The sequence below is a fragment of the Triticum urartu genome, chromosome 2A, assembly GCF_056163025.1.
Source record: "Triticum urartu cultivar PI428250 chromosome 2A, HENAU_Tu73, whole genome shotgun sequence".
Lineage (NCBI taxonomy): Eukaryota > Viridiplantae > Streptophyta > Magnoliopsida > Poales > Poaceae > Triticum > Triticum urartu.
The window spans coordinates 124789399-124933577 of record NC_141874.1 but is presented as its reverse complement, the minus strand read 5'-3'; positions in this window follow the sequence as shown (position 1 = coordinate 124933577).

Here is a 144179-nt window from a genome sequence, read left to right as displayed (position 1 = left end):
AACGGGTCAGCACATGGAATATGCTGGCAATGTAACACATAGAGTAATGGAATGAAACATCTATTCTATATGCATATTTGGCTGGTGGAGAGCTCTATGGTTACAGTTTTTGTGAAAAGCCAATTTTTCCCTACTGCCAATGAATAAATTTATTTAACTATCATGGTGGTTGTTAAACATTGAGAATGGTTGACAGCATTCTCAATCCCAATTAAACATCATTAAACAAAACCCAACCAAATTAAATTAGGGTAACATGTTGAGATTCACATGATAATCCAGGTACTAAATACTCAAGATGTCCATAACCGGGGACACGGCTAACCATGATTAGTTTATACACTCTGCAGAGGTTTGCACACTTTTCCCCACAAGACTCGATCGCCTCCGTTAGGTTTCTCGCACTACATGATGTTTGAGAAGACGGATGACCGAGACATAGTCTTTCAGAAGCGCTAGCACCTTACGATCGGGTAGACCGTACCACCTACATCCCCTACATCTGCTAGTCTACCACTGTAAGAGTTTGCACGACTTAGTCAACTATGCTAGAGCTCATAATAGCTTGTGGCTGCACACGGAAGTTTCTAGCATGAAAAATCTCATGATCCCTTTGAGCCTGGGTGGCGGTCCAAAAGAAAACAGGCAAATCCTGGATTACCCGGGTGCCTCAATCCACCCAGATGTGTGTTTAAGTTGCCACCTTAGATAAACCATTAATTAACAAACTCACATCTGTCATGGATATCACTCACCCAATCCACGTTTACTAGCATAACATAGCAATAATAAGCAAACGTAGAAGTAACTCCCAAAGGTTTGATAATAAACAGGTAATAGGTACTACCTCAACTACTTCCCATCCCACAATTTAATTAGATCCTAATCATGCAATGTTTGAGGATTTGATCTAATGCAATAAAACTGGGTAGTAGGAAAGGTATGATCAAGTGTTACTTGCCTTGCTGATGATCCGTGAAACCTAGAGATTCGAAGTAACAGGCGGCGCACTCCGGGTATTCTATCGCAGACAAAAAACAAGCATACAATAAGTACTCATCTAATGGACAGGTAAAACTCAAGTAAGAGATCTAACCAGAAAGTTCAACTTAAGAACTCCGGTTTGCAAAAAGAATCAAATCGAATGAAGCAACGAAAGTTAAACGGCGAAAGAAAACAACTTCGTTCTACTAATCTGGATCTAAGGCAATTTTTACAGTGGCAAAAACTTGTTTAAGTTGGTTAGACGGATAGAGGCTTTCGAGACGAAACTCCAGGCGCTTGAATCGCCTGATTCCGATAAACGAGCGAAAAGTTATACTAAAATGGAAATCGGATCAGAAATCGCGATCAGAAAATAATCGCGGAAAATCCGGGAAAAAGAAAAACGACGAACGGATTAATGAACGAACATTTGTTAAACGGATCTAAACCACGAATACGTTCGTTAAAACGAACGAACGAGCGAACGCTCGCTATTTAACCTAAACCGAAAAAAACCAATCTAAATAAAAAACGAAAGCTAAAAAAACCGAGGAAAAACCGACGGAAAAACCGAACGGTATTTTTGAGAAAACGGCGGCGCTGAAATGAAGGCACCTCGGGCGGCGGGTCGGCGGCGGGCGGCGTGGGCGGCGGCGCGGGGCTCGAGGGCGGGCGGGGCTGGCGGCTAGGGTTTGGCCCGGGTCTGGGCTGCGGCTTATAAAGCCTGCTGGGCTAGGAGTCCTAGTCGGACACGGCCCGGTTAGGTCGGTGCGCGTTTTTTTAAATAAATATGTGCAGAAGAAAAATAAAAAGAAATACTAAACGGACTCCAAAAATCCCGAAATAAAATTTCCTGGGCTTCTAGAATAAAGGCGCACAAGGTGAACATTTATTTGGGGCCTAAATGCAATTTTGAAAAACGGACATTTTTCCTAAATTCAAATAAAATACCGAAAAACTCCGAAATAAAATCTTACTTGATTTTATTATTAAATCCTCAATATTTCTTTATTTTGGGAAAGTCATTTTATTCCCTCTCTCATATTTTTGTAATAGAAATGATTGATGATAAATAATTAAAATCAAATGATCCTATTCTCAATTTTTGAGAAAACTCAAATATGAAAATAACGAAATCCCCAACTCTCTCCGCGGGTCCTTGAGTTGCGTAGAATTTCTAGGATCAAAACCAAAAGAAAATAAAATATGATATGCAATGATGATCTAATGTATAACATTACAAATTGAAAATTTGGGATGTTACATCAGTATTTGATACTAGTTCAGTTGCTAAGATTAGTAACTCGAAACGGGAGTTGCAGAATAAACAGAGACTAGTTAAGGGTGATGTGATGATGTGTGTTGGAAATGGTTCCAAGATTGATATGATCATCATCGCACACTCCCTATACTTTCGGGATTAGTGTTGAACCTAAATAATTGGTATTTGGTGTTTGCGTTGAGCATGAATATGATTTGATCATGTTTATTGTAATACGGTTATTCATTTAAGAGAATAAATTGTTGTTCTGTTTACATGAATAAAACCTTATATGGTTACACACCCAATGAAAATGGTTCATTGGATCTCGATCATAGTGATACACATATTCATAATATTGAAACCAAAAGATGCGAAGTTAATAATGATAGTGCAACTTATTTGTGGCACTGCCGTTTAGGTCATATTGGTGTAAAGCACATGAAGAAACTCCATGCCAATTGGATTTTGGAATCACTTGATTATGAATCACTTGGTGCTTGCGAACCATGCCTTATGGGCAAGATGACTAAAGACTCCGTTCTCCGGAACAATGGAGCGAGCAACTGACTTATTAGAAATAATACATACTGATGTATGCGATCTGATGAGTGTTGAAGCTCGCGGGGGGTATCGTTATTTTCTGACCTTCACATATGATTTGAGCAGATATGGGTATATCTACTTGATGAAACATAAGTCTAAAACATTTGAAAAGTTCAAAGAATTTCAGAGTGAAGTGGAAAATCATCATAAAAAGAAAAATATGGTTTCTACGTTCTGATCGCAGAGACAAATATTTGAGTTACGAGTTTGGTCTTCAATTAAAACTATGTGGAATAGTTTCACAAATTCGTGCCACCTGGAACACCACAGCATAATGGTGTGTCCGAACGTCATAACCGTACTTTATTGGATATAGTGCAATCTATGATGTTTCTTACAGATTTACCAACATCGTTTTGGGGTTATGCATCAAAGACAGCTGCATTCACGTTTAAAAGGGAACCATCTAAGTCACCATCTAAGTCCGTTGAGATGACACAATCCGAACTGTGGTTTGGCAAGAAACCAAAGTTGTCGTTTCTTAAAGTTTGGGGTTGTGATGCTTATATGAAAAAGTTTCATCCTGATAAGCTCAAACCCAAATCGAAGAAATATGTCTTCATAGGATACCCAAAGGAGACTGTTGGGTACACCTTCTATCACAGATCCGACGGCAAGTTATTCATTGCTGAGAATGGATCCTTTCTAGAGAAGGAGTTTCTCTCGAAAGAAGTGAGTGGGAGGAAAGTAGAACTTGATGAGGTAACTGTACCTGCTCCCTTATTGGAAAGTAGTTCATCACAGAAATCTGTTCCTGTGATTACTAGACCGATTAGTGAGGAAGCTAATGATGATGATCATGTAACTTCAGATCAAGTTACTACCGAACCTCGTAGGTAAACCAGAGTGAGATCCGCACCAGAGTGGTACGGAAATCCAGTTCTGGAGGTCATGTTACTTGACCATGACAAGCCTACGAACTATGAGGAAGCGATGATGAGCCCAGATTCCGCGAAATGGCTTGAGGCCATGAAATCTGAGATGAGATCCATGTATGAGAACAAAGTATGGACTTTGATTGACTTGCCCAATGATCGGCGAGCCATTGAGATTAAATGGATCTTCAAGAGGAAGACGGACGCTGATAGTAGTGTTACTATCTACAAAGCTAGAATTGTCGCAAAAAGGTTTTCGACAAGTTCAAGGTGTTGACTACGATGAGAGTTTCTCACTCGTATCTATGCTTAAGTCTGTCTGAATCATGTTAGCAATTGCCGCATTTTATGAAATCTGGCAAATGGATGTCAAAACTGCATTCCTGAATGGATTTCTGGAAGAAGAGTTGTATATGATGCAGCCGGAAGGTGTTGTCGATCCAAAAGGAGCTAACAAAGTGTGCAAGCTCCAGCGATCCATTTATGGACTGGTGCAAGCCTCTCAGAGTTGGAATAAACGCTTTGATAGTATGATCAAAGCATATAGTTTTATACAGACTTGCGGTGAAGCCTGTATTTACAAAAAAGTGATTGGGAGCACTACATCATTTCTGATAAGTATATGTGAATGACATATTGTTGATCGGAAATAATGTAGAATTATTCTGCAAAGCATAAAGGAGTGTTTTGAAAGAAGTTTTTCAAAGAAAGACCTCGGTGAAGCTGCTTACATATTAAGCATCAAGATCTATAGAGATAGATCAAGACGCTTGATAAGTTTTTTCAATGAGTACATACCTTGACAATATTTTGAAGTAGTTCAAAAATAGAACAGTCAAAGAAAGATTCTTGGCTGTGTTACAAGGTGTGAAATTGAGTAAGACTCAAAGCCCGACCACGGCAGAAGATAGAAAGAGAATGAAAGTCATTCCCTATGCCTCAGCCATAGGTTCTATAAAGTATGCCATGCTGTGTACCAGATCTATTGTATACCCTACACTGTGTTAAGCAAGGGAGTACAATAGTGATCTAAGAGTAGATCACTGGACAGCGGTCAAAATTATCCTTAGTGGAATAAGGAAATAATTCTCAATTATGGAGGTGACAAAAGGTTCGTCGTAAAAAGTTACGTCAATGCAAGTTTTGACACAGATCTGGATGACTCTAAGTCTCGATCTAGATACATATTGAAAGTGGGAGCAATTAGCTAGAGTAGCTCCGTGCAGAGCATTGTAGACATAGAATTCGCAAAATACTTACGGAACTGTATGTGACAGACCCGTTGACTAAAATTATCTCACAAGCAAAACATGATCACACCTTAGTACTCTTTGGGTGTTAATCACATAAACGATGTGAACTAGATTACTGACTCTAGTAAACCCTGTGGGTATAGGTCACATGACGATGTGAACTATGGGTGTTAATCACATGGTGATGTGAACTATTAATGTTGAATCACATGGCGATGCGAACTAGATTATTGACTCTAGTGCAAGTGGGAGACTGAAGGAAATAGGCCCTAGAGGCAATAATAAAGTTATTATTTATTTCCTTATATCATGATAAATGTTTATTATTCATGCTAGAATTTTATTAACCGGAAACATAAGACATGTGTGAATACATAGACAAACAGAGTGTCACTAGTATGCCTCTACTTGACTAGCTCGTTAATCGAAGATAGTTATGTTTACTAACCATGAACAAAAGAGTTGTTAATTGATTAACGGGATCGCATCATTAGAAGAATGATGTGATTGACATGACCCATTCCATTAGCTTAGCACCCGATCGTTTAGTATGTTGCTATTGCTTTCTTCATGACTTATACATGTTCCTATGACTATGAGATTATGCAACTCCCGTTTGCCGGAGGAACACTTTGTGTGCTACCAAATGTCACAACATAATTGGGTGATTATAATGGAGCTCTACAGGTGTCTCCAAAGGTACATGTTGGGTTGGCGTATTTCGAGATTAGGATTTGTCACTCCGATTGTCGGAGAGGTATCTCTGGGCCCTCTCGGTAATGCACATCACATAAGCCTTGCAAGCATTGCAACTAATGAGTTAGTTATGAGATGATGTATTACGAAACGAGTAAAGAGACTTGTCGGTAACGAGATTGAACTAGGTATTGAGATACCGACGATCGAATCTCGGGCAAGTAACATACCGATGACAAAGGGAACAAACTATATTGTTATGCGGTCTGACCGATAAAAGATCTTCGTACAATATGTGGGAGCCAATATGAGCATCCAGGTTCCGCTATTGGTTTGTTGACCGGAGACATGTCTCGGTCATGTCTACATTGTTCTCGAACCCGTAGGGTCCGCACGCTTAACGTTACGATGACAGTTTCATTATGAGTTTATATATTTTGATGTACCGAAGTTTGTTCGGAGTCCCGGATGTGATCACGGACATGACAAGGAGTCTCGAAATGTTCGAGAAATAAAGATTGATATATTGGAAGCCTATGTTTGGACATCGGAAGTGTTCCGGGTGAAATCGGCATTTTACCGGAGTACCGGGAGGTTACCGGAACCCCCCCGGTAACCTAATGGGCCTTAATGGGCCTAGTGGAGGAAGAGGAGAGGAGGCCTAGGGGCTGCCGCGCGCCCCTCTCCCATGTCCGAGTTGGACAAGGAGGGGGGCGGTGCCCCCCCTTTCCTTTCTTCCCTCTCCTCCTTCCCCCCAAGTCCTAATCCAACTAGGGAAGGGGGGGGGGAGTCCTACTCCCGGTAGGAGTAGGACTCCTCAGGCGCGCCTCCTCCTAGAGCCGGCCGCACCCCCCTTGCCCCTTTATATACGGGGGCAGGGGTCACCCCTAGACACACAATTTGATCTCCAAGATCGTTCTCTTAGCTGTGTGCGGTGCCCCCTTCCACCATAGTCCTCGATAATATTGTAGTGGTGCTTAGGCGAAGCCCTGCGACAGTAGAACATCAAGATCGTCACCACGCTGTCGTGCTGACGGAACTCTTCCCCGACACTTTGCTGGATCAGAGTCCGAGGATCGTCATCGAGCTGAACGTGTGCTAGAACTCGGAGGTGCCGTAGTTTCGGTGCTTAATCGATCGGGCCGTGAAGACGTACGACTACATCAACCGCGTTTTCATAACGCTTCCGCTGTCGGTCTACGATGGTACGTAGATTACTCTCTCCCCTCTCATTGCTATGCATCACCATGATCTTGCGTGTGCGTAGGAAAATTTTGAAACTACTACGTTCCCCAACACTAAAGACGTGTTGTTAAAGTGCATGATCTTTTACTTCCAAGCAATAATATTGACTATGTTCATATTTTCTGTTGCTACAGTACAATTTAAACCAGCCAACTCCATATCAGTACTACTCCAAACAGAAACTGGAATGATTTTTAATGGATTTTCCAAGTTCAACAGGTTGAGCATTTTTCTGAAACTTTTATGCACATGAAAGACTAGCCTTAGTTTGACAGTACAATGAACAAGTAAATTAAACGGTACTGAAACATAGCTATTTATAGGTGAATATAAATACGGTCGTCTCCCTATAGAAATGTAAAAGTTCCTTTCTTTCTCTCATTTACCCGCAGCTCAAGGCCAGCAGCAGCAAGCAACAAAAGCAAGCAGCAGCGGCAAGCAAAACAACCAGCAACATCAAGCAACAAAGCAAGGAGCCATCAGCGGGAACAATAGCAAGCAGTAAAGCAAGCCAACAGCGAGCAGTAGTAGCAGGCAGAGATGACTCCTCACCTTGCTATTCGTGGTAGGGTCGGGCGGAGCAGCGGAGGTGAGAGGACGGACGGCGGCAAGTTTCGGATGGCGCGTCAATGGCGGTTAGTGGTCGAGGAAGAAGTAGGAGGGACCCACGTCTTCGAGTCCGTAGTCTAGAGGAGACGCGGATGATGCGGAGCCCGTCACAGCCCCTAGATCTACTGGGGGAGGAGGATGACCGCGGCGGCGTCGCAACAGCGGCGGAGCGGCCTACAGAACCGAGAAAAGCAACCTTAGTTCAAGATGTACCTGCACGCCGGTGCCCGGAATCACCATTAAAGGGACGGCAAGAGCAACAATGGAGCTAGGGTACTACCTAGGAGCAAGAGCGCACCGGTGAAACGAGGTAGTCGACGGCGGCCTCCAGCGGGCGTGCATGTCGGAGCCGGAGGCGTGAGCGTCGATCCGGAGCGACTGCTGGTGGATCCCACCGGTGTCAATGGCTGGCGTTGCAACGGCAATCGACGGCGTCCCCGGCGAGCTTGACAAGAAAGGGGATCCAGGGGGAGGAAAAGAGTGAGGAATGAGGTAGTGGAGTGGAGGAGGAGACAAGATGAAGAGACAGCTGGGCGGGGGGTTGTGGCCCTTGCCGGCGTGTGTCCCTTGGAGTTGGGTAGCTGACGCTGCTGGACTCACCCAAGAGACCCACTGGTCAGTGGCAAAAGGAGGGGTTGAAATAAAATAAAAATAAAGAAATTGGTTGGAATATCTCTTTCTTCTCTACTCCTTCTAAGCTTCTCCGGATTAGCATATATTTAAATATTTCGGTGCTCAAAACTCTACAAAGTGTCTTGAAAATTTTCACAGATGCACATATATATATATAAGTAGTATTCTATTTTGTTTTGTCTAAAATGAAAATTCCAAACAAAAACAAAGTCACAATTTGTATCTCTATGATGAATAACGGAAGTTTCAATTGCTAAATTTAAACTAAGATTTTTAGAATAAATTGGGGTCTCTAAGCTTCTCGCATGTAATCCATCAACTAAATGTATTATATTCTTATAAGTGCAACTAGCGCTCAGTTTTATTTAATTTTGGATTAATAAGGTGGGCAATAATACATTATATGTTCTCAGTTGCTTGATTGGAACATCATAGTTTTGCTAACCGATTGCAACGCACGGGCATTTTACTAGTGCATATGAAACATCCAAGGTTGATAATATAATAGCGTGGAACAATAAAAAATTATAGATACGTTGGAGACGTATCAAGCATCCCCAAGCTTAATTCATGCTCGTCCTCGAGTAGGTAAATGATAAAAACAAATTTTTTGATGTGGAATGCTAACTAACATATTTATCCATGTAATTCTATTTATTGTGGCAAGAATATTTAGATCCATAAGATTCAAGACAAAAGTTTAGTATTGACATCAAAATAATAATACTTCAACCATACTAACAAAGTAATTATGTCTTCTCAAAATAACATGGCCAAAGAAAGCTATCCCTACAAAATCATATAGTCTGGCTATGCTCTATCTTCATCACACAAAATATTTAAATCATGCACAACCCCGATGACAAGCCAAGCAATTGTTTCATACTTTTGATGTTCTCAAAATTTTTCAATATTCACGCAATACATGAGCATGAGCCATGGATATAGCACAATAGGTGGAATAGAATGGTGGTTGTGGAGAGGACAAAAGGAGAAGATAGTATCACATCAACTAGGCGTATCAACGGGCTATGGAGATGTCCATCAATAGATATCAATGTGAATGAGTAGGGATTGCCATGCAACGGATGCACTAGAGCTATAAGTGTATGAAAGCTCAAAAAGAAACTAAGTGGGTGTGCATCCAACTCGCTTGCTCATGAAGACCTAGGGCATTTTGAGGAAGCCCATCATTGGAATATACAAGCCAAGTTCTATAATGAAAGATTCCCACTAGTATATGAAAGTGACAACATAGGAGACTCTCTATCATGCAGATCATGGTGCTGCTTTGAAGCACAAGTATGGTAAAAGGATAGTAGCATTGTCCCTTCTCTCTTTTTTCTCTCATTTTTTGGGCCTTCTTTTTTTTCTTTTTTATTTTTCGTCCAGAGCCTCATCCCGACTTGTCGGGGAATCATAGTCTCCATCATCCTTTCCTCACATGGGACAATGCTCTAATAATGATGACCATCACACTTTTATTTACTTACAACTCAAGAATTACAACTCGATTCTTAGAACAAAATATGACTCTATACGAATGCCTCCGGCGGTGTACCGGGATGTGCAATGACTCATGAGTGACATGTATGAAAGAATCATGAACGGTGGCTTTGCCAAAAATACGATGTCAACTACATGATCATGCAAATCAATATGACAATGATGGAGCATGTCACAATAAACGGAACGGTGGAAAGTTGCATGGCAATATATCTCAGAATGCCAATGGAAATGCCATAATAGGTAGGTATGGTGGCTGTTTTGAGGAAGGTAAATTGTGGGTTTATGGTACCAGTGAAATTGCGTGGTACTAGAGAGGCTAGCAATTGTGGAAGGGTGAGAGAGCGTATAATCCATGGACTCAACATTAGTCATAAAGAACTCACATACTTATTGCAAAAATCTATTAGTTATCGAAACAAAGTACTACGCGCATGCTCCTAGGGGGATAGATTGGTAGGAAAAGACCATCGCTCATCCCCGACCGCCACTCATAAGTAAGACAATTAATAAATAAATCATACTCCGACTTCATCACATAACGGTTCACCATATGTGCATGCTACGGGAATCACAAACTTCAACACACGTATTTTTCAAATTCACAACTACTCTACTAGCATGACTCTAATATCACCATCTTCATATCCCAAAACAATCTCAAGTACCAAACTTCTCATAGTATTCAATGCACTTTATATGAAAGTTCTTATTATACCCATCTTAGATGCCCATCATATTAGGACTAAATTCATAACCAAAGCAAATTACCATGTTGTTTAGGACTCTCAAAATAATATAAGTGAAGCACGAGAGTTCATCTATTTCTTCAAAATAAAACCACCGCTGTGCTCTAAAAGGATATAAGTGAAGCACTAGAGCAAATGACAAACTACTCCGAAAAATATAAGTGAAGCTCAATGAGTAGTCGAAGAATTATGCAACTATGTGAAGACTCTCAAACATTTAATAATTTAAGATCTTGGTATTTTATTCAAACATCAAGCAAAAAAAAATAAAAAAAATGACGCTCCAAGCAAAACACGTATCATGTGGTGAATAAAAATATAGCTCCAAGTAAAGTTACGGATGAACGAAGACGAAAGAGGGGATGCCTTCCGGGGCATCCCCAAGATTAGGCTCTTGGTTGTCCTTGAATATTACCTTGGGGTGCCTTGGGAATCCCCAATATTAGGCTCTTGCCACTCCTTATTCCATAGTCCATTGAATCTTTACCCAAAACTTGAAAACTTCACAACACAAAACTTAACAAAAACTCATAAGCTCCGTTAGTATAAGAAAATAAATCACCACTTAGGTACTGTTGTGAACTCATTCTAAATTCATATTGATGTAATATCTACTGTATTCCAACTCATATATGGTTCATACCCTCCGATACTACTCATAGATTCATCAAAATAAGCAAACAACACATAGAAAACAGAATCTGTCAAAAAGTGAACAGTCTGTAGTAATCTGGATCAAACATATACTTATGGAACTCATAAAATTCTGAAATAAATTGGTTGACGTGAGGAATTTATCTATTAATCATCTGCAAAAATAATTAACTAAATAGCACTCTCCAGTAAAAATGGCAGCAAATCTCGTGAGCGCTAAAGTTTCTGTTTTTTACAGAAAGATCGCAAAGACTTTCCCCAATTCTTCCCAAAGGTTCTGTTCATCATAATAAATTTGCATATCAAAACTTGGGAGGCTAAAAATATCATCTTCATTAAACATAGCATCCCCAAGCTTGGGACAAACATTAATTGCAGAAAATATATTCTCAAACATGTCATTCTCATCAAACATAGCATCCCCAAGCTTGGGCCTTTTCATATCATAAGCATAATCACTCTCATCATTAATAGAATGGATAGCACCAATGGTATAGCAATTATCACCATCACAATAAGCAATAGGAGCAACATTATTTGGGAGGGATACCTTTCTACCTTTACTTCTCCATCTTTCCTTTTTCTTCTTCACATCATGTGTGGGTTTAACCCTCTTTTTTGAGCTCCTTATTAATGAGATTGGTTGAATAGAAGGCTCCTCCTCGTTACCTGATTCATCATAAGAAATAATAGGATGATATTGGGAAGTCTCTTCCCTTTCATTAGCATTCTCTTCATATTCTATATGTTTTCTTGTCTTTATGTAATTGGCAATATAAGGATTTTCAATGCAATTCACCGCACAATACATAAAAATTTCTTCTAGATCAAAAGCAAGAACTTTATCAAGGACAAATTCTGGAAGATCCTTAGTTATACGTTTCATTTCATCATAACCCAAAAGCAAACTAAGTTCATTATGATATGCAAGGGAAATCAAGTCATCACAATTCTTGGACACGATTCGATCATGAAACAATTTGCATTGGAGACTTAAATGACCACATTCATTGCAAAGTTCACAAGTACGGCTAAGAAAGTTTAAATTTTCAGCACAAACATCTATCCTTTCTTGCAACCATTTAGTTTCCAAATACTTATGCCTCTTGCAAAATCTATCTTCCCTATTTGGTGTGTACTTGCAAACTCTATGCACTCCACAAAAATTGACATGCTCATAAGAGACATTTTCATTATGACTAGTGCAATCATCATTAGTACTATGGATATTCAAGGAGTTCATACTAACAACATTGCAGTCATGCTCATCATTCAAAGATTTAGTGCCAAACATTTTATATACTTCTTCTTCTAGAACTTGAGCACAATTTTCCTTTCCATCATTCTCACAAAAAATATTAAAAAGATGAAGCGTATGAGGCAAACTCAATTCCATTTTTTTGTAATTTTCTTTTATAAACTAAACTAGTGATAAAACAAGAAACTAAAAGATTCAATTGCAAGATCTAAAGATATACCTTCAAGCACTCACCTCCCCGGCAACGGTGCCAGAAAAGAGCTTGATGTCTACTACACAACCTTCTTCTTGTAGACATTGTTGGGCCTCCAAGTGCAGAGGTTTGTAGGATAGTAGCAAATTTTCCTCAAGTGGATGACCTAAGGTTTATCAATCCATGGGAGGCGTAGGATGAAGATGGTCTCTCTCAAACAACCCTGCAACCAAATAACAAAGAGTCTCTTGTGTCCCCAACACACCCAATACAATGGTAAATTGTATAGGTGCACTAGATCGGCGAAGAGATGGTGATACAAGTGCAATATGGATAGTAGATAATGGTTTTTGTAATCTGAAAATATAAAAACATCAAGGTAGCAAGTGGTAAAAGTGAGCAAAAACGGTATTGCAATGTGTTGAAACAAGGCCTAGGGTTCATACTTTCACTAGTGCAAGTTCTCTCAACAATAATAACATAATTGGATCATATAACTATCCTTTAGCATGCAACAAAGAGTAACTCCAAAGTCACTAATAGCGGAGAACAAACGAAGAGATTATTGTAGGGTATGAAACCACGTCAAAGTTATCCTTTCTGATCAATCTATTCAAGAGTCCGTAGTAAAATAACATGAAGCTATCCTTTCTAATCAATCTATCCTGTAGTTAGTACTAGAATAACACCTTAAGACACAAATCAACCAAAACCCTAATGTCACCTAGATACTCCAATATCACCTCAAGTATCCGTGGGTATGATTATACGATATGCATCACACAATCTCAGATTCATCTATTCAACCAACACAAAGAACTTCAAAGAGTGCCCCAAAGTTTCTACCGGAGAGTCAAGACGAAAACATGTGGCAACCCTATGCATAAGTTCATGAGGTCACAAAAATCGCAAGTTGATAACCAAAACATACATCAAGTGGATCACGTGATATCCCATTGTCACCACATATAAGCACATGCAAGACATACATCAAGTGTTCTCAAATCCTTAAAGACTCAATCCGATAAGATAACTTCAAAGGGAAAACTCAATTCATCACAAGAGAGTAGAGGGGGAGAAACATCATAAGATCCAACTATAATAGCAAAGCTCGTGATACATCAAGATCGTGCCAAATCCAGAACACGAGAGAGAGAGAGAGAGAGAGAGATCAAACACATAACTACTGGTACATACCCTCAGCCCCGAGGATGTACTACTCCCTCCTCGTCATGGAGAGCACCGGGATGATGAAGATGGCCACCGGAGAGGGATTCCCCCCTCCGGTAGGGTGCCGGAACGGGTCTAGATTGGTTTTTGGTGGCTACAGAGGCTTGCGGCGGCGGAACTCCCGATCTAGGTTATATTCTAGAGGTTTTTGTATTTATAGGAATTTTTGGCGTCGGTCTCACGTCAAGAAGGTGCCCGAGTCATGCATGAGGTAGGCCCACGCGCCGGGGGGGGGCGCCCCCCACCCTCGTGGACGGCCCGGGACTCTTCTGGCCCAACTCTTTTACTCTGGGGTCTTCTTTTGGTCCATAAAAAATTGTCAAAAATTGGCATGTCAATTGGACTACGTTTGGTATTCCTTTTCTGTAAAACTCAAAAAACAAGGAAAAAACAGAAACTGGCACTGGGCTCTAGGTTAATAGGTTAGTCCCAAAAAACATATAAAATAGCATATAAAACATCCACGGTTGATAATATAATAGCATGGAACAATCAAAAATTATAGATACGTTGGAGACGTATCACGGGTCAGGCGGACGACAAGCCCCGGTGGCCCAGAAGGTGGTTCATAGAAGTCCGACTCAAGCTATGGTGGGCCGGTTTAAGAGGAAAGCATAAGGAATATTCCCTTACAAAGGAAGTAAGACTAGGACTCCACTTGTAATAGAGTAATCCTAATCCTAATAGGACTAGTCATGTAAGACGCCCCCCCTTCAACATATATAAGGAGGGGCAGGGCTTCCCAAGAGGGAGAGGTTCCACAAGTTTCTTAAGTCTAGATAGACGGACAAGTCAATAGCTCTCGAGATAGAGCACCCCTGTAATCATGATGATCATCAATATCAATGAAGCAGGATGTAGGTTTTTACCTCCACCATGAGGGGCCGAACCTGGGTAAAACCTCGCGTCTCTCGATTCCTACCAACCCCGTTCAAGCTACCACATAGATGCGTTGGCCTCACGACTAAGTCCTCACACTAGGACATCTGTCGTGACAATTCCACGACAGTTGGCGCCCACCGTGGGGCCTGCGCACGGTGGTGTTGAGTTCTTGGAGGGACCTGTTCCTAGAGTTTCGAGAAGTTTGTGATTTGCCGGATGAAGATGAGCGGGCATGGAAGTATTACGCAGAGTAACCCGACGTGGGACAAACTTAGACAGAGCCGGCAAAGTCAATTTTCTTCGAGAAATTATAGTTTTTTCTGAGTGCTGCCGCTGCTGCGATTTTCCCGTCGAAGATCAATTTTGCTGCAAGCTGCTGTACGACGCCGCTACACCTGCACATCATCAAGACTGACAAGAGTTCCATCACACGCGTTAGGTTCGGAAGCACGAACACGTCTCCACCTCAGCTGTTTCCGAGGCGCTCGCGACGCAGAGTACCAGCGGCCAGGAAATCAAGTCAGACTCATGGCTCGAAAGGAAAGGAAAAAGGGGTTACTAGCCCACATGAGATACATCAGGAGGAATATTCCTTAATTGATTAGATGCTTGAGCTAAAAGATAAAAGTGAACTGGTCTGATCTGAGTACAATTCACATTTTTTCCGTCTACGATCGAGAGCGGGCATCAGAGATTAATCGGGGAAGAGCTCAAGAACTACTACTGGATCATCAAACGGGAGGAGGGGGCCTAACACCCTGAATTTCAAGGCTACAGTCTCGGGTGTTACGCCTCACGAGTAGGCTGCGCATGCATGCGCTGAAGCATTAGCAGTTTAAAAAAATTGCGACAGCCGCCGATGGATCATGCGCGTGCACGACTGCTGCATCGATTGAGAGGATGTTCAAGTGGATCAAGGAAAAAGAAATCAAGACGGCTATGTACGAATTGTACTACTAGTACAATACAAAATCGGACTGATGCGCCACCACAAAAGCCTAAGTGATTTGCACTGTTATCGTACTCTTTAAAGACCCGAAGACTAGTTGAAAAAAAATATGGGGGCGCATGCTGCTGTCTGAAGTCCCATCAATCGTTGCTATTCTGGTGCGCAAAAGAAGGATCCAGAGATTCAATGGAACATCAGTACTAATACAGTATAGCTCAAAAATCTACTTAGTTATTGTCACACGCAGAATTCATCTGCTTGTGTCGACGGAAAATACCAGGTGCTATTTACCCTATTTATTTTTAAGTACAAATTAATTCATCCGAGCAAACTAATTTCCCCTGCTGTATTTTATATGCATGAGAATTATTCATTATAAAATGACATTGGACCGCGGAGATGGAGGCGTGCCAACATCATTCGGCACAGGTGGTCGCCGTTACTCAACGGACTCCCACACCGGCTTAAAATGTCATGGTCGTCTCTCGCGACCGCACCGGCTTACAACACCACGGACGACTCGCCCGTCTGCTCTCGCGGCCAGTTCACGCGTCCACGCCGACTTACAATGAGGAGGAAAACTTGTGTGACCGCACCGGCTTAAAACACCATGGCCGACTCATCTATCTATATCGCCTCTGATGCTGCGGTCGTATTTACCGTCCGTCTCTCGCGGCCTGGTGTACATCAACACACCGGGCCGCACCTGTCTGCATGAGCTGTTTATTGAGTATAAAGCCAGTCACTGCTCGGGTAGCCCGGTTTTCTTCCAACAAATTGGTGGCAAATTATCATATATTATCAGCCGCCGTCTGCACTGGATGGCTCAATGGGCAGGCGCACAAGTCGCCGCCACTACAACTTGGTTAACTTCAAAACAGCCAGTCGGAATGAACCATTAGCCGAGTTGCTGGCACAGCTCATACAGGATCATTTATAAACCTGCCGCAGTCGGCTCAACCTTCTGTGGATTCACATCGCGTTATCAATGCCAATGATATACATCTTATGCTATGGTCAAAATATGAAGAATCTCAAGCCAACTCTTCGAGTCATCTTAAGACTAGGGGGCTATGATGACAGGACTCAGCAAATGTTGCCAGCTTCAGCAAAATTCAAGAACTCCAGGTCATTGGAGGGAAAAATAACCCGTCCCTGGAGGTTACTGCCCTGTTGGTGAGAATTTGAAGGCCGTCAGAAAAATTTCTGGCTTAAAAAAGTGATGACAATCATAGAGTTCCGGCTCAATAGAAGAATTCCAGGTTATCGGGAAGGATTCCGGTTAAAAATCCGGTTCAAGGGAAATCCGTCTCTCATAAAGCTTTAAATCTCTCAATATCCGGTTTGAAATTCCGGTTCAAAAAGAATTCATCTCTTGCAAGTTCGAGTTCTCAGAAAAATTAAAGGTTGCCAAAGAGAACTTGCTGCCATGATGCGCAGTTCAAACATGGGTATCCTGCCTTATGGCTTATCTTATTATGGTCACATGGGGGCTTTTGCTTTATAAAGCAAAGTGATGATTACCCTTTGATCCGGCTAATAGGCTATATATATATATAAATATATAAATAAATAAAAAAACTTGGGGGCTTGCTACCCAAGTTAAAGGGACCAAAGAGAGTATGTTGCAAAAGCACAACTCAAACATAGGCGCCCATTGAGCACAACTAAAAAATATTGCTTGGGGGCTCTTTTGTTCTAAAGAACAAAGAGTTTTTATAACCCTTGTAATAGGCTTAAAAGCCAGGCTTGGAAGCTAGGTGTATTCACCTAAAACCCCGGGTTATCCTGCCTTTTTAAGTAAGCCACTCCGCCCAGGTAATCCTGGAATGACCCGCCGAACGTTTGACAAGTCAATCTTATGCAGACACTAAACTTGTCAAAGTTAAAACAACGATTGGTTATGCGAGGTCCATCCTATAAGGTTTGTATATAGGTTTAACTCAGTGGATGTGCGGCCCGTGAAAGCACTCGATTTTCGGCCTGGCAGCCCATGAAAAGCCTCGTTTTTTCGTTTGTTTTTATTCGACATATTTTCTTTTTTTTTGAGGTTTATTTGATGAGGCTTATAAGGCTTTATGATTATGAGTCACCGGCGTTTATTAACCTGGCCTGGCTTTTGACTATAAGTCACCGGTATGAGATGATATACTATCCGGTGTTTATTAACCCGGCCTGGTTTTGGACTATAAGTCGCCAGTGTATGATGAGAAATTATCCGGTGTTTATTAACCTGGCCTGGCTCTGGATTATAAGTCGCTAGTGTATGATGAGAAATTATCTGGTGTTTATTAACCCGGCCTGGCTTTGGACTATAAGTCGCCAGTATATGATGATCTTATATATTTGGAAGCGTTCTGCTCTAAGTTTTGGGATATTAGCCCTTGCTGCATATGGCGTTGTAAGCCGACGGTATATGTCAATTGAACATGGCATTATGCGCTCAATATTTTGGGTTGTAGCCCTTACTGCATAGGTATGATAAGCCGGCGGTGTGAGAAAATATCACATGTATGATATTTTGTTCTGATTATATACGGTTATGATTAAACCGACCCTGGCTTTTGACGTTAAGTCGCCAGGGCATATGTTGTTTAAAACTCTATGCAGGATTTGCAGAGCTATGAATTACATAAATGATTAAGCTCAAGCCCATCATCGAAATTGGTGTTTCAAAAGGGTCATCGGTTCTTGATTTTTACAAAGGCTATAAGCCACCGGGTTAAAAATCCCAGATTACAATGGATGCGTATTAAGTTGTCATGGGCCAAGAGTCACCGGGTATTTAAACTCCAGTTTTACTGGTCAACAGATAAGATTATATTATTCAAATGTTGAATAGCCAACATGGATGGATTTTTATTATGGTTATCAATAACCAGTATTATGATTGAGGTTTTCAAAGTCGCTTCAGCGCAATGGCTATTATTTCCTTATCAATGCCAGGACCCCGATTCCAAGTCACATCGATCTAGCCGGTAACACCTCATATCACATTGCGGCCTCACGCACGGTATCCCCACGGGTGTCGCCTTACCATGGCCCGGGACCGTTTGCGCCTTTTGGCTCACGTATATGACAGTGTCGCTAGCATCCATATGACAGAGAACCGGGGCCGACATGGCTAGTCGTGAACCCAAAGCGGCACAGACCTATGGAGACATGCATACATGAATCACATCAAGCATGTCGGTCATCAGCGTGTGAATCTGGGCTGTAGCACTGGGCTAACAGGACTCCGGGGAACCCAGGCTGTAGCAAGCTAGGCAGGACTCCAGAAGTCACTGTGTGACATTTCCCCGAAGGGACAGACATAGGAACGAAGTGAAACACATGCCGGCCAGTCAAGTGTCCTCAGCAGTAGTGCTGGGCTAGCAGGACTCCGGTGAACCGGGCTGTAGCGGACTACTATGGCTCAAGGAGCACTAGACTACATTTCCCCATAAGAGAGGCTGCCAAGGATAAACAACTAGATTGTCGGATCCCACACATACCAAGCATTTCAATCATACACACAATATGCTTGATATGTGCAAATACAACATGGCATCACAACAAAACTCTACAACTCAAGTACTTTATTTAAAGGCTCCAGAGAGCCATACATAACATGTTCGTACAGGTAGGGGTCACATGACCCGACACTCAAGTCATACAAGCATACAAGCACATGCGGAAGCAAATAGTCTGAGTACAGACACTAGAAAGAAAGAAGGCTTCTCGAAGCCTTTCTATCTACATAGGGCCCTCCATGGCCAGGATCACCACCTGGGTGGCAAGTCACTCATCGACGTCGAGGTCTACATAAAACCCATCGGAGGGGGCGGTGTTGTCGTCTGAAAATAGTAATTAAAGCAAACATGAGTACAAAGGTACTCAGCAAGTCTTACAACAGAACCTACTATACATGCTCATTCTCAAGAAGGTGGTGGAGTTATTGCAGCAAGCCAGCTTTGACTCTTGGCTAAGGTATCCTACGAGACACCACTAGTAAAATAGTTTTCGCACACGAGTCCACTAATCACCAACACAATACTCCACCGGGGATCCTCCCTCGTCACCCTACGAGAGGGCCATCCTCGGTACTCACACTTATCTTGAGTCTTTTAGTAGTATCCATTAACTTGTCTATGAACTGTATAGGCAACCAAGTAGTCCTTTACCGCGGACGCGGCTATTCGAATAGATGATGTTAACCCTGCAGGGGTGTACTTCTTCATACACGCTCTCACCACTTACCGTCATTTACACGACATGTACTCGACAACCTTCAAGCGGAAGCCCAACAAGGGTGTCGGCCATGGCCTACCTAAACACTCAAGTCTCTAGTACAGGTTTATCGCCTATCCAGGTTCCATACGCAGGGAGTCCGGCCGAGGTTTCCACATACGGCCCGACCGATGTGAATAGGGTCCCGAGACGCCAAACGGGCGCCCAGCATACCCGGCCACGGTGTATCTACCGCAACATAGCCCACCCCTACGGTCAGTGCTACACACGGCCGCCAACACATAACCTACAAACACCAGCAACTAATTGCAACTCCTGGACAGAGTACTAGGGTGATTAAGAAGCCGAGAGGGTCCATTGGTTTTGGGCCCAATGTATGGTAGTAGCTGATTCTTAAATCACACATACAGATCTCAGTTCTTAGGGATGGCCTCAATGAAACAACCCACCATGTACTCCTACATGGCCTCTCATCGATACCTTTACCGAAACATGGTCAACACATTCCTCACATTACCGACATAATCATTTCACTCTAGCCCATCACCCAAATGAACCAGACCTGACACAACTCTAAGCATAGCAGGCATAGCAAGGTAGGAAACACATACATGGCTCTATCAACTCCTACACATGCTAGTGGGTTTCATCTAGTTACTGTGGCAATGACAGGTCATGCAGAGGATAAGGGTTCAACTACCGCAGCACACAGCAGTTTGAAACATTGTTGTCTTAATGCAGTAAATGAGAGCAGAGGCGAGAACATGGGATTGTATCGATATGATCAATGGGGCTGCTTGCCTGATGGAGTAGTAGTAGGGTACTGCCCTTCAGTTGGATACTCGGAGATATCCTCGGAGGCAGAACCTACCACGGGAGACACCACAGAAGATAATCAACACATGGCAATATGCAACAATATGATGCATGCTATGACATGGCAAAATGATGTGTCCTGCCTAATGCAATGTGAAACAAGTTGAAATGGGTCCATTTGAATCAAAAGATTCAAATGGAAGCTTAAGTTCTTATGCATAATAAGTGTATTAGCTTGTTTCACCTAAACAGCAATGTTAAAGTGTTTTGTCATGCATGAAACCATTACAGATGGATAGATTGAATTTTTCTGATCATTTTTCATATATAATTTGTTGGATTTGGAGTTATGGTTGATTTTCTATGATTTTTAGAAGTTTTGGCTATTTTTGGAATTTCCTATATAAAAATAAATCCAGAAATTAAATAACCGCGTCAGCACCGTGTCACTGTGACGTCAGCGAGTCAAAGGCGCCAGCCCAGATCAAACCTGACTGGTGGGCCCCATCTGTCAGTGTCTCTGTGTACTAACTAAGCAAGTTAGTCCTAATTAATTGGGCAGGGCCCACTAGTCAGTGACTACTAACTAAATTAACCTAGTTAATTAGCACTAACTAGACTAATTAGTCGGGCGGGGCCCGCATGTCAGTGAGAGAGAGGGGGAAGTCAACCCGTGTCAGCGGGTCAACCTCGCCGGTCAGCGGTCAAAGCCTGCCGGCGTTTAGCCGCCGGCAAGGCCAGACGCGGCGACGCGCTGCGGGATTTGCCCACAGGGCATCATTTGGCGCGCGGAGAGCACCTACGTGGATCTAGGACTCGCCCGCATCCAACCATGTTGGTGGTTCGGCCGGGGAGTGGCCGGAGCATCGCCAGCGACGAGCTCGGTGGAGGCCGAGGCTCGGGTGTGCTCGTGCTCATGGTTGCGGTGGCCTAGGCGATGCGGCGAAAGCACCTACAACATCTATGCCGCACGGGGAGTGTGACGGGCACAAGCCTGTGACCAAATGGTCACCGAACCATCGCCGGTGACGTGGTCAGGCGGTGGCGCGTTCGGGCACAAGAGGCGCGGCGTCTACGGTGTTCTAGGGGAAAAACGAAAAGCACGGGGAGGTTCAGCGGCTCACAGGGAAGCCGCAGGGAGGGTCAGTGTGCTCGGGGAAGCTCGGGTGCGGCAGATCGACGACGACGATCGACAGCGGCCGAAGGTTGAAGACGACAGTGGTGGGGACGATGCAGGGGCTCCGACGTCGTGCGGCTTGGCGAGTAGACGTAGTCGACGACGGCGACACTGCTAGACATGGTGGCGCGGCTCGAGGACAGCGTTGGACGCGGCTGCGACAAGCGGCGGCGACAGTGACGGCTCGGGTGTCGTCGGGGAGGGCGAGAGAGAGGGTCAGGGGAGGAGAGCGAGTGTGTCTGGGAGCTCGGGGAGAGAGAGAGGGTTCGTCCCAAGGCAACAGGTCGACGAGGGGAGCGGCTGGGCGGCGGGCAGCTGTGTGGCAAGCATGCTATGCTCGCCGTCGAGCACCTGCCTGCCTATGCTGGCGAGGGCAAGCAGCTCGCTGGCACAGCAGGTGGGCTGGGCTGCTAGGTGGGCCGGCCAGGTGGGCTCAGGTAAGTGCTCCGCACTGTTTTCTGTTTCTCTTTTATTTATTTTCTGTACTGTGTTTTGAAATAGAATAAATACTATTTCATTTCCAAAAACTCTGGAAATATTCAGAGGCACATTTGAGAATATTCTCAACTGCCTAAAAATGCTTCCAAGATTATTTGAGCACTTTAAAATATTTATAAGATTTAAAATGCCCAAATTCAAATACTTATGACTTGGTTCAAAAATCCAGAATGGCCCCATAAATTGTAGAACCATTTTTGGTAGAGGTTTAAACCAGAACAAAAAATGGTGGGCTTTTATGATGGGCATTTTGGGTTCATTGAAATTCCAATTGTTGGAATTTAGCATTTTCAGGGGGGGTGTTGGGGTTGATTAGCCCCCATTTCAAGTTTAAAAGAAATTTAAACATGATGCGCAAGTTCAACCAACCCTAATGCATAACAGGAAAGCAGGGATGTGACAACTCACCCCCACTCAAAAGAATCGCGTCCCGAGATTCAGGACTCGTCGGGAAGAAGGAGGGGTACTCAAGTCAAAGACGATCCTCCCTTTCCCAGGTAGCCTCTTTCTTGGAATGGTGTTACCATTGAACCTTGAGGAACTTGATGTTATGGCATCGAGTGGTACGCTCGGCTTGATCAAGGATACGAATGGGATATTCCCGATATGAGAGGTTATCTTGTAGATCAAGCGTTTCATGGTCCACTCCACGGATAGGATCCGCGAAGCAACGCCTGAGTTGAGAAACATGGAATACATCGTGAACTCTGGAAAGATGCGGAGGTAGTTCCAATTGGTAGGCAACTTCTCCTTGTTTGGCAAGAATGCGAAAGGGTCCAATGTAACGAGGAGCCAACTTGCCTTTGATACCGAATCGATGGGTTCCCTTTAACGGAGTAACCCGAAGGTAAGCCTTCTCGCCGACTTCAGAAGTCATGAGCTTATGTTTACGATCATATTGGCTCTTTTGATGAGATTGGGCTGTTTTCAATTTCTCACGAATAACACGAACCTGCTCTTCTGCTTCCTGAATCATATCTGGGCCAAAGAGTTGTCTTTCCCCGGTTTCTGACCAGTTAAGAGGCGTTCGACATTTTCGTCCATAGAGAACTTCGAAAGGAGCTTTGCCCAAGCTAGCTTGATAATTATTGTTATAAGCAAACTCCGCGAATGGAAGGCATTTCTCCCAATCCATTCCGAAGGAGATGACAGAAGCTCAGAGCATATCTTCCAGAATTTGATTTACTCGCTCTACTTGACCACTGGATTGAGGGTGGAAGGCGGTGCTAAAAGAGAGACGAGTTCCCATAGCATTTTGGAAACTTCCCCAAAATCGAGAGGTGAAGAGACTCCCACGGTCTGAGTTAATTTCCAATGGGACACCATGAAGAGACACTATTCGGGAGATGTATAGGTCAGCTAGCTGGCTAGCGGTGATACTCTCACAAACAGGTAGGAAATGGGCTACTTTGGAAAGACGATCGATCACGACGAAGATAGCATTATTCCCTCTCTTGGTCCTGGGAAACCCAGTAATGAAATCCATACCGATTTTATCCCATTTCCACTCAGGAATAGCCAAAGGTTGAAGGGTGCTAGCAGGCCGTTGATGCTCTGCTTTAACACGACAACAGACGTCGCAACTAGCAATATATTGAGCAATTTCTCTCTTCATCCTAGTCCACCAAAACCTCTGGCGTAGGTCTTGATACATCTTAGTACTACCGGGATGAATGGTGAGAGGGGATTCATGAGCTTCCCTAAGGATCAGCCGCCTCAGGTTTCGTGCCTTGGGAACCACTAAGCATTTTCCAAAGTGTACGACACCTTGATCATCAACGGGGAAACAATTTGCGACTCCTTTCTTAATGTTTCTCTTAATACGGGAGATTCCCGGATCTACCTTATGTGCCTTGATGATCTGATCCGTAAGGGTAGGTTTCGCCACCAGGGTGGATAGGAATCCTCGAGGAACAATGTGAAGATTAAGCTTACAAAATTCCTCGTGGAGAAGTGGTTGACTCTGTTGTAACATCAGGTTGTTACAATAAGATTTACGACTTAGCGCATCAGCCATGACATTGGCTTTGCCCGGGGTGCAAGTTATTCCTAGGTCATAATCCGAGATCAACTCGACCCAATGTCTTTTCCTGAGATTCAAATTCGGTTGGGTGAAGATATATTTCAAACTTTGGTGATCGGTGAAGATCTCGCAACGATTACCGAGGAGGTAATGTCGCCAAGTTTTAAGTGCATGGACTACAGCTGCAAGCTCTAGATCATGTGTGGGATAATTTTCCTCATGTGGGTGTAATTGCCGTGAAGCATAGGACATTACCTGACGATCTTGCATGAGTATGCAACCTAGTCCTTGTCGCAAGGCGTCGCAATAGATAATAAAGTCCTTGGAGAAATCTGGTGGTACCAGTACGGGAGCAGATGTCAGGCGTCTTTTCAGTTCCTGAAAGCTGAACTCGCACTGTGGGGTCCACTCGAACTTTTTATCTTTCTTGAGGAGTTCAGTTAGAGGTTTAGCAACCTTTGGAGAAATTCTCGACGAAGCGGCGGCAATAGCTTGCTAAGCCAAGGAAGCTCCGAACTGGCTTGACCGTCTTAGGTGGAGTCCAATCAAGGATGGCTTGAACTCGCTCGGGATTGACAGCAATACCCTTACCAGAGATTACATGGCCTAGATAGGTCACTTCTGGGAACCAAAATTCACACTTGGAGAATTTGGCATAAAGGCGATGCTCTCGAAGTTTCGTCAATACCAGCCTTAGATGTTTGACATGTTCCTCTTCATTCTTGGAATAGATGAGTATGTCATCGAGGTATACTATGACGAATTTATCCAAATACTCCATGAAGACCGAGTTCATTAACCGAGACAAAGTGGCTGGGGCATTGGTTAAACTAAAGGACATGACGATGTACTCGTATTGGCCATAACGAGTAACGAAGGCCGTTTTGGGAATGTCCCTGTTTCTGATTTTGATTTGATGGTAGCGCAACCTCAAATCCATCTTGGAAAAGACTGAGGATCCAGTGAGCTGATCATACAGATTGTTGATCCTGGGAAGCGGATACTTGTTCTTGATAGTGACCAAGCTGACAGGTCAGTAATCTACAACCATCCGATCCGTTCCATCCTTCTTCTTGACGAAGAGGACGGGGCAAGCCCAAGGGGAGGAACTAGGACGGATGAAACCCTTTTTCAAGGATTCATCGAGTTGGTTCTTAAGCTCGGCTAGTTCTAAGGGTGCCATCTTATAGGGTCTCCTAGAAATTGGGACGGTTCCTGGAACAAGGTCTATCACAAATTCGACATCCCTGTCAGGTGGAACACCTGGCAGTTCTTCTGGAAAGACATCAGGAAAATCTCGGACTACCAGAATATCTTCAAGGTCTGGAAGGGGGTTGGTATGTAATGGAAGTCGGTGTTCTGAAGCAAGGCAGTCCTGGCTCGAATGATAGTCATCATTGAATAGGCTGCATCCTGCACAGACATCTCAATAGTGACCCCAAGTCCATAGGAACAGTGAAGGGGCTCAGTGGCTCCAGGATAAGAGGGATATATCCTGACGGTACATAGGTACTGGCTCTGGTTGAAGTCTCTGAACTGCTCCTCGACGGTATATTCCGGATACCACCGATAGCCTGACTCAACCATCACTCGAACCAACATGGCCGTGTGGCCGGGCACATCAAGGCACCGGGTCAGACGAACCACTTGGTTCTGCGAACGGGTGGCCATTTGAAAGCACAGAATAATGCAAAGGCATTAGAATTTTCTAGGGGAAATCGGACAGCATAACGGCTGTAAATGCTTAGAAAGAGATTTGAGACATCCACAATAGTTTGCAATACCACTCAACAACATCATATCAAGGTTCTGATTCAACTAGCAACATACTAAAAGTAGTAGAAATTGTACTGTGGCTGGTAACAACAATCCTATAAGCTACTACGGATTAGTAACACGTGAACCTGATAGAAGAAGAGAGCCTAGTCCTTAACCCATGTTGAAATAGAAGAGAATGACTCAGATCAGAGGGCATAAGGTAAAGGAGTAAAAGAGCCTTACGTTCCCTCCCACAATCAATTCCCCTACATATAACTAAAGCATTTCTAGACTCGACATCGACCAGTTTGGCTCAACGAACCTACAGGTAGTCCGGCTCTGATGCCAACGCTGCCAGGACCCCGATTCCAAGTCACATCGATCTAGCCGGTAACACCTCATATCACATTGCGGCCTCACGCACGGTATCCCCACGGGTGTCGCCTTACCATGGCCCAGGACCGTTTGCGCCTTTTGGCTCACGTATATGATAGTGTTGCTAGCATCCATATGACAGAGAACCCGGGCCGACATGGCTAGTCATGAACCCAAAGCGGCACAGACCTATGGAGACAGGCATACATGAATCACATCGAGCATGTCGGTCATCAGCGTGTGAATCCGGGTTGTAGCACTGGGCTAACATGACTCCGGGGAACCTGGGCTGTAGCAGGCTAGGCAGGACTCCGGAAGTCACCGTGTGACATTTCCCCGAAGGGACAGACATAGGAACGAAGTGAAACACATGCCGGACAGTCAAGTGTCCTGAGCAGTAGTGCTGGGCTAGCAGGACTCCGGTGAACCGGGTTGTAGCGGACTACTATGGCTCAAGGAGCACTAGACTACATTTCCCCATAAGAGAGGCTGCCAAGGATAAACAACTAGATTGTCGGATCCCACACATACCAAGCATTTCAATCATACACACAATATGCTCGATATGTGCAAATGCAACATGGCATCACAACAAAACTCTACAACTCAAGTACTTTATTTAATGGCTCCAGAGAGCCATACATAACATGTTCGTACAGGTAGGGGTCACATGACCCAACACTCAAGTCATACAAGCATACAAGCACATGCGGAAGCAAATAGTCTGAGTACAGACACTAGAAAGAAAGAAGGCTTCTCGAAGCCTGTCTATCTACATAGGGCCCTCCATGGCCAGGATCACCACCTGGGTGGCAAGTCACTCATCGACGTCGAGGTCTACATAAAAACCCATCGAAGGGGCGGTGTTGTCGTCTGAAAACAGTAATTAAAGCAAACATGAGTACAAAGGTACTCAGCAAGTCTTACAACAGAACCTACTATACATGCTCATTCTCAAGAAGGTGGTGGAGTTATTGCAGCAAGCCAGCTTTGACTCTTGGCTAAGGTATCCTACGAGACACCACTAGTAAAATAGTTTTCACACACGAGTCCACTAATCACCAACACAATACTCCACCGGGGATCCTCCCTCGTCACCCTACGAGAGGGCCATCCTCGGTACTCACACTTATCTTGAGTCTTTTAGTAGTATCCATTAACTTGTCTATGAACTGTATAGGCAACCAAGTAGTCCTTTACCGCGGACGCGGCTATTTGAATAGATGATGTTAACCCTGCAGGGGTGTACTTCTTCATACACGCTCTCACCACTTACCGTTGTTTACACGACATGTACTCGGCAACCTTCAAGTGGAAGCCCAACGAGGGTGTCGGCCATGGCCTACCTAAACACTCAAGTCTCTAGTATAGGTTTATCGCCAATCCAGGTTCCATCCGCAGGGAGTCCGGCTGAGGTTTCCACATACGGCCCGAACGATGTGAATAGGGTCCCGAGACGCCAAACGGGCGCCCGGCATACCCGGCCACGGTGTATCTACCGCAACATAGCCCACCCCTAGGGTCAGCGCTACGCACGGCCGCCAACACATAACCTACAAACACCAGAAACTAATTGCAACTCCTGGACAGAGTACTAGGGTGATTAAGAAGCTGAGAGGGTCCATTGGTTTCGAGCCCAATGTATGGTAGTAGCTGATTCTTAAATCACACATACAGATCTCAGTTTTTAGGGACGGCCTCAATGAAACAACCCACCATGTACTCCTACATGGCCTCACATCGATACCTTTACCAAAATGTGTTCAACACATTCCTCACATTACCGACATAATCATTTCACTCTAGCCCATCACCCAGATGAACCAGACCTGACACAACTCTAAGCATAGCAGTCATAGCAAGGTAGGAAACACATACATGGCTCAATCAACTCCTACACATGCTAGTGGGTTTCATCTAGTTACTGTGGCAATGACAGGTCATGCAGAGGATAAGGGTTCAACTACCGCATCACACAGCAGTTTGAAACGTTGTTGTCTTAATGCAGTAAATGAGAGCAGAGGCGAGAACATGGGATTGTATCGATATGATCAATGGGGCTGCTTGCCTGATGGAGTAGTAGTAGGGTACTGCCCTTCAGTTGGATACTCGGAGATATCCTCGGAGGCAGAACCTACCACGAGAGACACCACAGAAGATAATCAACACATGGCAATATGCAACAATATGATTCATGCTATGACATGGAAAAATGATGTGTCCTGCCTAATGCAATGTGAAACAAGTTGAAATGGGTCCATTTGAATCAAAGATTCAAATGGAAGCTTAAGTTCTTATGCATAATAAGTGTATTAGCTTGTTTCACCTAAACAACAAGGTTAAAGTGTTTTGTCATGCATGAAACCATTACAGATGGATAGGTTGAATTTTTCTGATCATTTTTCATATATAATTTGTTGGATTCGGAGCTATGGTTGATTTTCTATGATTTTTAGAAGTTTTGGCTATTTTCTGGAATTTCCTATATAAAAATAAATCCAGAAATTAAATAACTGCGTCAGCACTGCGTCACTGTGACGTCAGCGAGTCAACGGCGCAAGCCCAGATCAAACCTGACTGGTGGGCCCCATCTGTCAGTGTCTCTGTGTACTAACTAAGCTAGTTAGTCCTAATTAATTGGGCAGGGCCCACTAGTCAGTGACTACTAACTAAACTAACCTAGTTAATTTGCACTAACCAGACTAATTAGTCGGGTGGGGCCCGCATGTCAGTGAGAGAGAGGGGAAGGTCAACCCGTGTCAGCGGGGTCAACCTCGCCGGTCAGCGGTCAAAGCCTGCCGGCGTTTAGCCGCCGGCGAGGCCAGACGCGGCGGCGCGCTGCGGGATTTGCCCATAGGGCATCATTTGACGCGCGGAGAGCACCTACGTGGAGCTGGGACTCGCCCGCATCCAACCACGGTGGTGGTTTGGCCGGGGAGTGGCCGGAGCATCGCCGGCGACGAGCTCGGCGGAGGCCGAGGCTCGGGTGTGCTCGTGCTCGTGGCTGCCGTGGCCTAGGCGATGCGGCGAAAGCACCTACAACATCTACACCGCGCGATGAGTGTGACGGGCACAAGCCCATGACCAAATGGTCACCGGAGCATCACCGGCGACATGGTCAGGTGGCGGCGCATTCGGGCACAAGAGGCGCGGCGTCTATGGTGTTCTAGGGGCGAAATGAAAAGCACGGGGAGGTTTAGCAGCTCACAGGGAAGCCGCAGGGAGGGTCAGTGTGCTCGGGGAAGCTCGGGTGCGGCGGATCGACGATGACGATCGACGGCGGCTGAAGGTTGAAGACAACGGTGGCGGGGATCATGCAGGGGCTCCGGCGTCGTGCGGCTTGGCTAGTTGACGTAGGCGACGACGGCGACGCTGCTAGACACGGTGGCGCGGCTCGGGGACGGCGTTGGACGCGGCTGCGACGGTTACGGCTCGGGCGTCATCGGGGAGGGCGAGAGAGAGGGTCAGGGGAGGAGAGCGAGTGTGTCTGGGAGCTCGGGGAGAGAGAGAGGGTTCATCCCAGGGCGACAGGTCGATGAGGGGAGCGGCTGGGCGGCGGGCAGCTGCATGGCAAGCATGATGTGCTCGCCGTCGAGCACCTGCCTGCCTGTGCTGGCGAGAGCAAGCAGCTCACTGGCACAACAGGTGGGCTGGGCTGCTAGGCGGGCCGACCAGGTGGGCTCAGGTAAGTGCTCTGCACTATTTTCTGTTTCTCTTTTATTTATTTTCTGTATTGTGTTTTGAAATAGAATAAATACTATTTCATTTCCAAAAACTCTGGAAATATTCAGAGGCACATTTGAGAATATTCTCAACTGCTTAAAAATGCTTCCATGATTATTTGAGCACTTTAAAATATTTATAAGATTTAAAATGCCCAAATTCAAATGCTTATGACTTGGTTCAAAAATCCAGAATGGCCCCATAAATTGTGAGGTCTAGAATCACACCATGCAACCGTTCGATCTCAGATCCATGGGCTCTCGGAATCCCGTGTCATGGAAGAATGGAAAGCTTCGTATCACCTGTAATTTTCCCGACGCTTGACATGACATTGAAAGCCATTTAATTGGGCGTCGAGTAGACATGACATATAATTGGGCCCCCATAGTACTGTGCATGAATCCATCTATCCATCAGGCAAGCCACTGCCCTGCCATTCGCACGCGCCACTCAGAATTTTTACAATCGAAAAACCGCTAGCAGTTCGCTCCTACTTGTCCCCGGACGTCCTTTAACATTATGGCAGTTCGCTCCTAGTCGCCCCGTCCTTTCACATTAGGCAGTTCCACTAATCCTAATCCTCCTCCCAAATCGATGGCGTCCCAAATCTCCATGACCGGCGGTGAGTACAAGGTTAGAACCATCACCAACGATGAGTTCGACATCATCTACACATGTTCTTCCGCGACGGTGAAAGGATGCCTTGCTTGCTTCAGACGCATGTTTGAAAACTCAAATGATGAGTGGGTCGCTAGGCTAGATGTTGAGTACACCATAGCCATGGGCAAAGAGAAGAATCTAAAGGAGGAAGAGAAGATGAAGCCCGTCGTGATCCAGGTTTGCATGCATAACTTGTGTTTGGTCTACCACATATGCCATGCCGACGTTGAGTGCGAGGAATTTTAGAAGTTCCTCGCGGGCGACCTAGTCAAATTCGTTATTGTAGACTTTACGACCGACGGAAGAGTCCTAGGTCGGATAGGCCTCGTTGTAGGCGAGCCCTTCGACCTCCAGAAGAATGGGCGGGTGCCCTCCCGTGATCAGCCTTCAATGCTGACCCTGGCAGGAGCCATGGTTCATCCTTCGTACGGCAAACTGAAGAAACCATTGCCCAAGTTTCATCGTCATGCATGGCAGTGGAATGTACTAGATATTGACCATATCCAGTACGCTGCAATGGATGCCTACCTTTGTTTCAATATCTACAAGGGTTGGATGAAGAGCAAGAGACAAGTGTGCGGTTCAAGCAAAGAAGTATCGGCCAAGAGGAAGAGGGACAATGACGAAGTCGAGCACGTGGACGAGGAGTCTGAGTAAGGTGGCAGTGTCGTGGCTCAGGGTGGTTCTAATGCAGTTTCTACCGGATTAGTTGCTTACTTTAATTTCAGGGGTGCTTAGTTTTATTTGAGGGGTGTGTTGTGCTAAGCCCCCAACAGAACTATGTTATGTTCCTTCTCGTTACTTTAACTCTTTAGTACGTACATACTAGTATTTCATACAGTTCATCTTTTAGTTGATAGTACTACCACTCGTTTCTTCACATTATATACATACAATATATATGGCCAACATGATATAACCAGCAGTTTAGTTGTCAAAGAATTTCAGGGTGTTTAGTTTTATTTGAGGGGTGTGTTGTGCTAGACACCATTATTGTGATTCAAATCTCTTTTGCCAAGTTATAATCACATAAATACCTATGGAGCAACATGCCAGCTCTCCCTCTATCTCACTACAGTACATAAAGTGTGGGGCCTACTTTATCCCAACAGCGTTCTTATTTTCCTATAAAATTATTCGCTTGGTTACTCCTGACAAGCGGGGCCACACTTATCATTGTGAGATAGAGAGAATCGGCTAATTTTTGTCATATAAAATGGTCAATGGGTTTGACGTGAAAATAGCAATGTCTAATGGCATTTTTGAGCAAACATCTAACGAAACAGTGTCATTTTTGAGATATCTAATAGCATTTTTGAGCAAGCATCTCACGGATCGATGGCATTTTTGAATAGTTGTAACTTCTAATGGCAAAAATGAGTAGTGCAACTAGTGGCATAAATAATAAGAACCCAAGAATTGAATAGGTATGTTAATTTCTTTAATAGAATTTACCACCCCATTTAAGCACGTACTAGCTTTTTTAATAGTACTATATGCATAATTTGGCGATGAGCGCTCTCTATATGTACCACATTTTTACTTTAATTTCATCTTGTTAGTTTTGCTCCATGGAACAATCCATAGATACTACTCCCTCCTTCCATCTATATAGGGCCTAACGCATTTTTCGAGGCTAAGTTTGACCAAATGTTATAGCAATAATATATGACATGCAAGTTACACAAATCATACCGTCAAATTTGTATGTGAAAGGAGCTTCCAATGATATAATTTTCACATTATACATCACATGTACTATTAATCTTATCAATAGTCAAAGGTGGTATCGGAAAACACATTAGGCCCTATATAGATGGAAGGAGGGAGTACTACTGTACAAAAGTATACATTCTCTAAAAGGCTAGAGCGCGGGGCAGTCTCGCTTGGTCGGTTTCACGAGAGGCGAGGGCCTTTGTGATTTGATGGCTCATTACTGTTGGAAGGCGGGGCCTTGTGATTTAACTGCTCGTATAAATGTTGTCGACGGCCCGAGGAGCAAAGAATCGCGCGGTATAGTCAAGTTTTCCACTGGAGTACTAGTACGACGGAGGAGCGGGAAACACGGCAGCCCAGTGCCATATGGCAATAGAAATGATCTAATTTGCTAGTCATCGATCCCACGGTGCCGCTCATCGTTAACATTGTTCTATTCATGCCTCACAGAGAACATGACACGTGCGGTGAAACACCCGAAGCAAAAATAAGAAACACAGGAGCAAAAGAAGAAGGAAGATTATCACCCCCCAAAAAGAAGGAAGATGCACACACAAGTCTGGGGCGCTGCTCTCTAATACACGACGGGTTGCTGGCCGCGGAGTAGTAACTGCTTCTTCATCGCCTCCACGCCCTCCATCTCCTTGCACATCTCCCCCGCCATCTTCATCGTTCTGTCGATAACGCGGGATTTCTCGACGCGAGCCTTCATCATCTGTTCCACGACCGCATTACGTACCTTGAGAGCAGCTGGGTGCTCGATGCGGAGCTTTGCCAACTCCTCCTTCTGTTCCATGACAAGGGCCTGCAGCATCTTCATCGAGGAACTACTCTTCTCATGCAGCTTCTTCCAGCCGGCGTTCTCCTCCTTCAGCCGGCCGAGCTCGTGGCAGAGCTTTGCCTTGTCCTCCTGAAGTTGCAGGATTTCGCCGGTCGCCTTCTTCTCTGAGGCAATGCTCGTCTTCAGCAGCATCACCAAGTCGGCGGTCAACTCCCCCTGCTCATTGAGCTCAGTGCTACCTCTTAAGCACTGAGTTGGTTTTCCCTTGAAGAGGAAAGGGTGATGTAGTAAAGTAGCGTAAGTATTTCCCTCAGTTTTTGAGAACCAAGGTATCAATCCAGTAGGAGATCACGCTCGAGTCCCACGCACCTACTATAACAAATAAGAACCTCGCAACCAACGCGATAAAGGGGTTTTCAATCCCTTCACGGTCACTTACAAGAGTGAGATCTGATAGATATGATAAGATAATATTTTTGGTATTTTTATGATAAAGAGAAATAAAGATGCAAAGTAAAATAAACAGCAATAGAAATAGCTAAGTGTTGGAAGATTAATATGATGGAAGATAGACACGGGGGCCATAGATTTCACTAGTGGATTCTCTCAAGAGCATAAGTATTACGGTGGGTAAACGAATTACTGTCGAGCAATTGATAGAATTGAGCATAGTTATGAGAATATCTAGGTATGATCATGTATATAGGCATCACGTCCGCGACAAGTAGACCGAAACGATTCTGCATCTACTACTATTACTACACACATCGACCGCTATCCAGCATGCATTTAGAGTATTAAGTTCATAAGAACAGAGTAATGCTTTAAGTAAGATGACATGATGTAGATGGATAAACTCATGCAATATGATATAAACCCCATCTTTTTATCCTCGAAGGAAACAATACAATACATGTCGGTTCGCCTACTGTCACTGGGACCGAGCACCGCAAGATTGAACCCAAAGCTAAGCACTTCTCCCATTGCAAGAAAGATCAATCTAGTAGGCCAAACCAAACTGATAATTCGAAGAGACTTGCAAAGATAAACCAATCATACATAAAAGAATTCAGAGAAGAATCAAATATTTTTCATAGATAATCTGGATCATAAACCCACAATTCATTGGATCTCGACAAACACACCGCAAAAGAAGATTACATCGAATAGATCTCCAAGAAGATTGAGGAGAACTCTGTATTGAGATCCAAAGAGAGAGAAGAAGCCATCTAGCTAATATAACTATGGACCCGTAGGTCTGAAGTGAACTACTCATACATCACCGGAGAGGCCATGGAGTTGATGTAGAGGCCCTCCGTGATCAATGCCCCCTGCGGTGGAGCTCCGGAAAAGGCCCCAAGATGGGATCTCTCGGGTATAGAAGGTTGCGGCGATGGAATTAGGTTTTCGTGGTGCCCCTGGATGTTTGCGGGGTACGTGGATATATATATAGGGGGAAGAAGTACATCGGTGGAGCAACGAGGGGCCCACGAGGGTGGAGGGCGCACCTAGGGGGGTAGGCACACCCCCTGCCTCGTGGCCTCCTCGATTGTTTCTTGACGCCCACTCCAAGTCTCCTGGATCACGTTTGTTGAGAAAATCACGTTCACGAAGGTTTCATTCCGTTTGGACTCCATTTGATATTCCTTTTCGGTGAAACTCTAAAATAGGCAAAAACAGCAATTTGGGTTGGGCCTCCGGTTAGTAGGTTAGCCCCAAAAATGATATAAAAGTGTAAAATAAAGCCCATTAACATCCAAAATAGATAATATAATAGCATGGAGTAATCAAAAATTATAGATACGTTGGAGACGTATCAAGCATCCCCAAGCTTAATTCCTGCTCGTCCTCGAGTAGGTAAATGATAAAAAAAGAATTTTTGATGTGGAATGCTTTCTAACATATTTATCAATTTAATTTTTCTTTATTGTGGCATGAATGTTCAGATCTGAAAGATTCAAGACAAAAGTTTAATATTGACATAGAAATAATAATACTTCAAGCATACTTACTAAGCAATTATGTCTTATCAAAATAACATGGCCAAAGAAAGTTATCCCTATAAAATCATATAGTCTGGCTATGCTCTATCTTCACCACACAAATTATTTAAATCATGCACAACACCGATGACAAGCCAAGCAATTGTTTCATACTTTTGATGTTCTCAAACTTTTTCAATCTTCATGCAATATATGAGCGTGAGCCATGGATATAACACTATATGTGGAATAGAATGGTGGTTGTGGAGAAGACAAAAATGAGAAGATAGTCTCACATCAACTAGGCGTATCAACGGGCTATGGAAATGCCCATCAATAGATATCAATGTGAGTGAGTAGGGATTGCCATGCAACAGATGCACTGGAGCTATAAGTATATGAAAGCTCAACAAAAGAAACTAATTGGGAGTGCATCCAACTTGCTTGATCATGAAGACCTAGGGCATTTTGAGGAAGCCCATCATTGGAATATACAAGCCAAGTTCTATAATGAAAAATTCCCACTAGTATATGAAAGTGATATCATAGGAGACTCTCTATCATGAAGATAATGGTGCTACTTTGAAGCACAAGTGTGGAAAAGGATAGTAGCATTGTCCCTTCTCTCTTTTTCTCTCATTCATTTTTTTATTTGGGCCTTTTCTCTTTTTTTGGCCTCTTTTTTTTCTTTTTTTTCGTCCGGAGTCTCATCCCAACTTGTGGGGGAATCATAGTCTCAATCATCCTTTCCTCACTTGGGACAATGCTCTAATAATGATGATCATCACACTTTAATTTACTTACGACTCAAGAATTACAACTCAATACTTAGAACAAAATATGACTCTATGTGAATGCCTCCGGCGGTGTACCGGGATGTGCAATGATGCATGAGTGACATGTATGGAGAATAATGAATGGTGGCTTTGCCACAAATACGATGTTAACTACATGATCATGCAAGCAATATGAAAATGATGAAGCGTGTCATAATAACGGAACGGTGGAAAGTTGCATGACAATATATCTCGGGATGGCTATGGAAATGCCATAATAGGTAGGTATGGTGGTTGTTTTGAGGAAGGTATATGGTGGGTTTATGGTACCGGCAAAATTTGTGTGATACTAGAGAGGCTAGCAATGGTGGAAGGTGAGAGTGCGTATAATCCACGGACTCAACATTAGTCATAAATAACTCACATACTTATTGCAAAAATCTATTAGTTATCGAAACAAAGTTTTACGCGCATGCTCCTAGGGGGATAGATTGGTAGGAAAAGACCATCGCTCGTCCCCGACCGCCACTCATAAGGAAGACAATCAACAAATAAATCATGCTCCGACTTCATCACATAACAGTTCACCATACGTGCATGCTACGGGAAACACAAACTTCAACACAAGTATTTCTCAAATTCATAACTACTCAACTAGCATGACTCTAATATCACCATCTCCATATCTCAAAACAATTATCAAGTATCAAACTTCTCATAGTATTCAATGCAAATTTCCATGTTGTTCTAAAGGACTCTCAAAATAATATAAGTGAAGCATGAGAGAACAATAGTTTCTATAAAACAAAACCACCACCGTGCTCTAAAAGATATAAGTGAAGCACTAGAGCAAAAACCATATAGCTCAAAAGATATAAGTGAAGCACATAGAGTATTCTAATAAATTTCAAATCATGTGAGTCTCTCTCAAAAGGTGTGTACAGCAAGGATGGTTGTGGTAAACTAAAAATCAAAGACTCAAATCATACAAGACGCTCCATGCAAAACACATTTCATGTGGTGAATAAAAATATAGCTCCAAGTAAAGTTACCGATAGACGAAGACGAAAGAGGGGATGCCTTCCGGGGCATCCCCAAGCTTAGGCTTTTTGGTGTCCTTGAATTTTACCTTGGTGTGCCATGGTCATCCCCAAGCTTAGGCTTTTTCCACTCCTTGTTCCATAATCCATCAAACCTTTACCCAAAACTTGAAAACTTCACAACACAAAACTTAAATAGAAAATCCCGTGAGCTCCGTTAGCGAAAGAAAACAAAACACCACTTGAAGGTACTGTAATTAACTCATTATTGATTTATATTGGTGTTAAACCTACTGTATTCCAACTTCTCTATGGTTTATAAACTCTTTTACTAGCCATAGATTCATCAAAATAAGCAAACAACACACATAAAACAGAATCTGTCAAAAACAGAACAGTCTGTAGTAATCTGTATCTAACGCAAACTTCTCGAACCCCAAAAATTCTAAAATAAATTTCTGCACGTGAGTAAGTTATCTATTAATCATCTGCAAAAAGAATTAACTAAATAGCACCTTACAAATAAAAATGGCAGCAATTCTCGTGGGCGCTAAAGTTTCTGTTTTTTACAGCAAGATCAAAAAGACTTTCCCCAAGTCTTCCCAACGGTTCTACTTGGCACAAACACTAATTAAACACAACCAAAACAGAGGCTAGATAAATTATTTATTACTAAACAGGAGCAAAAAGTAAGGAATGAAAATAAAATTTGGTTGCCTCCCAACAAGCGCTATCGTTTAACGCCCCTAGCTTGGCATAAAAGCAAAGATAGATCTAGGTATTGCCATCTTTGGTAGGCAATCCATAAGTGGCTCTCATAATAGATTCATATGGTAATTTAACTTTCGTTCTAGGTAAGTGTTCCATGCCTTTCCTCAATGGATATTGGAATTTAATATTCCCTTCGTTCATATCAATAATTGCACCAATCGTTCTAAGGAAAGGTCTACCAAGAATAATAGGACATGAAGGATTGCAATCTATATCACGAACAATGAAATCTACGGGCACATAATTCCTATTTGCAACAATAAGAACATCATTTATTATTCCCATAGTTTTCTTAATGGTGGAATCCACAAGATGCAAGTTTAAACAACAATCATCAAAATCACGGAAACCTAGCAAATCACACAAAGTTTTTAGAATTGTGGAAACACTAGCACCCAAATCACACAAAGCATAGCATTCATGATCTTTAATTTTAATTTTAAAAACTGTAGGTTCCCACTCATCATAAATTTTTCTAGGGATAGAAACTTCCAACTCAAGTTTTTCTTCATAAGATTGCATCAAAGCATCAACGATATGTTTAGTAAAAGCTTTATTTTGACTATAAGCATGAGGAGAATTTAGCACGGATTGCAACAAGGAAATAAAATCTATCAAAGAGCAATTATCATAATTAAATTCCTTGAAATCCAAGATAGTGGGTTCATTGCTATTTAAAGTTTTAACCTCTTCAATCCCACTTTTAACAATTTTTGCATCAAGATCTAAAAACTCTGAATTTTTGGAACGACTTCTAGGTAAAGGTGGCTCATCTTTAGTCCCATCATTATCAAGATTCATATTGCAAAACAAAGATTTAATAGTAGACACATCAATCACTTTTAGATCTTCATCTTTATTTTCATACTCATCTGTTTTAGCAGCCATCTTATTAACTAAAGTGGCCTGCTATCAGAAATTTGGGCAATTAATTTTTCAAGATGAGCAAACTGAGATCTAAAACCATAAAATTCCTTAGACATATCATCGAGCTCTTTATTCATGAAACCAATAAAACATTTTTGTTTTTTAAGCTCGTTTCTAAAGAAATTATTATGCTCAAACTGCAAGGACATAAATCTTCTGACGTTGTTTTCGATTTCTTCCAACATTTTAAGGTGAAGATCAACACCTTCTGGTAAAGCCATAAGGGCAGTAGGCAACAAGAGGCAAACGAGAAGAGAGGGCGAAAGAGAAGGAGTGCGAATAAAACGGCAAGGGTGAAGTGGGGGAGAGGAAAACGAGAGGCAAGTGGCAAATAATGTAATGCGAGGGATAAGAGTTTGTGATGGGTACTTGGTATGTCTTGACTTGTGCGTAGACTCCCCGACAACGGTGCCAGAAATGTCTCGTTGTCGAGAGTTAAATCTTGACTTGACTTGGCGCGAATCTCCCCGGCAACGGCGCCAGAAATCCTTCTTCCTACCTCTTGAGCACTGCGTTGGTTTTCCCTTGAAGAGGAAAGGGTGATGCAGTAAAGTAGCGTAAGTATTTCCCTCAGTTTTTGAGAACCAAGGTAACAATCCGGTAGGAGATCACGGTCGAGTCCCACACACCTACACAAACAAATAAGAACCTCGCAACCAACGCGATAAAGGGGTTGTCAATCCCTTCACGGTCACTTACAAGAGTGAGATCTGATAGATATGATAAGATAATATTTTTGGTATTTTTATGATAAAGAGAAATAAAGATGCAAAGTGAAATAAACGGAAATAGAAATAGCTAAGTGTTGGAAGATTACTATGATGGAAGATAGACCCGGGGGGCATAGGTTTCACTAGTGGCTTCTCTCAAGAGCATAAGTATTGCGGTGGGTAAACGAATTACTGTCGAGCAATTGATAGAATTGAGCATAGTTATGAGAATATCTAGGTATGATCATGTATATAGGCATCACATCCGTGACAAGTAGACCGAAACGATTCTGCATCTACTACTATTACTCCACACATCGACCGCTATCCAGCAAGCATTTAGAGTATTAAGTTCATAAGAACGGAGTAATGCTTTAAGTAAGATGGCATGATGTAGAGGGATAAACTCATGCAATATGATGTAAACCCCATATTTTTATCCTCGATGGCAACAATACAATACGTGTCGGTTCCCCTACTGTCACTGGGATCAAGCACCGCAAGATTGAACCCAAAGCTAAGCACTTCTCCCATTGCAAGAAAGATCAATCTAGTAGGCCAAACCAAACTGATAATATGAAGAGACTTGCAAAGATAAACCAATCATACATAAAAGAAATCATAGAAGAATCAAATATTGTTCATAGATAATCTGGATCATAAACCCACAATTCATCGGATCTCGACAAACACACCGCAAAAGAAGATTACCCGAATGGATCAAGCGCTCTATGATCAGGTGTCATCCCTGGATCAGTAATGCTGACACCACACAGTACATCGAAGGATTTATAGCAGAGTGGCAATCACACACTTATTACATCGTTGTCTCAAAGAGAACTTATTACAATAAACATGGCTTAAGGCCATCTAGTGTCGATAACAGCGGAAGACTCGGAAGATAAATGGGTCCGTCAACTCCAACGGCATCACTGAGTATAGAACCACGACCTAAAAGCATCTTACTCGTCATCTGAAAAGTCTGCAACATGAGAAGTTGCAGCCCGAAAACGGGTCAGCACATGGAATATGCTGGCAAAGTAACACATAGAGAGTAATGGAATGAAACAGCTATACTATATGCATATATGGCTGGTGGAAAGCTCTATGGTTACAGTTTTGCATAAAGCCAGTTTTTCCCTACTGGAAAGGAATAAATTTATTTAACTATCATGGTGGTTGTGAAACATCGAGAATGGTTGACAGCATTCCGATCCCAATTAAGCGAACAATTAAAACCCAACAACATTAATTAGAAGTAACATGATGAGATTCACATGATATTCAAGTACTAGATACTCAAGTTGTCCATAACCGGGGACACGGCTAATCATGATTAGTTTGTTACACTCTGCAAAGGTTTGCGCACTTTTCCCCACAAGACTCGATCGCCTCCGTTTGGTTTCTCGCACTACATGGTGTTTGAGAAGACGGATGACCGAGACACAGTCTTTCAGAAGCGCTAGCACCTTACATGTGGGGTAGACCGTACCACCTACAACCCCTACATCTGCTAGTCCACCCCGTAAGAGTTCGCACAACTTAGTCAACTATGCCAGAGCCCATAATGGCTTGTGGCTACACACGGAAGTTTCTAGCATGAAAGATCTTATGATCCCTTTGAGCCTGGGTGGCGGTCCGAAAAAAAATAGGCAAGTCCTGATAGACATCAGGTGCCTCAATCCACCCAGATGTGTGTTTAAGTTGCCACCTTAGATAAACCATTAAAATTATCAACTCACATCTGTCATGGATATCACTCACCCAATCCACGTCTACTAGCATAGCATGGCATAATAAGCAAACGTAGAAGTAACTCCCAAAGGTTTCATAATAATAATACGGGTAATAGGTACTACCTCATCTACTTCCCATCCCACAATTTAATTAGATCCTAATCATGCAATGTGAGAGGATTGATCTAATGCAATAAAACATGGGTTGTAGAAAAGGTATGATCAAAGTGTTACTTTCCTTTCTGATGATCCGCGAGTCCTAGGGTTTCAAAGTAACAGGCGGCGCAATCCGGGTGATCTAACGCAGACAAACAACAAGCACACAATAAGTACTCATCTAATGCACAGGTAAAACTCGAACAAGAGATCGAACCAGAAAATTCAACTTAAGAACTCCGGTTGGAAAGAAAGAACGAACCGAACAAAGAAACGGAAAACAAACGGCGGAAGAAAACAACTCGGTTCTAGCAAGTTGAAACTAGGTCAAATTTTACCGGGGCAAAAACTTGTTTAAGTTGATTAGACGGAACGGCGGTTTGGAAACGAAACTCCAGGCGCTTGAATCACCTGATTCCGATAAACGAGCGAGAAGATAAACTAGAACGAAGATCGGATCTGAGATCGCGATCGCGGAATAAATCCGACGAGAAGAAAAGGAAGAACGGTTATACGAACGAACGTTCGTTAACCTAGAAGAATCCGGTGATCACATTCGTTAGGACGAACGGTCCGGCGAACGGTCCAAAGGCAACTAAATCGGAAAAGAAAACGAATCCGATCTAGGGTTTCGGAGAAGAAAACCGAAACGAAAACCGATCTAGAAAACGAATCAGAAGAGAAGAAAAGAATCGGAACGATTAGAAGAAAACGATCCAAGGAAAAGAGACGCGGGGCAACCTCCGGCGAGGTCTCCGGCGAGGTGCTCCGGCGGCGTGGCGTAGTGCGGCGGTGGCGTGGGCAAGGTGTGGCGGCGCGGGTGTGGGGTGGCGCGGCGGCGGTGTAGGGCGCGGGGTGGGGCGCGGCTTGGGGCTTGGGGGCTTGGGGTTTGATTTGATGGGTTTAGAGGGGGGGTGTTGGGGTATTTATATTGGGGAGGGGAGGAGAGACTTGGGGTAGGGGACAAGAAAAAGAAAGGAAAAAGGAAAACGAAACAAAGGAAAGGGGAGGGGGCTAACCCTAGCCGGACTCGGCTAGAGCAAGAGGCGGCGGCGGCTGGCGCCTGCCTTGCCTGGCGCACGGCGTGCAGGGAGGCTGGGGCGGTGGCCGGCTGGCTGGGCCTTTGGCCCGGCTGGCCTGCTGGATTTTTTTTAAACGGTTTCGCGCGCAGAAAAACACAGAAAAGAAAATCTAAACGAGCTCCAAAATTTCTAAAGTAAATTTTCCCCGACTCCTAAAAATGAGTCGAACAAAATGAACTTATTCCGGACCTAAAATGCAATTTTTGAAAACGCGCATTTTTCCCTATCCAAATAAAACGCAAACAAAACTCCGGCGAAACCAAAATTGATCTATTTATTAAATCTTCATTTTTTTCCTAAATTTGGGAAAGTCATATTATTCCCTCTCTTATATTTTTGATATCGGAAAAATTATTGAAGATGAAATAAATAAATCAAATGATCCTCTTTTCAAATTCGAGAAAACTCTCAAATATGACAATAACGAAATCTCCAACTCTCTCCGAAGGTCCTTGAGTTGCGTGAAATTTCTAGGATCAACCAAAATGCAAGAAAATATGATATGCATGATGATCTAGTGTATAACATTCCAAATTGCAAATTTGGGATGTTACAAACCTACCCCCCTTAAGATGAATCTCGCCCTCGAGATTCGGGTTGGCTAGAAAATAGGTGCGGGTGGTCTTTGAGCAAATCTTCTTCTCTTTCCCAGGTGGCTTCATTCTCTGAGTGATGGTTCCACTGAACTTTACAAAACTTGATAACCTTGCTGCGAGTAACTCTGCTGGCATAATCAAGAATCTTGACTGGCTTCTCCTCATATGTTAGGTCATCCTTTAACTGAATCGCTTCAAGCGGTACTGTATCTCTTAGCGGCACCTCCGCCATCTCGGCATGACATTTCTTCAGCTGAGAAACATGGAATACATCATGAACTCATGATAGTCCCTCTGGTAATTCCAACTTATAAGCAACTTCTCCCATACGTTGCAAGATCTTATATGGTCCAACGAAACGCGGTGCTAACTTTCCCTTAACTCCAAAGCGCTTAACTCCTCGAAGTGGGGATACTCGAAGATAAATTTTGTCTCCGGTTTCGTAAACTGTCTCCTTGCGTTTAGAATCTGTGTAGCTCTTCTGCCTGGACTGGGCTACCTTGAGCCTATCGCGAATCAACTTAACTTTCCGTTCAGACTCCTTAATCAAATCTGGACCAAAGAATTGACGGTCTCCAACTTCGTCCCATGACAACGGTGTCCTGCACCTCCTTCCGTATAAAGCTTCGAAAGGTGCCATCTTCAAACTGGTTTGGTAACTGTTGTTATAAGAAAACACCGCATACGGCAAGTTATCGTCCCAGCTAGATCCATAATCTAGTGCACAAGCTCTCAGCATATCTTCCAAAATCTGATTGACTCTCTCGGTCTGTCCATCTGTCTGCGGATGAAAAGCTGTGCTGAACTCTAGTTTGGTTCCTAAAGTTTCATGCAACTGATTCCAAAACTTTGAGGTAAATTGGGTTCCTCTATCTGATATGATACTCCTCGGAACTCCATGCAAACAAATGATCCTAGTCATGTATATCTTTGCCAACTTAGCACTGGTGTAAGTGGTCTTAACTGGAATAAAATGTGCTACCTTTGTCAAACGATCAACTACTACCCATAGCGAGTCATAGCCTGCTTTCGTCCTGGGTAGTCCTGTGATAAAATCCATGCCTATCTTATCCCACTTCCATTCGGGTATCGGCAATGGTTGTAACAATCCTACTGGCTTCTGATGCTCTGCCTTTACTCTCTGACAAACGTCACAAACTGCTACATAGGCTGCAATATCCTTCTTCATTCCGGTCCACCAGAATGTTTCCTTCAAATCCAAATACATCTTGGTATTCCCTGGGTGAATCGAATACGGTGAATCATGTGCCTCTTGCAAAATCAACTTCCTGATCTCCGGGTCATTGGGCACATAAACACGGTCCTCAAACCATAAGGTATCGTGCTCATCCTCACGAAATCCCTTAGCTTTTCCTTTGCTAAGTTTTTCCTTTATAGCAGCAATCTCCTTGTCAGACTTCTGAGCTTCTCTGATTTTATCCATCAATGTTGATTGAATCTCCAATGCTGCTACATAGCCTCTCGGAACTATTTCCAAACATAGCTCACGAAGGTTTTCTGCTAACTCCTTAGGTACTTCTCCTGTCATTACCATATTGACATGGCTCTTACGGCTCAATGCGTCAGCTACCACATTAGCTTTTCCGGGATGGTAATGCAATCTCATGTCATAGTCCTTGATGAGCTCCAACCATCTCCTTTGTCTGAGGTTTAACTCCTTCTGAGTGAAAATGTACTTCAAACTCTTGTGATCCGTGTACACCTAACAATGATTTCCAATGAGGAAATGTCTCCACGTTTTCAATGCATGCACTACGGCTGCTAACTCCAAATCATGCGTGGCATAATTCAACTCATGAGGCTTCAGTTGCTGTGAAGTATACGAAACAACTCTTCCTTCCTGCATAAGCACTGCTCCAAGTCCTCGATGTGAAGCATCGCAATACACCTCATAATCCTTGGTCTGATCTGGCAAAATCAATACTGGTGAGGTAACCAAGCGTTTCTTCAACTCTTGGAAACTAGCCTCACACTCCTCAGTCCATTTGAACTTTGTATCCTTCTTCAACAATTCAGTCATAGGCTTTGCAATCTTTGAAAAGTTCTCAATGAATCTCTGGTAGTATCCTGCGAGTCCAAGAAAACTCCGGATCTCTCCAACTGTTGTTGGTGCTTCCCATTCGGTTACGGTCTCAACCTTTGTGGGGTCAACAGCTATACCTTCTCCGGATATAACGTGTCCGAGGAATCCAACTTCCTTCAACCAAAACACACATTTGCTGAATTTGGCGTATAACTGATGTTCCCTTAGTTTCTCCAAAACCAAACGCAAATGTTCCTTATGCTCCTCTTCATTCTTTGAATAAACCAGGATGTCATCAATGAACACTACGACGAACTTATCCAAAAACTCCATAAACACTTTGTTCATCAGGTTCATAAAATAGGCAGGTGCGTTAGTCAATCCAAATGACATAACGGTATACTCATACAGTCCATATCTTGTGGTGAATGTTGTCTTAGGTATGTCCTGCTCTCGAATCTTCAACTGATGGTACCCTGATCGCAAATCAATCTTGGAAAACACTTTAGCTCCTTGCAACCGATCAAACAGATCGTTGATCATTGGCAGTGGGTACTTATTCTTGATGGTTACTTCATTCAATCCCCGATAATCTACAACCATCCTTAGTGATCCATCCTTATTTTCCACTAGAAGTACGGGTGATCCCCAAGGCGAAGAACTTGGGCGAATGTAACCTTTATCCAATAACTCCTTAATCTGATTCTTAATTTCTACCAAATCCTTTGCTGGCATCCGGTACGGTCGCTTCGATATTGGGCCTGTACCTGGCAATAACTCAATCAAAAACTCAATGTCTCTATCCGGTGGCATGCCTGGTAATTCCTCAGGAAATACATCAGGAAAATCCTTTACCACTGGTACTTCTTCTTGGACAACTCCTGTTAGGCAGTTTACTTGTGTCCTGTTTGGCACATGCCGGGATACATACTTGATCCTTCTCCCTTCGGGTGTGGTAAGCAAAATTGACTTACTAGCGCAATCGATGTTTCCTCCATACATCGAGAACCAATCCATGCCTAATATCACATCCAATCCTTGAGATTCCAATACTATTAGGTCTGAGGGAAACACATAGTTACCAATCCTTAATGGTAACCGATCACACCATCGTCTAGCCATAAACTCCGCTCCTGGTGAGCTTACTAACATGGGTGACCTAAGGGCTTGGGTTGGCAGGTTATACTTATCCACAAATCCCCTTGATATGTATGAATGCGATGCACCAGTATCAAAAAGAACGAGTGCGGTAAATGACTTAACCAGAAACTTACCGATTACTGCATCAGGCTGATCTTCAACCTCCTCCACATTAATGTGGTTCACATGTCCCCTATTGAAAGGGTTCGGCTTCTTCCCAGAGCTTCCATTGCCATTTCCATTCTGGCCTTCGGGACATTCATTGGCATAATGTCCGGTCTTGGAACACTTGAAACAAGTGACTTGACTCAGGTCTCTCTTGGTTGGGGTCGATGGGATGGTCCGGTTCTGGCCGTTGCTTCCTCCATTCCCATTACCATTCTTGTGGCCATTATGGTTGTGCGAGCTACCTCCTCCATGGGTGTGCTGAAAAACTGAAATCCCGGTTTAGGGGTAAAACGGGGCTTCTGCTGGGCTCCAGAGTTATACTTCCCCTGTCCATACTTCCTCTTGCGGTTCTCAATCTGCTGTTTCTTTCCTTCAATCATGATGCCACGATCTACCAACTCCTGGTAGTTGTTGAAACTCGCTACCATCAACTGCATGCTTAGTTCATCATTCAGTCCTTCCAGAAACTTCTCCTGCTTAGCTGCATCCGTAGCAACGTAATCTGGGGCATAACGTGCTAACTTGCTGAATTTGTCAACATACTGGCCAACTGTTCTTCCTCCTTGGCGTAAGTTGCGAAACTCACGCTTCTTCATGGCCATAGCTCCTGCTGAACATGGGCAGTGCGGAAAGCTTGCTGAAACTGATCCCATGTGACAGTGTCAACTGGGTAAGTGGCTGTGAAATTCTCCCACCATGCTGCCGCGGGTCCGTCAAGCTGGTGAGCGGCAAACTTCACTTTCTCACCATCTGTGCATCCTGCAGTGGTTAACTCCCTTCCTATCTTGCGGAGCCAATCGTCTGCTACTATCGACTCGGTGCTACTAGAAAACACCGGCGGATTTAGCCTAAGGAAACGAGCTAAGTGGTCAACAGGTGGTGGTGGTGGTGGGTTGTTGTTGTTGTTCTGCTGGTTCTGGACTAACATCTGCATCAATTGATTCTGCTGTTGGATCAACTGAGTGAGCTCCGGTGGGAATCCATTGTCACGTCTTGGAGGCATCCGAGGGTTTAGAAAAGACGAGAATTAAGAATAGAGGGAGGTCTAAAGGAAAACACTACCCATATGCACTTGAGCAAATGCACACAAAATCACTTCATTCAATCAAACAAGGGCTTACAATCGGTCTAAACTATCGCAAAAGTGCTCGACTATAATGTTTACATGGGGGAATACTACTACTATCTGGTGGTCATCTAGAAATTTGAACCGGTGGAAGACTCCATGATATCTGCTCCAGCTTCGTCTTCAAAGTCGGGTTCACTTGGATCCGAATCGGTGTCGTCGATGATGATGTAGTTGTCCAGACATGCGACGTACTCGTCTTCCTCCTGGGATGCTAACTTCCTCTTGAGTTCTTCAATCTCCTGCTTAAGATCTCCATTGTGTCTTGCTAGAGCTACGATCTCGTCCATGTAGTCCTTGCGTGTAGACTGCAGTTCTCCTTCTAGCTCGATGATCCTTGCCTTTGCATTCTTCAATTCTATCATATCATTGCACATCTGGTTCTCGTGGCGTCAAATGTGCTGGTTTAACTCCTGGATGAAAGATGCAATGGATCTATCCTTCTTGGTGTTGACTAACTCCCATTGTTCATCTCGGCGTCCGCAAATCTGGTAGATAGTGTCCTTGAGGTCTTCTTGATAAACTTCTCCGATGCGTCCTATGGTGATATGAGCTGCCATGCTCTTTCCCAGACTCCAGGTTGGTGCATTGAAAACACTATCTATAGGCTTCGTGATTGGTGCGAATGTTCTTCCCGGAACGTGAGCTTGAATCTTCCAGCGCTCCTCTTCAGGCAGAGTGGCGTTGAAGGTTCCCGTGAAGCTTGGTAATCCAATGTTCAGGTACTTGGTGACTTCCTTCAAGTGAAATCCAAAAGGTGTGCCTTCATCCGGTTGAGCGTACTTAATCTTCACGTTCGTCATCCTAAAAGAGTAGAAAAGATGAGGAGTTAGAAAATGAGAAGAGAATGGTGATCTATGGCTTTAACTTAGTGGTCGTGTCCTACAGTCAGTATGTGCTCTGATACCATTCTCTGTCGCGACCCGACCCGAATGGATCAAGCGCTCTGTGCTCAGGTGTCATCCCTGGATCAGTAATGCTGACACCACACAGTACATCGAAGGATTTATAGCAGAGTGGCAATCACACACTTATTACATCGTTGTCTCAAAGAGAACTTATTACAATAAACATGGCTTAAGGCCATCTAGTGTCGATAACAGCGGAAGACTCGGAAGATAAATGGGTCCATCAACTCCAACGGCATCACTGAGTATAGAACCACGACCTGAAAGCATCTTACTCGTCGTCTGAAAAGTCTGCAACATGAGAAGTTGCAGCCCGAAAACGGGTCAGCACATGGAATATGCTGGCAAAGTAACACATAGAGAGTAATGGAATGAAACAGCTATACTATATGCATATATGGCTGGTGGAAAGCTCTATGGTTACAGTTTTGCGTAAAGCCAATTTTTCCCTACTGCAAAGGAATAAATTTATTTAACTATCATGGTGGTTGTGAAACATCGAGAATGGTTGACATCATTCCGATCCCAATTAAGTGAACAATTAAAACCCAACAACATTAATTAGAAGTAACATGATGAGATTCACATGATATTCAAGTACTAGATACTCAAGTTGTCCATAACCGGGGACACGGCTAATCATGATTAGTTTGTTACACTCTGCAGAGGTTTGCGCACTTTTCCCCACAAGACTCGATCGCCTCCGTTTAGTTTCTCGCACTACATGGTGTTTGAGAAGACGGATGACCGAGACACAGTCTTTCAGAAGCGCTAGCACCTTACATGTGGGGTAGACCGTACCACCTACAACCCCTACATCTGCTAGTCCACCCCGTAAGAGTTCGCACAACTTAGTCAACTACGCCAGAGCCCATAATGGCTTGTGGATGCACACGGAAGTTTCTAGCATGAAAGATCTTATGATCCCTTTGAGCCTGGGTGGCGGTCCGAAAAAAACAGGCAAGTCCTGATAGACATCAGGTGCCTCAATCCACCCAGATGTGTGTTTAAGTTGCCACCTTAGATAAACCATTAAAATTATCAACTCACATCTGTCATGGATATCACTCACCCAATCCACGTCTACTAGCATAGCATGGCATAATAAGCAAACGTAGAAGTAACTCCCAAAGGTTTCATAATAATAATACGGGTAATAGGTACTACCTCATCTACTTCCCATCCCACAATTTAATTAGATCCTAATCATGCAATGTGAGAGGATTGATCTAATGCAATAAAACATGGGTTGTAGAAAAGGTATGATCAAAGTGTTACTTGCCTTGCTGATGATCCGCGAGTCCTAGGGTTTCAAAGTAACAGGCGGCGCAATCCGGGTGATCTAACGCAGACAAACAACAAGCACACAATAAGTACTCATCTAATGCACAGGTAAAACTCGAACAAGAGATCGAACCAGAAAATTCAACTTAAGAACTCCGGTTGCAAAGAAAGAACGAACCGAACAAAGAAACGGAAAACAAACAGCGGAAGAAAACAACTCGTTTCTAGAAAGTTGAAACTAGGTCAAATTTTACCGGGGCAAAAACTTGTTTAAGTTGATTAGACGGAACGGCGGTTTCGAAGCGAAACTCCAGGCGATTGAATCACCTGATTCCGATAAACGAGCGAGAAGATAAACTAGAACGAAGATTGGATCTGAGATCGCGATCGCGGAATAAATCCGACGAGAAGAAAAGGAAGAACGGTTATACGAACGAACGTTCGTTAACCTAGAAGAATCCGGTGATCACTTTCGTTAGGACGAACGGTCCGGCGAACGGTCCAAAGGCAACTAAATCGGAAAAGAAAACGAATCCGATCTAGGGTTTCGGAGAAGAAAACCGAAACGAAAACCAATCTAGAAAACGAATCAGAAGAGAAGAAAAGAATCGGAACGATTAGAAGAAAACGATCCGAGGAAAAGAGACGCGGGGCAACCTCCGGCGAGGTCTCCGGCGAGGGGCTCCGGCGGCGTGGCGTAGTGCGGCGGCGGCGTGGGCAAGGTGCGGCGGCGCGGGTGTGGGGTGGCGCGGCGGCGGTGTAGGGCGCGGGGTGGGGCGCGGCTTGGGGCTTGGGGGCTTGGGGTTTGATTTGATGGGTTTAGAGGGGGGGTGTTGGGGTATTTATATTGGGGAGGGGAGGAGAGACTTGGGGTAGGGGACAAGAAAAAGAAAGGAAAAAGGAAAACGAAACAAAGGAAAGGGGAGGGGGCTAACCCTAGCCGGACTCGGCTAGAGCAAGAGGCGGCGGCGGCTGGCGCCTGCCTTGCCTGGCGCACGGCGCGCAGGGAGGCTGGGGCGGTGGCCGGCTGGCTGGGCCTTCGGCCCGGCTGGCCTGCTGGATTTTTTTAAACCGTTTCGGGCGCAGAAAAACACAGAAAAGAAAATCTAAACGAGCTCCAAAATTTCTAAAGTAAATTTTCCCCGACTCCTAAAAATGAGTCGAACAAAATGAACTTTACTCCGGACCTAAAATGCAATTTTTGAAAACGCGCATTTTTCCCTATCCAAATAAAACGCAAACAAAACTCCGGCAAAACCAAAATTGATCTATTTATTAAATCTTCATTTTTTTTCCTAAAGTTGGGAAAGTCATATTATTCCCTCTCTTATATTTTTGATATCGGAAAAATTATTGAAGATGAAATAAATAAATCAAATGATCCTTGAGTTGCGTGAAATTTCTAGGATCAACCAAAATGCAAGAAAATATGATATGCATGATGATCTAGTGTATAACATTCCAAATTGCAAATTTGGGATGTTACAGGGAGCCCTGGATTAGGGGGTCCCAGGGCGTCCGAGACATGTGACATGGGTCGGACTGCTGGGCCATGAAGGTACAAGATAGAAGACTCCCCCCGTGTCCGGACAGGACTCTCCTTTGCGTGTGTGGCAATCTTGACGTCCGGATGTATGGTTTCCTTCCCCTGTAAACTGAACTTGTAAAACCCTAGCCCCCTCCGGTGCCTATATAAACCGGAGGGTTTAGTCTGTAGAGGCAATCATAATCATACATGCTAGACATCTAGGGTTTAGCCATTACGATCTCGAGGTTGATCAACTCTTGTAAGCCCTATACTCATCAAAGTCAATCAAGCAGGAAGTAGGGTATTACCTCCATCAAGAGGGCCCAAACCTGGGTAAACATTGTGTCCCCCACCTCCTATTACCTTCGATCCTTAGACACACAGTTCGGGACCCCCTACCCGAGATCTGCCGGGTTTGACACCGACATTGGTGCTTTCATTGAGAGTTCCTCTGTGTTGTTGATAGAAGGACCGATGGCTCGCCTCGTCGTCGATGACAAAATCACCTCTGGAAGAGCCCTAGTTCCTGGGCAGATCCTCCAGATCGGCAATTTCACCATGGGCGCCCGTCCAGCCATTAAGCCCAAGGTGGTCCCCCGAATTGCGAAAAATTATCTCCGCATCAACCCCGAAGGCATCGATATGATGGATCCGATAGATGTTTCGTCTTTAAACGAACTTCTAGATCGCATCGCCGCCCTTGGGGTCAAACCAGATTACGATCTCGTCGGGCTTAAACCAGATCAAAGGGAAATCAGGTCTCCACCTGTCACCCACTTGGTGACTATTGTGGAAGAACAATGTGAGGATACCGCTCCTCCTATGCTAAAAACAAACTAAGTTCGGTTCTCCGAGCGCTATGAGCCGGACACTCATCTTCAAGAAGGGACTATCTGTCTCCCGAACATAGAATCCGGCACTAAGTCTAAAAACCCCCCGGACACTCCAGACCCTGGGCCGACGATCTCATAAAATTTTCAAAATCCGGATTCCACAATGGGTCAAGGTTCGGATTAAAGTCCACCCACCCACCACAATCAATACTCTCCAAGCAATTCCGGTCCCCCGAACATATGTGATTTAATGTATATACGACAGCAACCTCTGGAAACAGTCCATCACTTTTGGGCTAGATTCCTACTTGTTAAAAACAAGATCAAAGATTGCTGCGACGACGATGTGGTATCAGTCCTTTGCCGCAACTGCATGGACGAGGGCATCCTCACCGCCCTTAATCGGCACCGCATTCTGCACTTTGCAAATTTGGCACACATAGTACAGAAGTACTGTGCAATGGAAAGCGCCTGGAAAGCCCAGATAGCTCAGTGGGAGCCACCGGCCTTTAAGCCACCCACCTGCCAAACAAAAAGGATGCACCCTTGCGGGGCACCTGATCATTCTTCGACCGAAAGAATAATTCATCCCTTATTGGGACACAGAACCGTCCTTGATGGATGGCTCGATGATACGTCTCCAACGTATCTATAATTTATGAAGTATTCATGCTATTATATTATCAACCTTGGATGTTTTATATGCATTTATATGCTTACATGATTTTTGGGACTAACCTATTAACCTAGTGCCAGTGCCAGTTTCTGTTTTCTTCTTGTTTTTGAGTTTTACAGAAAAGGAATATCAAACGGAGTCCAATTGACGTGCCAATTTTTGACGATTTTTTATGGACCAAAAGAAGACCCTGGAGTAAAAGAGTTGGGCCAGGAGAGTCCCGGGGCGTCCACGAGGGTGGGGGCGCCCCCCTGGCGTGTGGTCCTGCCTCGTGGACGCCTCGGGCACCTACTTGACATGAGACCGACGCCAAAAATTCCTATAAATACATAAACCTCGGAAAATTAACCTAGATCGGGAGTTCCACCGCCAGAAGCCTCCGTAGCCACCGAAAACCAATCTAGGCCCTTTCTGGCACCCTGCCGGAGGGGGCCGTCATCACCGGAGGGCATGGAGGAGGATCCCGGAGGGGCCATCATCACCATGAAGTCCAAGGACCAGAGGGAGAACCTCTCCCCATCTAGGGGGGGAGGCCATGGAGAAGGAAGCACAAGGGGGAGAACCTCTCCTCCTCTCTCTCGGTGGCACCGGAGTGCTATCGGGAGGGGAATCATCGCCATGGTGATCGTCTTCATCAACATCACCATCATCATCATCACCCTCATCTCTTTTACGTGGTCCACACTCTCCCGCACCCCGCTGTAATCCCTACTTGAACATGGTGCTTTATGCCACATATTATGATCCAATGATGTGTTGCCATCCTATGATGTTTTGAATAGATAACTTTTGTCTTTGGGTTGATTGATGATCTAGATTGGTATGAGTTGTATGTTTTACTTTGATGTTGTCCTATGGTGCCCTCCGTGTCGCGCAAGCGTGAGGGGTTCCCATTGTAGGGTGTTGCAATACGTTCATGATTCGCTTATAGTGGGTTGGTGAGTGACTGAAACACAAACCCAAGTAAGGGGGTTATTGCGTATGGGAATAAAGATGACTTGATGCTTTAATGCTAAGGTTGGGTTTCACCTTGATGATCTTTAGTAGTTGCGGATGCTTGCTAGAGTTCCAATCATAAGTGCATATGATCCAAGTAGAGAAAGTATGTTAGCTCGTGCCTCTCCCTCATATGAAACTGCAATAGTGATTACCGGTCTTGTTAACGATTGCCTAGGATAATTCCGCACACCGATCCACCATTATTCCACACTCGCTATTTATAATATTTAGTAATATATTTTAACTTCATGATAATAACACCTACTTTTATATTTTAGCTCTCCGATATCATACAAAGTTATCCTTTTCATACCTACAACATAGTTTTATTTCTCGTTGCTAGTTGGAAGCAAACGTTCAGTGTATGTAGAGTCATATCAGTGGCAGATAGGGCTTGAGAGAATATTGATCTTATCTTTAGCTCCTTGTGGGTTCGACACTCCATACTTATCACTTCCACCTTTGGAAATTGCTATGATGATTCCTTGCACTTGGGGATTATCAAGCTCTTTTCTGGCGCCGTTGCCGGGGAGCAATAGCGTGGGGTTGATATTCTCGTGTGTGCTTGTTTGCTTTCTTCACTAAGTAGATTTTGTTTTTCCTTTTTGTTTCTGTTTAGTTGTGGGTGAAACATACAAAAAAAATTAAAAGAAGTGATTGGAAAGTTATGCATTAAAGAAGTGAGGGTCGACCTTGAGCACTCGTGTTCATGCTCACGGAAACAATGTAGAATTTTTCATGGAAGTTTCTCTTTAAATAATTATCCCCTTATATATATCCATTGTATTATAAAAATAATGTGCCAAGCTTTGGTTTTAGGATGATTAGATTGCTTGTTTACTATGTGCAGAACAAAAACAGAAACTTTGGCTGTAGCGCGTGATTTTACATTTTTTACTGGAAAGTCAAATGGGTCTTAAAATTTTTGAACATTACTTCTGTATAAATTTTTCAAATTTTTAAATTTATTTCATAATTTTTGGAGTTACATAAGTTTACTAAACCTTCAGATTTCTATAGACTGTCCTGTTTTAGACAGATTCTGTTTTTCGTGTGTTGTTTGCTTATTTTGATGAATCTATGGGTAGTATCGCGGGGCATGAACCGTGGTGAAGTTGGAATACAGTAGATATAGTTCTAATATGAAATTGGAATGAGTTTGCAACAGTACCGAAAGGTAGTGATTTTCTTTATTATACTAACAGATCTCACAAAGTTTTTGTTAAAGTTTTTTGTGGATGAAGTGTTCGAGGAACGAGGAGTTACCGATGTGAGAAGAATAAAGAGAGGCAAGAGCTCAAGCTTGGGGATTTCCAAGGCACCCCAAGTAAATATTCTAAGGATACTCAAGCATCTAAGCTTGGGGATGCCCCGGTTGGCATCCATCTTTCTTCTTCAACAATTATCGGTATACCTCAGTTTTTGTTTCGTTCACATGATTTGTGTCCTTTGTGTTTTTTGTTCTTCCTTCTATGAACCATGCTAGTATGAGATAACCCTTAATTGATTTATAAAATGCTTCATGTGCTTCACTTATATCTTTTAAGTATGATCTTATAGAATTGCTCTTTGTGCTTCACTTAAATCTTTTGAGTATGGTTTTATAGAATGCTTCGTGTGCTTCACTTATACATTTTGAGCTTGGACATTGGTTAGTTTATATTAATTGTAGAAAGCTCCATGAACTTCACTTATATATTTTGGAGTATTAATAATACTATCATCTAAATAGGGTTTGGAAGAGTGTCAACTCTAGGAACTAAAGCTGGTTTGGAAGAGTGTCAACTCTAGGAACTAGTGATCCCGCCATTCCAAATGAGAAGAATTTTTTGCTTATGTGGAGAATAGAAAATTTTCTATGCTTGTAGATCATGAAAAGAATGCTTTATGTGATGGTTATATTGTTGAAATCATTCATGATGCTACTGAAAATTATTATTAGGGAGGAGTGCAATAATATCAAGTTTTTCTCTCTATATGCTTAAAGTTTTGAAGTTATACTTGTTTTCCCTTCCTATGCTAGTTGATTCTTGTTCCCATAAATTGTGTGCTCACAAAATCCCCAGGCATAGGAAGTGGGTTAGGTTTAAATGTTCTAGTCATATTCTTCATGATGCTCTCTTTATGTTCAAGTCTTATCTTTCATGTGAGCATCATTGAAATCATCATGCCTAGCTAAAAGGCATTAAAGAAAAGCGCTTGTTGGGAGACAACCCAATATTTACCCTTAATGTTTTTGTGTGTTTACATGATTAAGCTACTGTAGTAATCTTGTTTTATAGCTTTTGTTTCAATAAAGTGCCAAGTAAGATCTTTGGGAAGACTTGGGTGAAAGTTAATGTGATCTTGCTGTAAAAAACAGAAACTTTGCGCTCACGAGATTAGCTGCCAGTTTTTACAGAAGAGTGATTTGGTGCTGATTCTTTTTGAAGAAGATTAATAGACAAATTCCTCAAGTCCACCAATTTATTTAATAATTTTTTGAGTAGCATAAGTATGGTTAGTGTTCAGATCATTACAGACTGTTCTGTTTCTGACAGATTCTGTTTTCATTGCATAGTTTGCTTGTTTTCTAGTTTCTATGACCTATATTCCTCAATATAAATTATAGAAATGATATGGTACAGTAGGCATTGTGTGAGAACAATTACGATCTTTTCTTTGACAGTACCAAGGTGAATGGTTTACTCTTTATAATACTAACCTATCTCACGAAGTTCCGTTAAGTTTTGTGTGATTGAAGTTTTCAAGCTTTGGGTGAGATATCGAAATGGGGTGAATAAGGAGTGGAAATACCCTAAGCTTGGGGATTCACAAGGCACCCCAAGGTAATATTCAAGGAAGACTCAAGCGCCTAAGCTTGGGGATTCCCCGGAAGGCATCCCCTCTTTCGTCTTCAAAACTATCGGTATACCTTACTCGGAGCTATATTTTTATTCGTCACATGATATGTGTTTTGCTTGGAGAGTATTTTAAATTTTACTTGCTATTTGAATAAAATCATTGGATCTTAAATCTTAAATGAAAAAGAATCCTCCCATGGCTAGTTAATTATTTGACTACTCAGTGTCCTTCACTTTTATCTTTTTGGAGTAGTTTGTCATTACTCACATGCTTCACATATATCCTATGAGTAAATGGTTGAATGAATTGAATATCATAAATCTCAATTTATATATGTTTCATATGCTTATACCATGGGGATTAATGACTTCACATAGAATAAGTATAGTTAGTAAACTTATTGAAAGTTAGCAAATGTAGAATTGGTCACTTGAACAATTCATGAAAGAATATTGAAGGAAGAGAGATTTCACATATAAATATACTATCTTGGACATCTTTTGTAATTGTGAGAACTCATTAAAATATGACATGCTAAAAGGTTGATGTCGGACAAGGAAGACAACATAATGGGTTATGTTTTCTTATATCCGAAATAAAGTATATTGTCTTGGATCATCCAACATGTTGAGCTTGCTTTTCCCCCTCATGCTAGCCAAATTATTTGCACCAAGTAGAGATACTACTTGTGCTTCCAAACATTCCTTAAACCAGTTTTGCCATGAGAGTCCACCATACCTACCTATGGATTGAGTAAGATCCTTCAAGTAAGTTGTCATCGGTGCCTGCAATAAAAATTGCCCTCTAAATATGTATGATCTATTAATGTGGAGAAAATAAGATTTATACAATCTTGTGATGTGGAAGAAATAAAAGCGATGGACTACATAATAAAGTTCCATATCACAAGTGGCAATATAAAGTGACATTCTTTTGCATTAAGATTTTGTGCATCCAACCATAAAAGCGCATGACAACCTCTGCTTCCCTCTGTGAGGGGCCTATCTTTTACTTTTATCTTCTACCTTATGCAAGAGTCATGGTGATCTTCACCTTTCCTTTTTACATTTTATCCTTTGGCAAGCACATTGTGTTGGAAAGATCCTGATATATATATATATATCCAATTGGATGTAAGTTATCATGAACTATTATTGTTGACATTACCCTTGAGGTAAAAGGTTGGGAGGCGAATCTATAAGCCCCTATCTTTCTCTGTGTCCGATTAAAACTTTGAACCCGTAAATATCACATGAGTGTTAGAAATTGTGAAAGATTAAATGATAGTTGAGTATGTGGAGTTTGCTAAACCAAAGCTCTGACATAGACCCTTCCTGAAAATAAGATGAATTGCAATTGTTTGATGACTGAGAATATAGTTTGTTAGTTTCAAGAATGTTTATGATCTATACCTTAACATGTGAATAGCTTGTTACTTGATCATGAAAAGTTTTATGAAGATGAGCTACTGTTAGGATATATAATGATGTTATAAAAAGTGATTGAAACTATCATTGATGAAACTTATGCACTTGCTAGCATTCACACTTCAGAAATTATTTCTTTTATCATTTACCTACTCAAGAATGAGCAGGAATTAAGCTTGGGAATGCTAATACGTCTCCAACGTATCTATAATTTATGAAGTATTCATGCTATTATATTATCAACCTTGGATGTTTTATATGCATTTATATGCTATTTTATATGATTTTTGGGACTAACCTATTAACCTAGTGCCCAGTGCCAGTTTCTGTTTTTTCCTTGTTTTTGAGTTTTACAGAAAAGGAATATCAAACAGAGTCCAATTGATGTGCCAATTTTTGATGATTTTTTATGGACGAAAAGAAGACCCCGGAGTAAAAGAGTTGGGCCAGGAGAGTCCCGGGGAGTCCAGGAGGGTGGGGGTGCGCCCACCCCCCAGGCGTGTGGTCCTACCTCGTGGACGCCTCGGGCACCTCCTTGATGTGAGATCGACGCCAAAAATTTCTATAAATACAGAAACCTCGGAAAATTAACCTAGATCGGGAGTTCCGCCGCCAGAATCCTCCGTAGCCACCGAAAACCAATCTAGGCCCTCTCTGGCACCCTCCCGGAGGGGGCCGTCATCACCGGAGGGCATGGAGGAGGATCCCGGAGGGGCCACTATCACCATGAAGGCCAAGGACCAGAGGGAGAACCTCTCCCCATCTAGGGGGGAGGCCATGGAGGAGGAAGCACAAGGGCGAGAACCTCTCCTCCTCTCTCTCGGTGGCATCGGAGTGCCATCGGGAGGGGAATCATCGCCGCGGTGATCGTCTTCATCAACATCACCATCATCATCATCATCATCACCCTCATCTCTTTTACGCGGTCCACTCTCCCACACCCCGTTGTAATCCCTACTTGAACATGGTGCTTTATGCCAGATATTATGATCCAATGATGTGTTGCCATCCTATGATGTTTTGAGTAGATGTCTTTTGTCTTTGGGTTGATTGATGATCTAGATTGGTATGAGTTGTATGTTTTACTTTGATGTTGTCCTATGGTGCCCTCTATGTCGTGCAAGCGTGAGGGGTTCTCGCTGTAGGATGTTGCAATACGTTCATGATTCGCTTATAGTGGGTTGGTGAGTGACTGAAACACAAACGCGAGTAAGGGGGTTGTTGCGTATGGGAATAAAGAGGACTTGATGCTTTAATGCTATGGTTGGGTTTTACCTTAATGATCTTTAGTAGTTGCGGATGCTTGCTAGAGTTCCAATCATAAGTGCATATGATCCAAGTAGAGAAAGTATGTTAGCTTATGCCTCTCCCTCATATGAAACTGCAATAGTGATTACCGGTCTTGTTAATGATTGCCTAGGACAATTCCGCACACTGATCCACCATTATTCCACACTCACTATTTATAATATTTAGTAATATATTCTAACTTCATGATAATAGCACCTACTTTTATATTTTAGCTCTCCGATATCATACAAAGTTATCCTCTTTGTACCCACAACATAGTTTTATTTCTCGTTGCTAGTTGGAAGCAAACGTTCGGTGTACGTAGAGTCATATCAGTGGCAGATAGGGCTTGAGAGAATATTGATCTTACCTTTAGCTCCTTGTGGGTTCGACACTCCATACTTATCACTTCCACCTTTGGAAATTGCTACAATGATTCCTTGCACTTGGGGATTATCACTCGACAAGCCCTGTCAAAAACACACGATGCTAAATTCCGAGCGAACTCATAACCTTCGGGCATGTTGGATACTTCGGCAGGTGGCTAAAAGCGGGGAGGCTATCCTCACCAACACTACTCCGATAAGGCATTCCCCCGAGGATAACGACCTTGGCATGTTTATGGTCTTTAAGACCTTTTGTTCAAACAACCGGCGCAAAAGGGCACTCCGCGACCTCGCCGAAGTCAATCACGTAGCCGCAATAAATCCTTGGAATGACATGGCGATAACCTTCAATGCTAATGACGACCCAAGGGCCCGATCAGTCCAAGCACTAGCCGCTTTGGTTCTAAACCCAATTGTAGATGACTTTTCCCTCACTAAAGTGCTCATGGACGACGGCAACAGATTGAACCTCATCTACGAAGACACGCTCAATAAAATGCAGATGGACAGGAATCGCATTGAGCAAAGCAATACATCCTTTCGAGGAATCATCCCCAGTCGGGAAGCAAGATGGTCAGGGAAAATTAAACTAGATGTGGTACTCGGCATGCTAGAGAATTATAGGTCCGAAGAGATAATCTTCCAGGTGGCCCCTTTCAATAGCGGATATCATGCCCTCTTAGGGCGAGATGCATTCACACGCTTCCAAGCCATACCTCATTACGGGCACATGAAGCTCAAAATGCCCGGGCCCAATGGCGTCATCACTATCTCCAGTGATCCGGACATAGCACTCCGCGCTGAAAACAATACCGCATCCCTGGCCCTCGCGGCACTGAGCGAAGCCCTGGCGGCCAAGGAGCTCACCGCTCTACGTTCCATGGTGGATAGAGACGACGCACTTCTTGATAAAAGGCCTAAATCCACTTCTTTCAAGCCAGCAGACGAGATAGTCAAATTTCAAGTTCATGCGACGGACCCCAAGAAGACAACTTCCATTGGGGCACAGCTGGATCCGGCGCTCGACGCCACATTGCATGCGTTCTTGCACGAGAACTGGTACATCTTCGCCTGGCACCCCTCGGATAGGCCGGGAATCCCACGCGCACTGGCCGAACATAGTCTCAACATACCGAAGGGATACAAGCCAGTCAAGCAAACGTTGCGGCAATTTTCTGAACCCAAACGACAGGCTATGGGGGAGGATCTAGTCGAGCTACTAGAAGCTGGGTTTATCAGAGAGATCAAACAACTGGATTGGCTAGCAAATCTGGTCATGGTGCCGAAGAAGGATAAATCCTGGCGCTTATGTGTCGACTTCAAGGACCTCAATAAAGCCTGCCCTAAGGATCCCTTCCCACTACCTCGCATCGACCAGATTATTGATGCCACCGCAGGTCATGACTCACTGTGCTTCCTTGACGCATACTCCGGATACCATCAAATCAAGATGAAGGAATCCGACCATGCCGCGACGGCATTCGCCACCCCATATGGGCCCTTCTGCTTCAACACCATGCCCTTCGGGCTCAAAAATGCCAGTGCCACATACCAACACATGATTCAAACTTGCCTAGAAAAGCAAATCGGCAAGACAGTCGAGGCATATCTAGATGATGTAGTCATCAAAACTAAGCATGTCGAATCATTGGTAGATGATTTATGCCTTACATTCGAGAACCTCCGAAGATATGACATACGACTCAATCCGAAAAGTGCGTTTTCGGTGTTCCCGCCAGAAAATTGCTTGGGTTCATCATTTCCAATAGGGGAATCGAAGCAAAGCCAGCCAAAATCCGAGCCCTATCACAGTTGGCTACACCAACAGACCTCAAACAGGTCCAAAAACTAGCCGGATGTGTAGCCGCTTCATCTCCAGATTAGGAGAAAAGACGCTGCCATTGTATCGCCTACTCCGACGCACCGACCCCTTTGCGTGGACAGATGCTGCAACAGCCGGACTGGAAGAAATAAAAGCTTTGTTAGCAAGCAACCCAATCCTGGCCGCGCCAAACGTCGGCGAACCCATGTTACTGTACATATCTGCAACACATCAGGTAGTGAGTGCGGTGCTCGTCATCGAATGAGAGGAAGAGGGACATAAATTCCCACTTCAAAAACCCGTATACTATGTGTCGATTACGGTCCTCACACCATGCAAATCCCGATACCCGCATTATCAAAAGATAGCGTATGCGGTCTTCATGGCATCCCGGAAGCTACGGCACTACTTTCAGGAGTGTTCGATCACGGTGGCATCCGAGGTACCACTTAATGATATCATAAACAATCGAGACGCCGCCGGCCGGATTGCCAAATGGGCTATTGAACTCTTACCGTTTGAAATAACATATAAGCCATGCCGAGCCATTAAATCTCAGGTGTTGGCTGACTTCGTCGCCGAATGGACGGAAGTTGAACTCCCTAAAGAGTATGACACATATTCCAACTGGGTGATGCACTTCGACGGCTCTAAAATGCTAGCCGGACTTGGGGTTGGTGTCGTCCTGACATCCCCCATAGGAGATACAGTCCGTTATGTGCTCCAAATAATGTATACATACTCTAATAACGCAGCCGAATATGAGGCCTTATTGCATGGTCTTCGGATGGCTGTCTCTATGGGCATACAACGCCTCAAGGTGCGTGGGGATTCAAACCTCGCAATATCCCAATAAGAGGAGAAGTTGATGCCAAAGATCCGAAGATGGTGGCTTACCGCAACGCTGTACTTAAAATATCAGCTTGATTTGAGGGGCTTGAGTTTCATCACGTGGCCCGAGAGAGTAATCAAGCAGCGGACACCCTTGCTCGCATGGGCTCTAAATGCGACCCCGTCCCACCCAATACCATTATGGAAAGGCTCTTCAGGCCATTCGTGGCGTGGCAGGACGAGAGCAGCAATACCAGTCCGGATTCGGTCATACCCCTTGATTTCGAACACAATTCGGATATCATCGGGGGCTCAGCCACCGAAATGACACCATCGGCCCATGTAATCATGGCAGTAATCGCCCCATGGACCGAACCCTTCCTAGCCTACCTTAACAGGCGAGAGCTCCCCGAAGACCAGAATGAGGCTCGATGCATTGTTCGTCGTTCGAAAGCCTACAAGGTTCATGAAGGAGAACTCTACAAGAAAAGTACTACCGGAGTCCTTCAAAGATGTATCTCCGAAGAAGAGGGACGACAGCCCTTGGCTGAAATGCATGCTGGTCTTGGCAGCCATCACACCGCAGCTCGGGCCCTCGTAAGTAAGGCCGTCTGTACCAATTTTTTCTGGCACACGGCCCGAGCAGATGCACAAGACCTTGTCCAATGTTGTGTAGGATTCCAGCTTTTTGCCAATCAAAGCCATATGCCGCCTACCACCCTGCAAACAATCCCCATTACTTGGCCTTTCGCGGTCTAGGGGATTGACATGGTCGGACCCCTCAAAGGGGAAGCCATAAGAAAAAAATACCTGCTGCTCATGGTAGATAAATTCACTAAGTGGATAGAGGCCAAACCATTTAAAACGGCTGAAGCTGGACTAGTGATAGACTTCATATCCGGTGTCGTACACTGTTATGGTGTCCCACACAGCATCATCACCGATAACGGCTCTAACTTTACAGCCGACGAAGTAAAAACCTGGTGCGCCAATGTGACGCCCTCGATTCAATCATGCACTAATCATACACGCAAATATGTACGATCAAGCTCAAGGACTCATGGGAAGATATCACAACACAACTCTAGACACAAATTAGAATAATACAAGCTTTATATTACAAGCCAGGGGCCTCGAGGGCTCGAATACAAAAGATTCAGCGGAAGCAACAATATCTAAGTATAGATATAATGTATACAAGTTTGCCTTAAGAAGGCTAGCACAAAAGCAACAACGAACGAGAAGGCAAGGTCTCCTGCCTGGGAGCCTCCTAACTACTCCAAGTCATCAGCGGTGTCCACGTGGTAGTAGGCACCCTCAGGGTAGCAGTAGTCATCAGTGGTGTCGTCTGGCTCCTGGGATCCGTCATCTGTCGCAACAATCGGGTATGGGGGAAAAGAGGTAGCAAAGCAACCGTGAGTACTCATCCAAAGTACTCGCAAGACTTAGATCAGATCTAAACTAAGTATGCATCTGTATCAAAGGGAAATGGACTGTATCTGTGGACTAAACTGCAGAATGCCAGAAAAGAAGGGGAAAGCCTAGCCTATTGAGGACTAGCATCTTCAAGCATCTTGCAGCATATAGAAGAGTACAGATCAACCTAAGGTAAAGTAGTAGTAGTGTTATCAACCTCGGCCAGAGATCCTTTCTCAACTCCCTGCGAGAAAGCAATCCCAGAGCCATACTATCAATTTCTCATATCCATGTCTCATCTCAAGTATCCAGTTCTAGTTGTATCGATCGGGATACAACTCCAAGTGTCTGTTACCATAGGAGAGGCTATCGATAGATGTTTTCTTCCCTGCAGGGGTGCACCAACTTACCCACCACGCTCGATTAACTCCGGCCGGACACACTTCCTGGGTCATGCCCGGCCTCGGCCAAACAATACGCTGCAACCCGACCTATGCTTAATAGAGAGGTCAGCACGCCGGACTAAACCTATGCCCCCAGGGTTCATGGGCCATCGCCCCGGGAACTCCAGCATGTTGCGAGGGCGGCCGGTGAGCAGACCTAGCTACCTCCTTAAACAAGGCAGGTGCTTACGTAGTCCAACCCGACGCGCGCGGCTCAGTCGCTAACGTCTAATAAGCTTCGGCTGATGCATATGACGCAGAACGCCCATACAATGCCCACATGATGGTTAGTGCTATCAGGCCAGAGGCCCCTCAGATCAAATATCCCAAACCGTAGTGGATTAGGAGAACGCGGTAACGAGCGGAGACTCACGATCGATGGGACCCCATCGCCCCGTCTCGAGTACTTGCGGCAAGGGCTAAGAATGCCCGACCACGCCTTGTAAGTATCTCGCGGGCACCTTCCAGGTCAACCCGACTCCACATCACTCGCTATTAAGCTCGCGCGGGTACCCCTCAGGGCCGACCTGTCTTTAGTAACATGGCTCAGTGCAAATTCAGAGTAACCATAGTAACTGTGTGTCTAACACCGAGGGGAAAACCCTGGGAATCACCCCCGGTGAATTCCACTCGATGTTGTCATCAAGGTGAACGTAAGAGGATCCACCCTCGAGGTTCACACTTGAGGGGTTGCATGAAGGAGCCATAACGGAAGTGGTTAAGGAGGAAATCACCCTCGATGACCTCGACCGTATAGCTACACTACAGAGATCTCTGCAGGAGTGATATAAGAGGTTCCACCCTCGGCACTCGATGGTAACTCTGTAGAGCCGTACAACTGGGGGGTGATGTGTGGTGTTGGGGCCGGGACGTCGATCACGTTGATCGAGTCATCGAACATAAAGCAAGGCAACTGGGACAAGGTGGGGTCACTGATGGATCTCTAACCAACCTATACTAAGCATTTTGGGATAAGCAGGTAAGGTATGAAAGGAGGTAACAAAAATAGGCTATGCATCAGAGTAGGATCATACATAAAGTAGTAGCAGTTCTAATGCAAGCATTAGAGGGAAAGAAATAGGCGATATCAGAATGCTCAAGGGGGGTTTGCTTGCCTGGAAGCTCTGCTGAAAAAGAAGAAGTGTCGTCGTCGACGTAGTCGATCACATGGGCGGCATCAGTCTCGGGGTCTACCAAAGAGAAGAGGGGGAAGAAACAGTAAATACAGAGCAAACAGATGCATCACTAAGCATTACATGACGATAGGCAGAGCTAGGGTTGTCCTAATGTAGTACTACATGTTGCAGACGGAGGGGATAAACATCCGAGGATGAACTCCCGATGTTAGACAAATTCCGGACAGGTGGAAGAGAGGGGACGGTTCCATGTTCAGCATGCTAGGGGCATGTGACAGGTGAATGGACCGCGCATTCGGATTCGTTGGATTTTTCTGAGCAACTTTCATATAGAAAACATTTTCATCCGAGCTACGATTTAATTTCTACGAATTTCTAAAGATTAAAGTATTTTCTGGAATTATTATTTAAAAAAATTCACTATGACATCAGCATGATGTATGTGTGACGTCAGCAGTCAACAGCCCAGTTGACTGGTCAAAACTGACATGGGGACCCACCTGTCATGGACAGTGGTCTAACAGAAGATTAAGCTAACTAAAACAGAGTTATTTGGTAGGAAGGCCCCACCTATCATAGACTAATTAGTTTAACTAAATAAGTTTATTTGGGAAAAGTTTTAATTTGACTAATTAGGCGGTGGGGCCCATACGTCAGTGGCACAGGTGTGCCCAGTCAGCAGTTGACTAGGTCAAACCATTCAACAGGACCCATCGGGCCCACACGTCAGCGACCCATGGGGCGGGGCCCATTGAGCCACGCAGATGGCCGGCACCGGAGTTGCTTTGGTGGCCTCCCGCGACGGCGAGCTTGCCGGATACGCTCGGAATTTCGGTACGGGCACCCTTTCGCGCAGTTTTACTTGCGTTCGAACGCGGACGGTGCCGCGCGTCGAGTGGTGGTGGTAGCGTGGCCGGACTTGGCCGGAATCGTCGCCGGCGATGAGCAGAGGCGGCGGTGCGTACGGGTGCTCGACGGAAACGGCGCTACGGTGGCTCAAATCAAACGCGGCTAGGCTCGTTCGGCTGCGGTCGATCTCGTGCATCCAACGACGGTGGTCGCAGGGGCTAGAGTTGATCGGAGCAGGGTGCAACGTCGACGATAGCGGCGGACGGAACTCGGCATCGATGGGAAAGACGCAGGGGGCACGAGGGGAAGAGCTGGTGGGTGCTACAGCCTCCTACGAAGACGTGGAGCATGATGCTGTGCTCAGGCGCTAGAGGCGTGAGCTGTGGCCGCGACGGCGAGGTGAGCGGCGGAGCAAGCTTTTGGCCGACAGTGAATCGGTTGCTAGAGCTCAAAATCGAGCGCGTGGAGCGAGGGGAAGGAGAGAGATGCTCACAGGGGGCCTGCAGATGTGCTAAGCGGGCGCGGGGAAGGCTCGATGATGAAGAACGGCGGCGGTGATCCGAGGTGGCCGAGGAGGAAGATGAAGTTGCCGCCGTCACTGCAGGGGCTCCGAGCTCCAACTTGATGTGGCAGGCGGTGTAGGGGACGGCGGCGGAGCAGACGGACAGGGCCGGTGGCCTCGGGGCCGCCGGTAGCCACGGAATCGACGGAGTTACGGCGGCGACTGCGCTCGGAGGTGGATGGGGGAATGACGGGGAGGCGAGGAGGAATCTGCCGGGGAGAGGGAGAGGCGGAGCGAGCAGGCGAGTGGGGGTGGTAGAGCAAGTGGAAGGGGAGCCTGATGTGTCGAGGGGATCCTTATCCTCCTCGTCGATGGCGAGGTGGTTCGGCGGTGACGCGCGGGCGCGCGCCCTCGGTCGGTTGAACAGGGGGAGGGGAGAGCGACCGGGGAGGGGTAGGTGGGCCAGCCTACTGGGATGGGCCGAAGCCCAAGGGGAGGCCAGGGGCTCTCCCACCCCTTCTCCTTTTCTTTTCCTTTTTCTTTTCTCTTTTTTTATCAGTAGCTTTTGCATTTTCTTATAGCCACAATTGACTTTGCAAAAATATGCTACTGGTCAAAACAATTTCCTAGAATTATTGTGCACTGCCACAAAAAGATTGTGAGGCTTTTGAAATAGTTTGCAATTTTTATAAATTAAAAAGGCATTTAATTTATTGCTTAGGTCACTGTTTCAAGTAGTTTAGGCCACTCAAACCATTTGCAAAAATGTTGGTTCACCACCAATATTAGTTCTGGATTATTTGGCACATGATTAACATTTTAGTTTTCATGTTTGGGAAATTTTGAATTTTACTCATAATTTGAAATTGAATCCAACTGTTATTTGTAAAGGAGTATTGATTTAAAGTGACTAAGCACTGTTATAGCAAAATGATTAGCTTGATCTCTGGGATTACTGTAGCATCATTACACCGGGGTGTTATAGCCAATCTGGGCATCAAGCTCGATTATGCCTCCGTCTATCGCCCTCAAACTAACGGTCGAGTCGAACGGGCTAACGGACTGATAATGAGTGGCATTAAACCCAGACTAGTGCGATCCTTAAAGTAGTCAGATAAACACTGGGTTGAGGAGCTCGACTCTGTACTCTGGGGACTACGGACCACGCCCAATCGCACGACCGGGTACACACCATTCTTTATGGTGTACGACGCTGAGGCTATCTTGCCCTGCGATATTATTCATGACTCACCTCGAGTACGCATGTACTAAGAGAGAGAGGCCGAGATCGATCGGCAAGATGACTTAGACGGCCTAGAGGAGAAGCACGATGTCGCAAAATCTCGCTCAGCATTCTATCAACAACAAGCTCGAAGATACCAAAGCAGAGAAGTGCGGGCCAAGACTTACAATGTCGGTGAACTCGTTCTACGCCTACTAGAGAAGAAAAAGGACAAGCTCAAGCCCAAATGGGAGGGTCCCTTCATTATAGATGAAGTTCTCACTTGAGGAGCCTATCGCCTTTGTAATGCATCGGACAATCGCTTAGAGCCAAACCCTTGGAATGCTGCCAGACTCCGAACATTCTACGCCTAAGTCCAGACTCGCAATTCGTTACCTTTTTCCTCTTTTTCCTCTTTCTTCTTTTTGTTTTTATACGATTTATAGCCCGTCCTCGGATAAACCGCACACTAAAGGGGCATACATCCTTAAATGTACATACCCCCCAATACCTGGGGGCTTCTTGTCACAGAAGCTTATTATTTTTTGAGCATCAAGCTCACCGTATATATGCGTCATCTTCTCATCTATGTCTTTTCTTCGCCATTATATGCACCTTTATCACTTAAGTTTTTACCAAGCTGGGTTGCCTGGCTCCTGTACTTATGCCATACGTTCCCGTTTGTTCGGCTAGGGCATAAAGGGAGCACCTCTGCGATTGTTACAGCCAGGATATCCGGACGTGTACCTCAGATGGGTGAAGCCGAAAGCTAGCATTCTTAAGGGAATAATAGGTCAGCGAACAAAAGATGAACTGCACTCGTTGCGCTTCAAGCCCCAAAAATATAACATACTGTCATTTTTAGCATCACAACTCAGGAACTATTCTCTCTGGAAGATGTTTCTTACGATCAAATGTAATATAACATAAATCCCCGAATACAACTTATCTGTTCAAGCAACTATTACCGGACTGCATGGTTAGCAAACATACTTCGGTGTTTACCACCAGTACAGTATTCGAAAACACTCCAAACTTTGGATGTAGGAGGTTAAAGCGGAAGGTCTGGCATGACAATAATTTTATAATTTGGCCGGAGATACGTTTGTCGATAAAAGTACATTACTACTTGGACTCGAAAACTTCCTCCTCCTCTAGACCATCTAATAAGTTGTCTAGCTTACAATCCTGCTGAGAAAACTTGGTGGCTATCTTTACTTGGTCATATACTAAGCTAATAGGAATTTCCTGTCCATCTGGTCCCCGAGGCCCGACCCGGACCATATGATTCGTATCATGTCCAGTGTACCGTGTTTTCACCATGGCCCAGCCTCTCGTGCACTTTCTCGGCATGCTGATATCTTCCATAGTCCAAAGTGGCATCGAGCCCCTTTGAATAAATTCACGAGCTCCTCCATACTTCTTGGAGGAGAATCGGCTAGCCATAGAGCTTTGGCAATTTTCCTCATTGCCGTTCGGGCTCGCTCATGCACTCTGGACAGCTCTTGTAGCAGACCGCCTTGAAATATGGACACCTCTTCTTCGGGCCGCCCAGTTAGCACACCTACAGGAAAAACTTGTTCACACCTCGCATTAGGGAACTGTACGAAAGTAAGGTTAAAAGGCATAATGAATATTCGGAGTCTGGGCATCCACCAGTTGGGCACGTACGTCCTTCAGCTCTTCAGCTTGCTTAGTGTTAGCATCCTATAGCTTGTTCTTCTCATCCCTGATCAGTGTAAGTACATGTTGACCAGCGGCCTCTTGCCTTTCGACATGCTGTTTATCCACCTGCGTGGTCCTTAGTTCCTTTTCTAACTGATCCGTCGATCCTGCTATTGTAAATCCAATGATGCTTATGTTAAAACATCACAGACATAGAATCGTATTTTCCGAACAGTAGTTGACATTACCAGTCGGTGCCTTCTTCGATTTCTCCAGTTCTGCGGTGACTGCAGTTAGCTAGGACTAACACTTTTCAAGCTCCTGAGATAGCAGGTTATTCTTCTCCGTGAGTACCCAACTACTTTAAGTCTCGGGGGCTACGGGTGCACAGGATTATTGAACCTACACAAAAGTCTTACCCGCATATCCTTTGAAAGCTGGTGAATGGCTCCAGTGAGCCCATCCCGAGCAGCTCCGATATATGCATCCACTGAGCTGAAGGCATTGAATGCCTCTCCGGTGAAAGTTGTCACGCATAGCCACCCTCCGGCACCGATGATTCATCGCACTCTCCACTTCAGAGTTGGTAATGGGTACATCATCTGAATCCTCAGGGAGAGGACAATCCGGCGTCGCACCTGTATCAACCATAGTCCTTGGAACGGAGTCCGAAGTTGGATTGGGTGGTGTATGACTAGCGAAGCCTCTTGACACAGTCCAGCGTACGCTTTTCCTAAAAACAATATGGCACAGTGGGAAACATCACAATTCGGTATACCTGCCAAGGGCATATAAAAAACCATACCTTTTTGATGAAGGTGGGGGCTCGACAGTATCGCCGTCCACTTTTCTTTTCGAAGATCCGCCCTGCGGAGGCGTCGCTTTCTTAAGGGACATTTCAGATGCGGCGTGGCGAGACGAGCGCCACCCCTTTGGAGCACGAGATTGTGCGAGGTGGGTGAGTCGTGATGATAAAACTCTTGTGAAGGAGACGTCTCCTGGGTACTTACGTGGGAGGAGGGGAGAATGACGGGATAATCGGCTATGATGGCCACTTCCGTGCCGTCGTAGTTCGCCTGATAAAAAAGCCCTCCTTGAACTCTATGAATATATCCAGATGCTCTTCAAATCTGGGATCCAGGTCTCGGATATGATCCTTCGGCTGTGGAGCGGGGCTATAGATCCCTGAGACAACCTTCCTCCATTCTTGTTAAGAATAGTCGGATTAAGTTCAACTAGGTGTGACTCAGGAAGAGGATTGAGTAAGGTTACAAAGTGAAAGCTCACCCATCTAGGAGGGTTGTACATGGAAAAGCCCTCTCGGCACTTAAGGCAAGTAAAATCTTCTTTCTCCCCTTTAAAATGATCAGCCAACATGGCGGCCAAGGCGGCAAAGCTGTTTGGACCCATGCGTCTGCAGCGTGATGCATCATCTTCCCCATTGTAGTGCCACATGGGGAGTCCTCTGGATTGAAGTGGCTGAACGCCTCGCGTTATTGAAATCGCCATTACTTCAACTATGGATAGTCCGGATTGGGCGAGTGCCTTTATCTTGCTCATTAACTGCTTAACCTCCGCACTATCCTCCTCTTCGAAACTCCGAGGACGCCAGTTGTCGCGTTTCTTTAACAGAGCATTGCCAAATTCAGGAAGGCCTCATCGGATTGGGTCTGGGAGAACAACGTCTTCGATATAAAATCACTCTAAAGGCCACTCTTCGGATGCCTTCTTCGGAGTGCCGAACAGATATCATGTCCTGCTTGTGCACCATACTTCGGCGCCGCCCACCTCGAATATAGATCCATTCTGGGAGCAGGGAACGAGGTAGAAAAGTTTTCTCCACAATTCAAAATGGGCCTCGTAGCCCAGGAACAGCTCACAAAGAGCAACGAAGCCCGTGATGTGCAGAATAGAGCCCGACGTGAGAATGTGCAGCTGAAGGCCATAGTACTCCAGGAGACCTCGGAGGAAAGGGTGGATTAGGAATACAATGCCTCTTAAAAGGAAGGAAACAAAGCACACTCGTTCCCCTTCTGAAGGATTGGGGAAATTTTCCACCAGGGTTTCGCCATTTATGGAAGTCAATCCTGCCCGGACAAGGACCAGGTCTGCGGGAGGGAGATATCCTTGCACCTGGAGCTTGGTCAGCTGGGCGTGGGAGACCAAGCAGCTCTCCCAATCGCCTTTTTGAGGGCCGTGAGGGCGTGAGGAAGAACTGGGAGCGCTAGCCATGCTAGTGCGGTTTTTCTGTGGCCAGCTCTAAGGATTTCCTCGCTTGGTTGAGAATGGCATCTAAGATCCAGTCTCCTTAAATAAATGCCTTCCATATGCTGTCAGGGTGTTATCTATAAAAACGCTAGGACCCTTCATATTCGTCTGACACGTGGAAGCCCAGGCGATGGCGGCACAGAAGCTAAAGGGTATTATATTTAATGTGAAGACGAAGCTTTCCAAGGCACCAGGGGGAGCCCACTTTGCGAAGCTGAAGGTGTAAGCCGGATACAGCATCATCGCTGAAAAGCCGAATATAGTTCCTTTTTATCAAATTGCTTTGAAGTGTTCGTAGGAGGAACCCACCTTGCAATGTCGAAGACAATCTGGGCGTCGGTCATATCATCATTGAAGCCTGGTTTGGGGGCTACTGAGGGAGTCCTGGATTAGGGGTTCCTTGGGCATCTGGGACATGTGATGTGGGACGGACTGCTTGGCCGTGAAGATACAAGATAGAAGACTCCCCCCCCCCCCCGTGTCCAGACAAGACTCTCCTTTGCGTGTGTGGCAAGCTTGACGTCCGGATGTATGGTTTCCTTCCCCTGTAAACCGACCTTGTACAACCCTAGCCCCCTCCGGTGTCTATATAAACCGGAGGGTTCAGTTTGTAGAGGCAATCATAATCATACACGCTAGACATCTAGGGTTTAGCCATTACGATCTCGAGGTAGATCAACTCTTGTAACCCCTATACTCATCAAAGTCAATCAAGCAGGAAGTAGGGTATTACCTCCATCAAGAGGGTCCGAACCTGGGTAAATATTGTGTCCCCCGCCTCCTGTTACCTTCAATCCTTAGACGCACAGTTCGGGACCCCCTACCCGAGATCTGCCGGTTTTGACACTGACAGCGGGCATGTCGTCGAGGATCTCCTTCAACAGCTCCATCAAGCCGTCGATGAACTCCTCCTACTTATAGAGCTGATCAGGCATGTCGTCGAGGGATAACGACTCCAGCACCGCCAACTCGGCCTGTTCGCCTCCGCGGCTAGGGCACACCTGGTAGCCCTCACCTCCGCGGCTAGAGCGCTCATGGGAGCACTCGCCTTCGTGGTTAGGGAGCCCCTGGGAGCCCTCGCCTGTTCGTGAGAGATCTTTCGAGGTCTCTGCGAGGCGGCGAGCCCTCTCCTTTTTTCCGCGGCATTGGTTGCCACTCCCTTGTTACGAGTAGTTCTCAACCTACAGCTCTGCACACCAGCCATGGCAAGGATGGAAGAACAAGAAAGACTTATGAGGAGGAAGAGGTAGAGTGATTTTTGGCTAGGTACTAGTTCCCCTTTTTATAACCTAGTACTAGCACTAGTACTAAAACCCGCATGGTGGGAAGTGGGAACATGTTCATGTTTGATACGTACTAGGGTGTGAGTAGGTTTGCACTTAATTATATTGTACACTTTGGAATGTGATGGGAACAAGCTAAAGATTAATTGATGGTTTTGGTTTCGAGGCCCGAAACGGCTCCCGACGAGTTTACTGGAACACAAATTTCAAGTACTACTGGTCAAATACGGTCGCACAAGTTAGTGATGTATAACTAGTCATACATGTCAGACCAACCCGATGCGTGTCGCGGGTCCGACCGACCGTCTATTTGTGCGATCAACCCTAAGTATTACACGATGGAGACTTCTGGTTGTGGCTTCAGGAGATTGTCACGATCAAGCATTCAAAAACACATGATAAATAAATTACCATGTTTTTCCAAATGACCAAGTATTTTCACAGGAATACAATACATATAGATGGAGTGATTGTCATAGTTGCAAACCGGCATGGCGTCGAAAGTTCACTGCAGCAGCAACCGAGTAGGTCACTGCATTGCTGGCGTGGAAGGAGGGTAGCTCACCTCACCTACGATGCATGCCCAGCGGCGCCGCTGCAGCTTGTCCGGCGATTTGGCTTCTCCTACCACCCATTTGAACAGTTGCACCGGCTTCTCATGCCATTCCGCAGGCATGCACGTTCTTTCCTCCAAAGTTGACTCTGTGAATATGATCTCTGCCATTAACCCTAGCTCTAAATCAATGCGACGCTGCCAGATGTTGAAATCCCTCAGCATCTCTCCCCTGAGATCGACTTGCGCCTCTGCCCTGTGTTGCGCCAGGCGCAGCTCCTTGGAATTTCTCTCCAACCGATGCGATGCTTCCTCGATCCAATTTGCCCTTGCTGCTCACCACCTAAAATGCTGCCCTGACATGTCCTCCGGCGCCACCGATCTGTGATTCCAGAGCAATGTATCCCCTCTAAAACACATGTGGGTTTTTCTCAAAGGCGGCAGTGCTGCAGGCCGCAGCGAGAGGGCAGCCCGCGGGATCTTGGGATCTAAGGGATTATCCATGGTGGGATCTGGTGGGCGAGGCGGGGAGGCGAGCCTAGGCGCTGGGAGAGCCCTACGAGGCTAAGATAAAGATAGTACTACTCCACTCCGTCCATATTTAAATACAAAGGCCACCAACAGTAGCCCTCGCAAAAATTGATCATGCTGCCTGCTGTCGGTGTCAAAACCGGCAGATCTCGGGTAGGGGGTCCCGAACTGTACGTCTAAGGATCGATGGTAACAGGAGACAAGGGACACGATGTTTACCCAGGTTCGGGCCCTCTTGCTGGAGGTAATACCCTACGTCCTGCTTGATTGACTTTAATGAGTACAAGGGTTACAAGAGTTGATCTACCATGAGATCGTAATGGCTAAACCCTAGATGTCTAGCCTGTATGATTATGATTATCTCTACGGACTAAACCCTTCGGTTTATATAGACACCGGAGGGGGCTAGGGTTGTACAAGGTTGGTTTATGGAGAAAGGAATATTCATATCCGCACGCTAAGCTTGCATTCCACGCCAAGGAGAGTCCCATCCGGACACGAGGGAAGGCCTTCTATCTTGTATCTTCACGGCCCATCTGTCCGGCCCACATCATGTTGCTCGGACACCCGAGGACCCCATAATCCAGGACTCCCTCAGTAGCCCCTGAACCAGTCTTCAATGACGATGTGTCCGGCGCGCAGATTGTCTTCGGCATTGCAAGGCGGATTCCTCCTCCGAATTCTTCAAAGCAGTTGATCATCAGTACTATATCCGGCTCTGTACAACAGTCATACCTCTGAATTAGAATATAGATAAGTTCTGTCCTCCAAAGATTTCACTGGTAAGACATTACGTCCGGTCATTATATTATTTCAAACCGTTTTTCGGCTTCCCATTTTGCGTTTCGATACGCAACCACCGACAAGACGTCTTGTCAAAGCAGAGATCGTGCCCCCTTATTACGGGATTCTCGTCAATACGGGTATGGGAAACCCAACGATTCCGTTTCGCATGACCCCTTGAAAATAGGCGAGCTTTAAGGCTCGTGGGGGACGCATGCTATTTACTGCCTTTATAAGGAGATAAGATTCCCCCTTTTTACCCCACGCCTTCCCCTTCCTCAGTCCATCCGCCCTCAAGCTCCAGCGCTCAAGCTTCGATACACTCCGTTCCCAGAAAGTACTCCAGCCATGTCCGGATTTGGAGCGCATGGGAAGTGGATGGCCTCCTACGTCATGGAGAAAAACATCAAGGAACTTTGAGAAGCGGGGTATCCGGCCAAGGAAATTGCCCACCGGCTTCTAACCAAAAAGTAGATCATCCCCACTCCAAAGCCTGACGAGAGGGTAGTGTTCATCCCTCATTTTCTTCACGGACTAGGGTTTCCCTTTCACCCTTTCGTTCGCGGCCTCATGTTCTACTACGGGTTAGATTTTCATGATCTAGCCCCAAATTCTTTCCTCAACATTTCGGTGTTCATCGTCATATGCGAGGCATTCCTCCGTGTTTCCCCCCACTTCGGCCTATGGCTCAAGGTCTTCAATGTGAAGCCGAAAGTGGTGGACGGCCAGCACGCAGATTGCGGTGGTGCTATGGTGAGCAAACTACCCAATGTCACTTGGCCCAAGGGCACCTTCGTGGAGACCGTGAAGGGATGGCAGCAGGGGTGGTTCTATGTCACAGAGCCTCGTGACTCCACATGGGATGCTCCCACGGAGTTCAACTCCAGGCCCCCAATGCGGCTGACATCCTGGCTCAACAAGGGCCTAGACTGGGAGTCGTCTGATGAGGTAACGATGCTGGAGAAGTGCATCAAGAGCATGGTAGACAAAAATACCAGCCTTGCCAGCGTGATACAAGTAATGCTCTTCCGCCAGATACTCCCCTATCAGGCGCGTCAAGAGCCCATGTGGAAGTTCGACCCGGCCGGTCCCCGGACCCTGTAGCGGTTCTTCAGCATGAAGCACGAAGACATGTGGAAGCTGCTCTTCAAGAACTAGAAGTCATGGCCGGAGACAACCGAAGACCTCGGCTACGACAACACCCACACTGCGACCCCTGTAAGTTCTTTGGTAACATTACTTTGTGAGGCCAAGGAGCACACTAAACTCTCCATTTTCTTTTACAGGGCTGGACCAAGAAAGCGGAACGGATTCACTGTCCGGCTCTGCTGATCGAAGACAAAGCTATTCCTCTATTGACGAGGATGCTAGTCTCAGCGCCGTACCAGGCGCTGGAAATGAAGGCCAAGGAGAAGGGCAAGGTGGCCAAGAGTGGCCTCCGCCGTAAAGGTGCCTCAGACGTAGTGTCCGAAGACACCGAAACTCTCTCCTCCCCTGACGAAGATAAACAGGAGGAGGAAAAGAGCGATCCCCCACCCAAGGGGGAGAAGAAGAAGAGGGCAGCTTCCGCCGATCTAGAGGCGGAAGTGTCCAGGAAAGGGAGGACCTCCCTTACGGATGACTCCGAGTCAGACGCCGATGAGTGGCGCCCCAGGCTGAAGCCCCTGGCCGGATCGTAAGTACTCACATGTGTGTATATATACATATATATATATATATATGTCTGGCTTTTCTAGCTTATAGTTGTAATGCATTTAAATTGTATGCTGCAGTCCGGTTAAGGTCCTTCCCTAGCAATCCTCCTCTTCCAAGAATTCGCTAGGTCCGAACATAATGGAGAGCGATTCGCCTCCACCAGCTTCCTCCCCCACTACCGCGGATAACACCGAGGTGTTGTCCCAAAGGACTGTTCCGGAACAGGGAGAGGTGCCGGAGGCTGCCAAGAACATGGGGGAACCGACCCCCATGGAGACAGGAGACGGGGGCCATGTCAAGTTTGGCCCCCAACCAAATGTCATTCCGGAAACCCACACGGTTCTGAAGTCAGAGGAGCAACCCTTTTCTCAAGAAGGGGGCATGCCTACTATACCGGTGACCTCTATCAATGAGGAGGCGCCGGACACTTTGGTGAGAGCGCTTCAAAGCGCCACCATTGTGGAAGAACATCATGCCCTTATGGGTATGGTGATTGAAAAGGTTCAGTCCGCGAAAAGCGGACTAAGCGAAGCCTACACTTGCCTTTTAAGAGGCTTTGAGGTATGTGCCTTACAGTATCTTTCAACCGTATAGAAAGAATGCATGTGTATAGATAGTAGCCCCTGAGACTCTGTTCGGTGTTCAGAAAGAAAAACCAAACAGAGGATCTAATAACTCACGAAGGAGGTTAACATACATATCTGTTTGAACAAACAGGCTACAAAACAGGCATCAGCTGCCCATGCCGCCGAAGCATCCGAGCTAAGGAGGATGTTAGAAGAAAAGCAAGGTATGTAATACCGAAGCACGTCTGAAACGATGCCAGCTATGATGTAGTATCTCAATGAGTTTCATAATTATGTTTGCATCTGACACGTTTGAGGTCGAGGCCCTCAAGAGTGCGCTTTCTGAGGCCAAGAAGGAGGAGGGGGAGGAACGAGCCTCCCGCCTTAAACATGAATCACGGGTGGAGGAAGTCCAGCAAGATCTCAAGGATGCCATAGGCAAATGCGAGTCCTTAGAGCGCAAGAGTTCAGAGCAAAATTCCGAACTTGCCAAGGCACTCCAAAGTGCAGAAGAAGCCCGGGTGGAAGCCCAAAGCGCTGTCCAGGAGATCCAGGAGGCAAGGCAAATTGCGGCGGGTAAGGCCTTTAACCTGCAGAGCAAATTTGTCAAGAAAAGGTACATCTTCCTAACCCGGATTTGGAGTTCTCCAGGAGTGTTTGTGGACCTGCCCCGGAGTGTTGCTGATGCCGCGGAGTTCTTCCGGGACGCAGAGGGGAGATCAACGGAGAAGCTATTCTGGTCGCAGTACCTTGCGCCAGAGCATCCTGTGCCCCTCAATGATCAGCTGAAGCAATGGACAGAACTACACAGGGTGGCTGAATTGGCCATAAGGGATTTGATAATACGTCTTTGGCCCGCCGAACCCATGCCCAGTAGCTACTTCAGTCTTGTCAAGCAGATGGTCAGCGCCTGCCCTCGGCTTGATGCCGTGAAGCGGTCGGTCTGTATTGAAGGTGCGCGGATGGCCTTCGCCCGCGTCAAGGTGCAATGGGCGAAGATGGATGCCGTCAAGCTTGCAATCGAGGGGCCGTCCACTGGAAAAGAGCATCGCATGCCGGAGTGGTACTTTGATGATGTCCTGAAAGGATCCCGCATTCTAGAGGGCCAATGTTCGAAGGACATCATTTTTGAATGAATGTATTTATGTTGTCCAATCTTGTATCATGAGACAAGGCTTATGTATGATATATTGCTTATTTTACTTTAAAATATCTCCTCCTGTGCGACTATTTATGATATCTGAGAGTTGGCCAGTCGTCGGCTTCAGCCCCCACATAGGTATGATGTCTACTACACAACCTTCTGCTTGTAGACGTTGTTGGGCCTCCAAGTGCAGAGGTTTGTAGGACAGTAGCAAATTTCCCTCAAGTGGATGACCTAAGGTTTATCAATCCGTGCGAGGCTTAGGATGAAGATGGTCTCTCTCAAACAACCCTGCAACCAAATAGCAAAGAGTCTATTGTGTCCCGAACACACCCAATACAATGGTAAATTGTATAGGTGCACTAGTTCGGTGAAGAGATGGTGATACAAGTGCAATATGCATGGTAGATATAGGTTTTTGTAATCTGAAAATATAAAAACAGTAAGGTAACTAATGATAAAAGTGAGCACAAACGGTATTGCAATGCGTTGAAATAAGGCCTAGGGTGCATACTTTCACTGGTGCATGTTCTCTCAACAATAATAACATAATTGGATCATATAACTATCCCTCAACATGCAACAAAGAGTCACTCAAAAGTCCCTAATAGCGGAGAACAAACGAAGAGATTATTGTAGGGTATGAAACCACCTCAAAGTTATCCTTTCTGATCGATCTATTCAAGAGTCCGTAGTAAAATAACACGAAGCTATTCTTTCCCTTCGATCTATCCTAGAGTTCATACTAGAATAACACCTTAAGACGCAAATCAACCAAAACCCTAATGTAACCTAGATACTCCAATGTCACCTCAAGTATCCGTGGGTATGGTTATACGATATGCATCACACAATCTCAGATTCATCTATTCAAGCAACACAAAGAACTTCAAAGAATGCCCCAAAGTTTCTAACGAAGAGTCAAGACGAAAGCGTGTGCCAACCCCTATGCATAAGTTCACGAGGTCACAGAACTCGCAAGTTGATCACCAAAACATACATCAAGTCGATCACGTGAATATCCCATTGTCACCACAGATAAGCACATGCAAGACATACATCAAGTGTTCTCAAATCCTTAAAGACTCACTCTGATAAGCTAACTTCAAAGGGAAAACTCAATCCATTACAAGAGAGTAGAGGGGGAGAAACATCATAAGATCCAACTATAATAGCAAAGCTCGCGATACATCAAGATCGTGCCAAATCAAGAACATGAGAGAGAGACAGAGAGAGAGAGACAGACAGAGAGAGAGAGAGAGATCAAACACATAGCTACTGGTACATACCCTCAGCCCCGAGGGTGAACTACTCCCTCCTTGTCAAGGAGAGCACCGGGATGATGAAGATGGCCACCGGTGATGGATTCACCCTCCGACAGGGTGCCGGAACAAGGTCCCGATTGGTTTTTGGTGGCTACAGAGGCTTGCAGCAGCGGAACTCCCGATCTAGGTTATTTTCTGGAGGTTTCAGTATTTATAGGAATCTTTGGCGTCGGGAACAAGTCAGGGAGGTGCCCGAGTTGTCCACGAGATTGGGCAGCGTGCCGGGGGGTAGGGCACGCCCCCACCCTTGTGGACGGCCTGGGACTCTTCTGGCCCAACTCTTTTACTTCGGGGGCTTCTCTTGGTCCATAAAAAGTCATCAAAAATTGGCACTTCAATTGGACTCCGTTTGGTATTCCTTTTCTGTAGAACTCAAAAACAAGTAAAAAAACAGAAACTGGCACTGGGCTCTAGGTTAATAGGTTAGTCCCAAAAATCATATAAAATAGCATATAAAACATCCTAGATGGATAATATAATAGCTTGGAACAATGAAAAATTATAGATACGTTAGAGATGTATCAAGGTAGTACGGGGGTGTTCGGGATAACACTTAAACACACTTGACCCAACGTACTGGTCCTTGAAGGAGGTGTTAGTGCGGTGAACCAGGTGATCGGACTATGCGGCTTTATCGCCCTCACTTAGCCATAGGATTTTTATAGTGGGAGTGCGGATGCAACCCCTAGTATTGTTCGATTATCCAAACTCAGGTGCTGTGAATGCCCGGCCGGGTGGAGGCCGGCCTATCGCATAATGCGGAAAAAATCGCTAAAGATTTATACTTAGTCACCGAATAGCTGACCAGCTCTCGTCGCATCATGACAGTCAGTTTTCGGCTTTCTCTACTGAGGTGTCTGTCTGGGTGAACCAGAAATACAACTGCAATAGTTATCCCTTTACTACCCTAGCCGATCAGACAGAACGTAAGGTAGGAAGCACAGGAGCCGGGCAACCCAACTATTGACCAAAGACATGATTCGGAGCCAATGCATATAAGGCTATATTCGGGACACCGAATTGCACTATTAAAGTGTTCGGATTTTGTTTTAATATTTAAAAGATGTATGCGGCTTAATAAAGCCCCTGTCAATTTAGGCCATACCGAGGTGTACATGATAATCAGACAAAAACAGGGAAACATATGTTAAGAGATGAGCCACGCCATGTAGGTTTGGGCTAAAAACTTTTTCCATTATAGTCTGATTGATATGTCAAAACGTATTGATATAAATAGTGCAATAAGAAACAAGGCTATTTTACATGCCGAACACAAGGGGAAGCTGTGCATGCATCCTGAAAGCGAATGAGTTGATCTTTAAAGATCCTTCAGGTACTCTGGCATGCATCTATGCTTCTTTTCTCCTTGGTATATTGTCCTTCAAGAGGAACATCGACCGGTGTTTTTATAATAGGCCATGGAAAGAGGTCTTGGTACCGTCGAAAGGGTGACGTGGGTTGCGAGGAACTGGAAAAATAAAAAGAAAAGGAAAAGGAAATGTAAGTGTCCTGATAGGGTCTAGCTGTATTGCAGACATTGTCCTTATTATGCCTCCATCCTTTCCCATGGTATTTTTAGTGCGTAATTATGTACGCGTGGCACATATGCCACAATTCGGTAGGGGATGAGATGGAGGCCAAATTGCTAATCGAGCTCCTGACGAGCTGGACTGTCGTACAATGGGGTAGTCCGGACTCGTTTGACAGTGTCTGAGGACTTGGCCGCCGACATAACAGTTGGCTTAATGAGGCCACCCTGTACTTCCGCTGCTAGGGCCGTGGTGTGCTCCTCGGTGCGGAGGGAGCGTTCCATATTTCCATTCACTATTATGACTCTGTGTGGTTCGGGCATCTTGAGTTTGATATAGGCGTAGTGCGGGAATGCATTGAAGCGAGCGAACATGGTTCGTCCGAGCAGTGCATGGTAGACACTTCGAAGGGGACGATATCGAAGATCAAGTCTTCGCTGCAGAAGTTGTCCGGCGAGCCGAAGGCCACTTCCAATTTGATTGAGCCCATGCAGCGGGCCTCTACATTGGGTATCACTCCTTTAAAGGTAGTTTTAGTAGGCTTGATTCTTGACGGATCAATACCCATCTTGCGGACTGTGTCCTGATAGAGCAGGTTAAGGCTGCTGCTGCCGTCCATGAGGACTCGCGTAAGGTGGAATCCATCGATGGTTGGATCGAGGACTAATGCGGCCGACCCGCCATGACGGATACTGGTCGGATGGTCCCTACGATCGAAGGTGATCGGACAGGCCGACCATGGGTTGAATTTTGGGGCAACTGGCTCTATCGCATAGACGTCCCTTAGCGCGTGCTTGTGCTCCTTCTTGGGGATATGGGTGACGTACATCATATTCACCATTTTGACTTCGGGGGGAAATTTCTTCTGACCCCCTGTTTTCGGTGCGCGAGGTTCCTCGTCGTCATCCTCACTCGGCGACCCTTTCTCCTTATGTTCGGCATTTGATTTGCCGGCCTGTTTGAAGACCCAACAACTTCTGTTGGTATGGTTGGCAGGCTTATCAGGAGTGCCATGTATCTGGCAGGGTCGATCAAGTATTCGGTCCAGGCTTGATTAACCGTCTTTGTTTCATTTGAATGGCTTCTTCCATTGACCGGATTTGGAGCCACTGAATCCGACATTGACTGCCATATTCTCTGTATCATCATTGTTGCTCCGGCGCTTAGGTTTGTTGCGTCGGGGCCTTCCATTGCCGTTTCGGGCTTCGGAAGTGCCGGGGTCGCTGGTACTGTTACCGCAACGGGCTAGCCAGCTATCCTCGCCTGCGCAGTAACAGATCATTAGTGCTATAAGGGCTGCCATAGACTTCGCCTTTTCTTGGCCGAGGTATCGGGCGAGCCATTCGTCACGGATGCTGTGTTTGAAGGCCGCTAGGGCTTCAGCGTCCGGACAGTCGACAATCTGGTTCTTTTTAATTAGGAACCTGGTCCAGGATTTCCTGGCCGACTCTCTGGGCTGTTGGACTATATGACTGAGGTCATCGACATCCGGAGGCCGGACATAAGTGCCTTGGAAGTTGTCTCTAAAGGCATCTTCAAAGTCTTCCCAGCTTCCAATAGAGTTTTCTGGGAGGCTGTTTAACCAGTGCCTAGCTGGCTCCTTAAGCTTTAGGGGAAGGTATTTGATGGCGTGTAGATCATCAACGCGAGCCATGTGAATGTGGAGAAGAAAATCTTCAATCCATACTGCGGGGTCTGTTGTGCCATCGTATGATTCGATGTTCACGGGTTTAAACCCTTCAGGGAACTCGTGCTCCATTACCTCATCGGTGAAGCATAGGGGGTGTGCGGCACCTCTGTATCGGGCCATGTCACGACGCAGTTCGGATGGAGTCCATATGCGGTTTTCAGCCCAGGGTTGGTTGTGTTTATCGCACAAGGCTTGATAGCCCGCCTCTTGCGCCGGAGCACGCCCCCATGATCCGTAGATTGACCTGGTCTGACCTGCCCTATTCTCCAGGTCCTGTCGTAGGTCGATGTGTATCCCCAAGCTATCATTTCTCTGCTTTTATGGCGAGGTGGTGCGGCTGGTGTTCGGGTTGAGTTGCCGCTCTATCCCGGCCATGTGGTGGTCTATCGGGCCCATCAGCTGCATTACGCATGGGTGGTATGGGCTCTAACGCCTCATCGTCAAATTGGGGTAGCAGCTTATGCTTTGGGTAACTCTTTGCTGGGCGTTCTAGGCCGTATTCTTTGACATCCAGGACGTTAGTCCATCTGTCGTTGAGCAGATCTTGGTCGGCTTGAAGCTTCTGTTGTTTCTTTTTTAGGCTTCTAGTCGTGGCTATTAGCCGGCGCTTGAAGCGCTCTTGTTCAAGGGGTTCCTTTGGCACGATAAAATCTTCGTCGCCGAGGCTTACGTCGTCCTCGGATAGTGGCAGATAGTTGTTGTCCTCCAAGTCATTGTTCCCTGTTTGTTCGTCAGGGTCAACTTGCCCATCTTCCCGATCATCCTGTTCGATGGGGTTTTCTTGGTCTTCGGCGTTCTTCGAAGTATCATTGTCTTCGGCGTCGGTATTGTTGTTCTTACCACGACGCGATTTAGAGTGGCTCCGCTGACGTTGACGTTTCGGCGGTATCTCGGGAGGTTCGTCCTCGATTGGGTTTTTCTCATCATCACCGTCGCCGTTTTTACGTGTATCCACCATATATACGTCATACGAGGAGGTAGCCATCCAATGTCCGGTGACCGGCGGGTTTTGGTCCTGCTCCTCTCCGGCATCGTCGTCCATAGCATCAATGTCTTCGGAGGCGTAATCAAGCATGTCAGTTAGGTCCTCGACAGTGGCTATGAAGTTGGTGGTGGGAAGGAAAATTCCCTATTTCCAGCCCCTAGTCCAGGTTGGGCGTGATTCAGAAGCGGTTCCTCTGTGATGCCAAGGGATCACAATAAGTCCAGAGCCTCGTTTAAGAGCAGGGTTTGGACGGGGTCGGAAGTTTCTGGGCCGGGCTCGCATGACGCAGGCCTCCAGGGTTCAGAAGTAGTATCCGAAGAAGAGTCCGGCCTTGCAATGATTGCCGGAGACATTATTCTCTTGGTGTTGAGCTCTAAGGCCACAGAGAGTCCGGCGGGCCCTAGACTCCCGTCTTCGGACCTGATGACATGCTCCAGATCTAAGGCTGGAGCGGTGTTGAGGCCGCGAACCCTTGGAAGATCAAGTCTCCTCTCGGATATCAGCGACATAATTCGGATTTCCAAAACTGATCTGGTGACCAGGGGTGTAGCTATCGATCTGCTCCAGGTGGCCAACCGAGTTGGCACGCAGTGCGAAGCCGCGGAATACAAAGATTTGGCTAGGGAGAAAAATCTCCTTCGCGGCAGCATCGTTGTAGATGATTGATGGAGCCATCGAGCCTTTCGACAACGGCACAGTGATACATCTCCATCGTATCTACTTTTCCAAACACTTTTGACCTTGTTTTGGACTCTAACTTGCATGATTAGAATGGAACTAACTCGGACTAACGTTGTTTTCAACAGAATTGCCATGGTGTTATTTTTGTGCAGAAATGAAAGTTCTAGGAATGACTTGAAACTTCACGGAGAATTTTTTGGAATATATAAAAAGTAATGGCGAAAGAATCAATGTCAGGGGGCCCACACCCTGTCTACGAGGGTGGGGGCACGCCCACCCCCCTGGGGCGCGCCCCCTGTCTCGTGGCCCCCCTGAGGCTTCATCGACCTCAACTCCAACTCTATATATTCAAGCTTGGGGAGAAAAAATCAGGGAGAAGGATTCATCGCGTTTTACGATACAGAGCTGCTGCCAAGCCCTAATCTCTCTTGGGAGGGCTGATCTGGAGTCCGTTCGGGGCTCCAGAGAGGGGAATTCGTCGCCATCATCATCATCAACCTTCCTCCATCACCAATTTCATGATGCTCACCGCCGTGTCTGAGTAATTCCATCGTAGGCTTGCTGGACGGTGATGGGTTGGATGAGATTTATCATGTAATCAAGTTAGTTTTGTTAGGGTTTGATCCCTAGTATCCATTATGTTCTAATATTGATGTTGCTATGACATTGCTATGCTTAATACTTGTCACTAGGGCCCGAGTGCCATGATTTTAGATCTGAACCTATTATGTTTTCATGAATATATGTGAGTTCTTGATCATATTTTGCAAGTCAATAGTCACCTACTATGTGTTATGATCTGGTAACCCCGAAGTGACAATAATCGGGACCACTCCCCGTGATGACTATACTTTGAGGAGTTCATGTATTCACTAAGTGTTAATGCTTTGGTCCGGTACTCTATTAAAAGGAGGCCTTAATATCCCTTAGTTTCCAATAGGACCCCACTGCCATGGGAGGGTAGGACAAAAGATGTCATGCAAGTGTTTTCCATAAGCATATATGACTATATTCGGAATACATGCCTACATTACATTGATGAACTGGAGCTAGTTCTGTGTCACCCTTTGTTATAATTGTTTCATGAGGAATCGCATCCGACATAATTATCCATCACTGATCCATTGCCTACGAGCTTTTCACATATTGATCTTTACTTAGTTACTTTTCCGTTGCCACTGTTACAATCACTATATAAAACCAATACTGTTACTTTTGCCACCGTTACCGCTACTTCCATATTACTTTGCTACTAAATACTTTGATGCAGATATTAAGTCTTTCAGGTGCCGTTGAATTGACAACTCAATTGTTAATAGTTGAGAACATTCTTTGGCTCCCCTTGTGTCGAACCAATAAATTTGGGCTGAATACTCTACCCTCGATAACTGTTGTGATCCCCTATACTTGTGGGTTATCAAGACTATTTTCTAGAGCCATTGCCGGGGAGCATAGCTCTATTCTTTGAGTCACTTGGGATTTATATCTATTGATCACTATGAATAACTTGAAAGATGAAATAACCATGATTTATCCCTCAACTACGAGGGGAGGTAAGGAACTGCCATCTAGCTCTGCACTTGATTTGCCTTCTGTTATGAGTAAACTTGCGACACCTACTCCTGCTATTCATTCTGATATGTCGCATGTTATTGATGATGCCACTTCTGCTATGCGTGATACTTATGATGAAACTACTTCTATGCTTGATAATACTGTTCCATTAGGTTAATTTCTTGATGAACAACTTGCTAGGGTTAGAGAGAATGAAATTATTGAAACTGATAATATTGATGAAAGTGATGATGAAGATTCTCCCCCTAGATATGAATTGCCTGTTGTGCCTGAGGGTTATGTTATGGATGAAGAAACTGCTAGTGACTTTTTAGCTTGCAATGATAGATATGATCTTAAGAAACTGTTAGCTAAGCTGAAAGAAAAGTCTTTGAATGCTAGAATGAAATATGACCCTGCTTTTGGTACTTTAGCCATCTGTATTTCCGATAAGGATTATGATTTCTCTGTTGATCCTGAGTTAATTACTTTGGTTGAATCTGATCCTTTTTATGGCTATGAATCTGAAACTGGCACATCTTACTAAATTAAATGATATAGCCACCCTGTTCACTAATGATGAGAAAACTCGCTATTACTTTATCCTTAAGTTATTTCTTTTCTCATTAAAGGGTGATGCTAAAACATGGTTTAATTCTCTTGATCTTGGTTGTGTGCATAGTCCCCAGGATATGATTTATTATTTCTCTGCTAAATATTTCCCCGCTCATAAGAAACAAGCTGCCTTAAGGGAAATATATAATTTTGTGCAAATTGAAGAAGAGAGTCTCCCACAAGCTTGGGGGAGGCTTCTCCGATTACTTAATGCTTTTCCTGATCATCCTCTCAAGAAAAATGAAATACTTGATATCTTTTATAATGGACTAACCAATGCTTCCAGAGACCACCAGGATAGTTGTGTTGGTTGTATTTTCACGGAAAGCACTGTTGATCAAGCTGAATTGCTATTGAATAATATATTGAGTAAAGAAAATGATTGGACACTTCCTGAACCAACTCCTAAGCCAACCCCGAAGAAAAGGGGTATTCTATTTCTCAATCCTGAAGATATGCAAGAGGCAAAGAAATCTATGAAAGAAAAAGGTATTAAAGCTGAAGATGTTAGGAATTTACCACCTATTGAAGAAATACATGGTCTTGATAACCCGGCATAGGTAGTAAAGGTAAATTCTCTATATAGATTTGATAAGGGTGAAATCCCATCTACTAAGTTTGCTAGCCAATGCTTGGATGAGTTTGATAATTTTATGGTTAAACAAGAAGACTTCAATGCTTATGTTGGTAGACAATTGAAACGTAATGCTTATATGATCGAACACTTGAGTGATTATATGTCTAGAGTTAAAGGTGAACTTAAAATTATTAGTAAACATGCTTCTATGGTTACCACTCAAGTAGAACAAGTGCTTAAATCTCTGAATGATTTGCTCAATGAATTAAATAATAAGAAAAATGATAATGTTGTTAGAGTTGTGACTAGAGGGGGTATAATGACTCAGGAACCTTTGTATCCCGAGGGCCACCCTAAGAGAATTGAGCAAGATTCTCAGAGAACTAATGTTGATGCACCTAGTTCTTCTAAGAAGAAGAAAAAGAAAAATGATAGGACTTTGCATGCTTCTAGTGAACCTGTTATTGACACACCTGAGAATCCCAATGATATTTCTATTTCTGATGCTAAAACACAATCTGGCAATGACCATGAACCTAGTGATAATGTTAGTGATGATAAATGTTCATGTTGATGCTCAACCTAGAAATGACAATGATGCAGAGATTGAACCTGCTGTTGATCTTGATAACCCACAATCAAAGAATCAACGCTATGATAAGAGAGACTTCGTTGCTAGGAAGCACGGTAAAGAAAGAGAAACATGGGTTCAGAAACCCATGCCTTTTCCTCCTAAACCATCCAAGAAAAAGGATGATGAGGATTTTGAGTGCTTTGCTAAAATGATTAAACGTATCTTTTTGCGTATGTGTTTGACTAATAAGCTTAAAATGAATCCTTATGCTAAGTACATGAAAGATATTGTTACAAATAAAAGAAAGATACCAGAAGCTGAAATTTCCACCATGCTTGCTAATTATACTTTTAAGGGTGGAATACCAGACAAACTTGGAGATCCAGGAGTACCAACTATACCATGCTCCATTAAAAGAAACTATGTTAAAACTGCTTTATATGATCTTCGAGCCGGTGTTAGTGTTATGCCTATCTCTTTATATAGTAGACTTTATTTGAATAAGTTGACACCTACTGAAATATCTTTGCAAATGGCTGATAAATCAACTGCTATACCTGTCGGTATTTGTGAGGATGTGCCTGTTGTGGTTGCAAACGTTACTATTTTAACAGACTTTCTTATTCTTGATATTCCCGAGGACGATAGTATGTCTATTATTCTTGGTAGACCCTTTTGGAATACTGCAGGGGCTGTTATTGATTGCAACAAAGGCAATGTCACTTTTCATATTAATGGTAATGAGCATACGGTACACTTTCCGAGGAAACAACCTCAAGTCCATAGTATCAATTCTATTGGAAAAATTCCAATGATTATTATTGGAGGTTTTGAATTTCCTCTTCCTACTGTCAAGAAAAAATATGATATTCTTATTGTTGGGGACATGCATATCCCCATTGAGGTAACCTAGTGTTATTCGAAAATTCTCCGGTTTCATGCGATTCGGAAAGAGTTTGTTAACAAGACTTGATCAACCTTGTTAGTGGATTCCTTTTGATGAGCATGAGATGGATGAAGTTAAAAAGCACAAATCTCCGTACCCTCCTTTTACTTTCTGTTATTTAGATTAAATAAAGCAAAAATAGTATTTCTTGTCTGTTTTCTGAATTATCCTTGCAATAAAAAATACCCCGAATATAAAAGTTCTCCAAATGTCCTGAAAATTTTATATGATTTTTTCTAGAATATTTAAGAATATTTGACACTGAGAACACAACTGCGGGACCCACCACCTGGCCACGAGGGTCCAGGGCGTGCCCACCCCCCTGGGGCGTGCCCCCCTGCCTCGTGGACCCCACGTGGGCCCCCTCCACTTATTCTTGCACCCACACACTTCGTCTTCCTCCAGAAAAAATCTTCCACCAGCTCAAACCCGAGTTCTTGCCCATCTTGCTGCCATTTTCGATCTCCTAGTTCAAAGCTCCATTCACAAAACTGCTTTGGGGGATTGTTCTTTGGTATGTGACTCCTCCAATGGTCCAATTAGTTTTCATTCTAGTGCTTTATTTATTGCAAATTTTTGCTGCTTAGGTGACCCTGTTCTTGAGCTTGCATGTGAAATTTATGTGGTCAAAAGTAGTTTTAATGCATGATATGGCCACTAGGCACTTGTAGGAGTAGTTGCTATCAATCTTGTTGAGTTTGATTCACTTTTATTTTGAGTCACTCAAAATTTCAGAAATTTTTCAGAGGAAGAAAAATGTTTAGGAAAATGTACCAAGGTGGCTCCTTGAGGAAGCAAGGCCCAAGGCTCGCAATACGTGAGCCGGACAATGAACTACCAAGGGAAGCTCAAGTGCGGCCTTGCAAATGGCCGTCGAAGGAGTTCATGGTCCAGGCAGGCATCAAGGATGAATTTGATGCATATGTGCGTAATGCTAATCTTGAGAGCTCCGTGTCAGATAAGTGCCGGTAATACCTCTATCTAACTGATTCATTTGTGAGAAGGTTTAGATTTACATCCTCGTGCAATTCTCACACTATCCTATTTGATCTTTATGATAAATCATAGACCATGGACCTAGAAGATTTTAATAATGCTTGTAAACTCCCGCACTGGGGCAATATTAGTGAACCTCGCAAATCTGAATATAAAGACTTTCTTGCTAGTATTACTGTGGGGTATCTAGGGAGATCACACAAGCTACCATAGCGAGCATTCATTTCCCTTCCATACATTATTTTGCTCTCTTCATTGGTAGATGCATTAACGGTAAAGATGAGGCTTGTCACATGTGTGTTCCAGATCTTAGTGTCCTCAAGAGTGCGGTATTAGGTGATAAACAATATAACTTGGGGCTATTGTTCACGTAGGTTGCATCACAACAATATAAGTGGAGATTTGTTTGGTGGAATTTATGCAACTCGTGTAGCTAACTATCTTGATATACCCATATGTGGAAATGATATTGAGTTGCATCCTGCTTACCTAGATTATAATGCCATGGTTCGCCATCAGTTTGTTGAGAGGAACAATCAGTTTCTCCAGTATCGACTAACCTTTGACAGACGGCGCACCATCCATGTCGCTCTCCCTTCTCCTACTTTCTTTGACTTTCAGGCAAAAATGAGATATGTTATAACCAGGGAGGAGGCGAACGAGTACGAGAGGAGGACGGAGGCGGCTCGCCTCCAAGCTGCAGCTCGTCAGACAGTAGCTGTTGCATCTCAGTACGACTCTAGCTACAACTTTGGATATCCACCAGGCTAGCCGTGGTAATGGACCAACTTAGGACAAAAGCCTAAGCTTGGGGGAGTACGTATCTCTCACCTACATTACATTCATGTTCACACACTCATTCCAGTTGTCGGTGCTCATACTTTTTCATTGTACTATCCATGCTAGTTTATTTTATTTTCCAGCATTCTTCTTGTGTGTTTGAAAAACCTTAATAAAAAACCAAAAAAATTAGTTGTAGCTTTTAGCTAGTTTACTTTTCATACCTGTAGTAGTATTAATTAAAAAGAAAACTCAAAAAGATTTCTCGTTCTTCTTTTGCTTGTTGGGAGCTTTCCCGTGTAAATAGTTTTATTTCTTTCCTTTTGGGGGGGGTCGAGAGGAGAAGACGATGATGAAAATGTTGAGTGGCTCTCATATGCATTATTGTTGATTTAACCAAGAGCCCATATTACCTTGTCTTCTCCCTTGTATTTAACCAAGTGCACTATTATTATTATCCACACCATTCGGTTGTGCAAGTGAAAGGCAATAATGACGATATATGATGGACTGATTGAGATGAGAGAAGCTGCTATGAACTCGGCCTATCTTGTTTTTGTAAATATGATTAGTTCACGGTTCCTGATTCAGCCTATAATGAATGAAACATGTTTGCAATGACAATTAGAGATTATAGTTGCTCATGCCATGCTTAATTAGCTAGGAGTTTATAATGGTTTACCTTGCGTGCCAACATGCTATTAACATGGTTGTGATGTGGTATGATAGGGTGGTATCCTCCTTTGAACGATTCGAGTGGCTTAACTTGGCACATGTTCACACATGTAGTTGAAACAAAATCAACATAGCCTCCATGATATTTATGTTCATGGTGAATTATATCCTACTCATGCTTGCACTCAGTGTTGATTAATTTTAATGCATGTCATGACTGTTGTCGCTCTTAGCTGGTCGCTTCCCAGTCTCTTTCTATCCTTCACTTGTACTAAGCGGGAATACTGCTTGTGCATCCACTTCCATAAAACCCAAAAGTTATTCCATATGAGTCCACCATACCTTCCTATATGTGGTATCTACCTACCGTTCCAAGTAAATTTGTATACTCCAAACTCTAAACCTTCAAATGAAATTATGTTTTGTATGCAAGTATAGCTCATGTATCAACTAGGGTTGTCTATATCTTCCATGCTAGGCGGGTTATTCTCAAGAGGAGTGGACTCCGCTCCTCATTCACGAGAAAATGGTTGGTAATCGAGATGCCCAGTCCCATGCTTAAATTAAAATAATTGCAAACAAAACTCCCATTGTTTCAGACAAGCCATGGATTGATGTTTGTTGGTGGTGGGGGAGTATAAACTTTACCATTCTGTTTGGGAACCGCCTATAATGTGTGCAGCATGGAAGATATCGAGATCTCTCAGTTGTTATGTTGACAATGAAAGTATACCACCTAAAATATAATTCATCTCTATTTCAAAATCGAGCTCTGGTACCTCTACAAATCCCTGCTTCCCTCTGTGAAGGGCCTATCTATTTACTTTTATGTTGAGTCATCACCCTCTTATTAAAAAGCACCAGTTGGGGAGCACCGTTGTCATTTGCATGTATTACTATTAGTTTACATTGAGTATGACTGTGACTGGATCTCTTTTATCATGAATTACAATGTTTAGTCAGTCCTCGATCTTCAGATGTGCTCTGTATTTATGTTTTGCGGTCTCAGAAAGGGCTAGCGAGATACCATGTTGTTATATCATATTATGATTGTTTTGAGAAAGTGTTGTCATTCGAGATTTATTACTATTGCTCGCTAGTTGATTATGCCATTGATATGAGTAAACATGAGACCTAAATGTTATTATGAATATGGTTAGTTCATAATCTTTGCTGAAAAATTGAATGCTGGCTCTACATATGTACAACAACAAGATCAAACAGAGTTTGTAAAAGTTCTTTCTTTATCACTTTTAGTTTGTGAACTGAATTGCTTGAGGACAAGCAAAGGTTTAAGCTTGGGGCAGTTGATATGTCTCCATCATATCTACTTTCCCAAACACTTTTGACCTTGTTTTGGACTCTAACTTGCATGATTTTAATGGAACTAACCCGGACTGACGTTGTTTTCAGCAGAATTTCCATGGTGTTATTTTTGTGCAGAAAAAAAAGTTCTCGGAATGACCTAAAACTTCACGGAGAATATTTTTGGAATATATAAAAAATACTGGCAAAAGAATCAATGTCAGGGGGCCCACACCCTGTCCACGAGGGTGGGGGCGCGCCCACCCCCTGTCTCGTGGGCCCCCTGGGGCTCCACCGACCTCAAATCCAACTCTATATATTCACGTCCGGGGAGAAAAAATCAGGGAGAAGGATTCATTGCGTTTTACAATACGGAGCCGCTGCCAAGCCCTAATCTCTCTCAGGAGGGCTGATCTGGAGTCCGTTCGGGGCTCCGAAGAGGGGAATCCATCGTCATCATCAACCTTCCTCCATCACCAATTTCATGATGCTCACCGCCGTGCGTGAGTAATTCCATCATAGGCTTGCTAGACGGTGATGGGTTGGATGAGATTTATCATGTAATCGAGTTAGTTTTGTTTGGGTTTGATCCCTAGTATCCATTATGTTCTGAGATTGATGTTGCTATGACTTTTCTATGCTTAATGCTACTCACTAGGGCCCAAGTGCCATGATTTCAGATCTAAACCTATTATGTTTTCATGAATATATGTGAGTTCTTGATCCTATTTTGCAAGTCAACAGTCACCTACTATGTGTTATGATCCGGTAACCCCGAAGTGACAATAATCGGGACCACTCCCGGTGATGACTATAGTTTGAGGAGTTCATGTATTCACTAAGTGTTAATGCTTTGGTCCGGTACTGTATTAAAAGGAGGCCTTAATATCCCTTAGTTTTTAATAGGACCCCGCTGCCACGGGAGGGTAGGACAAAAGATTTCATGCAAGTTCTTTTCCATAAGCACGTATGACTATATTCGGAATACATGCCTACATTACATTGATGAACTGGAGCTAGTTCTGTGTCACCCTATGTTATAACTGTTGCATGAGGAATCGCATCTGACATAATTATCCATCACTGATCCATTGCCTACGAGCTTTTCACATATTGATCTTTGCTTAGTTACTTTTCCATTGCCACTGTTACAATCACTACAAAACCAATACTGTTACTTTTGCCACCGTTACCGCTACTTCCATATTACTTTGCTACTAAATACTTTGATGCAGATATTAAGTCTTTCAGGTGCGATTGAATTGACAACTCAATTGTTAATACTTGAGAATATTCTTTGGCTCCCCTTGTGTCGAATCAATAAATTTGGGTTGAATACTCTACCCTCGAAAACTGTTGCGATCCCCTATACTTATGGGTTATCACACAGTGGAACTCTCAATGAAAGCACCAGTGTTGGTGTCAAAACCGGCAGATCTCGGGTAGGGGGTCCCGAACTGAGCGTCTAAGGATCGATGGTAACAGGAGACAAGGGACATGATGTTTACCCAGGTTCGGGCCCTCTTGATGGAGGTAATACCCTACGTCCGGCTTGATTGACTTTAATGAGTATAAGGGTTACAAGAGTTGATCTACCACAAGATCGTAATGGCTAAACCCTAGAGGTCTAGCCTATATGATTATGATTGTCTCTACAGACTAAACCCACCGGTTTATATAGACACTGGAGGGGGCTAGGGTTGTACAGAGTCGGTTTATAGAGAAAGGAATATTGATATCCGCACATTAAGCTTGCCTTCCACGCCAAGGAGAGTCCCATCCAGACACGAGGGAAGGCCTTCTATCTTGTATCTTCACGGCCCATCTGTTCGGCCCACATCACGTAGCCCGGACACCCGAGGACCCCATAATCCAGGACTCCCTCACCTGCGTCCTGGTTTATTGGCCCCCTTTGTTGTGCCACTTTTTATGACATGCATAAATATTATGCTACTTAAAAATATGACCAAAAATTGGCACAAAATACGAAGGAGACCGATGGAATTAGCAACCCATGATTTAACTACTCGCATGCACGTAGTAGAGTAGTAATGTCTTTCTCAACTACTTCCTCCCTCACGTCCACTCAATTTGCATGCGCTGTATTAATATACCATCAACGAAGTGAAGGACTTTACACGCGTCAAATTTTCACTTGGGGTGGATCTTCGTACAAAAATGCGTCCCCCCGTGTACCCGCGTGTGTGTGTGTGGCATGCGTGCACATCTTCGCTTCATGCATGTACTGCCAGTGTGCCTCAGAGAGGGCGAGTACATTCTTCTGGAACCAGCAGCACGTCACTGTGATCAATCCACACAAGGAGGTCGCGACAACGCCTCCACATGTGCCACATGGCTTCATGAACTAAAAGAGAGACACTGTGTAGTGTGCCATTTGAATTCTAATTTATGTGTTTTGCACATACTTGAAGTACTAGTAAGGTACACGTGCATTGCACGCATTAGATTTGGTAACCAAATTATGAATAAATACCACACTATAGCAGTCATATATGCATGATGTAGACATTTGTTTAATTCTTATAGTTCATCTCATTCAAAATCAATTAGTTTTTATAAAAAAATCTAGGGCCTCTTTGATTCATAGGATTTTCAAAACGCGGGAATAGGAAAAACATGGGATTAGAGTGGAATGTCGTCTTGAATCCTACAGGATTGTACGAGTGTTTGATTGTGCATAGAAAAAACGTAGGATTCTTTCAAAGAGGTTTGAGTGGACGGAATGTTTCCTATGAAATCTAGTGCAAATGAATCCTATGGAAAAATTCCTATGGTTTACAATCCTACGAATCAAACAACCAAGATAGGAAAAATTCCTAAGGATTAGAATCCTCCAAAATTCCTTTGAGGATCCTTTGAATCAAAGAAGCCCTTACTCTATTTTATGATTCATGGAATTGTGCGTTGTAAAGCATAAAGTAAAAACAAATAATGGCAATTCAACTATAAAAAAGTTTGGGCAGTTATGATACGGAAGATTCTAGAACAAAGGAGAAGCACTAGTGTTTTGATGTTTGTGCATTATGCTTAAGTTCAACCATGGAGTCTGCTAGATTGTAAATGTGGCAAAATCTGGTGGGGGCTTGAAGATGGTGCGAGGGGCCAAGTGGAGGGAGACTATGAAGGAGTGCACAAGTGCGAGATTGATATTTAAAGAGAGGGGGCGAGAACGTGCGTTGTTGCGCGCAGTGGCGGAGCCATGAAAAATAAATGAGCTAGGGGGCCAAGCATTGCTAATCCTTTACGGGGAGGGCCAATTCATCAACTTAAACCATTTTAACAGCAATTAATCTAATGATCACATTCATATTAGCCTCAATATATAGTGATGTTAGGGGGGCAGGGCCCTTGCTGCCCCTGTCTTCGCCACTGTGCGCGCATCTAAGAGATGAGGCGGAAGGCATGGATGATGAGAGGGGGCGTTGGATATATAATTAATGTGGGTGTATTAGCTATGTAATCCTATATAGAGAGGTATAGATTGATCGATGTGTACGTGGGAAAGAGGGTGAAACCTCACTAGATATTTAGATTGATCGTTTGTGTGGAAAACTAGGAAAGACCTAGCTATATATACACACACATAGAGGAACATCGATCGTTGCGCATGCACGTGAGAGATAAAGAATGCCCGATATGATGAAGAGGGGGAGGTGTGTGTGTGTGTGCATGCATGGGAGACTGACCTGAAGAAAAATATTGCGTGTGTGCGATGGATAATGTCAAGTGGTAGTGTGTGTGCATGCATGCACGAGAAAAAGTTAGTGGTCCAATTATAAAGACAAGAAGACTGTGTGGGTGTAAAAGACTAGGTGAGGTCATAATCAATGTAAAGTTGAATTCAAATATTTGGATAAGTGATCATGATGTTTGAAACCCATGCATGCATGAATATAACTGAGATATGCGCGGTGTGGTTTGGAAACGAGCATGTTGTACTGTATACACATTGAACAAGGTCAGACTTATTTGAATTTGAGATACCGACGGCGGACATCGTTTGGCCACATTGCATTCGTGTATGGACACACTATTCTAATTGGAGATGATGGGTGGCTTTCGCATCACATATCTATATCTATACCCCTATATATATTATATTTTATATTTTTTATATAGTGTGTGGATAATTTTAATTTTGAAAGATGGTAGTTGGATGAAGCCAATCCAATGGTGCAGAGATGGCAAATTCAAGCACTACTCGCCGTTGGATATCATCTAGATTCCACCAGATTTTGCCACATGTACAATCTGGAAGACTCCATGGTTGAACATAAGCATAATGCACAAACCTTAAAACACAAGCGCTTCTTTTTGTTCTAAAATCTTCCGTATCAGAATTGCCCAAATGTTTTTCTACATGATTTGCCATTATTTGTTTTTACTTTATGCTTTACAATGCACAATTCCATGAATCTTAAAATAGATTAGCTTTCTTATAAAAACTAAATGATTTTGAATGAAATGAACTATAAGAATTAAACAAACATCTACATCATGCATATATGACTCAAAGCTTAAATGCTATAATGTGGTATTTATTCATAAGTTGGTTGCCAAATCTCATGCATGCAATGCACGTGTACCTTACTAGTCTAAATGGTGTTTGCGTGTGTGTTGTGCATGTTAAACACATTGTACATAGTATCATACATGGTTTAGATTCCGAACATCTAGCTAGAGCATACATGTACTATGATTTGAATTCAACATAAAATGGATACATATATTTGAATTTCAGATAGTATGTACATGTAGTTCGTATTTATATAGGAATTTACTTCTCCTATATTCATGTCATGTGTTGTGAATATAATATTTAGTTGGTTGTATAACTAACCCGAATACAATTCCATTCAAACAAGGAAAATGTACTCAAATTTAGTCCATATGCTAGACAACACGCATTGTTTTTTTATTGTTGAGGGAAGTGCAAATTGTTTTGGTACTGTACACGTTATGTTTGTTGTCTCGATATTTTTAGTGTTATTGTTGTTGTATTTGAATGCATTTCTAGTAATATAGTAAAACGGGACATGGATCTCTCTAGTGATGAGGTGCGAATTGTCTTTTTTTGGTACACGTTAAGCTTGTTCTCTCGAAATTTCAAGCCGCGCCTTGTTATGCTGAAATTTCAAGCTAGCATCTCTGTCTATCGTGCTGCGAAACAGCCGCATCTTCAACCCGCGCCTTGTTACCCCGAAATATTTAAGATATATCTTTGTCTCGTTGTGCTCCAAAAACTCCCTCGATCTCAACCTGCGCCTTGCTATCCCAAAATTACAACGCGCGCAAAAACTCCCACCTCCTGGGAAATCCCGACACGCGAAATGCCCGTGATATCCCTGAAATGAAAGAACCGCCTAGCTCAAATTGGTGGGGGTACTTTCGTAACTTACCCCACATTTCGGGCAAGCGCGTCCCTAAGCCATGGTTCCCCACTCCCATCCCATCCGCCCACCCATTAGTACACTGAAGTCGCGAAAACTCACGAAGCCCCACACCCTCCTCTGTCCGCCACCCAGCCGAAGCCTCTTCCCTAAAGACGTCGTCCACAGCAACAGCTCGACATCCCTCATCTATCGTACAGGATGAGGATCCATCGTCGATCTCGTCATCCCGTCGGTTCAGCCACCTCATCCTCCACCTCCAAGGAGCTGCCCCGACGTTCCCCTCGTCTTTCGCGCCACCTCCATTCCCACACCGCTGTCTTCACCTGCACCACCGGAAGAGCATCATCATCATCATTTCCTCGCATGAAGCTCAGGCCTAATCGGCGCCACCAAAGAGGTTGTACACTAATCGCCGCATTTTCTTCTTGATTCGATCTCACGGTGCTGCCGGTGCTCGGTCCCGAGCCGACATGGTGCGGCTCCATCCATGGCGGCGTCGCCAGCCACTTCCTCCAAGGCATCGCTCCCTCGGCAGCGACGTCCACATCAGTAGGAGATGTTGCTGCTTTAGCTCTCGCTCACGCTGCTGCTCTGCTCTTGCTCTCGATCCCCTGCCTGGTCTACTCTTGCTCTTGCTCACGTTGCTGCTCTCGCTCTTGCTCTTGCTTGTGATGCTGCTCCGATTTAGCCACACTTCAGTCGACTGAATCGACTTTTGGGTTAGTCGATTTTCAGGGGGCGGGGGGCGGGCTTGCCGGAGTTAAGGAAGTACCAGCCGCAGCAGGGGGGAGTTCGCTGGAGAGGTACCCCACTATCTATCTTAGGGTTCAGGGTCGGGGCGGTGGTTGCTGATGGTGGTGGGGCGGTGGCGTGGGGATCGCCGGAGAAAAGCTCGGCACGGGGGGGCCTAGTGGGATGGCCGGGGCGGCGGCGGACCGACGGTGCGGAGTGGTTTCGGGGCGGGAAGGGCGGCGCATCGCCGGCCAAGGGCGGTGGGGGCGGTGGTTTGGCCGGTGGTGGCTGGCGGCTCAGGGGGGTCGAGGTTGAAGATGAACTGCAGGCCCTTGATTTCGTATCCAACAGCTAGAAAATCAACTGACCAGAGAGGAAAAAGTCAATCGACTGACGTGTAGCCTCACCCTGATGCTGCTACACGACCTACTGCCCCGGCTCTCGCACGCACTGCTGCTCCAAGCGTTGTTGCTGCTACTGCTTTTCTGCTACTAGTGCATTCAGTTTCGACAGTAAAATTCAGTTCTGACAGCAAAATTCAGTTTCGACAGTTAAGTTCAGTTTCGAAAATTAAATTCAGTTTCAACAGTTAAGTTCAGAGATGAGCGGCTGATGTATTTTACATCTAACACTTTGTGGTTATGTATTTTGCGTCATCTATTGGAGATGCTATTAGAATTCCACTCATGTTAACGTTGTCTCTCTTGTCCTGCTTCAGCCTCGGCGTCGTACAACTCACCGGAGCTGCTCCAACGACGAAACCCTCCATCGCAGAGGAGCAGTACCCTGGGCTCCATCCCCAGACGCCTAAGATCTTCTTCCCCTCCTCCGACAGCCAAGTCAGCCGGAGCATCCTCACCGACCAACCCAATCACGCTGAGATCGACATGGCTTCGCCAAAGAGGTTGTACACTTGTTGCATCTCTTTTTTACTCTACATGTTATATATATTGTCCACTGAGCACACGTAGTAACATGAAATATGATTAGTATCTTTTATATGACAAGCAGTGAGGTACCAGGCAACTTAGCTATCCGTGATGGACTCTCTTTAACGCCACCATTATTTATCTCTGCGTGTTTGGGCTGTGCATTTGTTGATGGGCCTGGGAGTCTCTACTCCTAATGGAGCAGTTGGTGAATAGTCTTCATGGTTTATTTTCACTGGGTTTTTTTCGTCTGGTTTTTTTTCGTCTCACCTCCCACGGCCACCCCTTCACATTGGTTATTTCATCGTCTAATAAAAACTTTCCTAACTAGCAACTTTTTAAATGGATAGGAACCGATAGCACTTACCAAACAATGAAATCCAGTTTCATGACAATCAATGATAAAATCTTAACTTTCCTAATGCATCGATCCTTACCTTTCCTAACAACCAAATCTTCTATTATTAAAAGAAAATTGGTGAATGATGATTCATCATTCAACTCCTCCATAATGGTATGTTGTGGCCTTCCCACACTTACCAAAACAATCAATCGCACTTACCAAATCTACTCATCAACCCACCGCCACTCGCCACTCGCCTTATCCCCTACCACGGTAGCATCAATATCCTCACCCCTCGCTTCATCCTATCTTCTCTCAAGGCATCCGCCATGGCGCGCTCCATATCGCCGATCTTTGGGCTTCTGTGAGGCAGCGATTTGAAGCCTTCGGGCTGCAGATCAAGGCCTTATGGCGGCGAACTACATGATGCCTGTCGGCTCTGGCGGCAGCAGGTCAAACCTTCCTCAGCCTTTCTCTCCCGCACGTTCCATCTCCATCATTCTTTTTGGTTGTCCAGTTTTTTGGTCCAACACCTAGAATATGCGCGCGCACATCTTCAACCTCCTCGCTCGCTCACGTCTCCCTCCTCTCCTCTCTTGCGACGTTGTCGCCACCACAACGCCAGCTGGACTCCTCCCGGTACCAACATCCACCGTTTCCTCACTATTCTACCCCTCCTGCCGCGGCGAAACCCTACCTAACTCTTTCTCCACGTCATTGATGCCGCCATCGTCAGCCTCCTTCCATGCCTCCCGCGCCCTTTTGTCACACATCCAGAGATATATGGACTAGATGATTAGAACTAAGCAGGAGCATCTCATCGCATCTGGCACACACCGAGTTCCAATCATTGAGGTCTATGTGGTCTTATGTGGTGAGCAGAGCAGTTGGATTGATTTCCTTGCCGTTGTTCTACGCCCTCCACTGCATGGGCGAGCAACAGTGGCAATGCGTATGTAGGGAAAGGAAATGGATGCATCATGCATGTGTGTATGCATATTCACTTGCTTGCTCTTTCCTTGCCGTCATAGAATAAAGCGGCGGGAGAGGCTTTTTTACTGCCAATTCTTTCAAAACTTACATATTTTGGCCACTTAAATATGGTTGCCTATTTATTTGATGTGATCTATCTTTTGTTTTTTCTCCTAAAGATATATATGTTTTGTTTGACTGACCAAAGCGAGTGTGCTTTTCGAAAAGGAGGGAACAAACAGAAGCACGTCAATCGGATCTGAGCCACCTACTATATATATTGCCACTAATGGAGGAAGAGAAGAAGAATTGTTGCCTCTAATGGCACGACGCACACGAACAGGTGCCCACCTCTTCTTTTTTTAATATTTCTTCTTTTTTGGGAGTGTGAAAGTGACATAAGTTATGTGATAATGCATGGAAAAATCATATAGAGGCATGTATGAACCAACTACACAAGTAGGTCAGAGCTCATGCGGCGTGGAATTTAAGATCAATCATGCATTTTCATAGTTGATGGTTGATGCACACACAACTTTGGTGACATAGTTGGTAGTTGATGGTTGACTATCCTATGGGTGAACCTAACCCATTTGTAATTCCCTCTATAAAGAAATATAAGAGCGTTTAGATCACAGTGGTCTAAACACTCTTATATTTCTTTACAGAGGGAGTACATATTATTTTGTTGATAATAGATCAATGTTTGCATTTGTGCTTCATTTTCATTAAATCAATATTTGTCCATGGTATTATTCATATTCCTCTGATTATTGGAGTTGGGAATTAGATTAGGGACAGTGGAAGAACTACGGGCGGGATCATGTGCAGATGGCTTAGGGATATATGTTTGCCTTATATTTTTAGATTACTCTTATTTGCTTATGCATGTCCTTCTACGGATCAGTTTTGGATGTTTGACTTCTGGAAGTTCCCGGCTGCACATCCCAACCTCAACTGAAGTCTCACCATCGAGGGTGTTCAGGTGCTTGTTGTTCTTCAGTTACTGTTGCTCTTTAGATTCATGTCTTAGATATTCTTAGGACAGAAATCTTATGGAGTTTAATGATCATTCATTTCAACAAATATATGTGATATTTCCGTGTAAAAGGCTGCCTTCCAAAATTATGGTGATTTGATGTTTCTTTCAACATTATTTTGTTTATAATCTGAATCTGAAGCTAACTATACGTCCTTAAAATGTTGCCAGTTAAGAAGTAGAAATTTAGTTAGTCCCTGTTAGAACCCTAGCCTTGGCCTAGCTCACCTCTCTGTGTGTGTGTGTGTGTGTGCACCTCACTCTCCCGCTCTGGCAATAACCTAGAAGGAGGAGGAAGAAGAAGAAGAACACGATGGACACGGCGAGAGTTTCTGGCACACGAACGCCATTGCACGAACGGTATTTTTCCCAAGCAACAAACTCGCCCACACATGTTACAACAATCACCGTGGCGATCTTATACCCGGGCCAACTGTAACACCCTCGATGCGACTATATCTCCCACGTGTCGAGGCACGACTTAGAGGCATAATCGCATTGAAGGCATATGTCGCAAGTTAGGCAATCTTCACAACATCCCATGTAATATAGATAATAAAAGGGGAGATAACATAGTTGGCTTACACTCGCCACGTCAATCAAGGTACATAAATAACATTACATCATCCAAACACTCATGGCCCGACTACGGCGCCAAAATAAAAGATAACCCAACATGCGACACGGTCCCGATCACCCCCAACTGGGCACCACTACTGATCATCAGGAAAGGAAACATAGTATCGTTGAGAGTCCTCGTCGAACTCCCACTTGAGCTTGAGCGTGTCACCTGGAGCAGAATCATCAGGCCCTGCATCTGGTGTAATAGTAATCCGTGAGCCACAGGGACTCAGCAATCTCGCACCCTCGCGATCAAGACTATTTAAGCTGAATAGGTATGGCAAGGTAAATATATGTGGAGCTGCACCAAGCGACTAGCATATGTGGTGGCTAACTTGTTCGCAAAAGAGAGCGAGAAGAGGAGGCAAAGCGCGAACGCATAACTAGAGGGCAAATCCTGCGGCAAACATTACTCCAACACCGTGTCCACTTCCCGGACTCCGCCGAGAAGAGGCCATCACGGTAACACACTCAGTTGATTCATTTTAATTAAGTTAAGGTTCAAGTTATCTACAACCGGACATTAACAAATTCCCATCTGCCCATAATCGCGGGCACGGCTTTCAAAAGTTCACATCCCTGTAGGGGAGTCCCAACTTAGCCCATGACAAGCTCTCACGGTCAACGAAGGAATAGACCTCCTCCCGAGACGTTTCGATCAGACTCGGTACCTCAGTTCTTCAAAACACTTCGACAGGTTAAAACTAATCCAGCAACACCGCCCGAATGTGCCGACAAATCCCGATAGGAGCTGCACATATCTCGTTCTCAGGGCACAAATTGGATAAGCAATCCGTACAACTAAAACCAGCCCTCGAGTTTCCCCGAGGTGGCACTGCAAGGGGCTCTAGGGTGGACCAACACTCAGAGGAGCGCTGGCCCGGGGGGGTTTAAATAAGATGACCCTCGGGCTCCGGAAACCCAAGGGGAAAAAAGGCTAGGTGGCAAATGGTAAAACCAAGGTTGGGAATTGCTGGAAAAGCTTTAATCAAGGCGAACTATCAAGGGGTTCCCATTATAACCCAACCGCGTAAGGAACGCAAAATCCGGGAACATAACACCGATATAACGGAAACTAGGGCGGCAAGAGTGGAACAAAACACTAGGCGAGAGGCCGAGCCTTCCACCCTTTACCAAGTATATAGATGCATTAAGATAACATGGCAATATAATGGTATCCCAACAAGTAAATAAAGTTCCAACAAGGAACGGTCTCCAATCTTCACCTGCAACTAGCAACGCTATAAGAGGGGCTGAGCAAAGCGGTTACATAGCCAATCAACGGTTCTCTAGGACATGGTGGGTTAGAGGTTTGACATGGCAATTTGGGAGGCTTGAAAGCAAGTGGTAGGCATCGTAGCATAGGCATAGCAAAAGAGCGAGCATCTAGCAAAGCAAAGATAGTAGTGATTTCGAGGGTATGATCATCTTGCCTGCAAAGTTGTCAGAGTTGACTGGATCCTCGAAAGCAAACTCAACGGGCTCCTCGTTAGCGTCTCCCGGCTCTACCCAAACAAGACAAACATACAATAAGGACACAATCAACCACGTGCAAGGATCAAACAATATGATGCAAGGATGGTATGCTATGCGGGATGCGATGCGGGATGCATATGCAAGATTTGATAAGGGATGCATGAACCTGGCCTCAACTAGGAAAACCAAGTGTGCCACTGTAAAGATGAGATGAAATCGTTTGAAAACGATATAAAGAACACCGGAATCGGAGTTACGGTTTGGAAATGGCAAGCAATTCAAATATGACACCGGTCTGCGATTTACAGCAAGTAGCCATCTAAATGCAAAGAGATGAACAAGCTACAGCACTCAAACATGGCATAAAAATACATGGCAGGGATGCATTCAAGATGCTTAACAAAAGTCTAGCACTGAGCTATGGCCAATTCATCCATTAACAGGTTCAAACAAGCATGGCAAAAATGCATATGGAAAACAGATCTCAGACTTGGTGAAATTAACACTTGTCTGGAATTTCAGATCAGATAGCACTCTTCGGAGCAGCAAAACTACATGCTACAGGACCTGAACATGGCAAAGTAAAGCATGGCATGGAGCTACTAAAAGAGCTTAACAAAAGTCCCTTATTGACCTTGAGCCAAAAGGGATCAGAAAATACAATTGCAAGCCTGTGAACATGGCAAAAACATAATCAGTTCTCAGACTTAGTGAAAACTGGAGCTTGCTGAAAACAGATTTCAAGTAGGCATGTTTACGAGCTCGATGCACCCACTACAGAGAAAGTCATGACAATCTAAGCTTACACCCATCAAGAATACACAAAATGCAAGCTAGACATGGCAAGAACAATAACATAGCATGCACGGATCAACTACAACATGATCGGCAAAATCGCTAACAAGTAGACAATCTGCCCAGATTCACGAAGTAGCAAAAGTAGAGCTCGATTGACTCAAGCTAGGGTGCTCCATAATTGCAAACAAAGACATGTATGGATAGAGCACTACAAGATTAACAAAACGTCCTTAGTGATCATCCTCAAAAGAGGCACGGATCACTAGGAGACAACATGAACATATGGCATCATGAGAAAAACAGATCAAGGACTTAGTGGAAATGCTAAGTCCCTGAAATCAGCATTACCAAGAGCCTCACTTTGCAAGCTCGTGCTAGTCACCACAAACATCACAAAAAAACATGGGTTGCACCTCTGGAAAGATGGCAAAACCCTTAACAAAACATATGTAGAGCTCATGGGCATAACATGCACACAATAATCATGGCAAAAAATGACAATATCTAAATGGAGCAGCAGATCTGACAATTATCTCAAGTAGCCCTCTTCTAACAGCAATTTGGGCATCAAGATGAACTCAAATGAAAATGATGCAATGGAATGAAATGATGTGCTCTCTGAGACGAACAATTTGATATGCTATAAGCCCAAAACGGAGCTATGGGTGCAAAGTTATAGCACGATGAACAGGGCAACATGAACTAGGGTTTCGGGAGAAAGTCAACCACGTCTGGATCTGGATCTGGCGCGTTTCCCGAGGTTGGCCGGAGTGAGCTCGCCGGAGTTTGAAGTCGGCCGCCGGAGTTTGTTGGGGAGGCGTCGTGGGGCTTGCCAGAGTCGGTGGCCGGCCGGACCTCTCCGGATCCGGGCCGGGGCGGCGTGGAGGACGAGGCGGCGGGGCGGTGGTCGCCGGCCAGGGGCGGCAGGGCGTGGTAGGTGGCTCGGCCCGGGCGGCGGCGGAGGAGGGCCCGACTTGGGCCTCGCGGGCTGGTGGCGGAGGGAGGCCCCGTGCGGGACAGGTGGCGGCCCCTCACTGGCTGGACGCGGCGGCGCGGTGTGTCCGGCCCGGGACGGACATTGTCCGGCGCGGCGGATCTAGGATTTTAGGGTTTCAAAGAGGGGATCCGCGAATTGGAGGAGGGGGTCTACTTATAGGCATAGAGGGAGCTAGGAGAGCCCAAATGAGGTGAGGTTTTCGGCCACGCGATCGTGATCGAACGCTCTAGATGATGGAGAGGGTTTTGGTGGGTTTTTGGGCCAAATTGGAGGGGTGTTGGGCTGCAACACACGCGAGGCCTTTTCGGTCCCTCGGTTAACCGTTGGAGTATCAAACGAAGTCCAAATGGTACGAAACTTGATAGGCGGTCTACCGGTAGTGAACCAAGGCCGCTTGGCAAGTCTCGGTCCAATCCGGGAATGTTTAATCCCCACACACAAAAGAAAGCTAGAAATGACCACCGGAGGAGAACGAAGCGTCGGAATGCAAAACGGACAACGGGGAAAAAGCTCGAATGCAAGAGATGAACACGTATGCAAATGCAATGCACATGATGACATGATATGAGATGCATGACAACGACAACAACACACGGAGACAAAAACCCGAACCCGAGAAAATAAAATAACTTAAAGCCGGAAACATCAAGAGTTGGAGTACAAATTGGGTAAGTTACATCCGGGGTGTTACACCAACACTGGGCCACGACCCGCACGTCTACCCACTACTCTGCCTGGTCCGGCCTGCTTCGCGTGCCCACGACGCGCTCCCGCTCGCGCTCGCCACGCTGAGCCCGCAATAGACATGCACGATCACCCTACCCAGATCGCCAACAGCATGGCCTACGCACACACACACATACGATGTCTACCCACACGGGCACCCACGTGCACCACACGCACGCGCACACACACAAACACCTACGTCGCAGACCCGATGCGCCCAACGCGCACCCACACACGCGCCCGACGCGTCTAACCTGTGGTCGCGGCTTATTTGGCCAACACTCACACCCTAAGCTGGAACTAAGAGGATTCCAAGCTCGAGGTCGTCGCCGATCTCCACCAGGAGCACGCGCTCCGCCGCCGGCGCCTTTCGCAGCTTGGGGCACCCGCACTTGAAATGGTCGCGCTCGCTGCAGCTGTAGCAGCGTCCGCATCGCTTGCCTCCGCCGCCCAATGTGTCGTACTGCCCGCGCCATCGTTGTCGTGGTCGAGGCCGCCTCCGCCATGCCGATGTTGCCGAGCTACCCACCGCGCCGCAGTTAGCATGAGTTCCTCACCGTTGCGCCTACCCCCGTCATGCCCGCGATGCCGGGTCCGTTCGTCGAATGCTTTGAGCCACCCCAAAGCCTCCTCGTACGCCATCTCTTCTACATTGCAAAATTGTTCAATTCCGGCGACGGCGGGGTAAAGGCGGTCTGGGACCGTGTCCAACATCTTCTTCACGAGCGCAGCGTAGTCGAGCACCGCCCCCAGATCTGCATAGCGCGTCGTCATGGTGCCAAGCTTCCCGCGTAGGCTGTCCAAGTCGTCGTCGTCCGCCATCCGCAGCCGCTCGAACTCGCCACGGAGCGACACGAGATGGGCCGCCCGCACCCGATCAGCGACGACGAAGCGCACCTTGAGGGAGTCCCATACCTCCTTCGTGGTGGGCTTCGTTGACACCGGCAGCAGCACTTCCGCCGACAGCACCTCGAGAAGCATCGTCCGCGTCGTCTTGCTCTTGTCGGTGTCGATCGTCGTGCCCTCCGCCGGAACGACCACCCCCACAGCCCCTAGGCACCAAGAAAAGCTTCCACCTTGATCGCCCAGGAGGTGTAGTTCGTCGTGGTCAGTGGTGGGACCGGCAGCGAGAACGAACCACCACCGCCATCGTGTAGTACGAGTGCCATGGCCGCCGGCGTTCACCTTCGAAACCGGGCTCTGATGCCAATTGTTGGAACCCTAGCCTTGCCCTAGCTCACCACTCTCTCTATCTGTGTACCTCACTCTCCCGCTCTGGCATGAACCGAGAAGAAGGGGGAGGAATAGGAAGAACACGATGGACACGGCGAGAATTTCGGGCGCACGAATGCAACCGCAAGAAAGGTATTTTTCCCAAGCAACAAACTCATCCCACACATGTTACAACGATCACCATGGCGATCTTATACCCGGGCCAGCGCTCGGCCACGACCCCGCCTGGTCCGGCCCGCTCCGCGCGCCCATGATGCACTCCCCCTCGCGCTCGCCACGTTAAGCCCGCAATAGACCTGCGCAGTCACCCCGCCCAGGTCGCCAACAGCATGGCCTACGCACACACACGTATGGTGTCCACCCACACGGGCACCCCGGGCACCACACGCACACACACACGCAGACCTACACTGCGGACCCGGCAGGCCCAGCGCACACCCACACATGCGCCCGACGCGTCCGACCCATGGCTGCGGCTTATTTGGCCAACAGTCCCTCTACCGAGGATGGAACTCGGCAAACGCATGGCTGATTTTGTTTGGCTTTACTGAGTTCCCAAGAAACTCTACTCGGCAATTCCAATAGTGAAAACTATCACATGATCCGCCCTAATTGTACGGGCAAATAATATGTATGCATGGTCTATAATGAAATTTACAACAGAGATTCACTTTCTCATGATTCTACCTAACACGGTCTACTATGCGGGGAGGCGTTTTGGCTCCAAAAACAGTAGAATTTAAAAAAAAACTGAAATTTTTCATAGATGTTTGTGTTAGTGTCGCAAGAATGCTTGACAATTTTCATGCAAAATGGAGCAGCGTTTCGTCTGTGAAAATAACAAATTTGGGTGTGGCATTGTGGGGTAACAATTGATGATTTTGGATGATGTATTATGATGCTGACAACGAGGTTACTGGAGCTCATTAAAATAGCAGTATGAAATAAGCCTGCATATATTTGTTGGTTTTCAATTTAAGCATTTCAACTCAACTGAAATTATTATTTGTACATTATTTACTGACATTTACCCCCTGTCTTCGCAGGCTATATAGAATGATTGCATGTTTTAATCAAGAAGGCCTCAATAGGTGGACTGACTCAAAATGGAGAAGCATGCTGGTAGTTTTTCTGTTGATTGTATTAAGCATTTTAAGTTCGTAGCAATTCATAACGTCAATATCTTTGGGATGCTTTGTAATATTTTACAAAACTGTGTTTTTTTGCCTGATCTGGCGTGCTATCCATAGACGTCCTTACCCATTTCCTTCTCACATATGTTATGGTTTTTCGGATAGCCTAGACAATTTGGGGGTGTCGATTCTCTCTCTCTCTCACTCTAATAGAATAATGAACAACCAATAAGACAAATATTATAGACCTTCTCCTCAGTCCTACCATGCATTATTTGACTTTTGTGCTAATACAAGGAAAAATATGTGTGAACTTGTGAGTTGTGACCTACTCCATCTGTTCCTAAATATAAGTCTTTTTGGAGATTCCAATGTGGACTACATACGAAGCAAAATTAGTGAATCTATATTCTTAAATATGTATATATATATATACATCCATATGTAGTTCGTATTGAAATCTCTAAAAATACTTAAATTTAGGAATGGAGGGAGTATATTTTCTGGGCAAGTTTTATCCTTTTTATTTGCAATTGATGTTGCATGTCATTCACCCTTTCACCCTTATATTTGATGTTAATGTCTGAGTGTATGTCTAAGTAGGGTTTCTCTTCGGTTGGTTGGTGTTTGAATATGAGTTGCTCGCTTCCCTTTTAGGCATATCTCCTATTACAACACACCCATTTCCTTTTGAGTTTTATGTGAAAATCCTTTTGAGCTGACACACCAAATATGAAGTTACATAACTCAAATAAAATTCTTTTTTTTTCAAAAATACAAATAAATGCCAACGAATTTTTAACAATAAATGTTCTCAAAGATTGATATGTCTACCTGTCACAAGAGAGGTTGGAGTAGCATGTTCTAGAAGACATGTTTTTTCTATAGTACTTTCTAAATGGTAAATTGTATGGTTTCAAGCGCCTAAGTCCATATTATGTAATAGTTTGCCAGCCAATTGCATATTGCAATGAAGTTTCTTGTTGGAACATCTTGAAACATTTGTTTAAAGGAAAAAATCCTTCATGTGTTGATTTTAATTAATGGATAATAACAATGCACATGCTTTCATGATGCAATCGATTTTAAGAACTAAAAAAAGGCATTCAAGTGTTATTATCATTTGTAATGCATTGCAGAATAAAGAGTTCAATGTTTGTGTACCACCTTATTTATTTTGTGCATCAGGTGTATAGGGTCGAATTACATTTTTTTTACCGAAGTACATTGCAAGCGAATTAGATTCCAATTACTTTTTTATTTGTTATTGCCTATCTTTCTATATATGTAAAATTTTACATGCAACCAATACAAAGTTTCAAATGCCCGTGGCAACGCACGGGCAGTCTACTAGTTGAGCTAGTAGGGCAGTGACCTGGGTCCAAAGTAGTAGAAGTAGCACAAAAACATTTTTTGAGTGTAGGCTTTTCCTTGATCAAGCCTGCCTACTAGAATCACCAGTGCTTGAAAGGAAAAGTGAAGAAAAAACATAGGAATTGGAAAGTTTTCTATGGTACTACTATTCATGCATTTGGTTTAAAGGAATGGAGCAAAGAAAACTATAGGATTTGTTCCTTTAGTGTCTCCTTGAAAGAAAAAACGTAGGAATTTTAATATCCACTTTTTCTCCTTTTAAAATTCCTATTCATGAAGCACAAGACTAAGAGATAGTAGCATAATAGCATTATAACTGTACATTTTCTTGTGGTTTGACTTAATCTCACCATGCTTCTTTGCATCATGTGATCTTCCAATTCTTGTGAACTAAACACCCAGATTGGCAGAAATCCTACGTTTTTAAATTCTATGTTTTTCACGTGCATTCCTATCCTATTCCTGTGTATTTCCTATCCCTGCATTGTTAGAATCCTCAAATTCAAACAAGCCCTTATACAATTACTTCTGTTATAGATATGTGTGAAAGAAAACCTTGTGTGGTTTTTCCCGCTCCTGCTGCGTTGTGTTCCACCCTAGCTCAGCTGCTCCAATGATGGAAGGGTTCACCACAACAGGGATCCGCTCTCCAGACTGTCTTTCGCCGCCTCAGATCTTCTTCCCGCCGCCGGCAGCCATGACAACTGCATTACCATCATCAACTGAGCAGATGACCTTGAGGACTACATGGGTCCGCAAGAGAGGTTGCACTCTTCCGTGTCTGCTTACGTTATGCATCACTTAATATGACAACATGCTACTTTGTCGTCGTGTTCACCTATTAGACTCCGAGTCAGGTCCAAACTGATGCTGAAACTTGAGTTTTTAAATGGTTGTGGGGTACATATTGGGGCAGAAATCAGTACTATCTGTCTACTATCTGGTTAATCTTGGGTGTTTACTATGAGTTTCATGTTGGGTGCAAACAAACAGTAAAGGAGCCATTATCTGTATTTTTAACTAAAGCTATTATCTGCCTGCTATCATTGGTTTTGGGTCTATCCATAGTTTTCTACCATCACTCTAGATTTGTGCATGCATTCCTTACATAATCTCACTATGTTGTTTTCCTATGCATGTAAGTTATTGTACACAATGGAACTGAACATGTAGAGCAAAAGAGACGAGCCTTGCGTGGCAATAAAATTTCATGCAGACATCGCTCCATGGTGGGTGTAAAGGCAGCCCCCCTCCACCCATTTCGGATTGTAATCAAGAGGAAGATAACCGTTCTGAGGGGGATTCAGAAGGAGAAGACCACTCCTATTTACCCCCTGAGGTCTTCGCTCTAACTTGGCATGCTGATGTTTGTAATATCATGCATATGGTGCCTTGCAGTGCTTACTTTATACATCAAATATGTCATATGCTTAGTTTAGACATGCATTGTGTGAATGCCATATGTTTAGTTTCTTTATCGTATATGTGAATCATGCAATGCCATCTTGTTTAGCCAGGCATCATATATGTGAATTTTGCAATGCTACCGTGGTTAGCCAGTCATCTTATATGTGACTTATATCATTCCATCATTTTTTATTACGTATTAAATTTGTCAACAATTTTAGTACATTCAATTATTCTTCCTCTACATCAGCCATTCGGCACGGTTATGGAAAAATCTAGAGTGGAAACAAGGTCTTCAGGAGCAGAAAATGCTATCTGACGAAGCGCATGTCTTGCTGGTTACGGATAGCTCCTCAGAGGAAGATTCAGAGATAGATGGCCAGTCCTATCCCCCCCCCCCCCGAGGTGCATGCTCTAACTTGGCAGGGTTATGTTGCTCATATCGTGCGTATGGTATCTTGCATTGCTATGTCATTTGCTTAGTTTAGACATGCTTTGTGTGAATGCCACTTGTTTAGTGTCTAATTACCATATATGTGAATTATGCAATGCCATCTTGTCGCAAGACATTATGAATTATGCAATACTGTCTTGTTGCAAGGCATTATATATGTGAATTATGCAATGCCGCGTTGTTTAGCCAAGCGTCATATATGTGAATTATATCATGTCGTCCTTTTTTTGTATTTCTCATTGCATTTGTCGACAATGTTTGTATATTCAACTGTTCTTCCTGTGAATCAGCCATTTGAATTGGTGATGGAGAAATCGGGAGTGAAAACAAGGTCTTCAGAGCAGACAATGCTACCTACTGAAGCAGATATCTTGCTGGTTACAGATAGCTCTTCAGAGGAGGATTCAGAGGCAGATGACCAGTCCTATTATCCCCCTGAGGTGTATGCTCAAACTTGGCAGGGTTATATTACTCATATCATGCATATGTTGTATTGCAATGCTTAGTTTTTACATCATATACACAATATTGAATGCCATCTCCTTAGTTGACACATCATATATGCGATTTCCCTATGCTCACTTGCTTAGTATATAAACCATATATTTGAATTATATCACGCCATGATGTTTACATAGACAGCATGTATCTGAATTATGGCATGCCAACCCATTTTCTAAAGACATAATATAGTTATATCATCTCATCATGTTTACATAGTCATCATATTTTGAATTATGTCATTCTATCCGTGAATTATATCATGCCATCATGTTTCCATCGACGACATGTTTGTGATTTATGGCATGCCAACCACTTTAATAGACACATCGTATAGTTATATCATGTCATCCTATTTACATAGTCATCATATTTTGAAGTATGTCACTCTATCATGTTTAGTTAGCCATCAAACATGTGAAGTTGTGTCATGATATCCTATTTAATTAGATATGATATATGTGAAATTATGTCCTGCTATTCTGCTTGGTTAGACAAAATAAATGTGAATTATTTCATGCCCTGTTTTCTTCCCTACTATCCATTGCACCTGTCTATCTTACAATGTCTATACATTCAATTACTTTTCTTGTTTATCAGCCATTTCAATTGGAGGGGGTGATGGCAGTATTTGTGTGAGTAAAAACATGGTCTTTAGAAAATATTGTGCTACCTGTCGATGCAGATAGAACCATGGTTGTACTTGCCCAAGAACCAGCCCCACCACACATAACCCAGACTCACTCAGATTGTACCCCTACCCAGTTGGACAGAGAACCAGCTCCACCCCTTCTAACCCTAACCCCAGCAGATAGTAACCCAGTTCCAGTTGACACAGCACTGTCTCCACCACAGAGCACCCAAACACGAGAAGTTAGTAAGGCAACTACAGTGCCCAAAGCATGAGGACCACCACTCCGAACCCCAATTCAACGCTTAAAGCAGAAGAAGAATTGTTCTCAGGTCAGGTTCCGTAGCTATGGTTCATACTAATTTGCTCTTGCATCACTGTATTTACTCATACCAACTAATTTCAAATTTGAAGGGTGCAATTGAAACTCCAATGGCGCAACAGGTATGTTTTAAACATGTTTCTATAACGTGTTTGCTGTTGTAACTTACTCTATGTTGATTTCAGTTTCAATTGAATAAATAGTTATGTTCTCATGCCATACACATTACAAGTGTTGTTATTGTTGTGTAGTTTCCCACACTTATATTCTGTCTATGCTGCTTTGTCTTGAATAGATATGATTCGAACTATCTCTATCTTGATTTGGCAACATAACTAGAATGATATAGACCATACAGTGACCATACTACATAGATATATGTTTGTTTCATGATGTTATCTTGTCCACCTTACTACTAAACTGGTTTACCAAAATGAGTTTCATATACAACATGGTAAACCTGTGATGTGTTTGTTTGTTTCTCTTTTAGAACGCGGATAAAATATTGGAGAAGAGTACCCCCGTTATGCAATGGTAAAGGAAGTAATGCAGATAAGGCTCAAGATAGTGAGACATCCATGTTGGTCTCCAAGAAAGCTGGTAAAAACTATATTGAAGAGACTGAGTCAACCCCAAAGTCATGTCTTGATGTAGTGTTCCATTTACTGGCTACTACTGCTGGCACCAGCTCCTCGAACTTGCTACCTGAATCAGTTCGGCTTCTTGAGTCTCAACTTCAAGTTGAAAGACATCGATCAGATGTTATGCGACGGGAAGCCGAAGGACTGAGGAAGTCCCTGCAGAATTCAAATGCATACTTTCTAGTGCAACAGCAAGTGCTGGAGGATTTAAGCGCCAAACAAGAGAAAGTTAATAAGCTTGCTAAGCATCTTGCCAGCATTATGGGTACCCAGGATATTCTTTCTTGAGCTCTTCTGAAGTGGTTTCAATTCTGGACTTGTTTTGCTGTGGCATTTATTTGCACTGGTCGCTAACTTTGACAACCAGTGTATATGATATGCTGCTTTGTTCCCTATATTTGCACCGGTGGTGAACTTTGATGCACAGTGGATGTAATATGTGTAATAGCTGTGATAGCCTAGCATAAGTTGCTTGCTTATTTATTTCCATGGTGTCTTGTTTATTTTTTTGCTTGTAGTTAGTGCAGTTCTTTTTCCGCGGTTTGCTAGTGGCCGCAATAACCTATTGTTTTTAAACTAGGCCACAATAACCATGGGCTACATATTTACTGTAGTTACCATGGGCCTCCTACGGGTCGTAGAAACAATGGGCCTTCTAAGGGTTGTAGAAACAATGGGCCTTCTATGGGCCGTAGCATCAATGGGCCTTCTACGGGCCATATGATCGATCGGCCAGATATGGCCAATAACAGACCGCATTATGGGCCGTAAATGGGCTAGATTTGAAATCGTCCATTCATGGGCCATCATTAATCGGCCATATTTGATGACGCTATGAAAACGGCCCAACGGATTAACGGGCCGCAAACGGGCCGATTGTAACCACAGGCTGAATTTGGCCCACAAGCAGAAAAGGCCAGTAACGGGCCGTAAGTAGCCGAATGCTGGGCATGAGCCCAAGAATAAACGGTCCCTGAGAAGGCCGAAAGATAACACGGGTTGGAAACGCCCAATGGAATAATGGGCCGTTAATGGGTATAAAGCGATACACTATTCATTGCGGTCCAGATTCACCACGGGCCGTTAATGGGCCAAGAGTTACAAATGGCCTCGTATGGGCCGAAAAACATCATGGGCCATACATGGGCCAGAAGTTACAATGGGCTGGAATCATATTGGACGGCCTAGATGAAGCTACTGGGCTTAATTCCGATAGGCCGTAATGGGCCGTGAGTTAGCGGGTCGTAAATCGGCTATATACGAACATGCCACTAACAGGCTTTTCGTGGGCCGGCCCGTTACCTTTTGACCAAGTCAAATGGGCCGGCCTTTTCACCGAAGTATATCATAGGCGTGTGCCACGTGTCGACGTATCATAGGCGCCTCCTGTCCAATGAATGGATGACATCTGTCCCAACGGTGAGGCAACACTTGTTTCCTCCGGCCAATGAGAATTTTACACGTGGAAAATCCTCATTGGTCCGGGTTGTTAACGGGTTATTGGATCCATAACCGGACCTGATAGGTTAACGGCGACCCGTTACGGTGGATGCCACGTGTTAGTTACCCTTGACGAAAACACTTCCATGACGCGCCATTTATCGTCATGGAAGTGGACACTTCTGTGATGATAATTTTGGTAATGTCATGGAACACTTGTATGACAGCACATGTATGACTATCTTGATTCTGTCATAAAATCGTCATGGATGTACATGCATGACAGAAAACGTGACCTACTATGACAAACACGTATCATCATGGAAGTGCAGTTTTTTAGTGAGACCTATTGCAGGAACTATTGCAGATGTTATGAACGTCCAGCAGGTTTGATCTGATGACTACTCGATAGTTCAGCGTGCCATGCTTTACGGCCTAGAACCAGGACTTGAAAGATGTCTTGAATGTCATGGAGCATATGAGATGTTCCAAGAGTTGAAGTTAATATTTCAAGTAAATGCCCAGGCTGAGAGATATGAAGTCTCCAACAAGTTCTATAACTGTAAGATGGAGGAGAACAGTTATGTCAGTAAACACATACTCAAAATGTCTGGGTATCATAACCACTTGACTCAGTTGGGAGTTGATCTTCTAGTTGATAGTGTTATTGACAAAGTTCTTCAATCACTGCCACCAAGCTACAAAGGCTTCGTGATGAACTATAATATGCAAGGGTTGAATAAAATGATTCCTGAGCTCTTCGCATTGCTTAAGGCTGCGGGGGTAGAAATCAAGAAGGAGCATCAAGTGTTGATGGTTAACAATACCACTAGTTTCAAGAAAAGGGGCAAGGGAAAGTAAGGGAACTTCAAAAATAATGGCAAGCAAGTTTCCACTCCCGTGAAGAAGCCCAAAGCTAGACCTAAGCCTGAAACTAAGTGCTTCTAGTGCAAAGGGAATGGTCACTAGAAGCGGAACTGCCCTAAATACTAGGCGGATAAGAAGGATGGCAATGTGAACAAAGGTATATTTGATATACATGTTATTGATGTGTGCCTTACTAGTATTCATAGTAGCCCCTGGGTATTTGATACCGCTTCAGTTGCTAAGATTAGTAACTCGAAACAGGAGTTACAGAATAAACGGAGCCTGGTAGTGGGCAAGGTGACGATGTGTGTTGGAAGCAAGGTAGTAAGAATCCCGATTCCACTGCTAGAATCCTACGACTTCACGACCCTACGGAAGCATGTCGATCCTAATCCCACTATGAATCCGGATCAGGTAGAATCCATGTTGAGTTGCGATCCAAATCATAGAATCCTTTACAAAACTGTACAATCCCGACTATGCTATGGACTACATCCAATTCTACTAACTTATCTAAGCCATTTGTTTAGTTGTAGGAAAATAGTATGCCATCATCCAAACCCCTTTTCATATACCTCATGGACCTTTATTCCCCTCCCAAGTCCAAATGCTTAGCTGCAGACACCTTTGATCCAGCTCTCAGAAACCCTAGATCGAAATTGAGGATCAGGCTTGTCGACATATGGAATTGGAGTGAAAAGGAGGATGCATCAAGATTGATCGAAGAAGGAGAGCAAGACCCTTCAAGGTTTAGCATTGTAGGTCAGATAGACAAGTGATCGACTATTCACACACTCTAAAAATAACATTAGTAAATTTCATGCATTGAAGGTTTAAATGTTCTATATATTTCCCTCTCATATATGTTCCATACATGCGAGCTACATGGTAGGTTAGCCATAAAAAGAAGTGGAATACAACTAGCATTGATGTGTATGTTCTTTGATCCATATTTAGTGTCAAAACTCTATAGAACCCATATAAATTTCTTGTGTGCATACAAAATATCTTATTTGAGTAAATCTAGTAGAATCCTCGATTCCATGACTCGATCTTACGACTCGACTATGTCTGAGTAAAACTAATCTGACTACGAATCCCGACTATGAATACCTTGGTTGGAAGTGTTTCCAAGATTGATATGATCACCATCGCACACTCCCTCTACCTTCGGGGTTAGTGTTAAGCCTAAATAAATGTTATTTGGTGTTTGCGTTGAGCATGAACATGATTAGATCATGTTTATTGCAATACGGTTATTCGTTTAATTCAGAGAATAATTATTGTTCTCTTTACATGAATAAAACCTTCTATGGTCATACATCCAATGTGAATGGTTTATTGAATCTCGATCGTAGTGATACACTTCATAATATTGATGCCAAAATATGCAAAGTTGATAATGATAGTGCAACATACTTGTGGCACTCCTGTTTAGGTCATATTGGTGTAAAGCGCATGAAGAGACTCCATGTGGATGGACTTTTGGAATCACTTGATTATGAATCATTCGATACTTGCGAACCATGCCTCATGGTTAAGATGACTAAAACTCCGTTCTCTGGAACAATGGAGCGAGCTAATGACTTATTGGAAATAATACATATTGATGTATGCGGTCTAATGAGTGTTGAAGCGTGCGGCGGGTATCGTTATTTTCCGACCTTCATAGATGATTTGAGTAGGTATGGGTATATCTACTTGATGAAACACAAGTCTGAAACATTTGAAAAGTTCAACAAATTTGAGAGTGAAGTGGAGAATCATCGTAACAAGAAAATAAAGTGTCTATGATCTGGTTGCGGAGGCGAATATTTGAGTTACGAGTTTGGCCTTCATTTAAAACAATGTGGAATTGTTGCACAAGTTACGCCACCTGGAACACCACAACGTAATGGTGTGTCCGAACATCGTAACCGTACTTTATTAGATATGGTGCGATCTATGATGTCTCTTACCGATTTACTACTATCATTTTGGGGTTATGCATTATAGATAGCGGCATTCACGTTAAATAGGGCACCGTCTAAATCCGTTGAGACGACATCGTATGAATTGTGGTTTGGCAAGAAACCTAAGTTGTCCTTTCTTAAAGTTTGGGGATGCGACACTTATGTCAAAAGGCTTCAGCCTGATAAGATCGAACATAAATCGGAGAAGTGTGTCTTCATAGGATACCCTAAAGAAACTATTGGGTATACACCTTCTACCACAGATTCGAAGGCAAGAACTTTGTTCCTATGAATGGATCCTTTCTAGAGAAGGAGTTTCTCTCGAAAGAAGTGAGTGGGAGGAAAGTAGAACTTGATGAGATAATTGTACCTTCTCTCGAATTGGAAAGTAGCACATCACAGAAAACCGTTCCCGTGATGCCTACACCAACTAGAGCAGAAGCAAATGATGATGATCATGAAACTTCAGATCAAGTTACTACTGAACCTCATAGGTCGACCAGACCACAATCTGCACCAGAGTGGTACGGTAATCCCGTTCTGGAAGTTATGTTATTAGACCATGGCGAACCTACGAACTATGAATAAGTTATGATGAGCCTAGATTCTGATAAATGGCTTAAGGCCATGAAATCTGAGATAGGTTCTATGTATGAGAACAAAGTGTGGACTTTGGTAGACTTGCCCGATGGTAATATTACTGTCTACAAAGCTCGACTTGTCGCAAAAGGTTTTCGACAAGTTCAAGGAGTTGACTACGATGAGACTTTCTCACCCGTAGCGATGCTTAAGTCTGTCTGATTCATGTTAGCAATTGCCGCATTTTATAATTATGAAATCTGGCAAATGGACGTCAAAACTGCATTCCTTAATGGATTTCTTAAAGAAGAGTTCTATATGATGCAACCAGAAGGTTTTGTCGATCCTAAAGGTGCTAACAAATTATGCAAGCTCCAGCGATCCATCTATGGACTGGTGCAAGCATCTCAGAGTTGGAATATACGCTTTGATGAGGTGATCAAAGCATATGGTTTTATACAGACTTACGGTGAAGCCTGTATTTACAGGAAAGTGAGTGGGAGCTCTGTAACGTTTCTGATATTATATCTAGATGACATATTGTTGATTGGAAATGATACATAATTTCTAGATAGCATAAAAGTATACTTGAATAAGAATTATTCAATGAAAGACCTCGGTGAAGCTGCTTACATATTAGGCATCATGATCTATGTAGATAGATCAAGACGCTTGATAAGATTTTCAATGAGTACATACCTTGACAAGATTTTGAAGGAGTTCAAAATGGATCAGTCAAAGAAGGAGTTCTAGCCTGTATTGTAAGGTGTGAAGTTGAGTAAGACTCAAAGCCCGACCACGGTAGAAGATAGAGAGAGAATGAAAGTCATTCCCTATGCCTCAGCCATAGGTTCTATAAAGTATGACATACTGTGTACCAAACCTATTGTGTGCCTTGCCAAGAGTTTGGCAAGGGGGTACAATGGTGATCGAGGAATAGATCACTGGACAACGTTCAAAATTATCCTTAGGTACCTTAAAGAGGACTAAGGAAATGTTTCTTGGTTATGGAGGTAATAACGAGTTTGTCGTAAAGGGTTACATCGATGCAAGCTTTGACACCAACCGAGATGACTCCGAATCTCAATCTGGACTCGTATTGAAAGTGTGACCAATTAGCTAGAGTAACTCCATGCAGAGCATTGTAGACATAGAAATTTGCAAAATACATACGGATCTAAATGTGACAGACATGTTGACTAAACCTCTCTCATAAGCAAAACATGATCACACCTTAGTACTCTTTGGGTGTTAATCACATGGTGATGTGAACTAGATTATTGACTCTAGTAAACTCTCTGAGTGTTGGTCACATGTCGATGTGAACTATGGTGTTAATCACATGGAAATGTGAACTAGATTATTGACTCTAGTGCAAGTGGGAGACTGATAGAAATATGCCCTAGAGGCAATAATAAAATGGTTATTATTATATTTCCTTAATCATGATAAAGGTTTATTATTCATGCTAGAATTGTATTTACCAGCAACTTAAATACATGTGTGGATACATAAACAAATATTGTGTCCCTAGTGAGCCTCTACTAGACTAGCTCGTTGATCAAAAGATGGTTAAGGTTTCCTAACCATAGATATGAGTTGTCATTTGATAATGGGATCACATCATTATAAGAATGATGTGATGGATATATAAGACCCATCTGTTAGCTTAGCATATGATCGTTCAGTTTATTGCTATTGCTTTCTTAATGTCAAATATATATTCCTTCGACTATGAGATCATGCAACTCCTGGATACCGGAGGAATGCCTTGTGTGCTATCAAACGTCACAATGCAACTGGGTGATCATAAAGATGCTCTACAGGTATCTCCGAAGGTGTCTGTTGAGTTGGCATGGATCGAGATTAGGATTTGTCACTCAGTGTATCGGAGAGGTATCTCTGGGCCCTCTCGGTAATACACATCATGACAAGCCTTGCAAGCAAAGTGACTAAAGAGTTAGTTACAAGATGACGTATTACGGAACGAGTAACGAGACTTGCTAGTAACGAGATTGAACTAGTTATGAAGATACCGACGATCGAATCTCGGGCAAGTAACATACTGATGGACAAAGGGAATTACGTATGTTGTCATAAGGTTCGATTGATAAAAATATTCATAGAATATGTAGGAGCCAATATGGGCATCTAGGTTCCGATGTTGGTTATTGACCGGAGAGGTGTCTCTGTCGGCGTTCTGGGAACGGGGGTTCCCAGACTTGCCTGCCTGCGGCCTGCGGCGTGGCTCAAAGGGGGGCCCAGCACGGCCCATCTTCATCAACACAGACCCAAGACCCTCGCTAGGGGCCAAGCCTCGCGGGGCAGACGACACGAGCTTCCTCAGGCACGGCCTCATCAGGCTAGCTCACGAGTAGGCGGAGAGATCAAGGCGGGGTACCTCACGAGGTGCCCGTGACGCAAGCCATGACGACCAAAGGCGCCAGGTGGGCGCCAGCCCGCGCAGTGTCCTCTTTTCCTCTTTGGTGCAAAGGGAGCAAGCGCAGCCGCGGAGTACCGAGGCATTAGGCAAAGGTTGCCATTTCAGTGCAACAAGACCAAGACCAGGAGGACTGCAAGACGGAGGTCATCGTGGAGCCCAAGACGGCGTCACCACCAGAGCTTTGTGCAGGCGAAGACTACTTTTGTCAGGATAGCTAGTACTAGCTCTCCCCCTTCAAATTAGCCCGCCATTGTTGGCTCCCTTCCCGCTCGATATTTGGGAAGAGGACCAGGGCCTCTATTAATAGGACCAGCCACCCACAAGAGAGGTAGTGGTAGAGAGGTAGAGGTAGAGAGGCAGAGCGAAGGACGAAGAAGAGAGGATCGAGATCCGAAAGAGAGAGAGAAGGGTGACTGAACTCCCCCTAGCAGTTCGTCCCCCCCAGCCAAGAACAGACCCTCGTGAGGCTGTTCTTCCTTGTATTGTTCATCATCATCAGCCCAAGAGGCAATCCACCAAACCACACACTAGAGTAGGGTATTACACCACAATGGTGGCCCGAACCAGTATAAACCCTGTATCTCTTGTGTCGTTCCCATAGCTTAGATCTTAGCGAGGCGGAGGGGTGCAGGTAGGTAGGAGGCGAAATCTCCGCGTGCACCCCAGTGTTCGAACCTCAAGGGTCTGCCGGAACCCGAAATCCAACATTTGGCGCGCCAGGTAGGGGTGCGCCGGAATTCGTCTTCCACCACCCCGTTCTCCTCCGACCATCGCGCCCATGTCTGATGCTCGTCGGGCCCGCGCCGAGTGCCGGGCCGCTCTCACTTCCCGCGTCGCCCAGACGGCTCCTGTCGGCGGGCGTCCTCGCCATTCCCCGTCACCTGTCGTCAACGCCGCCACCGGCCCGGCGGGGGACGAGCAGCAAGCATCGTCTTAGCATCCGTCCGTGCGGCAGGACGGCCGCACCGCAACTCCCTTGCTCACCCCAGCTGGTTCTTTGTCCCGCGTGCTCCGCGCACCCATGGAGACTCGAGCTGCGCTCATCGCGGCAAACAAGCTCCTGCGCTACCGTCCCGTCAACGACGTCTACGAAGAATGGCTCGACCGCGTCGCCGAGCTCGTCCGCGCCGCAGGGGCTCTCCAGCGTCGTCCGTTCCAATGCACCGCACCCCGCCCCGCGCGGGCGACGAAGCTCCGGCGGCGCCCCGGACGCCTCCTCCTCAAGAAGGCGCCATGGCTCCAAGGCGCATGGCCCCTGGGCGGAACCCGCTCCGTTAGGTGCCAGCGCGGCAAGAGCAGAGTTGCCAGGAAGTCCCTCGCCCGCAAGAAGCTGCCTGGGCGCTCCCTGCTCCAGCACGTCGCGACCATGCTCCTGCTCCCGCACGTCAAGACCCCGCGCTGCTCCCAGCTGCAGCGCGTGGGGACATGCAAGACCAAGCTCTCCGTCACCCAAGGCCTCCCGTGGCCACAGCAGGTTGCCGTGCCTTCACCACCGAGCTACGCAGCGTCGCGTGGCCCAGCAAGTTCAAGCCAAACCTGCCTCCTCGTTATGACGGCACGGCTGACCCTGCGGAGTTCCTCCAGCTCTACGAGCTGGGCATCGAAGCTGCCAACGGAGACGAGAAGGTCATGGCGAACTGGTTTCCCATGGCACTCAAGGACGGGGCCCGCACCTGGCTCCTGAACCTGGCTCCAGGCACGATCTCCTCCTGGGACAAGATGCGCACCCGCTTCATCGCCAACTTCCAAGGTACTCGCGACCGGCCACCCGCCGTGAGCGACATGCGCCGCATCAAGCAACAACCCGGGGAGACCCTACAGAAGTTCATCCAGCACTTCAACAACGCACGCCTCAAGATTCCCAGGGTGACTGAGGAGGCCATCATCTCAGCCTTCTCCGACGGCGTGCGCGATGTCAAGATGAAGGAGGAGCTGGCGATGCATGAAGACCTGTGCACTTCCCTGGAGCTGTTCAACTTGGCAACCAAGTGCACCAGGGCTGAGGAAGGGCGTCTCTCCCTCCTCGAGCTGCCTGCCGCAGACCCAGAAGAGAAGAAGCCCAAGGCCAAGGATGTGAAGCGCAAGGGGGCTGTCGTGCTCGCGGCAGAACCAGACACCAAGCGGGGCAGAGATCAGCCCGAACCTTCCAAGGGCAGTCGGTACTGTGTGTACCACGACCTCCACACCCACAACACCAACGAATGTCAAGAGCTCCGAGCCGTGCGAGAAGGAAGGATCGGCCGTCGCCCCGACCGCGGTGACCGGGGCTACAGTCGAGGAGGAGGAAGGAACGCAGGACGCTGGGAAGACCGTGGCCAGCGCCAAGGGTGGCGCGATCAACCTCGCGAGGATCGCTGGCAAGACCTGCCTCGTGAGGGAGACTGGAGGGATCAGCCTCGCGAGGATCGCCCGCAAGGCAATGCAGGCCTCCCTCCGCTGCCGCCGCAGCCAAGGAGAAACGAGGACCGCCACCAGGACGAGGGGCTGGGGGCTTCCAGGAGCCGCGCGCGATCGCCTGCATCCTGGGCGGGGCTCAAGCCCCAGCCTCTCAACACATCTTCAAGCATTTCGCCCGCAAAGTGAATGCATCCCTCCCTAGGCTCGAAGCCATGCGCCCTCTCAGGTGGTCGGCGTGTGCCATCACGTTAAGCTCAGCAGATCAGCTCAAGTGTGCGGCTACAGCCGGAGTCCTCCCGATGCTTTGTTCCGCAATCATCAGCAATGTGGTGGTCACCAAGACCCTCATCGATGGCGGGGCAGGGCTCAACGTCCTGTCCGTGGAAACATTCAACAATCTCCAAGTGCCCTACAGCCAGCTTCAGCCAACCAAGCCTTTCTCCGGAATCACCGACGGCTCCACGGTCCCGATTGGGCAGGTCCGCCTCCCTATCACCTTCGGGGCACGCGACAACTACCGCACCGAGCTCATCGACTTCGACGTCGCTCACATTCGCCTGCCGTACAACGCCATCCTTGGGTACCCAGCGCTGGCCAAGTTCATGGCCGTAACTCACCACGGCTACAACGTCCTCAAGATGCCAGGAAGTGGCCGAGTCATCACGGTGCCCTGCAAAGAGAAGGACGCGGTGTGTTCCCTGGAACGAGCCTTTCAGGCCGCGTCACTGGAAGACCCGGATCGCGGAAGCAGGAGGCTTCCCGAGACCGCCCCAAGAAGAAGAAGACATCGTCCGGCCCGGCCCCTCAAGAGGCAGGCCCCTCTGGGCCCGTGCCTGCTCAGGGGGAACCTCCTTCCATCGCATAGGAAAGCGTGCCCGGCGCCCTCCTCAGGCAGGGCTCGGGGGCTCTCCCCTGGAGGGCCACCGACCTGGCTAGGGTCACGAGGGAGACGCTTGGGCACCACATGGAGGCGTGTTTCGAAGCACGTTTCCCTCAAGAAGGAGTAGGGCAAGGAGAGCCAGACCCTCAGGAGTTCGTCAGCAAGGCCATTCAGGAGCTACAGGAGTCAAGAGTCATGAAAGGCGGCCGCCGCCTACCAGCAGTGGCTCCTCATCCAGGCGAGGATGGTGGGCTGTGCATCTGCATCGACATACCAGGGCTCAACTGAGTCGCCTCTGTGGAGCGCCTCTGGCCCTCGCGAGTGGGGCGCTGCGGAGGTCCACCCCACAGCTACGTCCGCATGCCTTATGGCTTGCCGAACGCGGCTGCCACATACCAGCGCCTCATGAGGGGCATCACGGAGGCACAAGAGGCCAGGCGTTCCGCGGCCCTGGCGGAGATGGAGATGGTCCGCGAGGAGCCACCAGCGCCTCCGGAGCCTCCCGAGGCCCCTGGGCCTGGGGGCTCGTAAGGATCGGCTTCCGCAGCCCACCGAGTCTGCTCCACCAACACCCCTTCGTCCTCAACGTCATCAGGTGACATCTTTCAGGTTTCACTTCCAGCTGGGAGCGCCCCTCAGGGCTGCATTATTCCCAGGCCGCGTGGGTCCGTCCCTGCGGCGTGTATCCCTTTTATTTCATGTTGTTAGCTTACCTTGTTGGGGGCGCCCCTCGGGCTGCATGATCCCCAAGTCGCTCGGGCCAGACCCAGCGGCATGTATCCCATTTGCGTTTATTTCCGGTTATGCATTCGACCCACCATGCTTGATTATTTGATGCTGGTCCACGGCACCTCTTCTTCTCCATGCCGACCACTTGCACGTTAAAGGGGGGGTACCTGAGCATCGCGACTCAGGGCTCTTACTGGCTCTCCAACCCTCACCCTCTGGCCTTGTCCACGGCATCGCGACCTGGCATACCAACGACGGCTGAGACCATCTCGAGGGCCGGGACCCGAGGACGTAGAGTGCCGACATCTAACCGAATTTGCAGGGACCCATCACAAGATAAGGCCCAGTGCCAGGCGCAACCCGCCTAGAGGTAGGGCCCCGTGAGTCCCGCGCTGGCTCACGGGTGCCCAGATACACCTCGCCAGGCCCTACCGTGCCAGCCACGTGTCAGGGCGGGGCTGTACACGCCCCCGGGGCTCCTCCCGGAGGGGGGCCCCTCCCACGTACCAGTGGAAGCACCATGCTCTGTGTTGGCTGACGACACTGTCGAGGAGAGGCTATGCCCATACACATACGGAAGCGCTATGCTCCGCGCTGGTGATAAACAACTGAGGGTGGCCCCCGGGCCGCATCAACCTCAGGGAGCCCAGAGCTCAGTGTCTAGCCTCATCATAACGCCTCCCCTCGGGAGTGCCGCGCGAGGTGGCTGGGCACGGTGGCTGCGCCTGGGTCACGCCCAGACGCACGCCGCCCAGCCAGCCCCCCCCCCCCCGGGCCTGGTTCGTCGCGCGTCTCTCCCCGAGCGGAGCCAAGGTACGAAGGCTGTTTGAGCATCAAGGGGGACTCCTGAGCATCGTGACTCAGGAGCCTAACTGGTCGCGTAGCCCCTCACTCCTTAGTTCCGAAAGGCAAACGGCGGTTGAGGTATGCGCGTGGCCGGGCTCTGCAGACGTAGAACGGTAGATCCACCCACATCACACCTCCCTACTTGCTGTTCGTGCGCCAAGGGGGACTCCTGAGCATCGCGACTCAGGAGCCTAACTTTTCACGTATCCCCTCACTCCTTGGCCCCGTCCTGGTTTCCGATCGGGACTAACGCTGGGTGAGGTATGCACGGGGCCGGGCTCTGCCGGTGTAGAACATAAGCAAGTAGGAAGGAAAAGCGCAAATTTCAAGGAATTCAAGAGCAAATGTTACAGTCCACATTGTTATCTCAATGCCAAACGCAAGTTTAAAAGCCTCCCCGAGGCATGATACATGTGCAGGAATTAAAGGCAGGACAGGAGCCACAACGGAGTCACTTGTCGGCGGTGGAGCAGCGCGGAGTGGGTTCGCCTTATGAAGTAGTGGGGTCGGTAGCGCCTTGCTTCGGCTTGGTGCTGAAGGCCCGGAACTTCCCCAGCAGAGCCTCCGCGCGACCCTTCACGGCCTCGGCAGCGGCAGCGGCACGCTCGCCGCTTACTGGCTCCAGCAGGCTGTCGAGGTCGACACCGGGATCGCGAAGGTAGATGTGGGTGAGGACCCGTGTCAGTGCTGCAAAAGACAGGACACGCGCCTCGGCCTCGGCCATGGGGCCAAGGCCAAGGGCGACATCTTCAAGAGCACGATCCAGGAAGGGAAGCAGCTTGGCGGGGCCGTCCTCGGCGCCAGCCAGCAGGCTCTCCAGGCCGCTGTCGTAAAGCGTCCTCAGCGAGGAGCGAGCCTTCGCCTCCATCTCCGTGAAGGCCACGCGGTCCTCGGCAAGAACCAGGGCCTTGTCATCCAGCTCGGCTTTCCTCGCCCCCAACTCCTGCTCCAGCGCGCCTAGGCGGTCGCGGCGCTTCCTGAGCTTGACCTCCCTCTCCTTGACGGCCGCCTCGCGAGCCTTCATGCCTTCTTCCTGCTCTTGGCGAAGGCGGGCCTCTTTCGCGAGCTGGTCCCGCAGGCCTTGCAGCTCTTCCTCCAGCGCCTTGCAGCGACCATGGACGTCGACAACCTCCCCCAAGGCTGCGTCACGAGTAGCCTTCGCCTCAAGGACAGCCTGCTTCTCCTCATCGCAGGCCGTCGAGGCCTGGACCAGCGCCGCCCGAATCGAAGCGTCGGAGCGAACCCATCCTGAAGCTAGCTCCAAGCGCCCGGCCACCAAGCGAGGGTCGGCGCCAAGAAGATCCTGCCGCAGTCGGTCCAGCTCAGCAGCAGCACAATCCAGAACGGTAGAAGGAGTCGGAGAGACAGCAGCCGGTGGAGTAGGAGGAGAAGGCGGCAGCACGGCCACAGCATCCTGAGGCAGAGTCTGCTGCGCCCCAACGGCTGTAGTGGCGGCGGCAAGCAAGGACACCTCGGGAGTCACTTGGGCCGTGGGGGCTGAGCTCGCCCCAGCCGGCTCAGCCCGGCCTCGCGAGGACGACCGGGCAGGAGAAGCATGTGCATCGCGGTCACCCTCCTTCGCGGGCAGAGGCGCTGCCATGGGTGGAACCTCAGGAGCTCCCTTCGGCTTCTTTGCTGCGGGCGCCAGCCTATCCAAGAGATGTGGACGTCAAGCCTCAGAAGCAGAACAAGAAATAAAGACAAGAATCAAACGCTTACGGGTCGTTGCCAGTGAGCTCGAGCGGCCTCCGGCCAAATTTGAAGCCTGAAAGCCGGCTGGAAGGGTCAACCTCGGGAAGCTTGGAAGCGGAAGGTGCGTCTGCGGTCCGCCTCGGGGCCGGGGCAGACCCGCGGGAGATCAACCCGGTCCTGTCCTTCTTCGGTATCAGGGGCAAGCTCCCGCCGCCCTGCTCGTCATCATCCTCGTCGTCATCGCTCGGAGAGAGGCGGAGAACGCGGGACCTGCGCCGGGGGAGGGGAGCCCTCAACTCTCCGTCAGTCGCCTCGGAGTCAGGCCCTTTTTCCCGCTCCCCTCCTTCCTCCTCTTTGCTGGAGTCGTCGGAGGACACGTCCACCGATCCCCCGGGAGTTTCCATGGGCACGGGCCCGTCCCCGTTGAAGACGGGAATGGACTCCACTACCTGCTCCCAGTCGGCGCGGAGGAACAAGGGCGTAGGAGCGCCCTCCAACCTCGCCACATCGGCCCCGACCAGAGATTGGAGGACCGCAACCAGATCTTCGTCGGCCAAGGCCGCGGGGCTCGGATGGGGCCTCCACATCGGAAGTGAGTACTACCAAAGCAGAGCCAGCTGGTGCTCCAGGAATTCCCTCAGCAGCGACGCGCCGATCAGCTTCGCCGCCGCCATGTTGGCCGGCCTCAGATCCGCGTCCATCTTCTCCAACACCAGCTTCACGCGCGGGTCCGCGAGCTCCGCTCGACCCCAATCGCTGGAGCTCGTGGGCTGCTCCGTGGGCAAGATCAGCCGAGGGTGGATGCGCCCAGCATCCGCCAAGACCCACTTGCTCCTGAAGCCCTCAATCCTTTTCCCGGGGTTCGAGATGGCAATGGCGCCACCGTATGCGATGAAGCTCGCACACGCGGAAGCAGGATCGCAAGAGGTACGGAGGTAGAAGTAGTGGCGCAGCAAGGCCATTGAGGGTTGCACCCCTACGTGAGCCTCGCAGTAATAGGCGAAGATTGCCAGGAGAAGGACGGAGTTGGTGTGGAGATGCAGAGCATCTAGCTTATAATGGTGCAGGACAGAGAAGAAGAACTCGGAGAAGGGAGGCACCAGGCCAGCAGCAATGGCACTTATGAAGAACGGATAGAAGGTGCTCCCTTGGCCCTCAGGGGTGGCGGAGCCAGCCTTGAACACCTTCGCCCCGTCGATGCCCCGCGCCGCCGCCATCCGGCGTAACCGGGCGAGGCTCACCTCCAACACGTTCGGCGAGTCCAGGGCAGACGAGTACCAAGCTACGGCCGGGGGCTGACGAGGCGCCATGGCTTCCTAGGTCACGTGGTTGGAGTAGATCTAGAAATTTTGGAGGAAGGAAGGAGAGGCGCAAGAAAGGGGATCTGAGCAGCAACCAGAGAAAGCGAAAAGCAAAGCCTAGGCGGATGCCGCTCCTTTATCGACTCGCGCGGTTGCTAAGGCACCCACGTCCAATCAACCGCCACGCGGCGCCCAAGGCCGCAGGCTGTTAGGGCAGGGCCCGCGGCGCTTCGCTCTTGCCCTTCCGCCTCCCTGCACGGCCAAGTCCGGGCGCGCCTTGGTCCCGGGGGCTACTGCCGGCGTTCTGGGAACGGGGGTCCCCAGACTTGCCTGCCTGTGGCCTGCGGCGTGGCTCAAAGGGGGGCCCAGCACGGCCCATCTTCATCAACACAGACCCAAGACCCTCGCGAGGGGCCAAGCCTCGCGGGGCGGACGACACGAGCTTCCTCAGGCACGGCCTCATCAGGCTGGCTCGCGAGGAGGCAGAGAGATCAAGGCGGGGTACCTCACGAGGTGCCCGTGACACAAGCCATGACGACCAAAGGTGCCAGGCGGGCGCCAGCCCGCGCAGTGTCTTCCTTTCCTCTTTGGTGCAAAGGGAGCAAGCGGAGCCGTGGAGTACCGAGGCATCAGGAAAAGGTTGCCATTTCGGTGCAACAAGACCAAGACCAGGAGGACTACAAGACGGAGGTCATCGTGGAGCCCAAGACTGTGTCACCACCAGAGCTTTGTGCAGGCGAAGACTACTTTTGTCAGGATAGCTAGTACCAGCTGTCCCCCTTCAAATTAGCCCGCCATTGTTGGCTCCCTTCCCGCTCGATATTTGGGAAGAGGACCAGGGCCTCTATAAATAGGACCAGCCACCCACAAGAGAGGTAGTGGTAGAGAGGTAGAGGTAGAGAGGGAGAGCGAAGGACGAAGAAGAGAGGATCGAGATCCGAAAGAGAGAGAGAAGGGTGACTGAACTCCCCCTAGCAGTTCGTCCCCCCCCCCAGCCAAGAACAGACCCTCGCGAGGCTGTTCTTCCTTGTATTGTTCATCATCATCAGCCCAAGAGGCAATCCACCAAACCACACACTGGAGTAGGGTATTACACCACAATGGTGGCCCGAACCAGTATAAACCATGTGTCTCTTGTGTCGTTCTTCCCATAGCTTAGATCTTAGCGAGGCGGAGGGGTGCAGGTAGGTAGGAGGCAAAATCTCTGCGCGCACCCCAGTGTTCGAACCTCAAGGGTCTGCCGGAACCCGGAATCCGACAGTCTCGGTCATGTCTACATAGTTCTTGATCACGTAGTGTCCGCACGCTTAACATTCTTTGACGATATAGTGTTATATGAGTTATATGATTTGGTGACCAAACGTTGTTCGGAGTCCTAGATGAGATCACGGACATGACGAGGAGCTCCAGAATGGTCTGAAGGTAAAGATTGATATATATAGGACAATGATATTCGGACACCGGAAGAGTTTCGAAGTGCACCGGGTAGTCATCGAATCACTGGAAGGGATTCCGGGCACCCCCGGGAGGTTAATGGGCTACATGGGCCAAAAGAGGGGAGCACACCAGTGCACAAGGGGCTGGCGCGCCCCTCCTATGGCAGCCGGCCTTGGGGATAAAAGTAAAGGGTGGATTCGGTCCTGCCTTGCCTTCCTCTCCCCCTTTCCCTTTTCCCAGGAGCAAATAAGGAAGGGGGCGCGGCCAGGGTAGGATCCCAGGTAGGATTCGGCCCTACTTGGGGCGCATCCTGGCTGCTCCCCTCTCCCCCCACCTATATCTATGTGGGAAGGGGGTGTCGGTGTCAAAACCGCCAGATCTCGGGTAGGGGGGTCCCGAACTGTGCGTCTAAGGTCGATGGTAACAGGAGGCAGGGGACATGATGTTTTACCCACATTCGGGCTCTCTTGATGGAAGTAATACCCTACGTCCTGCTTGATTGATCTTGATGAGTATGAGGATTACAAGAGTTGATCTACCACAAGATCTGTCGTGGAATTGTCACGGCAGATGTCCTAGAGCAAGGACATAGTCGTAGGGCCATCGCACTAGGAAGCATAAAGGGGTTAATCAGGACAAAGGACACGAGAGGGTTTTTATACTAGTTCGGCCCCTTATGATGAAGGTAAAAGCCTACGTCTAGTTGGGATTGGTATTGCTGAGGTTTCGATCTCCAAGAGGCTCAACTCGCCGGCTTGGTTATCGATCTGTTGTCCCTCTTTCTAAACCGCCACCGGGTTGTCCCCTTATATACACGGGTTGATGCCTGGTGGCCTACAGGGTCCCGGCCGGCTCATAATCGTGTCCGGCTCGGTGACTTCCTTTTCATGCCTTTCTTTACAAGTCTTTCCTTTCATACGGCGGTTTACAATAACGGGCCTTAAGCCGGCCCCAGGCCTTTGGGCCTTCTATATGTTTAATAAACTATCATCTTGAATGCATATTGGGCTTCTTATGTAACCCGCCATTAGGGTTGACCCGGCCCCTCCTGGGCGGGTCATACTGGTAGTAATATCCCCGACATTAGGCCCCAGGTTGACTTTGGACTTTGTTCTTTGTCAATCTTCAATACTTAGATGAAATCCATCTTTTGTCTGAAAAAACTCTATGACCCGCTGTGACATTATCTTTTGAAAACACAAAAAACTTTCATGACGTCATCTTCCAACGGATCTTTTATCTTTAATGCTTCCCGAGAATCGAGGCGTTCGTTTAGCTGGATAATCATTATTTTGGTCCTCCCTTGATTTTCATGCCCGTCTGTTCGGATCTGCCCTTATAAATAGGCACGCGGCCAGTTTTTTCCATTCTCCTCTCTTCCTCATCTTTTTCCTCTCGCAACCTCTGCCGCTGCTCGAGCTCCACCGCCGCCGCAACTATCATCGTCGTCCTCAAGCTTGGCCGCTGCATCACCCTGAGTTCGTCCAGAGAACGCGGCGACTCTTCACGGCAGGCCTACATCTTGTAAGTTTCTTCTCTCTCACGCACCTAGATCTGTTCTAGATTTGCGAGTTCTTCAGTGTTCTTCACTTGTTCGCCATGGATCATCTTGTAGATCTTCTCCGCAACTTCTTTTGATCCAAAAAAGAGAGATAACTCGCGCGGTAGCTGTTTGGCATTCATTTTTATATCAGTAGATCCCTTTTACCTGCACAGATGCTTCTTTATAGCCGACGAACTCATCTGTACTAGGTTTTTAGGTCTAGAATATTTCCTTTTTGGAACAGCCATTTGATCCAAAATAATAATGATAGCTTGGTGAAACTTGTTTATGCCAACACTTCGCTGAATCTGCTTTCTGAGAAAATCTGTAGTCATGGCGGCTTACCACTCCGGCTTTCTTTTCCGTATATGTCATTAGCCCTTAGTTAAGCCGCCGTTACTTGTTTTACACCTTCAACCTTTAACTGTTAATTTTGCCGAAAACTGAACCGGCAAGTTGTTTTTTTATTTTTCAGTCCCTTGCACATCATGCCGTCAAAGACACCCACCATCTGCAATTGGGTCCCCTCAACCATAACTGAGGATCGTTTAAGAGAGTTCTTCCTCATCGGGTTTCTGCCCTCAAAAAACATCATGTCTTATCATGCTCCTGACCCGGAAGAAGAACAACCCAATCCAAAAGACGGCGAAGTGATCGTCTTTACTGACCACATGAACCGTGGCTTCTCACCACCCGGTTCAAAGTTTTTCAGAGAAGTTCTTCATTTTTTCAAACTCCATCCTCAGGACATTGGGCCCAATTCCATATCCAATATTTGTAACTTCCAAGTGCTCTGTGAGGTATATCTTCAGCAAGAGCCGACTGTGGAACTATTTAGAGAATACTTCTATCTGAACCGGCAAAATGAGTGCACCAACGGCCTTAGTTTAGAGCTTGGAGGCATTTCTATTCAGTGCCGGCAGGGTGCTGTCTTCCCTCTCATAGTTTTTCCAAGTCACCCAAAGGATTGGAATCAAACTTGGTTTTACTGTCAGGACATCTCACCCGCCAATGAGAAGCCACTACCGGGTTACCGCCCCGATCGTCTTGACTCCAAGTTCGCACTGCCAAACAAACTTACCGTTGCTGAACGCAAGAAGTTGCTTCCCTCTATCAGAAGAATCAATGGTTTGTTGGGGAACGGTTTAACCGGAGTCGATCTAACCCACTGCTGGATTTCATGGCGGATTATTCCGTTAAGCCATCGTTCAAAATTGATGTATGAATATGGTGGAGAACCGGATGATTCTCTCCGTCATACCCCGGCTCAGCTAACTGAGAGGACATTGTTTCAATGTCAAACCTTTTGGTAAATGCGCAATATGAAGACTGCAGTGTTGTTGGGTTAAGTCCGTTTTGTAAGCTTAACCCGGTACCAGAAGTAAGGATATGTTGATCCCCCTTTTTTTCCTTTGTATTTTGTCCAGCCGCATTGTTTATCACTGATCCTTCCTCTTGTCTTTGTAGGCCAACTCTGACTTTTGGAAAGTGAAATATGATCATGAAGCTGCCAAGAAGGCAAAACTCGCCGCCATGAATGCCAAGAAAACAACCCGGAGATCAAAGAAGAAGAAGAAGAAGAAGACCACTGCTGAAGATTTAATGAAACTTGATGACACGTATGACTCGGAGATAGCCCTTGACTCCCTTGGCCAATTTTTTAATAATCTTATTGACACTGATCCTTACCAGGATGACACTAGGGCCAGTCAGGCCGAGGAAGTAGAGGTAACTATCATTTCCTCTGACTCAGAGCCCTTACCAAGACACAAAGTTCGACGAGTGATCCGTAAAGTAAGGTTTTCTAACCCCTTAGCTCACTTGGATCCCAACTTTCATTTGAAAAGGCAGCAACATGAAAGCCGCCGTGAAATTGGAATTGAAGATGAACCGGCTATTGTCCTTCAACAAACCCCTCGGAAATGCCCGAACGAGGTTTATTTATTACTGTCTTTAACTCGTTTTAATGAATCCTGCTCCTTACATTTCTTTTAACTCTTTTCTTTATCTTTTTAGGAGGTGTCTCGTTCTTCACGTGACTCATCACAAACACAATTTCCGGCTTTCAAGACTGCTCCTGGGTAATCAGAACTCCTCCTTTCTTCCAGGTTGCTCAATTGTATATTTATGCTGACAATTCTGCAATATTATTCCTTAGTGGCCAGGCTAAATCCAAGAAATCGAAGGTGGCTAAACCGGCGAAAGACCCGCCAGTGCTAGCATCTGAACCGGCTAGGCCGCCTTCTCCCTTGGCTAACGCTCTAGAACAGCCGCTTATTAACAATGAAGAAAATCCTCAGGAGCCGTCCCTTGACGAAGCCACTATGAATCCTTCCACAGCTGGACCGTCAAGCTCAACCAACCCGCCGTCTCCACCTGCTCAAGATGTTCAGATTACTGGGAGCCGCTTTGTTGAGCCGGGGAACCCGGCGGTGCTAGCTCGGTGTACAGCAAAGCAAGAAGCATTAGAGAGGAAGAAAGTTCGCTTTGAAGTTGCCAACTATGATCGTCTCAATGCCAGTGATATCTTATCCGGCTATCTCGGTCGTGTACACTCCAGTCGTGAGTCTGAGACCGAGATGGTCAAGCAGCTTAAGTTGAAGTATGAGGTATGTTGTTTCTGGTTTACCAATATTCCTTCAGCCCCCAAGTCTTCAGATTTATGAGAGAAACGGAATAACCTGTAGACTTAAAATATAGGCTGAGACTTTTACCTCTGAATCTTTGCCTGATATTGATAGAACAAAACTCCACCCATAGTCCCCGAGGACCGGTTTATTTTGATCATTAATGAATCGGTACTTTTAGAACTTAAAACCGTCTTCAAAGTACTTACCACTCTGGTTAACCATGATAGACTTGCTGAACTGCGTGCATTAGCCCCCAAGTGCCAAGTGTTGTTACTTTGTAAAGGACTTGGGACTTCAAATATGTTGGTAGAGTCATAAAAATTTGATTTGGCATACATTAGCCCCCAAGTGTCAAGTGGTTTATTCGTAAAGTACTTGAGACTTGAATCTTGAAATTGGATACTGGAATTTGAAACCAAGTCTTGACTTATCTGAATGTTTTCACAGAATGCATTGTCTAAACTGAACTCTTAATTGACTGACGCAAAGACCCGGCTAGCGAGTCAGGAGTCAGAAATCAAATCTTCCACCTCCAAACTGCAAATAAGTCTTTCTGAAACGGAAAATTTGAAGACCAGCTTTGCTGCCAAAGAGAAGACTTGGGAAAATGAGAAGACACTTCTGACCCGACGAGCTGAAACAGCCGAAACAGCTTTGAAAGAAATTTCAACAGAGCTGAACGGTTTGAAGGGCCGAGTGTCCCAGATGGTCGCTGCTATCTTTGGTAAGCTTCCTGATTTGATCTTTCGTATATTTTTCTTGTCAAACAGGAGTATAATCTGCCAACTGACTCTGTGAAAAATATATGCAGGTCTGCGAAGTAAGAATCTGAACCAAGACCCGTTGATTAAGCTGAAGGCAGTATACACTTTAACTGCACAATTGTATATCAGCACACAACGAGCTCTGGCTGCCATCTCTCCTACTAATCAAGGGTCTAACCGGATCAGTGACGTCCTGAAGAAGCTGTCCATCCTTCTTGCCAGGTTCCAAGAAGTGAAATGCTCCTGCGCGCAAGCCGGAGCTTTGACTGCCCTAAGACGCTCCAAGGCTTGGGTGCCAGATCTAGACCCGGCGGAGTGGCAAGGGGCTATCCTACCATGAAGGAGGACGGGTCTCCTTTTGATCAGGATGACTTTATAGCCTACGTCCGTGAAGTCCGGCCTCAGGCGACTACCCTTGGAGATGACACCAATGTGGACAAGTATCAGCCAGGTTTTGATAGTGAGAATAAGAAGATGGCCCCTCCCTCATATAAAGTAACAGACTTGATCCCTCCGGTGAGAGAAGACACATTTGCCCCGGAGGTTGACCCGATCGGCCTGATTGACGACGAAGCTGAATTTTTCGCCATGAATGGCTTTGACTGGTCAAAACCCAACTTCCAGCAGATTCAAGATGTTGAGCCAGCGAGGGAGGGACAATGATCATCTTCATGGGCTTATAAAGCCTTGTAATAGCTTAGCTGTTAAAACACTGCCTGTTTGCTTGTGCCATCGTGCAAAAAATACTTATATGTGAATCTGTGTTTCAGATGTCAATGTATGCATTGCTTAACATTTGTCTCTGCAATGTTTAAATCTCTGTTCCTGTGACTATAAGAAAAAAGGCTGGCAAGGCGGTTTAGAACTAAAATGGGCTTAAAACACCTAATTTACAGCCCATATTTTTACCTCAACAAATAGCAGAGACAAATACAAATAAAAGATAAGGTTTAATAATAGCTCTTGAATTAATGCAGCAGGTAAGCGCGTATGAGCAAGAACCATACCTTGTCCTTGTTGATCCTTAGATCGGCGGTTCAAATAACCCGGGTGATGAAATTGATAATTCAATATGTATGAAAAGTTAATACTTCTTGAATACCCAATGATCATCATATATTTAGCAGCTCGTACCTTTGGATTCTTGAACCACTGGCTTGAATAACCCGGGCGGCTGTGTTGTCAAATAATTGAGCCGGTGAAGAAAACCAGGCTAACTTATTTGTAATATTGAAACAACAAAAACTAAAGGGCAAGCAACATAATTTTAACTCTGCATTCAAAAGGTTAGGGGTTTCTGATTCGAATACGATCAGTAAACCGGACCAAAGGGGTTAAGCTAAGGCTCGAATACGACCATATAGCCCCCAGTGGCTTTGGCGTTGCGCCGATCAAGAGGGTACCGACAGCTATGTTCTCTTTGGTTCAAATACGACCTATGTTTGAATAGGAAGCCCCCAAATGACCTTGAGAGGTTTTTAACGACCCTGATTCGAATTCGATCCAAGTCGGACTCAAAAGGGGTTAAGCTATGATTCGGATACGATCAAGAAGCCCCCAAGTGAGTTTGGCCTTGAGCCGATCAAGAGGGTTACGACAGTTATGTTCTCTTTGGTTCGAATACGACCTATGTTTGAACAGGAAGCCCCCAAGTGACCATGAAATTTGTAGCTAGATTTGGATACGATCCTGAGCTGGACCAAAGAGGTTAAACTTGATTCAAATATGATCAGCTCCTTAATAGTCATTTTTGTGAATAAAAATAAAGATGTATAGTCTTTGAAAAGAAAAGAGACCGATGGTCTTACTTTATTGCTTATCATAGTATATACAATGTGAACGTATGTACATGATGAGAGCCGGTGGCTCAGGTGTAGTATGGCCGAAGTTGAGCAATGTTCCACGGCCGGCAGGTCTCTTCCTCCGACTTACGTGAGTCTTTGTGCTCTCGAACGTCAATGAGGTAATATGACCCATTATTTAAATTCTTACTGACCACAAAGGGTCCTTCCCAAGGTGGGGATAGCTTGTGCACATCTGACAGATCCTGGATGAGCCGGAGCACCAGGTCGCCTTCCTGAAAAGTCCTGGACTTGACCCGGCGGCTGTGATAACGATGCAGGTCATGTTGATAAATTGCTGACCGGGCCGCTGCTAAGTCTCTTTCTTAATCCAACAAGTCAAGTGCATCCTGTCTGGCTTTTTCGTTGTTAGCTTCAACATAAGCCGCCACACGGGGCGAGTCATGACGGATGTCACTAGGCAACACTGCTTCTGCTCCATAAACCATGAAGAAGGGTGTGTAACCCGTAGACCTGTTGGGCGTAGTATTGATGCTCCATAACACTGAAGGTAATTCCTCTACCCAACAACCCGGCGTTCACTGTAAAGGAACCATAAGCCGGGGTTTTAGCCCTTTCAAAATTTCCTGATTGGCTCTCTCAGCTTGTCCATTGGACTGAGGATGAGCCACAAAAGAAACATCAAGCCGGATATGCTCTCGCTGACAAAACTCTTCCATAGCTCCTTGAGACAGATTGGTGCCATTGTCTGTGATGATACTGTGTGGAAAACCAAAACGGAAGATAACTTTTTTCATGAACTGAACCGCCGTGGCTGCGTCACACTTACTCACAGGCTCCGCCTCAACCCACTTAGTGAACTTATCAACTGCTACTAGGAGGTGTGTCTTTTTATCTTTAGACCTTTTGAATGGTCCCACCATGTCAAGCCCCCAGACTGCAAACGGCCAAGTGATTGGAATCATCCGGAGTTCCTGAGCCGGCACATGCGCTCGTCGTGCAAATTTTTGACATCCATCACATCTACTGACCGGATCTTCTACATCAGCGTGAGCCGTCAACCAATAAAAACCGTGACGAAACGCCTTGGCCACTAAAGATTTTGACCCGGCATGATGACCACAATCACCTTCATGGATCTCACGAAAAATTTCTTAACCTTCTTCGGGGGAAACACATCGTTGAAACGCTCCGGGAACACTGCGATGAAACAATTCTCCATCTGAAATCGTCATTGGACTTAGACCGCCGGGTTATCTGTCGAGCCAGGGTCTCATCCGCTGGCAACTCTCCCCGGGTCATGTAAGCCAAGAACGGCACCGTCCAATCTGGGATGACATGAAGAGCCGCTACCAACTGCGCCTCCGGGTCAGGAACAGCCGAATCTTCTTCTGTGGGTAACTTGACAGATGGGTTATGCAAAACATCCAAAAAGGTGTTGGGTGGCACTGGCTTACGCTGAGACCCCAGCCGGCTTAAAGCATCAGCTGCTTCATTCTTTCGACGGTCAATGTGTTCCACCTGATATCCTTTAAAATATCCTGCAACAGCATCAACCTCTCGACGATAAGCCGCCATGAGAGGGTCTTTGGAATCCCACTTGCCAGATACCTGTTGAGCCACTAGATCTGAGTCACCAAGACATCTGACCCGGCTCAAGCTCATCTCCTTTGCCAATCGAAGACCATGGAGCAAGGCTTCATACTCTGTTGCGTTGTTAGTGCAAGGAAACATCAACCGTAACACGTAACAAAATTTATCACCTCGTGGGGAAGTTAACACGACTCCAGCCCCCGAGCCTTCCAATTGCCTGGACCCATCAAAATGAATAGTCCAATACGTGTTGTCTGGCTTCTCTTCTGGCATCTGCATCTCTGTCCAGTCATTGATGAAGTCAACCAGGGCTTGAGACTTAATTGCAGTACGTGGAACATACTTCAAACCATGAGACCAAGCTCAATTGCCCACTTGGCGACTCGCCCAGTGGCTTCTCTGTTTTGAATAATGTCTCCTAAAGGAGCAGAGCTAACCACAGTGATGGGATGTCCCTGAAAGTAATGCTTAAGCTTCCGGCTTGCCATAAACACCCCATAAACAAGCTTCTGCCAATGTGGATATCGTTGCTTAGACTCAATTAGCACTTCACTGACATAATAAACCGGCCGTTGAACCGGATGCTCCTTGCCAGCCTCCTTCCGCTCTACCACAATAGCCACACTAACAGCCCGTGAGTTGGCAGCCACGTATAACAATAGCGGCTCTTTCTCAATTGGAGCAGCCAGGACCGGCGGTTCAGCCAGCTGTGCCTTCAGATCTTCAAAAGCAGCGTTCGTAGCATCGGTCCAAACAAAAACATCCGTTTTCTTCATCAACTGATACAGAGGCATAGCCTTTTCCCCTAACCGGCTTATGAAACGGCTCAAAGCAGCCACACGACCCGCCAGCCGCTGAACATCATTGACGCAGGTTGGTTTGGCTAAGGATGTAATTGCCTTGATTTTCTCCGGGGTAGCTTCAATACCTCGGTTAGACACCAAAAAACCCAAGAGCTTGCCAGCTGGCACTCCAAAAACGCACTTGGCCGGGTTAAGCATCATTTTGTAAACCCAGAGATTATCAAAAGTCTCCTTCAGGTCCGTGACCAAGGTTTCCTCTTTCCTGGATTTCACCATTATATCATCCACATAAGCATGAACATTGCGTCCAATTTGATTATGAAGACAATTCTATACACACCATTGGTAAGTCGCCTGGGCGCTCTTAAGCCCAAAAGGCATAGACACATAGCAGAAAGCTCCAAAAGGGGTTATAAAAGTTGTCTTCTCTTGATCCTTGACTGCCATCTTAATCTGATGATAACCGGAATAAGCATCCAAGAAACTCAACCGTGCGCAACCCGCCGTAGCATCAATGATTTGATCAATATGGGGGAGAGCAAAAGGAACAGCCGGACAAGCTTTGTTCAGATCTATGTAATCCACACACATACGCCAGGTGCCATTCTTCTTGAGTACAAGCACCGGGTTAGCCAACCACTCTGGGTGAAAGACCTCCACGATGAACCCGGCTACCAAGAGCCGGGCCACCTCTTCCCCAATGGTCTTGCGCCTTTCTTCATTGAACCGTCGGAGAAACTGTCTGACAGGTTTGAACTTTGGATCAATGTTAAGAGTGTGATCAGCGAGTTCCCTTGGGACACCCGACATGTCTGAAGGTTTCCATGCAAAGATGTCCCGGTTATCACGGATGAACTCGATGAGCGCGCTTTCCTATTTCGGATCCAAGTTTGCATTGATGATGAACTGTTTGGATGAGTCGCCAGGTACAAAGTCAACCATCTTCGTGTCATCAGCTGATTTGAATTTCAACTCCAGCTCATGCTTTGTTGTTGGTTTCTTCAATGACGTCATGTCTGCCTGGTCAACATGATCCTTGTAGAATTTTAACTCCTCTGTGGCACAAACAGATTCCGCATAGGCAGCATCACCTTCTTCACATTCCAAGGCTATCTTCTGGCTCCCATGTACTGTAATGGTGCCCTTATGACCCGGCATCTTGAGCTGCAAATATACGTAACACGGCTGAGCCATGAACTTGGCATAAGCCGGTCGCCCAAATAGAGCATGATATGGACTCTTGATCTTAACCACCTCAAAGGTTAATTTCTCTGCTCTGGAATCATACTCATCCCCAAAGGCCACTTCCAACTCAATCTTACCAACTGGGTATGCCGACTTACCAGGTACCACCCCGTGAAAAACAGTGTTGGATTGTTTAAGATTCTTATCTGTCAATCCCATCCGGCGGAATGTCTCATAGTAGAGGATGTTGATGCTGCTGCCCCCATCCATGAGTACCTTAGTAAACTTGTATCCACCAACCTGAGGTGCCACTACCAAAGCCAAGTGATCTGGATTATCAACCCGGGGCGGGTGATCATCTCTGCTCCACACAATAGGCTGCTCTGACCAACGTAGATAACGTGGAATTGCCGGCTCAACGGCATTGACGGCCCTCTTGTGAAGCTTCTGGTCCCTCTTGCATAAACTGGTAGTAAATACATGATATTGTCCACTACTCAACTGCTTCGGGTTGCTCTGATAACCGGATTGCTACTGCTGATTCCCTTGGCCGGGTTGCTGATTATCTGCCTTGGTGACCCGGATGGCCTTGACCGTGAAAACCTCCTCCACTTGAACCGGCGCCCGGGCCATGAAAGTCGCTACCACCTGAACCGCCACCTGGGCCGTGTCCCCCATCAAACATGTTTGAATTTTTAAACGCCTTCATGATCGTGCAGTCCTTCCATAGATGGGTGGCCGGCTTCTCGCGGGTGCCGTGTTTCGGACAAGGTTCATTCAACAGTTGCTCAAGGGTAGGGCCTGACCTGCCCGATCGAGGGGGTTGTCTACCCTTGCGCCGCTGATTACCATCATGTGCATTAGTATTAGCAACAAACTCATCAGCTTTACGTTTATTACCTCCCTGATTCGCCGGGTTATGCTGGTGATTCTTGCCGTTGTTGTTCTTCTTTCCCTTCGTTGCCTTTTCTTTGTCAGACACCGGGTCCTTGGTGGTATCAGAATCAGCGTACTTGACAAGAGCCGCCATCAATGTTCCCATGTCATTACAGTCATGTTTGAGCTGCCCCAGCTTCTTCTTCAGAGGTTCAAAACGGCAATTTTTCTCCAACATCAAAACTGCTGACCCGGCATCCATCTTATCAGATGAATGTATTATCTCCTTGACCCGGCGCACCCAATGGGTTGTAGATTCACCATCCTCTTGCTTGCAATTGGTTAGATCCACAATCGACATTGGCTGCTTACATGTGTCTTTGAAGTTCTAGATGAACCGTGCTTTCAACTCTGCCCATGAGCCGATAGAATTAGGTGGCAATCCCTTCAACCAAGTCTGAGTTGTTCCATCTAACATCATGGTAAAATACTTGGCCATTGCAGCGTCGCTCACCTCCAATAGCTCCATAGCCATCTCATAACTCTCAATCCAAGCCCCGGCTATAGGTCGGCCGTGTAGTTAGGCACCTTACGAGGCCCCTTGAAATCCTTTGGCAACTGCTCATTGCGTATGGCTGGTACCAAGCAAGGCACGCCTCAGGTTCTTGTGGCCACCCCTGCCTCAATCGAGGTTACTGGATAAGCCGGAAAGGTTTGGTGAGCCGCCTGTTCTGCCACTATTTGAGCTGCTCGCTCCGCCTCTTGACGAATCCTTTCCTGATCCGCCAAGTTAAGGGCTCCAGCCCGCACCGGCTCATGCCTATATGGCTGGTTGTGGCGTTGAGCACTACTTGACATCTTTGCAGACTCCATGTGCCTATTGTAACTCGGGCTCCGGCTTGGGCAAGGAGTTGAATGAATCCTGTCTCGATTGTAAGAGTATGCATCCTGCTGGGCCAGAGCTGTCTGAAGTAGTTCTCTCACCCTCCGGGTTTCAATTGCTGTTGGTGAGTCACCTTCCATTGGGAGAGCCACCAAACGAGCCGACGCTGCAATGAGGTTTTCTAAAGGGTTGGAGAAGTGACCCGGAGGTGTTGATACATAACGAGGAGGAGTTGTATTTATACGAGGTGGCTCCATAGCGCGTGGCTGAATTGGTGCACCGGGTGTCGTGACCCGGTTTGCCTCCAGCGGGTTGCTCCCCCCAGCCCCGGGTGTATGGAACAGGTTCCTCGGATCCAGCGTTAAAGGTAGACGCGACTGAGTTTTCTGATGCCTCCTCCTCATGACCTCGTTTGACGCATTAAGATCCACTGAGAGCCGGAAAGTTTCTGCTTGAAGTTGCTGAGCACGAGCATCCAGAGCTGCCCGTTCTGCTGCCATCCGGGTTTCCTCCATGGCTAGATTTTCCTTAGCTTGCACCATCTCCTCCCGCACGCGTGCCACTTCTGCGTTCTGTCGGGTTTTATCTGCCGGTTCTACCACAGCGTTAACAGAGTCGTCAGCCTATCCATGAGGTCCATTAGAATCTGAGCCGGGGGTGCGCGGGGTCTCCTGACCCAGCTGCTGCTGACCCGATAGCTGCTGCTGCCGCCGCAGTGGAGTTCTGTCTGGGCTGCGTCCCTGCCATGAAGACTCCGGCCCAACTCGGTGGCACAAGGGGGTCCGGAATACTGCTCCCATCGGAGCAGCCCCCAAGTATGCCGTCTTGCAGTTGGTACAACGAGTCTGTTTCACCTGTTGATGAAGCAGTACTAGAGCAGATGGTCGTCTCCCCGCCTTCCACCGATCCTTTGGAGTATTCACCGCCATGGATGCAGCCTACCAAGGCATGTTTTACAACAGATTGAACACGGGTGGTCCTGGCGCGCTGAGCCGTTTTGATGAGGTTGGCGTGGACGTCCGACTCAGGGCCCGACTCGCCGATCCGTCCGATGAAGACGTGAATTCCGCCGAAGGGGACCCGG